The 144,179-nt window shown below is 36.3% G+C and overlaps 1 protein-coding gene and 1 long non-coding RNA gene across 2 annotated transcripts; both read left to right on the forward strand.

Moving 5' to 3' along the window:
• Positions 1 to 44,420: 44,420 nt before the first annotated feature.
• nudt14 (nudix (nucleoside diphosphate linked moiety X)-type motif 14) lies at positions 44,421 to 117,010 on the forward strand. The gene is made up of 5 exons (NM_001044888.1): positions 44,421 to 44,501; positions 90,211 to 90,254; positions 99,413 to 99,477; positions 105,781 to 106,069; positions 116,761 to 117,010. The coding sequence occupies exons 1-5, from the start codon at positions 44,421 to 44,423 to the stop codon at positions 117,008 to 117,010; spliced, it is 729 nt and encodes a 242-aa protein (NP_001038353.1).
• LOC141379559 (uncharacterized) lies at positions 63,493 to 64,210 on the forward strand. The gene is made up of 2 exons (XR_012396412.1): positions 63,493 to 63,867; positions 63,999 to 64,210. It is a non-coding gene; the product is annotated as an uncharacterized lncRNA (long non-coding RNA).
• Positions 117,011 to 144,179: the final 27,169 nt, after the last annotated feature.

The raw sequence follows: 144,179 nt of genomic DNA on the forward strand, positions 1-144,179 counted from the left end.
ATGACTGTATACGCTGCGTGCCGCAGATGCTCGTGTGAGTGTATGTAGGGCATTAGTGTGGATGTGTGGTGAAGGCAGTGTTTCTCAGCTGGACCGATCTCCCACTGAGCTGCACTGGAGGAACTGAGAGACAGACAGCAGAGGCCCAGTGTGAAGCTGCCTCACCAGGAAACATTCACTAAAGGCCTGTCAGGATCCACTTTAACAGACAAACTCAGAGAATGTCACAGTGTGGGAAACGACAGAAGCTTTATAATTTAGTCAATTCATTCCACCCACATACACTGACATTGTGCATCACAAAGAAAAATCGCATACAAATCCATACTGTACATATGCAAAAACTGAATATGTGAACAGCATACTGTCAGTTTGTAGAAGCAGATTTGTTTAATTTATCATTCATTGGACACTAGCACCACTTTAATGGCATCATCCTTTCCAATGTCAAATAGGAAAATATATACAGTATGCTATCTTGCGAGTAAAGCAGTGTTTTATTAAATAACCAAAGCATACTTGTCAACCCTCCCATTTTTCCCAGCATTTTCCTGTATTTTACAGTTTTATCCTATCATCACATAAAGGTATTTTCCAGCCTGATCTCACGAGAAAACTTAAGTATTTTACGTTTTGTCAGTTTATTGGCTAATTCATACGAGTTTAGTCGTACGAAAATGTATGATTTTAAAAAGGAGGCGTGGCACCCAACCCCACCCCTAACCCCAACCGTCATTGGGTGAAGAGCTTTTCATTATGAGTCCCGCAAATGCTTCCGGGAACTTCAGGGAGACTTGGGATGTTTGAATATCAACTATAGTGAGATGCGATCCAGCGGTACATCCTTGATAAACTGTCCGACATGCACTGCTCTCTTTCTCTGGAGCTCAGAGGAGCGCATGACAGTGTGTGGCTGTTTATTTGTGTGGCTCTGCAGTGAGCACCACTTGTGTCTGTGTGTGTGTGTGTGTGTAGGGTCACGTGATGTGCGTTTTCAGCGGACTAAAGGCTGTTCAGAAATGCTAGGTAAAACACGGTATGGATGTGGATCATTTTCGTTCTAAAATGGCACTTTTATACTAAGACGTATTAGTGTAAACGGGGCCTGAGTGTGTATTTTACGCAAGCGGGTTTGCGACGGGGGCAGGGCAGAGGATCGGTGAGGCCGGCTCAGCATCGTGTTGTCTATTGGTCATCGGAGATGGATGATGGCATCGTCTACTGGCCCAACCCTATTCCCTTCCTTTCCGTTACAGGTGCCGTCACATCTTCTATAAAATCCTCAAAACAGTCATATAGCAGTGCGTGACTGTCAGCTGACGTGCTTCATAGGAGAAGGTGACAGGGGAGAAGGGCAGGTGAGGAGGGGAATCGGTAAAATGAGGTGCCGGATCAGATTTCAGAGGTGCCGGATCTGGCGTGTTCCAGCACAAATTAAGCCCTGGTTAGATGTGTGCATTTTTAAAGTTATTTAATGTAATCAAATGATAATTTAATAAATGAGATTCATTCGTTGCTCTTAATCAGAATGTGTAAATTATACAGTGAGGAAAAGATTAATGAGATTTGATAACTTGATTCTATTTCTTTATAATAGCCATTAATTTTAATAAGCTCAACTGTTTGTTAATTTATTTACTATTTATACTATTTATTTTTTCTTTTGTAAATAACAATAATAATAAAACATATTACTGACTACTTAACAGTTTATTTACAATAAAACAGCTTCAGAAGAACAGATTAGTAATTTGGGGATGTTTTTTGTCCCTCATTATGGTGGCCAGATCCCTTACTATGGTATGTAAGAAATAAGAACATTTGAAACAAACATAGACAAAGAGTCACTGTGATAGACTATAGGGAAGCAATACACAGTAGTACACACATTACATACATGCATACATACATGAAGTTTATTTATTACCTAATTTCGAGAGGATCACGTGCTTATGATTGATAGAAGCTGGTCCTCATTAGCTAATGCATGATCCACCAATCAGACGATTCCTAAATCACTGTAAATAACCAGAGTATCTTACCTTTGCTATTTTCGTCTTGAAGAATCCCTCGTTTCCACCCGTACTCCTCCCATTTCCTTGTCAGGGCAGCATGGAGTTTGCATTATTGCCTAACAGCTAGAATGTCACTGGCACAGATCTCACCTGGCCAAGTCGGCATTTCTGTGTGGAGTTTGCATGTTCTCCCCATGTTTGCGTGGGTTTTTCTCGGGCTCTCCGGTTTCCTCCCACAGACCAAAAACATGCAACAGAAGTAAATTGACAAAACTAAATTGACATCATAGACAAGCATTAAATCCAATATTCACACTCTATAGCATTCACAGTCTACAAACCATTATCAAGCAGGGGAGTTCTCGAGACCTACCTGAACTCCCTGCAACAAGGGGAGCCCCGGGCTCGAGGATCTCACAAGCTCAGGGATCTCTCCCAGGACAGCATGCCAAACACGCTTTATAATCAATCATCAGCTAAGGGCGAACTCTTGAAATGAGTTTATCTACTGTCTCTCTGGCTGTGGCACATCCACACATATCTGGCAGCCAGTGCTGCTGTCTGTCCCTCTCCTAGAATCATTTTCAGTTGTTCCTCTTCAGTCATGTTTACAAAGTTTTTGATGTAGTTTGTAAGTTTGTTCAAATATGTGTCTCGGACTGATTTAAAGGGTTGGCAGTGAAGAAGAAAGTGGACCTCCATCTTGATCTCGCCTGTCCTACAGTGAACACACCCTTTGTTCTGTGTATCTCTGTCAATGTTTTCAAAATTTTTTATTTGATTCACTAAAGGTCACATATTCTTCAAATGTTATATAAATTACATGTTTTTGTTTTATAGAAAGCCAATTCTTATGCTATTATTATTTTTTTTTTTGAGTTGTGTATGTTAAGTCACAGAATTTCTGCAAAGTTTGCTGTACTTTGGAAACTTGCATACATTTTTTGGTCTCATCCGCAACACATTTAATGTAGATACATTCACTTTTAAAACATGTTTACAGATTGATAACTCAGATTGTATACAAGTTTCTAAACTCTGTGGTTAGTTGTTTTGAAAAAAAAAAACTAAATAGATACTGTATTTCAATAAATACTATTAACATATACATTCTTTGTGAATTTATATTTAAAGTCTTTACTACCAATGTCATATTCATAATGCTAGAATTGCAGAACTGAAAATGCAATGACTGCTGCATGAAAAAAAAGATCACAACTAACATTTATTTATTTCGATGGTCCATTTGAGTATATCTGTTATATAATGTTGACACTTCTCCTTCAACAGACATTTAACTGATTATAAGAAACTTTGCTAGAACATGTCAACTTACACTAACTCTAACCCCAGCCTAACAGTCTACTTATAATCTAATGAGAATTAGTTGACATGTAGATGCAACAAATGGACCATCAAAATAAAGTGTGACCCTATTTTTAAAAATTAAATCAGTCTCTTCAGTTCACATTTTCAGTCTCTTCAGTTCACTGAGTGTAGTGGGTTACTGGGTTTCAATGTTGCCAAAGATTTTCAATCAGGTTTAGTTCAGGATACTTGTCTGGCCTTTTTATTATTCCAATGTTTTCAGCTTAAATGAACTGCTTTAACTGTTGTATGACAGGGCTCATTGTTTTATCACTTGCCGTGATAAAAGCTGGGAAGGAACCACATGTTGCTAAAGGCTCTCCTGAAACACTCTCGCATTCATCTGTAAACATGGATCTGCATAAGCCTCCTTTATAAAGCCAGACTTTTGAAAGCTACACATTATGAGCACTAATACCTGGGAGGAATCTAATGTTTTCTAATTTTGATCAGTGTTTCACTAAATACATTGCTCTTTTACTTCTGTAATTTCAAGAAAATTGTGGGTTGTTTCTTAATTTTTATATCTACTGTAATGCACATTCATTCAGCAGTTTTTTAATGTATTAATGAAAATGAAGCAGCATACTTACTCTGACATGTGGGCATCATGGTGGCGCACGAGGGTAGCACAATCACCTCACAGCAAGAAAGTTGCTGGTGTTTCCGTGTGGAGTTTGCATGATTTTCGTTTCCTCCGGGTGCTCTGGTTTCCCCCACAGTCCAAAGACATGCACTATGAATAGGTGAATTGGGTAAGATAAAATTGTTTATTGTGTATGTGTGTGGATGCGTGTGTATGGGTGTTTCCCAGTGATGGGTTGCTGCTGGAAGGGCATCTGCTGCGTAAAACATGTGCTGAATAAGTTGGCAGTTCGTTCCTCTGTGGTGACCCCAGATTATTAAAGGGACTAAGTTGAAAAGAAAATGAATGAATGAGATACTGTATTATCATTATGCCCTTGAGCAAGGTACTTAACCCCAGGTTGTCCTTGTAGATGTTGAACTGCAAATTACTTCTGATTAAAATGTCAGGTAAATGTATCAGATTAGTGATATACAGTGGTTTCACCAGTCTTTACTGCTCTCACTAAAACACATTAATGCTTAGAAGACATTTTCTCAGGTGTGCAATACCTGGCTCACTGAACGACCACACGTCTGTTGCTTTGTACCATGAACATTTTCAAATTGCAGAGGAAAATAATTGTATGGGAATGAGCGTTTTCCTAGCTGCTGACCTAGATACGCTCTTATTTTTGACATCTGAGGAAGTTTGTGCATAGGCAACAAAATTAGCCTGAGAGAAGTTGTTTAATTGTAGAGAAACATCGCCACCTTGTGGTCGGAATGAATTTGTTTCTTATACACATGTTGAATTGTTTATGTACTGGAATTTATTTCTGTAGAGGTTATCAATCTCTGTCTGAAACAGGTTGATGTGTGACATTAACTCTGGGATTGATGAGCTCTGCCTGTGTGAGTTTGTCTAAGAGCATCTTCATATATCTGTCTACACCATTGTCTATCTGTTTTGATTGTCTCTCTCTTGTCCTGTTCTGCAGCATATTGTGTTGGTTTGGAAAATAATTATGCCCTGAGGATTTATTGTAGTAAATCTTTCTCTCACATTCATGTTTCCCTGTGGATCTCAGAAGTTACAAAACAGACGCCATGCAAAATGCAACAGTTAACAATACCAGTCTGCATGTTATCCAAAACACAGAGCTGTACTCAATATTTATATTATTATTGTGCTTAAGTTTAAATATGGAATCAGCAGCACCCCTAAAACATTTCAGCACAAATTCAATGAAAATTACAGTAAAATAAGTAGCCTTATCAAAAATAGTTTTATAATAAATTCATTTTGTGAAGATGGGGGTAGTGTGAGTCATGTGCTGTTTAGCATTTTAGTTCAGAGCATGTTTACACAACACCTTTTCTGACTAAGAACCTTTTATGCATTCATTTATTACAGTGTCATTCATTTTATTAAATGGCCTGAAATTGGAAATATTACTAACAAATATGACTGAATTCACCAGTGTATTACTTTTCTCCACTGTGACAATAAGCAAAAACATCTGACATAAAGCATATCGGCTGCTCAGGATTTTTTGGAGTGTAAAATAATTCTCACTTTAGATGTTATCATTAATGTTTATGGTCTTTTCAGACAGGAGATATGACCAAACACAAAATATATTTATTAGTGTATGTATTCATGCAGAAAATGTTAAACAGGGATATTAGTAAACTGATTTGAATATATAATAAACATTATACTTTCACCTATAAAATCGTTGCACTATTAAACAAAGAATGCTATTTATCATTTTAGAAATAAGGCTTAATGTATTTACAGTGCTCAGCATAACTAAGTACACTCCATTTTGAAAATGAATATTTTTCTCCATTGCTCATTGAAAATAGACAATGTATTTTGGTGCATTTAAACAAAACAGATTTATTAAACAGATTTATTTATTCAAATAAAATTTAAGTCACCAAACATATTCAAGCAAAATATTGCAAAAAAAATAATAAATAAATAAATACAACCTACAAAATTTCAACTAAATTTATATATTTTTTTTGCTTCTTTGGATTTTTCCTATTTTTTAAATTTGTATTAAATTTTTTTCTATAACATAAATTTTAGGTGTGAGATTTGGATTGTTATCGTATATTTTGTTAGATAAGCTCCAGATTTGGCTTCAGTACTGACTAATGTATATGCACAAATATAATATTGTATTTCTAGTGTGGTAAAATCTAATAAATTTACTCTCATAATTTTTTACTTTTAATAATAAGTTTCAAGGATAACTAGAATTTTCTACGTAAACATTTCATATTTACACATTTACGTCTTGTAATAAATGAAACAAGTGGAAAGAGTTAAATATTAATATTCATTTACTTGCAATATTTAAATATGTTTTAATCGTTGCAAACTTAGTATTATTAGGTAAATTTTAATCATTCATATGTGGTAAAGCATGTGTACTTCCCAGAATGCTTTGCATGAATGAAGAGTAGAATAAAAGCAATCTTAGATGTTTAAATTTAAGAGAAAGACGAGGAGGTGTTTTTAGTTTTGCGATTACCACCTTTCTGAAGTGAAGCACTCATGTTTTGGATCTTGGCATTTTTCAACATTAATGTTTGATGCTTCACTCAAAGAGCCATAGCTATTCTAACGCTAATTTTGAGATCAGTAGGGATTTTTAAAGTAAATTTGCTCTTGTGTTCAATTTGCTTAAACCAGGCATGTCCAAACTCAGTCCTGGAGGGCCAGTGTCCTGCAAAGTTTAGTTCTAACCTCAAACAGACACACCTGGGCTATCTAATCAAGCTCCTACTAGGCTTTCTAGAAAGTGTTTCAGGTGTGTTGAGGCAAGTTGGAGCTAAAATCTGATGGACACCGGCCCTCCAGGACTGACTTTGGACACCCCTGGCTTAAACTAAAGTGAAATAACAAATTCGACGACGCAGTGGCCAGTAGGTAGTGCTGTTGCCTCACAGCAAGAAGGTCATGGATTCGAGCCTTGGCTGGGTCGGTTGGCAATTCTGTGTGGAGCTTGCATGTTCTCCCTGCGTTCGCGTGGGTTTTCTCCGGGTGCTCCAGTTTCCCCCACAGTCCAAAGACATGCGGTACAGGTGAATTGGGTAGGCTAAATTGTCCGTAGTGTATGAGTGTGAATAAGTGTGTATGGATGTTTCCCAGGGATGGGTTGTGGCTGGAAGGGCATCCGTTGCGTAAAACATGTGCTTAATAAGTTGGCGTATCATTCCGCTTGTGCTCCAAAAATTAGTAAAGGACTAAGCCGAAAAGAAAATGAATGAATTAATTAACAAATTCCAACTCAGTGGAAATGTGTATTTTAATTATAAATGTTATGCCAGACGTGCTTGTTTGTAACTAATTAACTAAGAACTAACTGTAACTAATTGTAACTAAAGATGTATTTAAATTACTTTAAAAAAAGCAGTTGTCCTTTTGCTAAAACATGAACTTGACATTACTTGATTAATTTGAATAAATATAGACTCAAAATTAAAGATAATCAATTAACTTTTACTTCATTAATTTAGGAGTGTTAGATTAAACATTAAGTACATTTTACATGATATTGACAAGTTAATTGTATCTGATATAAGAATGTAAATTTTACTTGAAATTTGTTAGTGCAAATTATTACGAGGATTTTTAAGTAAATCTTTAAGAGTTATTCTTTAAGTGTTTTCCTTTTTTAATATTGCCTGAAAAACCAACCAGACAAATTTTCCCAATTTTGTAATGTGACAATGTGCATGCTTATTACACATTTTTATTGTATAAAACAAGTCAAACTATTGTACTGTACAGTATGTGCATGCATGCAGTGCTTCTTTACAAAATGTTATCGCCATCTACTGGCCTCCATGCATAAGACAGTATGTTATTATTTAATTTTTTACACATGCAGTTTTGGCAGTTTTTAACATTTTTGTCTTAACATAAAACCTTTTAAAACACAAAGAATTTTTTTTTGTCATTTTTGTACATTATTGTTAAGTAAATATACCCTGAAACAACTCAATGTGTCCTTCAAGCAGTGTGATGTGCTGCAGAGACAGTAATAGGGCAAAATAACACAATTAAGGCTAAATCCTCCATTAAAACAGAGTTCAAGGTTGCTTACTCTGTGCAGAATTACCTCTTGGCTGGAGAATGTTATCATGCTGATTCAAAGGGAGCTGTGTGTTAATGAGCAATCAATTACACCCCATAATGTGTGTGTGTGTGTGTGTGTGTGTGTGTGTGTGTGTGTGTGTGTGTGTGTGCGTGCGTGCGTGCGTGTGTGCGTGCGTGCGTGCGTGTGTGTGTGTGTGTGTTCAGAGGGTGGCATGAATGATGAAGTCTGAATGATGAAGGGTTAATGCATTTCATTTTACAGCAACTCACTGGGGTGCCAACGCAGATGCCCACCTGCAACCCATCACTAGGAAACATCCATAAACACTCATTCACTCACAGACAATACAGACAGTTTAGCTAATTCAATTCACCTATACCGCATGTATTTTTACTTGTGGTGGAAACCGTAGCACCCAGAGGAAACCCATGCAAACACGGTGAGAACATGCAAACTCCTCACAGAAATGCAAACTGACCCAGCCGAGGCTCGAACCAGCGGCCTTCTTGCTGTAAGGCGACTGTGCTGCCCACTGTGCCACCGTGCTGCCCTTGTTTAATTCTATATTCTTTAAATAAAGCGATTATTTGTCTAAAAAATTTTTTTCCTCTCGTGATTAGTTAATTAAAAAAATTGTTCATGTAAATCACAGCCACTGTATTACTAGCCATTATTTTCAATCAATAAGACTTAATGTAGTTTGCACAGAGGAATTGTGGATTCAACATTTACCTAATTAGTTTAAGTCATTTACCGTATACCAGCTAGAAAAAAAAAAAATAAATAAATAAAATTCTTTTCTTACTTCTTACTTAGATTTTTTGTCTTGTTTATAGTACAAATATCTAGAAATTCTTAAATCAAAAAGAATTTTCTAGACAATCAAAACATATTCTCTTGTTTTGAGAAATAATATGCCAATATTAAGTGAGTTTTTCTTAAAACAAGCTAAATAATCTGCCAATGGGGTGAGCTAAACAATCTAATGTCAAAAGGAAAAACTAAATTATTTAGCTTACCCCATTGGCAGATTATTTAGCTTGTTTCAAGGAGTAACTTACTTAATATTGGCATATTATTTCTCAAAACAAGACTATATGTTTTGCTTACCTAGAAAATGCTTCTTGATATAATTATTTTTTTTAGATATTTTGACTAGAAACAAAGCAAAAAATTAAAGTAAGGAAAGCATTTTTTGCAGTGTTTAAAGATTAAAAAATGCTTTTATTATAACTTTGGAAAATATTCCTTTTTTTACTGTCTGAAAGACCACCTCATACAGTTTGTTTTTCCTAAATGTATGGCTTAATTAGGTGTGTTGTTGAGTTGTGCAGTTTTATTGGTAATAGAAACATGAAGACAAGGCTTGTTGGAGGTATTGCGCAATGTTTGACCACAGTCGCCAGTTCACTTTGAAATATGCCAACTTTAGCAATCTCATGATACCCAAAATGATTTTGCCAAGTATGATGCAACCCTGGATTAATATCTATGTTGATCTTGGCTGGGACTAAATCTTTGTTTGAAAATGTAATCCATACTGGGGCGTCACAGTGGCACAGTGGGCAGCACAATCGCCTCACAGCAAGAAGGTCACACTTAACATAAACTGTAAACATATCCAGGGCTGGACTGGGGCAAAAAATCGGCCCTGGCATTTTAAGCCAGAGCTGCCCACTACATTCAATTAAAATGTTCTAAACAATACACTATCATTCGTTTATTTTCCTTCGCCTTAGTCTCTTATTTATCAGGGGTTGCCACAGCGGAATGAACTGCCAACTATTCCAGCATGTTTTATGCAGCAGATGCCCTTCCAGCCACAACCCAGTATCGGAAATCACCCATACACACTCATTCACACACACACACTTATACACTACAGCCAAATTAGCTCATTCTATACACTATCCACTCAGCTATATTAAACAATAAACATAACAAAAACTGCCAGGTGACGCATGAGTAAATTTTCAAAGGGAACAGTGTACTTATAACCTCATTCATCTCATCCTGCTTGCTGTTTCACAATCTTAACAATGAAAACATAACATAAGGAAATTTGCTTCATTTTGATATTATGACTAACAGACTCAAAACAAACAAAACAGACTCGTAAATTATATATTTATATAAGCATCATCTTCACTCTGCATTCTTATAACAAAACAGGGCTTAAATATAACTGCCTCCTTTCATTTTCATTTTCATTTTTCAGAATGAACTTTACCCCATCTCTTTTGCAGAATATCAGTTTTAATAATCAATAATGGCCATTATAACTGTATAACGTACAATAAATTTATACGATAAAGGTAAGCAATCAGTCAATGTGCAGAATCAGTGTATGTGGTTACATAAATTATTATATTAGCTTATCTTTGCACTCAGCCAAAACAGAGTTCCCTTAGAACAAGTGATTAAAAAAGACAGAAGAGTCGTTGTATAGAGACAACAAGATGAATTCAATATCACGATTAACAACTATAGTGAGATGAGAACAAGCAGATAGTTGATGAAGTGTCCGACATGCATTATACTCTCACCTGGGGTTTATGCTTAAAGCACCTGCGCTAAACTATTGGCTGCAGCTCTTGGAGTGTGTGTGTGTGTGCGTGTGGTCACGTGATTTGCGTTTTTAGCCGTGTGCTAGAATGAACGGAGAACTTTTCAGAACCGCTAAATAAAACGCTGGTGTGTTTCCCGCAATTTCTTTGCGCCTCCCTTCCGTTTCTTCTCTCTGACTCTCGACTATTTTGACAAATACACACAGACGATGCACGCTGACCAAACTTCTTGGAGTTTGTGATTGGACCAGAACAATGTCAATAAAGAAAAGAACCAATGGGCTGCAGAGTGTCACATGGGCCGGCCCGGTCTGTCTGTCCGGAAAAAAAAGCATCTTACTTTCAGAGTCACAGCATCGTCAATTAATAAGGCAGAAAAAAACGATAGGCTGCTTAGCCTTTTATGGGCCGTTTAGATCTAAGACGATGATCAGGCTGGCCCAAAAAGTGTGTCGGCCCAGCGAGAAACTGCCCGGTCTGCCAGATGGCCAGTCCGCCCCTGAACATATCCCTGATTGGTATGTTGTTCCAGGATCAACATAGATGTTAATCCAGTAACATGTCCTCGCTGGTTCTTCTTCTTCTTCTTTGGCCTTAGTCCCATATGGTTCCGGGGTCGGCTCTTTGGAAGATGATAACGACTTTAACATGTCCTCGCTGGTTGGTGTCTGTAAATAGCGTCTATGGTGTCGAACCACTTCCAATTCTAACGGTTCACACCACTTTGCTCTTATATTCTGTCTTTTATTTTATGGTAGTCAATTTGCAGCTTCTTGCATTTCAAGCAACACTGATCGGCATTTCAAGCAACACTGATCGGCATTTCAAGCAACACTGATCGACCGCAGTCATTCTTTCGAAAACATGCTGAAAAACCTTTTTGTTTCTGACCATGCCGGCAAGTTCCAACTGCACTTTTTCGTCACCGATTTTGGCCAGGAAGGTTTGCACCTCTCAGGTCGACCATGTTTGATTAGAGCGTGCAAACATTGTTTCGCTTCTTCTAACGCTTCTTCTATCGCTGTGTTTTTAAAAATGGCGCTGCTTCCTGTTGTTTCTTGTTTTTGTTGCACGCAAAGGGTGATAATTCTCTCTAACCAATCAGTGTTCAGCTGTGCATGTAGCTCCTCCTTTTGGTACCCTTTCTCATCTTTGGCACCCTTTCAAAAGGGTGTGGAAAAGTGGCATGGTACCGTTCGGTTCTTTATGCCTTTCGACAGTGGAAACAGCCTTAAAAGCGTACCCAACTGTACCGTACCGTTCCGTACCACTCAGTGGAAACGGACCATTTGTGAAATCAGGTTGGTGACCCAAAACCTGACCCAGATCCAGTCTCGCTGTTTTAAAAAACAGCAGTTTAACAGCGTAAAACATTGTGAGCATCACTGCTCTTTGAGTTTTGAGCAACAATATTTCAAACGTGATGCAACAAAACATGAATCTATTACAAACTAAGACTTTGGGAGTGCTTGTGATAATGAGGAGGAATGACATGTGGTAGAAGTAAGACTCAGGTTAATGAAGGACTCTTCTTCAGCCATTCATCATTTTAATGATTTTTCTGAAGCCAGTTATGCGCAGATCCATTATGAGTGGACACGTTAATAAATAACAATGAGTTTAGATTCATGTGTGAAGGAAGATAAAAAGGCTGCATATAGCAGGGTTAAAAAGAAAGTCACCTTAGAGTAGAACAACAATGGAGTTAGTTTTTTTCTTTTATTTATCGCAATTATCTTCAAGAAGCTGATCAGAAGGCTTTAATTCTGCTGTTCATAAAACACATTCTGAGCCTTGAGACTATTGCACAGCGACACAGCCTATACATACTGTTGAGATGGAGAAGAAGAGAGCACTTCTGTCAAGAGAACACAATCCTTGCTTTCTGATGACTTGTTTGCATTGAAGTGAATGCATAAGTGCAGTATCCAGCTACAAGTATGTCTGTTATCTCTGCTATCACAGCCATACCTCTCTTTCTTAAAGTCGCATCGCTGAGAAGGACAGTGTTTCCCCTTTCAGTTCTTTGGAAGTGTCTACACAAAAAGAGTGTGAGAGAAAGAAACAGAATCAGCAGATCAGAAAGAGGTTGAGGCTGGTGTTTCCTTTCAGTCGTGACACTTCAAATGAATGCAGATGATGGTGGTCGGGTAAAATTACTGCAAAGTGTGGGGGTCCGTTTTTTTCTTTTTCTTAGGTCTGTGACTGATATGTGGATAAGATGTGTAACAGTGAGCCTGCTGGTCCTGGCTTCTGTCTGTGCTACTAAAGAAAGTTTTTGCCAGTTAAAGACCCACCGGTCAGAGTCGTTGCACATGCTCAGGGTCAAAGTGCTCCTGTGGGGATTGCTACTTCTGGAGATGGTATCCTGAATAAATCTAACTAAACTTAAGTATAAATACAACCATTTCATTTGTTGTCAAGTGCAAATCTATTTATTATCATTATTAACAAGTGTCTGGGGAGAGGGAAGTCTGGGGTTCTCTCTTAAGACTGCTGCCCCTGCAACCCGTCCTCGGAAAAGCATTTGAAAATGAATGAATGAATGAATGAATGAACGAACAAACACCAGCCCTTTGTCGGCAATTCCCGTGTGGTCATTTGTCAATCATTGTAATAAAAAAAGTTAGGTCAAATTGTAATTTAAAAAAATATTTACATACTGACCACCGGGAAATCTCCTGATCATAGAAATATGTATATGTGTGTATCTCTGTCTCTGGATGGCCTGTCCTGCACTGCGCCTCTCACATTCATTTCAAAGAGACGCTACCCTGTACTAAAATGGCGGTTCAATCGATTCAATACAATTAATTTCTTCCCATAGACAATAATAGTGTTGGCGACATCTAAAGTAAATTTCTATGACAGAGGCTCACATGAAATGTTCTCAGATTCCTAGATAGCCTGACAGAATCACACAGAATTGGAAGGTCTGTCAATTATGTAATTCCAAAAATTCCCAATCCCTTCTCTTATTCGTTGTTCACTGTTTTAGTTTGAGTTAGAAATGCTATTTTAGAAGTAGATTATGGAATGTGAATTTATTAATACATTTGTCTGTATATATAAATATACAATAAATGCATTAAAATGTAGTAAACTTAACCTTAACATATTAAAATAATGCAACCGAATAACTAATGCAGACTATTAATACAAACTGTAGTTAAATTGGACAAAATTTAAATAATTATTTTCTTATTACTTGATGCCACTCAAGACAGTACATTTAGTCACTCTCCTTTGGCTAAGTCCCTGATTTACTCACAGTGGAATGAACTGCCAATTACTCTGACTCGTTTTATGTAGCAGATGCCCTCCAGCCGCACAATAGTCTACATTTATTAAATTCATTCATTTTCTTTTTAACGTAGTCCCTTTATTAAATTTACAACTTATCCAGGAGGTTTTTTTAAGCAGAAGATCTCTTTCAGCTGCAACACAACACTGGAAAACACCCACACACACTCTTTTACACTCATACACTATGGCCAATTCAGTTTATTCAATTCACTTATAGCCCATGTCGTTGGAGTTTGGGGGATACCGGAGCACGCGGAGGAAACCCACGCGAAGACGCTGAGAATAAATACTAACTGACTCAGCCGGGGCTCCAACCAGATACCTTCTTGCTGTGATGCGATTGTGCTACCCACTGCGCCACCGTGACGCCTTATTTATTAAATAGGTAAATAAATTACAAAATGCATTAAATTAAAAACTATTGGACTTTTGTTTTTATTTTATTTTATTTGAATATGACACCCAGTATTGAAACTGCCATTTTTGAAGTACCATAACAATATATTTGACAACATTTAATATTTAAAAAAAATATCTATATATTTTGCTTTATTAGCAAGGAGAATTCTGTTGGAATGGAAATAAAAAAGAAATCCCTAGAAATATCCATGTGATTTGCAATTTGATGTCATATTTAAATCTAGATAAAAATGTGTCACAAAAAGGATAAACTTAAAAAAAAAATTGTTTTATAACATTTGGAAACCATTGATTTATTACAATTTTTTGAATATGTGAAGACCCTACATTCTGACCACACTGTAAATAATGCATTTCACACAATTTATTCAGGTTGTCCCAACACAAATTGATTAAGTTAACTTAAGTTAATTAAAGATAAACAATTAAGCTGTCCTAATAAAATCTCAAGAATTGTGTTTAAGCTTATTTTACATAACTAGTTTTTACAAGCAGCAAAATATTTTTAGTGTAATTAATAAGACTAAAGGTACAGAAAAAGACCATCTGAGCTTTTGCCGGATGTTTTTTAATGTTTCTTTCTTTAAGTTTTCATTCACCTGTTTTTTTGTTAATAAAAACAGATTTTGTATACGAAGATGTTTACTTGTTAAACATTTTAAAACTCATCTTGCTGCTCTGTATATTAGGCACACTGTTAATATTTTTAATTATTAGGTCAATTATTTGTTTTTGTTTTCTTTTTCTGGCAATTTGTGGCAATGAAATCAGTGAAAATGGCAGTGGCTTAACTAGGTTAATCAGGTTAACTAGGCAGGTTAGGGTAATTAGGCAAGTTATTGTATAATAATGGTTTGTTCTGTAGACAGTCGAAAAAAATATAGCTTAAAGGGGCTAATAATTTTGATCTTAAAATGGTTAAATATTATGACCTAAAAATTGCTATTATTGTAGCCGAAATAAAACAAATAAGACTTTCTCCAAAAGAAAGAATATTATCAGACATTCTGTGAAAATTTCCTGCTCTGTTAAACATTATTTGGAAAATATTTAAAAAAGAAATAAAATTTACAAGTGGGTTTAATAATTCTGATTTCAACTGTATGTGTTTTTTTTAAATAAATATTAAATTCTATTTATAATATACATGCTTATTGATGTATTTTTTACTTTTACATAACTCAGACATTAAATCAAGTTTGTATAAAGCTGTGTATTATGCAGTTTGTTCACTGTGATGCTGCAGGTGCCTTCGGGAATAAAGTAAAGTGTGCTTGTCAATGTTCAGTGTTCAATCATCAGCACAGGTCTTTATACTGCAGCTCTCTCTCAAGGGAAGCTGGAACAGTGATGGAGAAGGGTGTGACTGAGTTCCCATGACTCCATTTATTCTGCCTGCTATATAGAAGAGCCTCAGGCAACTGCTGCATTCACCAGCTTCTGCAGACTGACTCTGGTTCTCACTGAAGTCATGAAAGAAGCGTGAGAGCCATCATCAGCTGGACATTAATGTCTCTGAATCAATCATTCATAAAACACCACTGACCTGCTGTTATGTGATTGAGCTCTGTGATAAATAATATCATTATTAATAACAATGATCATTATCAACTAACTAAATCTTTATGTTCTATATAGCTAAATTTGCAATGAATTGGGTAGTTTACTCAAAAAAACAAAACAAACACAAATTTTCTGCGTCCTCAGTCATTTCAGGATGTAGGAGGCTTTTTTTTCTTTTGTTGAACAATAAAGATTTTTAGCTAAAGTTATGGTTCTTGGTGATTTATAAAATGTAAGTTAACAAATACTGGCACTTTAAAGAAAAGAAAAAAATTGTCAAAACAAATTTAATACCTGTTGCTCCTGGTGAAACAAACAAAAAAATTATCTGTATGTGCAAGAAACTGAACTTTATTTACAATACTATTACAGTACCTTTGATATGTCCGTCTCCTTCACTGTGTTATAGAGTCATATATATTTGTGCTATGTGACTTTCTGATGGTGTCCTGGTTGCGCAGTAGGTAGCATGTTCACCTCACAGCAAGAAGGTCGCTGGTTTGAGCCTCGGCTCAGTTGGCATTTCTGTATGGAGTTTGCATGTTCTCCCCATGTTCGCATGCAGGGTTTCCTCCAGTTTCCTTCACAAGTGCAAAGACATGCGCTGTAGGTGAATTGGGTAAGCTAAATTGGCCGTAGTGTGCATGTCATGTGTGTGAATGGGAGTGTATGAGTGTTTCCCAGTGATGTGTTGCTGCTGGAAGGGTATCCGCTGTGTAAAACATATGCTGGATAAGTTGGTGGTTCATTCCCCATATTAATAAACCAAAAAGAAAATGAATGAAAGAATGAAAATATATAACGTAAAATCCCCAGTGGCCATTCTTTTGTAAAAACAGTGGATTAACATTAACCACCAGATGGCGCTGTTACCAAACAATCAAACAAAACAGTTCAAACCATCTTCTTTCCTTCCTTTTTCATTTGCAGCAAATGAAGTGGAGCATGATTAGTGTTTGCTTTTAGAGCTATCCTTTTTTGTATAATTACTTTGTATCTATACTGGGATTTTCATAATAAGGTTAGTGGGAAAATTAGGGGAAATCATTGATGTTGAACAAATTTGTATTTTCTGTACTGGAAATGTATTAGAAAAATGTAAACAGATATTCAATTAATAACATTTGCATGAAATTGTTTGAATAATTTGTGATCATACAGGGACAACACAAATGGTATTTTCCATGGTTATAATATTGCACTCTTTTTCTTACACAGTTTAAATGTATTAAAATAGATCATCTGCTCTAATATTTGAATCCTTATAAAGCATTCAGGTTCGTTTTGACCTGGAAGAGATAGATGATAATTTATTAAAAAAAAAAAAAAACAAACAAACAAAGCATAGATTTTTTAGCAAACAGCATAAACTTTATAAATAAGACTCTAAATGCATCAATTATCTTTTTAAATTTATGGTATTGACAGACTGACATGATTTTAGGTGTATAATCTTTTAGAAAATTGTAAAATGATATATGAAGGTATTTCAGTATCAAAAAAACACACCTTTTCGACTGAAATTTGTTCATACACGTGCTGACCCATGTACACTGACACACACCATTGACTCACTTTTCTTTAAAATGAATGTTTAAGCAAATAAACTATTTATTTATTCATTGCTTTTCTTTGTGATCGTTGATTGGATATTATTTTGTTAGATGCCAATATATTTTATAATAAATTTAAAAAGAATTCATTAGATCTCATCTATAACAATTGGGTTAAAACTGGTAATTCTCAGATTATATGTTTTTTCTTTCTAAATTTCATAAAATTGTATAATCAATTTTCTTATCAGTATCGAAAATAAAAACACAAATTCACAGAATTTTTAGTAAAACTATCAATATTTGCATGTAAATATTAGGCATGCTTGCAGCTGCCAAAATTCAGCATATCAAAAAGATTTCTGAAGGGTCATGTGACACTGAAGACTGCGGTAATGATGCAGAAAACACATTAAAACAGAAAACAGCTCATTTATTTGCCAATATCTATGGTCTATTTTTTGACTTGAGAATATGAAATATATTTCAAAGGCTTATTTAATTTTAAAAATATATATATTTTGAACTGGTGGTTTTCATTATACACTGTAAAATAAAATCTGTTTATTTACAATTTTCCATAGCTTGTGATTCATGGGTATTGCTGTTTTTATGCTTTTAAATTGCATCATAGGACCTTGATCTCTCCTCTGACAATTTTTAAAATTGAAGTTAAGCACAGTGACTTTTGTGACCATTTTTAGACTGAAACAATGCATAAAATAAAAAGAATATTAGCAGAAAAAGAACAGGCAGCATATTAACCCATCAATCGGTCACTATACCATTATTACCATGACCAACGCAGACAATATATCACTCCAAACTAATAAAAATGTCATTATATTTATTTTAATAGAGCAGAGATCAAGGTCCCATAATGCATTTAAAAAGCCTAAAAATATTAAAAATAACATGAAACCAGTTATGGGCCACCGTGATTGTTTTTAAAACAGCATAAACATTCCTTAAATCATGTGTTTCTCAGAAAAACACAGTGTTTTGCAGAGGTCATGGTGGTTTCTCATTTCCCCTTGCACTACTCCTTCAATAGAAAACTAATGCCATTCCCATATACAGTACAGTACCAGTCGAAAGGCCTATTTGAAGTGGAGTCGCCTTCCTCCCAGGAGAGCTTCGATTCCACTGATTCTGACACTGAAGCACCACATACCCCATAGTTCATTTCACCTATTTCTTTTTTTCTTCCCTCTTTATACTTAATTGCCTCCCCTGATGACAACAATCTCTTATATCAGCGCATTGTACTTTGGGAAGATAGTGTTACAGCACGGATCATATTTCTGCACAATTATACCGTCCTCCTACTCTCTCTCAAGGATCCGTTGGCTTTACTGGAAACGTCGTTCGGCTTCACTCTCGGCTCCTCCAAGCATGACGGTGTATGATAAGTGGGCCTTAAGCCGTCAGATGACAGGACGTGTTTAGGCTTTGCCCAAGCAGTCTGTATTGAATAATGATTATGCCTAGAATGGCGAATGGAGGAGAATGTGGCTTGCTAGTGCCATTGTTTTGGGGTTGTTTGGAGGAGGCTTGCAGCTGGTTTATCCGTGAGGAGAAGCGCAGGCGTAGGCGGCTGATGATGGGATGTGTTTCCTCATGTCAGGAGCAGGAGGAGGTGCACGGTTCGCCGTCGAGCGGAACTCTTTTTCAGTGGGGATTAGTTAAAGGGAGCAAACAGGCCTACTACTGCGGCACATTCCGAGAACTGTTATTATTTTAGTTCGCAATGGAGATGTGGAATAATCATTAACAAACCTATGTGTCAGCCAATACATGGAGGCGGAAAAAGGCTGTTGATGAAGGTTATTTCAGGTCTACGATGAAAATCCTGGTTATGTGGAGGGGGCTGTCAAATGTTAGGACCACTGTACGGTATATAATGAACCCCTTTTAAAAAAGTTATTTTTCATCCTCGTATATGCATTCTAAATGTGCATTGTTTTATAAAATGTAATATATTATTTATATTCCATATACTCACTCTTACTTGCTATTCTTGGCCCTGATTAATCCAGCCTGATCTCATGAGGAAACGTAAGTATTTTATGTTTTGTCAGTTTAGTGGCTAATTCATATGAATTCTTAAGAATGAGTTCAGACGTATGATTTTAAAAAGGAGGCGTGGCTAGAACTGGGTGGTAAAATCGGTATTGATATTGATTGACTGAACACTATTGTCGATATCGATTAAAAAAGATTGGGTATGTAGTTTCAGTATGAAATGCTATAGTTTAATTAAAATGTGGCTGCTGAGAGTGCGCCTTGTAAGCAATGCCAGTAAGCTTAGGGTGTAAGTTTGTCATTTCCAATGGAGGCGCGCGACTTGAATGACGTACGTATGGGAGCAATGTGCACATGTTGTGCAAGTGACGCACACATGACGCTAGTTGAAAAACATCTGAACATTTTCGAATGCCACGAATGCACAGCGACTCATGCAAGTAGAACTAACCAATCTGCTTGACACTTTGTATGGTATGTACACATTTCAGCAATAACGGCAGACAAACACAGCACATCCAAACACTACAGTGCTTTTTACTTTTCGTTTTAAACTTGCATTGGAGCGGTAGCAATGGTTTCTCCATTTATCATCCTCTGAGTAAAACGCTTGAAGGTCGCCTATTTACGAGAGACGCCAGGGGAGCGCTAGCGCAAAATCAATTGTATATGGTGAAGGAAATCATGGGCTTGTGCTTGTCACTTCAAGTTAGAATAACAACACATGGGAAAATGAGTGCGGTGGCTAGCAGAAGTAAAGAGATTGTAAATAGAAAAGGTTGTGGCCAGAGTGGCTTTTTGGTTTCTTTTCTTGTGCATCCCAGCCACTAGCACCCCATCTGAAAGATTTTTTAGCATTTTTTAACAAGTTGTAATGTTGCAAAATGCATTTGAATAATGATGGTTAGTTCTTTTACTTGAAAGCTCAGATTTGATTATCATAATTTTTTTTACAGAGTTTGAGGTTTACTGTATCATTATTATTCACACCTTACAGATGTTGATCTACCTTAAAGTTTGCTTAGATATTTCAGTAGTTACGCTTTACCATTGCACACACGTTTTTTTTTTTTTTTTTATTACACGTATTTTATAGTTTAAGAGTCTCTTTAACACTTACGTTTATGGGATATTTGTTTAAATATTTTTGTTTTTTACTATTAAAACTATCTGCCTTAGTAATGTTGGTAAATTAAAATTAAGTGGTTAAAATAAATAAAAAATCTAATATTCTTTAATGTATCATAAAAAGTATTCAATAATTGTTGATACCCAATGATCTGAAACATGATAACGTGATAATTTTGTTTTGTTTTTTTGCAATATCACCCAGCCCTAGCAGTGGCACCTAATCCTGCCCCTAAACCCAACTGTCATTTGTGTGCTAAGCAAATTTTACTATATTATTATTAGCCACGAATTAGCCACTAAGTCAAAAAGTTACGAATTAGCATGAGATTTGTTGATTAATTATGGGTCGCCACAACGGAATAAATCGCCATTTTGTATACTTATTATAACCTAATATTTTAACTAAATATTTTAATACATATATTATAGCTTTATTTATTTTTTTTTAACTTATACCACATAGTATTCCCAATCAGCTTCTTATTAATCAGTTAAAAAAAAAAATAAAAAATTTACCCCAAACGTTTGATCTGTGCACACACTTCACAAAGCTATCTTTATGGGAACTTCTAATTTTTATAATATACAAATTGTATATTTAACCCCCTAACCTCAACCCAACATTTGCTTTTTCTAAATACTTCATTTATGAGCATTTTTCTGCAAGGGGGACCAAAAAATGTCTTTATGAGGTGATAAAATACTGGTATTGCTGTACTTTTGGGGACATGGTTCCCACAATGTTAGTAATACAAGGGTCAAACACACTTAACAAAAAAAAAAAACAAAAAAAAAACCCCAACAACAAGGAAACAGTTAACCCAAATTCCAGTAAAAATACATCTAAAAAGTACAAAAAATATTAATGCTTTAAATTGTTAATGCAGTATGAAATTGTTGCGAAGGGATGCTATGCAAACTGGGGTAGTTCCAAATGCAGCTTTATTATAAGAATGGTCAATCAGGCAAGGGTCAAATACCAGTATAAACAGTGTAGTAGGCAATCCAGAAGCAAATCCAATAAAACAGGCAAAAGGTTCGGGGCAGGCAGAAAAGGGTCAAAACACGATAAACAGTCCAAAAGTCAAAAACACAGGAAACAAGGAAACCGCTTACGTAAGGACAGCAACAGCTTAACAATACTCACCAACAAGATGTGGAACAGAGGGGTTTAAACAGTCTGAATAATCATGGTGTGAGTGGCTTCAGCTGTGAGAGTTTAATCAGTCTGGATCTTGAACCGGTTGTGTGTGTTTGTGTGGCCTGACTGGGTGTTGTAGTCCATAACATGGCAGATATGTAGTTCAAGGAGTGTGAATGTTTACCAGCGACCTCTGGTGGTTAGCGATCGCTGGTAATCATAACAGAAATCAAGAAAGGCTTACACTGCAAACTCTAATAAGTTAAGATTACTCAAACGATTTAAGGAAAGTGATTCCCTCAGTTCATTTGAGTAAAGGGAAATCGACAACTCAATTAATAGACTTGACCAACTGTGGTCTCTTCATTGAACTAACTTAAATATTTAAGTACAGATAACTTAAAATAGGTAATAGACTAAACTTCCAATTTTTTTTAGCTTTTATATTCTTACATGATAAGTATAGTTTATATAGAAGTTTATATCGAAGTTGATATTTAGCCACACAATGTTGGTGTTTCATATCATCTGATTTTTACAAGGTGGGTTGTACCCCCAACCTGGAGGACCAGGACATACACACATATACTACGAACACTTTAGCTTACCCAATTCACCAATAGCGTATGTCTTTGAACTAGGGGAAACCGGAGCACCTAGAGGAAATACACGCCAACACGGGGAGAACATACAAACGCCACACAGAAATGTCTCAGCCGGGACTTGAACCAGCGACCTTCTTGCTTTAAGGTAACACAGCGTCACCATATCGCCCCTGCAAATATATCAATTAAGGAAAATGTACATAAGCATTTAAATTTCTATTTACCAATTTAAATTTTCTCTTTCGTCAGATGGGTTCAAGTAGTGCCTCTGTCCTGCTGTGCTTCAGCAAAATTCAGCATCACAAGCAAAATGACCCCCTTGTGTCATATTTTATTTATCGACCAATCATTGCGGTTGTCAAGGCAGAATTCCAAGCGCAACCAATCATTTTAAAGAGATTGTGAATCGTTTAAAGAAATAAAAATATTAATTAAACATTTTTTGCTGCCTAATGAGTAAGTGAAAAACACCTGTTTATGTTTTGATGTCAAAACTTGGTATTTTAATTAATGTCAAGTTATATTAACTTAATATCTTTAGTAATGACAACAGCGGGGTTTACAGTGTACAGTTTATTTCAATCTGTTCATCATGTTTAAAAATACAACAGAGATATAGAGTATGGTGTCATTTTCCTTGACCTTTTTGTAATTTTTTTTGTTGTGGATTTTTAATGAACAAAAACTCTTCTGCAGTCTTCTGCTAGTAGAAAATGTTCTGCCGTAGATACAGTAGAAGGCTATCCAGCTCTGAAATAAGGGTGAGGGTGAATGGAGTTTCAACAGATCTTTTCTTTTAAGGAGATCTGTTAGCATATAAAAATGCTGGCAGGTCTGTGTCAGTAGGCCATAGCAACTGGCCTAATGCCCTTGTTGATGTAAAACACCAACTCCTTATGTTTTATTATTGAAATCAAATAACCAGGGTCTGAGCTTTTACATGGGCACGCATGTGAAAAAATCCCACATGCTCCATGGAAACCAAAAACAGAAGTGTATTTTGATTTAAGCCAATCCCTTCTTTACAAAGTTTCTTTTTTTCAGGATTACCAAAGCTGTGGCCTGATTGAGAGAAAAATGCTAACATGTATGGGCAAGCGGTCTGACCCCTCCACTGATTTCTGGGCACACACAGGTGTGGTGATATACAGGAAACCATCCAACACTTAACAAAAGATCCAAATGCAACCCCAAGGCACTACTGCATTTGCATTCAGGAACATACTGTTGTTGTGCACCATCCGGGGCTGACAAACCTGCAGCCTGGCTTTAAACAACTTCCTAAAATGCAGTTTCAGATTTTCTCAAGTACAGTTTATTAATTATATGTTTTCAATAACATACTAAAATATAATTAAAAAACTAAATATAATTAGTTCCACAGAGTTCGTTTGGTTCATTTGAGATCTCTCTGCAGCATATCTTTGTGAATGTAAAGAAGGAATTCTTGGCAATGTTTTATAAGCTCTCCATAAAGAATCAAATGATAAAAATGCAATCGACTGGATATAGCCCAAACACACAGCAGCCCTATTTTGGATAATTTGTTGCAAATAATACATTATAAAAGCCCCCTTTTCCTTCTATAGTTTTGGTCTTTGCGTGAATGCTGTGTAAACCAACTATGCAAAGGTTTCAAAGGTTTGAGCTATTAGATCTGGACATTTCAGAAATGTAGAAAATAATAATTTGCTTTTTAAATTAAGGAGTTCTGAAACTTTATTTTATGTTATTGTTTTTTTATTGAGCAGCCACTTAGGCTCTGTTTTCACCTGGTTTTAGGGTGTGTTTTTGCTGATTCTATCAAAAGTGGACTATTACTAAACTCAGGTGTAAACTGGGTCTGAAGCATGGTTCTATGACCAGTGGTAAATGTCCTCTTAAAGCCAGAGGGTGCTCCCACATGAAATTCTTGGAGATGAAACCCAGGTAACAGGTAACGTTACTAAATAAATAATCACAAATACAGAATGATCATGCTGAACAATTTTATTTCAAACACTCAACTAAAGTTATTGTTTGAGTCTGGAGAAAAAAACATATTATTAACCAGTTTTATTGCCAGTGTTTAAAAAAAAATTGCCATCCACTGCCAGCGATTTTGATGGTTTTCACCTAAATTTGACAGCCCTGAGAATATGTTTTGCTAGGAATATATAACCATATTATACATCAACATAATGATCCAAGCGTCTACTTGTATTGCAATTTCATTTATCATTGAATTTTGAATGCAATTTTGGATGCTAAGATGTACTTGTATCAACTTTACTGACAGAAAGCTCATGAAAATTTACTTTGATTAATCGAACAGCCTCATATACAGTAGTCCACATTTGAAGAGGACCTAAAAGGTTTTTCAAAATTGTCCTAAAGCAAGAATGGGTATTATTCAATAGTTTTAGAATGACTTTGATGAATGGTGATGAACCGCTTCAAATGTTGACTGTTGTAATTATTTCACATTATCAGCCCAGCAGGCACAACATCATATAACGATAATATTAGATTAGATTTAGGTCATGATGTCAGTTGACCAATATTCAATGTCCAGCCACAGTCTAAAGACAACGTTATTTTGGCATCCAATAACAACTTCAAATGACATTGACATTTGGTTGATTTTATGTTGTGTTTGTAAAGTGACCATAATTCAACGTCATGCCCATATCTGGGTGGCTGGGGAGGTTGGGTTCAGGTGGTTTCCAAAGAATTCCATAGAGCCTCAGTCACAATAATGTGACGAGCGATAATGTTTGAATCTTTAAAGCCACATATTCATCCATACTGAGTAATGTTAAGGGTCGAAATGAGCAAGAGAGAAGGATGAGAAAGCAGGCAGCCGTGACATTGTCGCACAATATTGAACATATGTTTAAAAAGACACAGGGTAAGCCTAATGTTACTTACTTCCTAACAGATGAAAATCTGTTGCTACTATGAGTTCCTAGAGTAACTGACAGTCCTGAATATCCGCTTGTTAAGTGGTGACGTGTTTGTGACGTAAGTAATACTGTTTGCGGGTCCAAGCCGCCATTCATTTGAGTGGAGAAATCATTAGTTTATGATCATCACGTTTTATTCCTATCACACATTTAAGTTAATTTTATATAAAATCATAGTGTACACAACAATCTCTGGCCTTTTTTTTTCTTTGGGCAATTTATAAAAAAATTAATCACTTTCTGGCCATCGGATATTTGGCATGGACATATATACTGCGATCGTGATTTTCGAAAGCATTAAATCTCTTTGTAAACGTTTGTTATTACCATTTCAAGAGTTTCCCCATTCAGTTTAATAGAGCGCTTTGACCCTGAAGCCGCTTCGCGTGACCTCACACTTAACAAGCGGATTGGGCATTATTGATTTGTCACATGACCTCACATTCCCTATTTTTAGTTTTTGAAAATAACTGTCCGATGAACGCTTTACTACCAAGCGGAGTCCTCAGACCTCAGATATCACTTCAAAGGCGCTAATTCGTCACATCCGTGTTTTTGAGGCTGTTTACGCTCACTGTGAAAAAAAAATTGATAATGAGAGCGTAATCCAAGTACATTTTACAAATAAATCAGATTTTGTCTTTTTATTTCAAAATGTCACGTTTAATTAAATAAGCTACTTAATATTTCTTTTTAGTTTATTGTGCTTAAAATACAACAGTAAATCCAAATGGATATATCCAAGTACTATTTACTTAGTGTTTCGTAATATGAACTAATGCAAAAAAAGACATGCGCGAGTAAAACTCCACAAAGTTAGTAAATCTATACGCATGCTCTCTGATTCAAACTGACAGGTGGAGCAAATGAGAGCAACCGATGATTTCCTCACACAGACTGATGAGATATTTACAAGGTAAGTTACACTATTTGTTTATTGCTCAATTTGGTTTTGTTTACAGAAAGTTATAGGGCTCCATTCTGCAATTTTGGTGGTTAAAGAGGTAGCATGAAGTGTTTTTTAAACGAGTTTGCTGAAGATCCGATTACCATGAGCATATTAGCAAACGGCATCTGTGTCTAAAGCAACTGTGTTGCATTCTAAATATAATCTATGGCGAAGTATAATCCACAGTGAACTTAAAGATGATTTTTTTATGAATAAGAGTGTCCAAGCATAGCAGTAAATTGCATTAAGGACATAATTAACCAACATTAAAGCTACCCTCCCGTGCTGTCTGCATTATAATTATGAGTTTTCTTATATTTGACAGCCGCAGAACTCATTGGAACTAGATTGATAAGTTACCTGAGAGCTGAGAGGCCAAAACATGACATAGAAAGATTTATTTATTAATCAATCCACATTAACATGTGCAAAAACTCCTTGTTAAACTATATTATAAGAAAATATTTGAATAATAATGTCTGTTTGAATATAAACCTATTAATCATTCAGGCATATGGTGCTGTGATGAACAACCCCTAATACAATCTGAATATATGTAAAAAGCACTCTAAAAGTTCAAATAATTGTTATCAATATTGTCCATATCGATTATTACAACATATTGCAGTATTGAATCTTGCCATATGTCTACCTCTAGGGGAAGTCCCCATAAAAATGTACAAAAATATGTAGTGTGTGTTTAGAATGACAAAATTCGCACATAATCTAAATAAGCAATTCGACAAAACAGCCATTATTCTCGTTACTGCAAAAAGCATGCACATGGTACCAGAAGACAAGCTAATCCATCCCAAAACCATTTATAAAATGTCAACAAAATGCTGTAGTTAAACTTCTTAAATACAAAATGTGGGGAAAATGCAAAAAAAAAAAAAATGTTGAGCCGACATCTTAAACCAACATGACGTCAAATACTGACATTTATTCATTAGGTATGGCAACCAAAATCTAACATCTGATAGATGTTATAGTGGTCATGTCCACACTAATGTCAAGCTGTAACATGTTGATATTTGGATGATTTTAGATTGGATGCGTCATTGATGTCGGCCAGACGTTGGGTTGACATCAACCTGATTTTCATTTTCAAAGAAAATGCAACGCCCCCACAATATTGGGGTACAACTTTAGGGCCTACTCACACTATGCCATCCGTACCATGCCCAGGCCCGTTTCCCGGATCGTTTGAGAAGTGTGAGTGCACTGAATCGGGCTCAAGCACGGTTCACTTGGCCGGCCCTGGCCCGGTTGGAAGAGGTGTGCCTGAGCGCGGTTCACTTGGGCTTTGGCGTGGTTCCCTTGTGTGTGAGTGCAAAACGCGCCAAAGCCCGAAACTGAAAGCGAGACGTGACTTTTAAGGGACTGTTTCATATAGATTTATTAATCATTCTTACTGTTTAGTGAACGCAAACTGCCGTCGTTTATTAAAGACGCAAACTCCTCACTTCACGACAGCTGCGCGCCTTCAGCAGACCTCCTCATTCCTGCAGCACGAGAGCTTTATTATTGTTTATGAGCGCCAAAAGTGGCGGTTCTGTACGGCGAAATATCTGACTGAGTGTCCCTGCATCCCTAAGGACTGTTTGGCGAAATATTTGACTGCTTATCAAACGACTGAAACGATATAACAAGAGAAATCTCCACTGTGCTGCTGAGTGAGAGATAACTTCTCACTGAAGAGCGCAGTAGCGATGACGTAAGCGTGCCGAAGCCCGTTTGTGGTGTGAGCACAGGCCGTCGGGGGAGACGGGAGGGGGGACAAGCGTGCTTTGGCCCGGTTCGAGGCATCTGTACCTAGTGTGAGTACGGCCTTAATCTGATGCCATGTTGTACTCAACCATATTGAATAACGCTATGGGTCGAAACGAGAAAGAGAGAAGGATGAGAAAGCAGGCAGCAGTGTCATTATCGTACAATATTGAACACATGTTCAAAAAAACTGCCAAACAGGTTAAAGCTAATGTTACTTACTTCCTAACAGATGAGAATCTGTCGCTACTGTGAGGTTCTAGACTAACTGTCTGAATCCTGTATATTGGGCATTATTGATTTGTCCCGTGACCTTCCATTCCCTTTTTTTGCCATTACATTTTTTTGAAAATAACTGTCTGATGAAAGCTTTACTACCAAGCAGAGTAGTGGGGTACAACTTCAATCTGATGCCATGTTGATGAATTATCTTTGATTGATTGCAATCCATTACCTACTGTACCTTTGTATCAAAGTTATCTCCCATCAAGATGAATTTGCTCTGATACAGTTTACCTGTTCTCATATTTTCTTACCATTTTTAAAACTATAGCAAATAAACTATGATAAACTGTGAGAAATATTAAAGCTACTTTCATCTGTTCACACAAAACACATGGATCATTCTTAAATATTATTAAAAAATGTCTTCATCAGTCTTCCCTAGTGATCTTAAATGGCAAAACAATACAACAATGAAAGGACGGCAGCTACTTTAAAGTGCCGTAAAATAATGATTATCACGATGGGAAACAATCAAACTTGTCGAGAGCTTTTAATACCCCGTTCTTTGTTGACACTTCCTGCTGGTCACCCATGTGGTCCCCATTGCTGGGACGTGTTTGCATAGAGCGCCACCCTTATCAGGGCCTATCAAGCAGAGCCCGGCGAGTGACAGCAGGAGCACGTACAGATAAAGGCGGTGCTGTTTAAATAAAGAACGGCGGCAGTAAAGTGGGCTCGGAGGAAGGCCGCTTTCTACCTCCAGTACAATGGAATCATTCTTCAGACCTGGGGACAGAATAATATTGCCCTTCTGAAGCGGGTGGCACAGGAAAAGAGGGAGCCTTCAGGGAGTTACCCAAAACTCACTGGCTTTATTTACAGCCGTCCGGTCACTGGCGTACCGCTGACACCCATGGGACGCCTGCAAAATCAAAAGCTGTACAACAAAACACCCTGGCTTCAAATAATGAGACTCGATTTTGGAAATCCTTTCTCAAGGCCTTGAGGAATTGTGGCTCAACAGGATCTGGTAATAGATTTACAGCGCATGCAAGACGTTTGTTTGCTTATAAATTGATTTAGAGTTGGGAGGTGTACAGATGGCTGATCTGAAGGTGTCCTTGTGGTTGTTTAACACAATGAATCTTCTGATTCTTTCGGGCTTGAAATCGGCAGTTCAAGACTCCGGCCAACGGATGGCGTCTGTCCATTAGAAAGTGCTACACTGTTAGACATTTCTTTAATTTGCAGATATTTACTGTATTTCACTCAGCATAATACTGCAAATTCTTTTGACATGAAAATAACTGGATTTACCATTACATTATGGGAATTTATTAGTGAGGTCAAACCACTTATACAGAGATTTACAGTAATTGTGTCCTTTTTATGTCAGTAGTACTAAGATAATAATAAAATTATATGATAAAATATTTAGGTCGAAAAAGCTGTTTACTGTTTTTTTTTACAGTAATTAACAGTAATTACAGAAAGATTCATTACAATATCATGCTGTAAACTGATTTACGATTGTATACTGTAAAATATTTACAGTAGTAAACTGTTTTTTTAGTTTTTTACAGTAATTAACAGTAATTTCAGATAATATAATCACGCTATCATGCTGTAAACTGATTTACGATTGTATACTGTAAACAATTTATAGTAGTAAACTGTTTATTTAATTTTTTGCAGTAATTAACAGTAATTTCAGATAGTATAATTATGGTATCATGCTGTAAACTGATTTACGGTTATATATTGTAAGAAATTTACAGTAGTAAACTGTTTACTTAGTTTTTTTTACAGTGATTAACAGTATTTTCATATAGTATAATTACAATATCATGCTGTAAACTGATTTACGGTTGCATACTGTAAACAATTTATAGTAGTAAACTGTTTATTTAATTTTTTGCAGTAATTAACAGTAATTTCAGATAGTATAATTACAGTATCATGCTGTAAACTGATTTACGGTTGTATACTGTAAATATTTATAGTAGTAAACTGTTTGCTTAGTTTTTACAGTAATTAACAGTAATTTCAGTTAATTTGATTTTGGTATCATGCTGTAAACTGATTTACGGTTGTATACTGTAAAATATTTACAGTAGTAAACTGTTTACTTAGTGTTTTACAGTAATTAACAGTAATTTCAGATAATATAATCATGGTATCATGCTGTAAACTGATTTACGGTTGTATACTGTAAATCACAAATACAGTAACAGTGTTGCCAGTAAGTTACTTTAAAAACTCTTTGAAATGTCTAACAGTGTAGATTTATTGCATGGCTTCTGTAAAGGCTGAAAATAAATAGCTGGGTGATGAATTTCTTACTGTACATGAGAATCATCTTACTGTAAGGGCGTTGCAAAAGTGTGTATGTATGAGTGTGCCATACGTGATTAACAGTTTACTGAAAGACCATCAGTGACTAATCAGTTTACACTAAATGTTGATGCACAAATTTACAGGATAAGATATGCATCAAAACAATCTTTCCATATTAGTGGTTAACATTATGGGTGGAAAAGAGGTGACTTGTATTTTTACTCATTTGTCACAAATGGAATGTATTTGTGATCATTTTTACCGTATCATGACCACCTTTTATGTTCCAGGAAAGACAGTTTCAGCTCTCCCACTTTTTTTAGATTATGGAGATTTTTTCTTTTTCTTGCCACCGCAGGTGTCTTGATCTCTCTGAGCCAGAGGTGAAAATGAATGCTGGTGGTGTGAAACTGTTTCTTCACACTGATAATGAATTCTGCCCCGCAGTGATTAAAAAAGGTTTCTGAATATCCAGATGATCTCTGCCTGTGTTTTACGCTCAGTAATGTTCAATAATGAATGTGATGATCTGAAGCTGCCTTCCAAGGCTTCTTTTTTTAACTCCAGTACAGGATTCATAAGTGTTTGAGCTTTGCTGTTTTACTTTACTTTTTAGCCTCAGATAACTCTGGGCCGCAACACAGTGGCGCAGTAGGTAGTGCTGTCGCCTCACAAAAGGAAGGTCGCTGGTTCGAGCCTCAGCTGGGTCAGTTGGCGTTTCTGTGTGGAGTTTGCATGTTCTCTCCACGTTCGTGTGGGTTTCCTCAGGGTGCTCCGGTTTACCCCCCAGTTCAAAGACATGCGGTACAGCTGAATTGGGTAGGCTTAATTGTCCCTAATGTATGAGTGTGAATGAGAGTGTATGGATGATTCCCAAAGATGGGTTGCAGCTGGAAGAGCATCCGCTGCATAAAACATATGCTGGATAAGTTGGCGGTTCATTCCGCTGTGGTGACCCCAGATTAATAAAGGGACTAAGCCGAAAATAAAATGAATGAATTTATAACTCTGGGCTCTAAATCAACCTGTTTTTGGACTACAATTAAAAGCATCAATCCAAATGCATTGATTATAACAGAAGAACGGTTCCAGAAAGCAGGTAAGACAAAAACTAAATGTAAAAAAATATTAAACTACTAAAAATTGAGGGCTTTTATTTCTGAGTTTAGGGAAGTGAGTGGGCGGGTCAATATGTGCTTTTGAAAACACTATTGGTTGGGTTTAGGGAAGGAGGAGGGTGGGTCAGTCGATCAGTCAGTCAGTCAGTCGACAACGGCCTTTGGTGGATTTACGTGAGATGAGCAGGCACAAATAGCAATAAAAAAATCTTTAAAAAAAATGCAACCTCTTTCGAATTCATGAAAACAAAAACTGCAAAAAGCGTACTTCCTGGGACGTATTTGGTGCTCTCCAGAAATATATATTGCGGTTCGTTTTTAGAATGAGCTTGGGTTGACTTTATTCATGGGTTGTCATGACCTGTTCATTAGCTTCAGCTGATATATTATAAATAAGTTATTATTGTTTGAAAAAAAATTTAGAATTATAAACAAAACCTCCAACAAGGGCTCGATGGATTGGAATTGTAAAAAAAAAAAAACAGTTTATGGATAGACTAACATTTTCTTAAGACTTCAAGAATCAAAGTAGAGTATTGGGAAAAATGTAAAGAGAAAAATGTATTGGGACAAATGGGCTGTCATTGTAAACAACATGTGATAATGTGTTTCAAATGTAGTGACTTTATTTTGTAACCCCTATGACAACCGCTTTGCTTTCCCCTTTTTTCTTGTTCTTTTCTTCTTCATCTTCTGCTTTTTCTTAAATAAAAAGTATAAAAATTAATGAACAAAATGGTGAAAAAAATAATTTAAAATATACCTAATTTTAGTTTTATTTAATTGTTGTCTGTAGAAGTGTGTATCTGATAGAGCCAGACTATTCCTGTTTGTTACTAGGGTCTAAATTTGTTTAGTGGCTGTTAATCCCCTCTTTTTTTGTCTCTGCAGGTTTCCTTGATGCAACATCACGTGCATTGGATGTTTATGGCTGCTGCAGTTCATTTTCATGCATACAGTTTAGTAGTGGCCCAGTGTGTCATTAACATACCACTGCCATCACAAAGACACTAATTATTATTCTTAGACTACGGTTGATGAAACCAGCTGCTACTCGGGACTCTGCCATAGAGTACAACAGTCAGGGTTAGGAGGTAAAAACTCCATTCATATTCTCTAGATGGGAAACTAATTTTGAATGGTGATGTATAGACTTTTAAAGACCTCATGATCTACGATATTGTTAATGGATGATACATACTTTTCTTGAAGCCATCTTTTCATATTTTTTTCAACGTAGCTTTAAAATAGCTTTTGTGAAGAAAAACTACATTATGAATGCACCAATGAAAGAGTCACGATGAGCAGCACCACATAATATAATCTCTCTTATAATATCTGCAAAATTTATTTAAAAGCAATGAGAACTTTTTTCATTTTATTTTGTTTTCTTATTAATATTTACAACATCATTCTGAAAACGTAGCTCTATACACATTTCTGGAGATTATGTAGCCATGGAACATATGGCTGCATTTCATCTTTAAAACGAACGCTAAGGGGCGGCATGACGCCATTCCTTTTCGTGCTTACCAGCTGACCGCTTACCTCCATATGGACCGCTTTTCTGCTGTTACCAGTTTATCCAGTGGATCGTTGCGTACGTCAGAGGAATTGACATGCAGAGCAGAGTTCACCGTGACGATGGGGTTCGAGTCCAGCAAAGAACTTTTCCAGAAAGCAAGACAAAAACAAAATCCAGAAAATAAAACAAACATGTAAATAACAGGGTGAGAATGTGGTAAAATCTAAAAACATGGTAAAAATCAGGCTGCTACCAAGGCTTTTGTTTTTCTAGATTGCTTTTCAAATAACTGACGGGTGGACGGTGGTCAATCGGTGCTTTTTAAAACTCTATCGGTTGGGTTTAGGGAAGGGGGTGCCTGGGGGTGATCAGTCGGTCGATAACTCAGTCAGCCGATAGCACCCTCTGGTGGATTTATGGGAGAACAAAAGGCGCAAATCGCACTCGCGGGAGAAATTTAGATCTAAAAAACGTACACAACGGCCTCTGCTGGGTTTCGCAAAAACAACAACTGCAAAAAAAAAAAAAAACTCCTGAGACATATTTGGCACTCTCTAGAAATATGTATAGAGGTATGTAATCAGAATGAGCCTGGGTTGAATATTAAAGATGCTGCAGCAGGTATATTACACTACTATTGTCATTTCTTCAGTTTGACATTCTTACCTTTTTGTTACCTAATTTTACTGTTCATTGTTTGAATTCATTGTCCGCTTATAATTTTTTCATTCTTTTTGGTTCAGTTTTGTTTTCCATCTCATTTTATTCTTGTACAAAGCCAGAAAGACCAACACCAAAGTGGAGGTGTTCAGCTGTCTAGGTGGTTGATGGGTGGAATTATTTCTACAGCCTCATTGGAATGCAGTATTTGTTTGCATGAAATCTGCTCCTAATTACGTTCAATAATGTAAACAGATAGGTTTAACACAAGCACATACACTCATTTAACAACTTCTAAGCTCACACCAGGTTTATCTTTAAGACTTTATCTGCTATTTTTACAAACCAATTTCCCTATTGGGAAAATTAATGGAGTTTTCACCTTCAGAACATGGCTTTTGCACTCTATTGAATTCCCTGCTGCATTATTAATGGTTCAAAAGCAATTGAATGAATGATTGGTGAACACATACTGCTAGTCAAAACATACCAAGGAAAAAACGAATTGCTAAATTAAGTGTTTAAACAGAAAATATTTACTGAAATGTCAATTGAAACTGTAAAATCATAAGTAATAGACTTAAAAGTTTATTTAATTGTCATTCACAATACTTGACATGGTTGTGGTTGTCACACACTTTCCTTTAGCTTATTTCGTGCTTTATCAGGGGTGAAACCACCAATTACTCTGGCATATGTTCTACACAGCGGATGCCCTTTCAGCCATAAACCAACACTGAGAATACAACCCCTAGTGCTGGGAAACACCCATACACTCTCCCATTCACACACTACGGCCAAATTTATATATAACGCATGTCTTTGGACTTGCGTGGGAAACCAAAGCATCCGGAGGAAACCAATGCAAACATGAGGGGAACATCCATCACCGCACAGAAAGGCCTTCTGTGCCAGCCAGGACTTATGTTCTTGCTGTGAGGCAACATTGTTAACCACATAGCCATCGCACTGACCTTGGTTGTAATTCTTTCCATCTTGTCCGATTTTCAAATCTGAAATAACACGTGATTTCAATGAGTTCACTATATGCTTTAACAAGCATGTTTTCAAAATCACATTGGAAAAACACTTCCAGAAACATCTTCACCCACCAATATGACCACCCCCAATCTTGCACCGGACACACATTAGCTGCTAGCATTAGAGATAACTGCGTTTGCACAGTTGGTTTAGTGTGTCACACTGTGTTTCTCCCTTGGTCATCTTTTACAGCCCCCGCCACCGCTGCCGCCACCACACCTCATAACCCCTCACACCGTACCTTCTCCAGTGCGTCTCAGGTTTTTCAGATCAGGTTACGTGTCATTAACAGTGTCTCTGTGGGCCAATTCAAGCAAGTAATTAGCAAGGGAACGTGCATTCCCATGGTGATGAGAGGCACAAGCTCGCAAAAACACAGTCCTGCATCTGAGACCGAGCTCCAGTGTGTGCAAAGCCTCACATAAAAACAATTGGATTTCAGTTGCAGAGCATTTAAAATAGTACCCCTGCAGGAGAGCGGGTGGTCAGCTGTTCTTTACTAAATTGAGAAAGAGAGAGAGAGAGATCAAGGTTCAGTCGGCTTGTCAGACTGCTCCCGCTTTTGTCCACTTCTAAAAATATCCCCACAGGCACCTCTTTATCACTTTACCATCACCTTTCCCAACTCTATCACAAACCTTTGAGCTTGTAGAGATTGTTAATTTGAATCACATCCCTCAGTCTCTTACCAATTACATTTTTGCAGTATTGTTGTTGACCATCTTGCCATGACTACTTCCAGCAGGGAAACATTCCATCTTCAAAAGCTTAAATTCTGTATATTCAGTTCTGGTTACTAAGATGGCCTTCTCAGTCTCCAGATATCAACCCAATAGGGCACATTTTGGAATGTGTTGGGTGGTAAGACTTGATTAATAGTACAAAAAATCTCTAAATTTAATTACGGATTCACCTGACTGATCAACATAATCTCACTGCAATTTGTAACTTTTTGATTTAGTGGCTAATTCGTACAATTTAGTATGATTTCCTCATCACTCAATGACGGTTGGGGTTAGGGGTGTGGTTGGGTGCCACGCCTCCTTTTTAAAATCATACATTTTCGTACAACTGAACTCATACGAATTTGTATGAATTAGCCACTAAACTGTCAAAACATAAAATACTTACGTTTCCTCGTGAGATCAGGCTGGACTGATTCAATTGTTGTTTATTCAGGAATCAGACTACCCTGGTGCTCTATAATAAAGCCCATAAAGAACTATTTGAAATTCCTTGCATTCACAATGTGCCTAAATTTGTGTACACAACCTACTTTTTCACCACATCAGAAGCTGGGGTGATCATTGAGAGGCATCCTATGTCACTATATGCCAGTGTCGGGTAATTCCACAGAACATTTTAATTAGTTCAAGGAACTCATTTCAGATCATGTGACTGAAGCCCTATTTATTGAAAATGTCCAAGATTTAGTCATTAATTGAATTTAATTATATTTTATTAAGATAAGTGCCCAACAAAATCTGACCAAAAGCTATTTATTCATTAGTAAGAGTTATTTTTCTTATTTTTTGCTATTTCACATTATAGGACTTATTTGTTCAATAAAATTGTAAAAACACACTAAAATATACTACATATCTTTATTTTTTTCTTTAAAAATGATGTTTTACAAAACTACCCAAATAAAAATGACTTGACGAACTCTTTCAGCAACAGATTGTACTGTTTCTCTAAGTTCGCGGTTATAATTCTTGCACAAAATAAAGTGCAGGACACGGGCTTTATGTCTGAGTTACACATCCGGGGCCACAGGAACAATAATAGCCCTGCCTGAAAATACAAGAGGCAAAATAACAGCAGTGGTTTCCATTACAAAGGCCTTGGATGGAAAAGAGGCCTGCTGCTTTGAAGAACTATTCACAAGAGGCGAGTTCCACACAGATCAGGTTGCCTTAATTTAGGCCCTACCTGGAAAGGGAGGAGGGTCGAAGTCTCGTTTGATGTGACAGGCGATGGCCATTCCTGTCCCACCCAAAGCCACGCTTCGCACATCACACCTGCCTGCATGGCATCATGTACACAATTTTACAGTGCAGCTTTTTTGACTTGTGACGGTCATGTGCATTGTTCTGGAGTAAAGTGGAAGCAACACCTTGGTATATTGTCATTTAACTACTTCTGTTTTTATTGATATCCTAAAGCATTTCCATAAAATTATATTAAACATATTGGATAAACATACAGTAGGACTTATTTAGCTTTTAAATTTGATTATATGTACAGTATATACATAAATATTTGTCATTGGCCCCTATACTGCTGACCTTGATGGCCACAATCTCCTCAGGATGTCGTGTCTGGATTGACACCCTGTGAACACTAACAGAAGGGTAGCAGGCACCTCAGTTAAGTGCATTCCCAGAAGTCTGACCTCTGGCAACAACAAATCCCAGCTTGACCCTCACTGATAAACGTACTGTGCCTAGACTACAAGAGGAGACAGAGGGAAAGTTAGAAATATGAAAATGGCTGTATGAGGCTCCTTGACCCCATATTCTATGGAGCCAGCAAGAGCCTGGCTTGTGTTGCAGCGGCGAAGAGTGTAATTCAGATTGAAGGGATGGTCCAAACCAGAGCGACTCTCTGAGGTGCAGGATTAGCACTCTGTTGGGGCTCCTGAGTCAAAAAGATGGTCTGATAAGATACAGAGGGTCTTGCAGGAGGGCCTCTCACTGGCTGAAAGGAAGATCAAGCGATCCGGTATCCGTTTTCCATTCAGCTATAAGAGATAGACTGTGTAATGAGCCATGTCTCATCTTGAGTTATCTTGTCTTCTCAGACTTTCACTTCCTCGGCTACTTATTTGGATACTGTGCACGGTTCAAAACAAGGGCAGTTCACTTCACATATAAAGCTCTGTCATGGAAAACAGGGCTATATTTACGATGCGTCTTATAAATAGCTACAGAATCCAGTGCATGTTTCATCTCTTTTGGTGCATTTTGTACTATAAAAAGAGCACTAAATAACTCTTAGAATAATGTGTACACGGGGCAAATTATATCATTTTCTTTTACTTTGTTTTTGTTGTGTTGTGAATGCAAGTTATTTCAAATAGTTCTGCCCCCTGATCTCTCTGAACAAATCTGGAGACTGAGAAGGCCATCTGAGTATACAGAACTGAATATACAGAATTGAAACTTATTGACATGAAATGTTGGACGACGCGGTAGCACAATGGGTGGCACGTTCGCCTTACAGCAAGAAGGTCGCTGGTTTAAGGCCGTACTTACACTAGGTACAGTTGCCTCGAACCGGGCCAAAGCACGCTTGTCCCCCCTCCCGTCTCCCCCGACGGCCCGCGCTCACACCATATCGGGCCTCGGCACGCTTACGTCATCGCTGCTGCTCTCTTCAGTGAAAAGCGCTCTATGGCAAGCCTTTTTAGCATTTAAATCTTTGTTCTGACTCCATAAATATATTTAGAGATATCTCTGATTATATTTTGACTTGTCATAATTATAATTCCACAACTCAGAATGACAATTAGAGATATCTGCAATTACAATTGTACTAGTACGAAATCAGATTGGAGATATCTGCAAATATATTATGGCTAGTCATATTCGTCCGTTGACTTCCATTGAAAAATATTTGCAGATATCTCTAGTCACAATTGTGATTAGAGATATCTCCAAATGAATTTTGACTAGTAACAATTGTAATTAGAGATATCTCTAACTGAGTTTTTACTAGTCATAATACATTTAGAGATATATTTAATTCATCATATTTATTTACAAATATATTTGAAGATATCTTAATTTACTAATAGTCGAATTACAGTTGTAGATATCTTGAATTTGATTTTTGATTAGTCAAAATTCATTTGGAGATATTTCTAATTACAATTGTGACTAGTCAAAACTTATTTAGAGATATCTGCAAATATTTTTCAATGGAAGTCAATGGAGGAATATGACTAGTCAGTCATAATATATTTGCTGATATCTCCAATCTGACTAGTCGGATTATAATTATGACAAGTCAAAATATAATTAGAGAAATCTCTAAATATATTTATGGATAGTCAGAACAAGGTTTAAATGCTAAAACGGCTTGCCATACGCTCTCACCCAGTAGCACAGTGGAGATTTCTCTAGTTATATCCTTTCAGTCGTTTGTTATGCATTGACATGCAGTCAAATATTTCGCCAAACAGTCCTTAGGGATGCGGTGACACGCAGTCAGATATTTTACCGGACAGATCCGCCACTTTTGGCGCTCATAAACAATCATAAAGCCCTCGTGCTGCAGGAATGAGGAGGTCTGCTGAAGGCGCGCAGCTGACGTACAGTGAGGGGTTTGCGTTTTTAATAAACTACGGCAGTTTGCGTTCACTGAACAGTAAGAATGATTAATAAATCCATATGAAACAGTCCCTTAAAAGTCACGTCTCGCTTTCAGTTTCAAGCCCAAGTGATCCGCGCTCAGGCACACCTCTTCCAACCTGGCCAGGGCCGGCCAAGTGAACCGTGCTTGAGCCCGATTCAGCGCACTCACACTTCTCAAACGATCCGGGAAACGGGCCTGGGCACGGTACGGATGGCATAGTGTGAGTAGGCCCTAAGCCTCGGCTGGGTCAGTTAGCATTTCTGTGTGGAGTTTGCATGATCTCCTCGTGTTCACGTGGGTTTCCTCCGGGTGCTCGGGTCTAAGTAGCCAAGGCAAGATGATCAACAACAATACTGGTAATACTCAATTGATAACGCCCAATTTACATCAGCGTCAACAGTTGACAGAGGGCGTGTCTAAAGTTGGGGCTTACGCGATCATCATAACAGTGTCAGCCAATGATATTAGTCAGCAATCGGCTACTGTCTGAGCTACTGTATTTGCATACAGCGTTCTGATTGGCTAAAGCTTCTGAAGTTAAAGCTTAAAAAGTTGAGAAGGTCCCAACTTCTGCAGCGAGCAACGCCACTGAAGCGGAGCTGACCGATCCACAATACAGTTCGACAATGCCTGACGTCACCCATTCAAAGTGAATAGGAAGCGTTGATGCAGACGCCCCATGTGAATGGGGTGTAATAGACCTAAGCTGCATCCCAAATGGCACACTATACACTATGCACTCATGCATACATGTACTTATGCACTTACACAACAGCACAACAGCATATATGTATGTGGTGTCGTCCCAAATGGAACACTAATGTTTTTTGCTAAGCGAAAATTTAACCCATTTCCCTGATGACACTTGACGGTTGCCAAATTAGTGAAATAAATGAGCAAAGTACCAAATAATACCTGCCGTGAGTATTACCACTTTCTCCTTCGGGAGGCGCTATAATCCCTCTCATTGAAGAGTTTTGCTTTCACAATCTAAAATAAATAAAGTTATCCAACATGTGCGCCCGATAGCTCCGCCCCTTCCGCTACTTGAGCAAAGCAGCGGTCATTGAGTGCATGAAGTGTCCATCATTACACACTTCATTTTACCAGTCGAATGAGTGCATCATCTGTGTAATTAAATCGCAATTATTATTTTTAGAGTTTTCAGTGTAAACGCACTACTTACACTATTTATACTACAAAATGGCGATGAATAGTGCTTAAGTATGCGATTTGGGATTTGAGAGAATGTTTGAGTTATCAAGATCACATCCGGGAAGTTTCACGCATTCTCTGTTTTTGCGGTCTTGAGTATTGGAACTGAACTTTGGCACCTGATGATGATGTTACACGAGGACGCATATTGAGTGATATTTAATAAATTCCCCATTTACCTGCACTTGAGTCCTCACTCCTTTTTACCCAATTCCCCTCACCAACCCTGACAGCCATAACTGATGAAAAAATGTCAGTATTTGACATCAATAGGATGTTGGTTTAAGATGTTGGCTCGACATTGGATTTTGGTCACTTTCTAACAACCTAAAATCAACCAAATATCAACATCATTTGATGTCATTATTGGACATCAAAATAGTGTTGTCTTTAGACCCTGGCTAGACATTGAATTTGGTCACCTGACATCACAACCTAAATTTAACCTAATATTACATGATTATGACATTGTGTGCCTGCTGGGCAATAACTAAATGCATTAGAGAATGTTAGGCTTAAACACATCCACAAATTACATGTAAATGCATCAACTTTTAACAGCATAACACTCACTACTCACTACTCATGAGTACTTTTAAAAGGGCTACTTTTTACTCCTACTTTAAGCAATATTTACAACAGATACCTTTACTCTACTCACACTACATTTTTAGGCAAGTAATGGTTCTTTTACTTAAGTATGCTTTTTCAGTACTCTTTCCACCACTGCTGATGAATAAAGGGACTAAGCCGAAAGAAAATTAATGAATTTAAAAACACATCAACTTTATGGTAAGCTCCTTTGGCAAAATCTAAATAGCAAAAACCACCATAAATATAAATAAATGGAATTGAATAAGCAGTATACCTAATAAAGTGATAAATAAATACACATAAATTAAATGCACCTATGCTGGTTTTGCTTGTAAGGTGAAATTGTACGTTTATTTCTGTAATAAATATAATCAGTGTTTCTATACATATTTAAATTCAGTCTCTTTATAAAGGCCTCTTAAACTCTCAGTGAACCACTTCTTAGGCTTTAAACGCCATGACTGTAAACCTCCAGCACTGCTTATCATAAAGTGCAGCCTTGTTCAATCGGTTCATATCAATTTGCCGGGTGGAGAAAAAAGGGCTGCGTTTCCATTCCAGTCGCACATTGTTTTGTCTGCCAATGTTTATTTAGATGTAAATCAGCTAGCAAAAGTGTTACATCCTGAAAGTGTATAGAGGGTGGGCCTCCTGGCCCTCCATGGAGGAAGCTGGCTTGAAGAGATTGGGACCCTCGGAATGTCCGAGATGGAGTGCCATGTTGCAGTTTGGGTGACATCACTGTTTCTCTCTGAGTTTAGCATCAAAGTTAGGGCATCCTGGTTGTTACACTTTTTGAACTGCTCTCAACACCTCCATGCTCTGGGATGTATGTTGCTGTTGCGATTGCCCTTTTTATTTTATTATTGCAGGCAACTGCAATCACTGTATCGGGTAGTATTGCGTCTAAAGATGATGGAAAGGTGCACACCCCGGGGTCCATATGAAACTTGCTGGATTTCCGTGCTGGCTTATCGGTTGACTTTCACCCAGCTTTCATCAAAAGATCTAATTTAGATCAAATTAAAACTTGTACTTTTCCAGTCAAACTCATAGAAGATTGAAAGGGAGGGAAAGAGGAACCAAGGGGCGGAAACTGTTCGTGTGGGAGACTTCTGAGAACTATGATTAGAGGTATGAGAAATATGATTGAAAGAACAGGGTGTGGAGTATACTGTGGACAGAATTGCCGTCACATTAATCACTGTTGCTGTACAGAGAAACTCATGGCCACAGGAGAAATCAAACATTTGGGCCATTGTTTTTGGTGTCTTGTTTTACAATATTTGTTTGATATTAGCAAAAAGGATATTTACGAACATAAGGGAAGAAGAAAATTTCTATTTAAAACCAGATGTCAAAAATGTATGCCACATTATTATATATTTTTGATGGAAACACATATTTGGCTAAAAGTTGCAATATTTTTCATGTATTTACCCCTTTTTATTGTTATTTTAAATTATACTCTTGCATAGCATATCACAATATTAAAACAGTAATTAAAATTCAGATACAGCAGACATTTCTGAATACAAACCTATTAAGAGATCTTGACAACTTTCATTGAATTTCACCAGAAAACACACATTTAAATGAATTAAAATTATAGTCTCATATCTATATAGTTTAAAGTGTCAAACATAATCTTCATTTCAACTATATAACTATCCACAGTGTAATTTTAATGACCTAATCTGTCAGCATGATGTTGGTGAATTGCTGAGTATTCTCAATAACAAAGAACTTTGGTGTTGAAAATAAAACAACATACTGTATATAAACTATGCAAAGTGAAAAATAATTGAGAAAATGCAATGGAGTTTTATGCCTTAAAGCGGGTGACTTTGACTGTAAATGTGCCTGATTGTCTTCCTTTTTGTAATTAGCACATTGATCAATTTCTGCTGTCTGTAAAATCATGTCAAGCCATCAAGAGACTTATTATGTCAATAACAACAGACTAGATGATGTCATTTCTGAGTGTGAAAGCTGTATTCGCAGAAAAAAATTGTTACCCTACATATAGAGGTGACAGTTTTGCACTTTCAGTGCTTGTAAAGAAAAGGTAACTCACAAACATCCCCAGCTCTCAAGACACTGTTGTAAACAGTTTAAACATACAGCTGAACCATTTTAAGTGTCCTTCAGAGTTGCTACCTCATATGTCACTGTTTACTAAGGCTTAACTATTGAAGGAAAAGAATAAGTAAAGATGTCTCAAGGAAGAGGGGATAAGCTTCTTCAGCTGGTTTGTATGAGACGTTAGCAAAAGCATAAGGTCAGATAAGAAACCTGCACCCATCCTGATGCTTACAGCTTACCTTTGGGATTCTTAAAACATCAGTGTCAAATATATTCTTCTGTTTTCTCTAAACTACATTGAAACCATATGTTTAGATGGTTCCTCGTAGATCACAAATGCTTTAAGGGAATCAGATAAGCATAAAGATTTACTTTGCAATCGTGGAGTGAAAGACAGAAAATGAGGATGAAACATGTAAGTTGCAAGACAGAAAGGCTGAGTTTTGAATGGAATGTACTGCAAAGTATAAAAGTAGTATGATTTTTGCATTTTGGTGCATTTTTTCTATATAGTACTGAAACAGCAAAGATTAAGTTTGTCATGCTAGGAATAGGATGTGTGTGAATTAAACCACGTGTGGATGTGAACTAATTCCGCTTTATTGTGCTTATATGAACACACAGACAGACAGTATATTCACTTTAAGGCCACATTTTATCAATGTTAGAAGAGCTAAATCGATTATTTTTCGGATCAGTTGTCATTTTATCTACAATAACACAAGATGATACATTTATCCTAGAAGAAGATGCTGGGTAAAATTAATAATTCACTAGCCCTGAAAGTCTCTGTAAAGATTTACAGAAAGTTACTAAATGTAGGGCTTTTGGCGGTTTATTTACAAAATCGCGCGCTCCCTGAAGTTGGCGCTAAATCTGAGGTTCAGTCAGCACGAGTCAAGCACACCTGCATTCGCGCGTCAGGCGCGCGCGCTGTAAAGCTTGAAAGAGGACGTGCTGAGGCGACAGAGTCCGTCATTTAACCTTAAATCAAATGAGAAAGCGAATGACCTCATCCACCCGCAACTAACGCTGACTGGCGGTTTTCTGCGCCGCAGCCCACAGAGTCATCTCTGTAGAACATTACTACAACGCAAAGACGAACAGCGCTCTTATTCTGTCCTTCCCAGGCTTCCGTAGACGTTTCCCTCATTCTCCAGTAGTCTGCGGCTCTGCCATCTGTGGTGAGAAGTACCCGTGGGCAGCTTTGTCAAAGCCATGGAGCAGATCAATAACATTCAGGTGGTTCCGTGCACCAGCTCGAACTATTTGAGACCGTTTAGGGTGCATTATAACCAGGTGAGTCGCTATAGTTTCATCGCACGTTATCATCTGTCAGTGATGCGGTCACACCTCATCATTTTGCTGTCAGCAGCCCAACCCCCATTCATTCTGTCATTGCTTTTATCGACCAACATTGCGTCTGATGTTTCACCATGACTATAACATCAGGATGACAAACGATGTATTGAAAAGAATATGTTGCTGATATCGTGTTTTGTGATCTTAGCTTAACTAGCAAGATGCTATTTAGCTATAGACAGGAAGGCAGTCACTTTCCCTCGAGCACATGCTTTACATTAAAACCAGCACAGCTGCCATACAAAGGCTTTATTAAAAGCCTGATGCACACAATATTGCACAGCTACTGCTGCAAAGTAATGATATACTATCCTGATATATACATGCTAGTGGACAAGCTAAGTTATTATCTATCTATCTATCTATCTATCTATCTATCTATCTATCTATCTATCTATCTATCTATCTATCTATCTATCTATCTAATAACCAAAAATAGTAATTCTATATGTGATTTTAGTACTTCATCCGCTTAACCCTTTATATGGCTCTTATTGAAATATTGAAAAAACACAAGTATTATTGGGGGTTATTACAAGGCTTTTTAACTTTTATATATATATAATTATTATCATGATAATTTTAAGTTCACTTCAATTTTGTTTATTTTCTATTAAATATTAGCTAAAAGTTTTGGCTTGTGGGACAGTGACAGTCAAATATAGTATTTAGCTGTATTTATGACAGTTCATTTACAAAATATGCTCATGGAACATGATCTCTACATAATCTAATGACGTCTGGCTTAAAAAAAGTCTGAAATTTTTACCCATACAGTGTATTTTTGGCCATACAGTATATGCTGTCTATTTATTTCATAGTCTTGTTCAAATTGTTTAATGCACAGGTAGGTCTAGTGAGTCATTTTTGATCAATGTTTAAAATTCATGCACTAGCCTCTAACATATTTTAGGAACCATAGTAAATTGGTTACAATGACAGTTGCTATGCTGCTTGTTGCTTATACACGGACACTGGAATGCTCAAAAGCCATGTCTATCATTAAACAAGCTGAATGTAAGTTTTTGACTCCTCTTAAGCATAAGTTGGCCAATATTTTAGAAACATGCCGAGGTAACACACTTGTTTATATGAAAAACAATACTAAATGTCATTTATTCTGCATTGTAAAATTGCAGAATGTGCTTTTGGCCTCTATAACTTGCCCTCTGCCAGTTTAACTTTAGCACCGATATTTGACTCATATTTGTTGGTTTTCACTGAGATGCAGTTCTAACATTTATTTTAAAGCTATTTTAAAGTTATATGTTTATTTTTAATTTTAAAATTTAAGGTAAACTATATGGCTTTTTCATTATGGATATACATGTCATATAAAATGGCATTTAAACTCACACTGGTAGCATTAACATTAAATAAAGCAAATTATCAGTACCAGAGGTGATCATTGTCATGGTAGTTTTATGGTGTTTATTTTGGCTACGAAGAATAGACCCAGAAACCCTTTGTAGAATAAAAATATCAGGTCATGGGTATTATGAAAACTCCTTTTAACATTGAAAAAGATTCATTTTATCGCATGAAGTCGTCTGTAGTTACAGTGTAGGCCCAATAGTCAGGCACAGTCACTCCTGACTTCAATCTGGTATCCTGCGTCTGGAGGTGGGACAGGGTAAAAAAGTGTTTTGATTTTGGACTACAATACTTGGTTTAACCATTTGGATCCATTTTACATGCTGCACGTTTAATGACATCCTAATCTTAATCTGTAGTGTTTAATATGGAGGTGGACAACCCTGCCCAGCTATAACATCTTCAATTCTTTTTGCAAGATGCTTCACATCTTTATTATACAGTACTTGTGTAAAATATTCGACTAAGGTGAATTGCTCTGGTTTGCGGTAGATGCGTGACACTGATGTAATGATCACTACATGCCCTGGCAGTGACACAGCTTTGGTTTTATATTTAATTTGATTAAATTAGTTATTAAATCGATAAGGTTAGATTAATAAAGTTAGTTAATGCATTATTTAATAATACCATGAACAAAAATTTACTTTATTACAGTATTTATTGATATTTGTTTTCCCAGTAATGGGTTGCTGCTGGAAGCGCATCCGCTGCATAAAACAAATGCTGAATAAGTTGACGGTTCATTCCGCTGTGGAAAGATAAAAAAAAGGTGCTGAAAAGATAATGAATGAATGAATGATTAATATTTTTTAAAGTTTGGTAACTCACAGAGCACTAACAAAACTATTTTAATAATGCGTTAACAAACCTTGCAATTCATTGGTGTATTTTCTTAAAAATGATGTGATTAATTGTGAGTATATAAATTTGCGAGACATATTTCAGCTCTTGTAGTATTTAATATAGCAGAATGTTGCTAAACATTGAACATTTACCATTTCTCAAGGTTTAGTTCAGCATTGTTTGGAGTGCAGCAGCACTGACCAATCAGATGTTTGCAATCATCCCCAAACTAATTTATGTTTTTTTGAGTCATTTGGTAGACCTTAGAATTGCACATTACGTTTTAAAAGTGTTCTTAGTTTATGTCACAGGAGGTTTTGGTGTTGTTTTTGACTTCCACACTTTTTATAAGGTCTTTGCAAGTTGTAAACTGATAAAAAAAAATTACCATCACTTGTATACAAACGCAGTAAACGCATCAGCCCACACAAAAAAAAATTATTCAAAGATGATTCCTTGGGTTTACTAAATTTTATTAGTTAAGTGGTTGTAAACAATTTGTTTGGGCTGAATTTAAACAAACAAATTAAGTTGAACATTACTAAATTAAATTTATTTGTTTTAATTCATTCATTCATTCATTCATTCATTCATTCATTCATTCATTCATTTTCTTTTCAGCTTAATCACTTTATTAATTCGGGGTCGCCATAGCATAATGAACCACCATCTTTGGACTGTGGGGGAAACCGTAGCACCCGGAGGAAACCCACGCAAATGTGGGGAGAACATGCAAACTCCATACAGAAACGCTAACTGACCCAGCCAAGGCTCGAACCAGTGACCTTCTTGTTCAACACATATAAATTGTTTGCAACAATTTTGCAGACATCGTTTTTTTTCAATGCAGCACACAATGGCATTTTGGATGTTAAAGTTTCTTTGCGGGCGAGGCAGTGGCGCAGTAGGTAGTGCTGTTGCCTCACAGCAGGAAGGTCGCTGGTTCGATCCTTGGCTCAGTTGGCGTTTCTGTGTGGAGTTTGCATGTTCTCCCTGCATTCGCGTGGGTATACTACTGGTGCTCCGGTTTCCCTCACAGTTCAGAGACATGCGGTACTGGTGAATTGGGTAGGCTAAATTGTCCGTAGTGTATGAGTGTGGGTGTGAATGTGTGTGTGGATGTTTCCCAGAGATGGGTTGCGGCTGGAAGGGCATCCGCTGCATAAAAACTTGCTGGATAAGATTAATAAAGGGACTAAGCCGACAAGAAAATGAATGAATGAAAGTTCCTTTGCACATTAAACAACACCCAGCATGGAAACAGCAAATTAAATATGCATCATATCCTCTTGGTGTTAACTCATAGGGTTTCACTATAAGGTTGTTTTGTGCGCACAATAAATAAAAAATAAATAATGTTTTAGGTACTTTAAGTGGCTTATTTTGGCCAATATAATTTGCTGCCTTGATATTTATCTTTTGTTTTGGCATTGCATACCTTTTCTTACCTCTTTACAGCTACAGAGTGGTAGCAAAAGGCCCATGCCAACATATCTTTAGACCTTCTATTCAAATAGCCTTGGGGTATGGCTTAATCTTTTAACGTGTAGGTACTGACTGATTTTTGGCATTCATTCCCATCCTTTTCTGTGGAACAGTGGTGGCAAATATGTCAACACATCCATAGTGTTTTTTTAAGTTGACGTCATTTTTCCTTCTGTTGTACAGGCATGCCTTAATTCCTTTGTTTTGTGTATTTTTTATTTTTTTTTGCGGGCACCTGTAGGTGTTTCCTCTTTGATTGTTCTTCTCAAGCTGTGTGTTGCATTTTTTGTAGTGTAGTAATACTTCCTTCTGCTGTAGTTTGACTAGAAGACCCTCAGTCCACCTCACTTTGTTGCAAGAGGCGTCTTAGTCATCCACATCCTCTGCTCTGTGCGGGCATGGATGGAATGCATAGTGCTTTCTGGCCAGATTCTCATGCGTTTGTCACTAAGTCCCTTAATGCGAGGACAGAGGTTTTCAAGGTCTTTCATGTTTCTTTTTGGGTAGCACACCACTTAAATCTTGTAGCTTAGATTTAAAACGCAACAACTTGTTGGCCAGGCCTGCTCAAAGGCTCACTTGACTTAAAAAAAAAAAAAAAGCAAAGGGTGTTTAGATCGGTTAAATCACGCTAGAGTTCGTTTTCCCTTTTAGTGCGGTTCGTTTGGGCAAGTGTGACTGCAGCAATCCCACCAAAACCTTGAAGAGGTGGTCTCGGTATGCTTTCAAACGAACCCTGGAGTGGTTTGTTTGTGGTGATAACATGATCCGAACTAAAACAGACCCAACCACAAAAAGTACTGTGCCTTTTTGGACTAATCCAGCTGCTGTAGTCCGATGCGCTGTCCCATCTTATGGGTTGTGGAGGAAAATATTTGTTGGTAGTGCTTTACCATTGTTTTTAAACAGAGAGCGAGAGGGAAATATATTACCTGATGGATCGTTGGTAATAATTCCGAAATATGATCATGTCGCAGAAATGAATTCACGCCTCCTAAAGTGACATGCGATGCGCCTTTGCTTTTTGCGAATTAATACATTGTTTTCCAGCTGCAGCGCGCTTCATTCTCTAAATGTAGTGTTTGTCTAAAGTGACCTATAAAAACTATATAGTATACTTTGACTAGGGATACAATCAGCCAGCACAGTCATCCCTCCATAGTAAAAAGCGACTTTTTGTGTCTACCGGTTTGTTTACTTTTGACAGTTCCATTGGCACTTTCTCGCATATTAATTCTGACCAATCGAAAGCAGTTTAGGAAATACGTTTAATAACATCCAATGAGTGATGTGGATTTTGTCACATGACTGCATTTTTATCTTTTTAACTAGTTCCAACTAAAGCAATCAGTTTGTTGTGAAAAATAATACATTGTATCATTTGTTGCCTTTGGTCTGGACCAAATGAACCGAACCACAGATGTGAAAGCACCCTTAAATAATTTTTGTGTGATTTCTATAATGGTTTTACCAAGGAGTACCCTGTATACTGTAAAAATATTAGTTAGATACATAATGTAATAATTGTAATTATGGTGATTAAAGACTTTAGGTTAGGGTTGCACTATTTTTGTAAATTACACAGCATTTAACTGTAATATAAAGTGTATTTTACTGTAGTACAGTTATGCAGTGTGGTGCTGTAAATGTAAATACAGTATGATTGCTGTAATTGATTTACAGTAAGTTACTTGTGAACTGCTGCCAGTAAGATACTATAGATTTAACAGGAAATTATTAACAGTGTGAGTGACCCAAAAGATTCAAATTAGTCAGTTTACTCATCCTAAGTCTCATACTGGAAGACCTGAGTTTGTTTTTCAGTCTATTTGTTATAAAATGCAACAATTCTGCTTTGAAACTGATGCTGTGGTGGGTCATAATAATGCAAGAGATTTGAATAAATTTGCCTTATGTTAGAAATACCGTGTCCATTAGAGAGAATAAAAGAGTTTAGGTCAGTCAGTTCATTGATCTAATTCACGCTAATAATTGCAAAGTGTTGTCAGGACTGCAAGCATATGAAGTCTTGTTCAGGCTAGTATAAAAGAATAATTAGGCCTTAATTGTCCTGCTTTTCCATTATGAACTGATCGTAGGAGGTCTTAAATGCATTAAAAGTGAGTGCTTTAAAGTGCAGGTCAGAAAACAACAGACACTTTTTCAGGTACAACTAAAGATAAGTGCAATCCATGCACCCACACCTCCAACCTTTGCCTCTCTGAAGGAAGTTGAATTTTCAGCACCAGCCGCATCACTGAGTCACAGCGCTTTGCCACCCACACAGCCCTGCTGCCATGTAGCAAAAGACAGTTGCTGCCAATCTATTTTACCACCTATACTTTTAAATATTGCCACCACCTTGCTCACATCTCACCTTGGCACCACCCCTTTTGAAGATTCTCCAATCGAGCTTTGTATTATTCAATTTGTCAATGTGTTGTGTGGTAGGATTGGGTAAAAATAATCCTGTGGGGGATAAGCTTACAGTCTTTACAGTGTCAGACACTAAAATAAATGTTTCAACTGTACATCACATCTGCTAATGGGATTTTGGCGTACTGAAAATCTTCTGGAAAGATGTAATTGTCAGAATGTTGTTAAACATGAAAATAGGGTTGGACGATGTTGACCAATTTGGTGTTGTACGTTGTCTAATGTTGTCGCAATGGACGATGGCATCGTCGTTGTAGGAGGTGGTGAATTAATTCTTTATGAATAATTCATTAATTTATTATAGATTAATTATTTGTAGCCTACCTTTTCAACTACCTCACCCACATGTTTTTTTGTTTTACCCATAATAACCAAATATTAAATAAATAAAAATAAGTTACACACAAATTACCACCTGTCAATCACTTTTTCCGCGGGACACTGGCATGAATGGGAGAGTGGTCCGTGTCGTTATAATGGTGTCGACAAACTTGTTTGGTAAAAAAGGTGCACAACCAACAGGAACCAACCAACAGTATCTGAGTTTTTCGCTAAAGTACAAGTGTGAAAGCGAAAGATTTAAGCAGTGTACTGACGCTCTGAAATGTTACCTGATAGATTCAAAAGACTGAAGAGTCGATAGAGACAAGATTAATTAAATATCACGTTTAACAACTATAGTGAGACGCGATACAGCTGTACATCCTTGATTAACTGTCCGACGTGCACTGCTCTCTGAGGTCAGTTACCGGCATATGCTGCAGCGCATGCCTATGTGTGTGCGTGGTCGTGTAGTGCGTTTTGAGCATATAGAGAGAGATCTTTTCAGTAATGCTAGATGAAATGCCAGTGTGGACGTGGATCATTTCTGTTCTAGAATGCCATTTAAAACTAAGCTATATTAGTGTAAACAGGCTCCGAGTGTGTATTTTTTGCGAGCGGGTTGCTTCTGCGAAGGGGGCGGGGCAGAGGATCGAGATGCCGGCTTAGCATCAATATGTCTAGTAGGAGTGTCAAAATTAATTGTTTCTTCGGTGCACTGCGATGCAGACGCGGACAATTCAGTATCAGTTCAGTAATAATCATAACCGGTTATCATGTGCTGACTTCATTTATCTCATATGCGCTATGTCGCCATAACTTACTATGGCGAGCGAGGCGAGCGCGAGTATGTACAATGCTCCAACTTCTTAAAAACTCAGTAACTGTGCACAACTGTGTGTGTGTGTGTGTTTGCTGGATAGTCTTTCACTGACACTTACAGCAGAAGCCCTTATTTCACTTCGATTGAGAGAATGAAAATAAACTCTATTTTTCTCTCTCTTTCTCTCTCGCTGTCGCCCATTTGATGTGTTGCCGTGATTTTTCCTCTCCTCTCGGCTGTTACAGCGATTCTTCTGGATAGAGGTCTGCATTCTCGCGGCTGTACCACAGGAGCTGCGGGACCCAACCAGATTTCTTGCGGCGCAGGATTAAATTTCCGGATAAAGCATGGTAGCGGTCGGTAACTGGTGTAATTTGAAAGGGGAACTTGTTTGACGCTGTCTATGTTTGTGGGTATGTGTGCTGTGAATGAAAGAGAGCGTAATGCGGTGTGTTTATACAGACAGCTTGTTAAAACCCCCAATTATAAAACTATGTATGAAAAGCATCGTCGATGCATCGAGATATCGAATTGAACTAAATCGATGGCATGATAATCGGAACCGAACCGAACTGTGAAACCTGTGTAGGTTCACAACGCCAATGTCTATGTTGGCATCGTCTATCGACCCAACCCTACATGGAAATCACTGTACTGTTATTAGGGATGCAGACGTTTAATCAATTAATTGTTGATTACACTTTTACTTGAAAACAACTTGTTCAGGGGCAACACGGTGGCTTAATGGTTAGCACTGTCGCCTCACAGCAAGAAGGTTGCTGGTTCAAGTCCCTGCTGGGTCAGGTGGGGTTTCTATGTGGAGTTTGCATGTTCTCCCGGTGTTGGCAAAGAGGTTTCTTCCGGGTACTTCTTTTTCCCCACTGTGCAAAGACATACATACATAGACACCCTATTTTGTAAAAAAAAAAATCAAGGGTTAAAGAGCCGAATCAGTAGCAAGTGAAAGTATATTGTCCCACTTGTCTTCCCTGTTTTAAGCCAGGTAATGGGCCTAGTAGAGGTTGACAAAGGGGTGGATATTTGAATCTTTTCCATACCACTCTCTCATAAAATAACTCATTCTATTATAATCTTACAAATTTTTGGGTGGGAAATCCTGCCCCATCCAGAACAATTACTCCCCATCCCATCCATTTATTTTTTTTAAATTTGATTTTTAAAACTTTGCTCTGAATCTGTAAGTTATAATAGGAAATACAGTATAGATCTCAGCATGCCAATGTCCAACCTTTGTTGCGTAAATAAAATGTTTTTTATTGAACTTAAACAATGAACAGTTTGTAATGTTTTTGTCTGTGTAATGCATCAACTCAAGGACGTGCTTCACAGAGCTAGTGCAACACAGAACTTCATCCTGCCGAACAGTGTTGCAATGAAGACTCATTCAATTAGTAGTAGTAGTTGTTGTTGTAGTAGTAGTAGTAGTAGTAATAATAATACTAAAACTACTACAACTGGTGTCATGGTGGTGCAGTGGGTGGCATGATCACCTGACAGCAAAAAGGTCGCTGGTTCGAGCCTCAGCTTGGTCAGTTGGCATTTCAATGTGTAGTTTGCATGTTTTCCTCGTGTTTGTGTGGGTTTCCTCCGGGTGCTCCGGTTTCCCCCACGGTCCAAAGACATGTGATATAGGTGAATTGGGTCTGTACTCCATAGTATATGTGTGTGAATAAGTGTGTATGTGTGTTTTCCAGTAATGGGTTGCAGCTGGAAGAGCATCTGCTGCGTAAAACATATGCTGGATATGTTGGAGGTTCATTCCATTGTGGTGACCCCAGATTAAAAAAGGGACTAAGCCAAAAAGAAAATTAATAAATAAATGAATGAATGAATGAATGAAAGAATACTACTACTGTAACTACTACTAGTAATACTACTTCTACTACGACTACCACTAATAATAATAATAATATTAAGTAGTAATAGTCATTTTAGCATGCTCTGTTTCCTGTGTCATATACTTTAAGAGGTGATAAACCAACATGATTTTCCAATGGCGATACTGATTTTTTTTAAATAGCTAATTGGCCGATTCTGATGCTATTTTCATTTTATTTTTTTTTACTAGGAAAACAAAAAACTAAAAAGAGCATGTGAATAAAATGTTTATTTCTTGGTCACAGTATCATCTAATGACTCAGAGTCGTTTTATTTTAAAGGCAACAACGAAATTTTATTCATACATCACACAAAGGAGCAACATACATTATCTTGGTTGTTGGTGATTTAAAGTAGATTGTAGTGTAATTTTAGATTAAGAAGATAAAAAACATATGACTTCAGACAAACAGGCACTAAAAAAAAAAAAAAAAAAAAAAAAGGTATACATGAGAGTTAAAAATGCTAATTAATTCTGTTCCGGCATGTTGGTGTGCACAGTATAGGACTGCTGGAGTAAAACTGTTTCCTTGATTATTTATTGCTTTAAGCAAAGCAGCTGCTGTAGTTGTATTTAATATGCATACAGAGCTTATTGTATTTAACATACAAAGATAATCTAAGAAGACAATGACACATAAACAAAAGTATTTAACCTGTATACCTGCAAGATTTTCAAAACAGCCTATCAATTTACTATAATCCACTGTGTTTGATTACAAAAAGAGGATGAGATGTAACATTTGTGTGAAATCTTAACCATTGATGGGTGAAAAGAGGAAAAACAAAAGAAGTTAAAGGAAAAAAAAACTATTTAACAGTTAGTTGAAAATTATGGAAATATGAAAAATAGAATTATTCGCTAAAAAAATAAAAGACGAGTGTTATTAAAACAAAGAAATAAATAATGCAAAACTAACTAAACACACTAAACTATCTAACCAAAGAATAATGTAGAAATCAAACCAAAAGCATAAGCATGGCCAGTATAATCAAAGCAAAACTACAAAAGTGGCAACCACTCATTAACTATCTAACATAGCAGGCTAACTCTAATAAAAGTTATTCAGGTTCTAGTTAATAGATACATTACCAAAACTGACAAATAGCAGATGAGGACATACAAAAGCAAAAACTCTAGACTTACACTACCTGTCAAAAGTTTGGTGTCAGTAGGATTTTTAAACGTTTTAAAATAAGCATCTCCTGCTCACAAAGACTGCATTTATTTAATCAAAAATAGAGTAAAAATTGAACATTGTGAAATGTTATGGCACTATAAAATAACTGTTCAAAAGATTATAATTTAATTTAACCATTTATTCCAGTGATTTTTGAGTCACATAATTCTTCAGAAATTACTCTGATATTTATTATTATTATTATTATTATTATTATTATTATTATTATTATTATTATTATTAGTAGTAGTAGTAGTAGTAGTAGTAGTAGTAGTAGCAGTAGTATTAATGGTAATAGTTATAACAGCAATAATGACTGGAGTAATCATTTCAATTGAAACTACATATCACGACATAACATACACATCATGAAGTGCTTTAAGCGGTTGGTCCTGGCACATCTGAGAGACTCACTGCCATCCACACAGATTGCCTACCGTGGCAACAGGAGCTCAGATGCAGTCTCCATAGCACTGCACTCTGTACTCACACACCTGGACAATAAAAACACTAATGCACGAATGCTGTTTGTTGACTTCAGCTCAGCATTCAACACTGTCATACCCTCCAAGTTAATGATCACACTTATAGACCTGGATATCGACACGTCTCTCTGACACACTTACTGTCTGTACATATACATTTGTAATTATGTTTGTCTATCTGCACAATCTGATTATTAATAGCAACCTGTACATATATTCATTTATTGTAAATCTCTGTTCATAGCTAATCCAACCTGTATGTAATGTTCATAGTACATCCATCTGTAAATATCACCATAGTTTTTCTATAAGTTTACTTTATAAGTTATACCTGTATCCTGCACTTGCTGCTATTGCACTGCTGGTTAGACCTAAACTGCATTTCGTTGCATTGTACTTGTACATGTGTAATGACAATAAAGTTGAATCTAATCTAATCTTAGATAATAAGTAAGGAGTTATTTCAATTTCTAAAAATGTTTAACAATGTAACAATTAGTTTTTATATTTAATAAATGTGCCTTGATAAACAGAATAATTTTTTGAATGAAAACTGACCTCAAACTTTTGACCGGTAGTGTAGGTCAGTGAACAGAGACAGGAAAAAAATACAGGAGAATGGTGTTGATTCTGGCTGTCCTCTTGAGTGACATACAGTATATCCAGGTGTCATAAAGGAGAATGGAGAATGACAGCCTCCTTAGCCAACCTCAGGGCAGGGCAGAGCACTTAACAGAGAGAGCGCGAAAGACAAGAAAAAAAAATGTATATGGAATTAAGCATTCACACATTAAATGAAATTATATTGCATGAAGCACATGTAAAGTACATTACATGTTTACTCAAACTTTAGACTTTAACAAATAAACCCTACTGTAAAAAATGGCCACGATTTCAACGGTAAAAAACTGTAAAAATGCTACAGTACAAATCCGTTACCTGGTTAACGGTATGTTTCCTTAATATATATGGCGAATAACCGTAAATTGACTTTCCCAGAATTCCCTGCATGGGATACTATTGTTAAGTAGCTGTGTGAATGACACTGAGCACCTTCTATATGCTGATACTCTTTTCTGCTTGTGGGAAAAGTTTATTGTGATGACCATTGGCTCATTATGTAACTTCCTCATCACCTGCATGTGGGTGGTGTCTAACTGTGTAACAAAAGATATGTAGATGATGATCATTCAAAATACAGACATAGTACCTCGATAAATTATTAAAATATGGTAATTTACTGTGAAAATGAAAAATGACTTTTACGGTTTGTACCGTGTTTTTAATGGTAAAGTACTGGCAACCACAGCTGCCGGTTTTTTACCAAAAATTTTATGGATTTATTTATGATCGCCTAAATTTGAGCTATAAAGAAACATATTAATATAACATAAAGAGCATTTAATGTTGCAAATACTAGAAAATCATGTTTGAAACACAGGTTAACTAGTTAAAGTTTGTTCAAACTTCTGCAGAATATTTTGTTTTCCTGTGAGTGTTTGGCAATTCCTTTGGAAGTGCTGCTGTTACCTGTATGCCTGTCAGGATCGGGATGTCTCTCTTTCCGGATGCATTTGTTTTCCTCCTTTAGCTTCTCTGACCTCTGTTATCATTTCTTTTTATAGACTTTGTAGTATTAAGTTGTTGCTGTGCAATTTGTCTGCAAATCCAGACATCAGTCAAACTGAAAAAAAAAAAAAATGTGGACACAAATATTGTCCAGTTTCATGGATGTTAAACATTATTATTATCAAAATGCTTTATGCACAGCTAGTGGTTTTCAGCCTAGAATAAACTTCAGGTGAAAGCTTAATGTGAGTATTTTCAATTTCACAAGGTTATTTTTACAGCATTAATGTTGTAATGTCATTAAAATACATTCAGTTACATGGATTTAAGCATTCGTTTATTGGTTCAAGTGTAAAACCAGATGAAAGACCCTTGTAATCACTAGCACTGATAGTAGCAACAGGCTAGAGCAGAAATTCCATTGAAAATACTGGGGTAAAATAAACTTTTACTAGTTTAATAGTCATATTTTAAAGACATGGTGGGGGAAATGGATATCAATGCAGTGCTTGTCTGAGCTGAGACCCATTTCATATCGTATATCTAACAGGAAGTGAAGATCGCTAATTTTTAAAGAAATTGGATCTTAAACGTGAACATTTTGGAATTATTTATCATTATTATTTTCCTTTATTTAGCCATGAGATCATTGAGACAGTACTATCTCTTCCTCCAGTGAGACCTGGTCAAGATGGCAGGCAGCACATAAAGTTTCACAAATCACAAAAAAAAAAAAAAAACAGTACCACAAAATTACAAAATCACCATTCATGAAAAGGTCAGATCATAAAAAACTTTTACTAGTATCCTTTAAGACCTTGTACAGAAGATGTTTAAAAGTACTCAGAGTCGGAAGTGTGTCAAGATTGAGCTGTTTTTGCAGGTCATTCCAAGGCCTAGGAGCATAAAAGGAAAAGGCACATTTGCCAGGTTCTGACAATACTCTTGGGACTGTTAAACGAATACAGGAGCCAGATCTAGTGTGTTGGTTGTTTATGGCCCCGTTTACACTAGTGCGTTTTAGTTTGAAAACGCATAAGTTTTGCTACGGTTACGCCATCCGTCCACACTACGCCGGAGTTCTCGAGCGCCGAAAACGGAGCTTTTTGAAAACGCTGGAGAGGCCGTTTTCATTCTAAAACGCTGCTGCTCCGTCTCAGTGTGGATGGGGAAAGACGGAGACATCTGAAAACGGAGGCGGGGCTGCAAACGTTCGCCTATCTGATTGGGGCTTTTCCTCAATATTAAGTAGCCCACACACAGTTCAGTCTCGCATCCTCTTCTTGTAAGTTCAGACTTCGCAAGTTTGATCAAGGCTGCAGTCTCCCCCTTCTCAGTTTGATATGGAAAACATACCGAGGACACGGGTAAATCTTCAAAGGGAACAGTGTACTTTATAACTTGATTCACATCACCTTGGCCACGTTGTTTCACTTTCTCAACAATAAAATGTAAACATGATTTAAGGAACTGCCTATTTTCATTTTAATATTAGCAACTTAACAGACAGCAGAAATGTTGAGGCGTCGTGCTGCGTATATGAGCGTCATCTTCACTGTGTGGATATTTATAACAAAACGGAGCCGATAACAACTGCCTCCTTTCAATTTCAGTGAAAATACGAAACGCACCCTCTCTTTTGCTGAATATCAGTTTTAATAATCGATAATTATAAAAGTATAACATACAATAAGTTTATACATTGTAGGAAATAAAGGCAAGCGATCAGTCAATGTACCTGGATTAATCATTAACTTATCTTTGCACTTAACCAAAACATGTTACCCGTGTACAAGTAACTTAATAGTTTCCAATGACCAAAGTCAGGGAATTGGCCTATGTCGTTAGATAAAGACAACAACATGAATGAAATATCACGTTTAGCAAATATAGTGAGATTAGATCCAGCGGGAGATGCTTGATGAGCAGTCCGACAAGCAGAGCTCTCATCTGGGTAGAAATGCTGGAGCGCTTGCCTGAGTGTGTGTGTGGTCACGTGATGTGCGTTTTCAGCGTTTTGGTGTGGACGGAGAGCTGTTCAGAAACGCTGGGTAAAACGCGAGTGTGGACGCGGCTCGTTTTCATTCTACAACGCCGTTTTAAAACTAAAACGCACTAGTGTAAACGGGGCCTATGTGAAATGTTAACAAATTGGAAAGATAGGATGGTAGTTTACCCAAGAGCCCTTAAAGTACAAATGTAATTTTCTGCTTTAATATAAGGATAGCCAGTGATAAAGCGTATTGCTGCATGATAAACAGAATCCAGTTTTCTGAGTAGCGGTTGCATGCATATATAGATAATCACCACAATCAATTATAGACAAAAAAATGTACTCTTTACTAATTTCTTACGGGCCTTATAAGGAAATTTTTTTTTTGAATGGTATAAGAAACCTAATTTTGGCCTAAGTTTTTCAATAACTTGTAAATAAGTATTTCAAAGGCTAATTATCAATACCTTGATATTTGTAGGAGCTAACTCTTTCCATTTGTACACCATTCAATTATGTGATTGTCTGGTCTGTTACCTTGGTGCGGCCATGGCTAAAAATATATTTTGTCTTTTTTTAATTTAAAACCAAATTTAAATCTTGCAACGTACACTGTAAACTGCACAGCTTGGTTTAAGGAATTTGCCGTTGTATATATTTTTGTATTATCTGCATACAGGTGTGTTTTAGCTTATTTTGTTCCATGATCTAAATCGTTAATAGATCGGCTATTCCAATAATGAAATTTCATGGTTTCCATGGTTTCAATTTGCCACGCCGAAATTGATCCCGCCACAGCTACATTACATCTTTTCATTCAAAACATTCAGTCCTGTTTTTTTTTTTTTTTTTTTATAGCGGGTGATAATCGCATCTAAACGTATTAAAAGGTAAGTTATTTTACCCTTTAACGTTACGTGCTAACTGATTGACTAGCTGACTGACAGGTGCGTAAGCCCAGCAAACACGACGTATAGCCGTTTCACTTTACTTCAGGAGGCATTCATACCGCTCCGTAGGTCTATCGTAGACATTCATAAATATTCCGAGCAAATCTAATAAATGTTGGAGACATACTAATTACATAAACCCACTAAATCGCACTTCAGCAGCCGTTATTTGAAAAATCTGCGCTTGAGCAGCGAATATTTGAAAAGGTGTGCAAGAAGTTTTGTGCACGAGCAGAGGAAATATGCGCACAAGCAAAGAGATTTGCATGCTGTAGGCTATTAAATGAATGCGATCTCGACTTGTAATACTACTCTCACGAAATTTGTCATTGAAATAACACCACAGGTAGTTGGTAGATCGGAGTAAAAAAGGCCTGTCGCCACAGCTGGAAAAACTTCTAGAGGAACCACTGCATTTGAATTGTAAGAGAGTACTCTTGAAAATGTTCTTTCATTCACTGAGGTTCATTGGGAAATCCAATAGTGTTCAATGCTTCTATGCCATTGCTGTCAACCAACACATGGTCTATGCCAGGGGTGTCCAAACTTTTTGGGCCGAGGGCCAAATGCAAAAAAAAAAAAAAACATTGTCCCGGGCCAAATTTTACATACATAACACAGACATATATATATATATTAGGGATGTAACGGTATTGTAAATACCGTCATACCGCAATATTAATTTTTTTCGATATTACCGAAGTCGCATGACTCGGTAAAACTATAGGTCTTCTGAGAAAATTTGCTTAGGCGAATGAAGCGAACGGGAGGTAGCGAAAACTACAATACCCATCAGCCCATGCTTGACCATCATCCCTTGCGGTCTGTTGTCGCTACAGATCCAGTAATGCGGAAATGGAGTGTGATGCTAGAAGCGGGGATGAAAAGAGCTGGAAAACTCTAAGGCCCCGTTTACACTAATGCGTTTTAGTTTGAAAACGCATACGTTTTGCTACGGTTACGCCAACCGTCCACACTACGCCGGAGTTCTCGAGCGCCGAAAACGGAGCGTTTCGAAATGTGTGGATAATGTCTCAGTGTGGATAATGGAAAACGGACACATCTGAAAACGGAGGCGGGGCTGCAGACATTCGCCTCTCTGATTGGGGCTTTTCCTGAATATTAAGTAGCCTAACACGCACAGTTCAGTCCTGCATTATCTCCTTGTAAGTTCAGACTTCGCAAGTTTGATCAAGGCTGCAGTCTCTTCTTCTCAGTTTGATATGGAAAAGCAGACTATACCGAGGACACGGGTAAATCTTCAAAGGGAACAGTGTACTTTATAACTTCATTCACATCACCCTGGCTTCGTTGTTTCACTTTATCAACAATAAAATGTAAACATGATTTAAGGAACTGCCTATTTTCATTTTAATATTAGCAACTTAGACAGCAGACATGCTGCATAAGATGAGCGTCATCTTCACTGTGTGGATATTTATAACAAAACGGAGCCGATAACAACTGCCTCCTTTCAATTTCAGTGAAAATACGAAACACAGCCTCTCTTTTGCTGAGTATCAGTTTTAATAATCGATAATGGCCATTTTAAAAGTATAACATACAATAAGTTTATACATTATAGGAAATAAAGGCAAGCGATCAGTCAATATACAGAATGTACGTGGTTACATTAATCATTAACTTATCTTTGCGCTCATCTTTGCGCTCAGCCAAAACACGTTACCTGAGAACAAGTAATAGATTCCAATGACCAAAGTCAGGGAATATGTCGTTAGATAAAGACAACAAGATGAATGAAATATCCCGTTTAACAAATATAGTGAGATTAGATCCAGCGGGAGATGCTTGATGAGAAGTCCGACTAGCAGAGCTCTCATCTGTGTAGATGGGCTGAGTGTGATTAAATGTTGAATGTGATGAGTTTTCAACAATACTAAATTGAAACTTTATTGTTTTTACATGGTTTAATAATTTTTTGTTATTAAAATTGAAGTTCCTGTTTCAAAGCTTACAGATAGATGGCTAATTTGTATGTCATTGACACTTTTGGCACTTTTTTGGAGTATTTTCATAAGTTTTGTTTTTTCCTGTAAATGATTCAATAAATACCGTACCGTGACATTCATACCGAGGTATTACCGTACCGTGAAATTCTGATACCGTTACATCCCTAAATATATATATATATATATATATATATATATATATATATATATATATATATATATATATATATATATATATATATATATATATATATGATATTTCCACACATTTCTAAACATAATAGCTTTTGTAACTCATCTCTAATAACTGATTTATTTTATCTTTGCCATGATGACAGTAAATAATATTTTACTAGATATTTTTCAAGACATTTCTATACAGCTTAAAGTGACATTTAAAGGCTTAACTAGGTTAATTAGGTTAACCAGTCAAATTAAGGTAATTAGGCAAGTTATTTTATAACAATGGTTTGTTCTGAAGACTTAAGGGGCTAATAATTTTGACCTTAAAATGGTTCATAATAAATTTAAAACTGCTTTTATTCTAGCCAAAATAAAACAAATTAGTCTTTCTTCAGAAGAAAAAACATTATCAGATATACGGTGAAAATGTCCTTGCTCTGTTAAACATCATTTGGGAAATATTTAAAAAAGAAGAAATAAATCAAAGTGGGGCTAATAATTCTGACTTCAACTGTGTGTAGATAGATAGATAGATAGATAGATAGATAGACAGACAGACAGACAGACAGACAGACAGACAGACAGACAGACAGACAGACAGACCATAACAAGAAGTGCTGCTTAATTGAATGCATGTGATAGCGACACCCGGTGGTTATTTATTGTATTACGTTCATTTTTGTATAGCGGGCCAGATTCTATTGAAATTTATAAAAAGCCTCGCGGGCCACCACAAAACTGATTGCGGCCCGCAGCCCGTAGTTTGGACACCCCTGGTCTATGCCATTGCTGTGAACCAACACAACAGTCCATTAATGGCATCCTATCATGCCCATTGTATTACATGATCAGTTGAAACATATTCATGTAACCTTTTGGATGTGCATGCTGGAATTTATTCAGTAAAAAGTCTTTTCCTCATTGTTTTTTCCTACACAACTTTTTTTATATGTGAATGGAAACTTAACTACAGAATGTTAAAATGCTTCCCAATCAGTGGCCTAAAAATAAGACCCCAGTTTCAAGTCCTACTGCACTGATGGCTCCCTGACACATGAGATTCTGTTATGGTAGGTTCTAGGTAAACTAATCATCCAATGCTTCCCGCTGGACACCTCCAGTGGATTAAGCCTTAATTAATTAGTAGAGTAGTTAGATAATGAAATTTAGCCTGAGCCGGTTCTCTGTGTTCCCTTGCAGAGCCAAGAGTCACTCAGGTCCCGAGAACCAGCAGCTGAGCCAACATGGTCAACTGCTCCAGCTGCCAGGCTACTGCTTTAGCAGCAGGGGTCTTGGCTGGGGAAGGGGGGTATCAAAGGAGAGTGTATTGCAGAGAGGAGGGGTGTTGGATTAAAGCAAGGGTTGGTGGGCAGACAACAGTGTGCACTGGGTGGGGTAGAACAGATGAGGAACAATAGGGGCAGGGACGCTGGAGTGAGCAGAAGGGTGAGGAGGCCATGGGAAACGTGTGGCGGCCATCGCCCCAGCACCAGGCCACTGGGCGCACTCAATAGACACAGGAAATGGGATTTACGTGAGGCAGATGTGCGCAAGAGAGGTAATGAATGCATTAGAGCCCAATGAGCAAGAGAAAGGTGAGAGCGACCAATGTGCGCTTCCCATGAAAGCCATTAACCCTACCCTCTATGTGGACCACCGCTCTGTAGATGGCTATACAGAGACACTCTAAAACAATGAGAGCACAAGGAGATGAAGAGAGAAAGAAAGGCTCTTGTGCCTTGAGTACTCTTTGTCGCCCCGGGCTGGCCTGTCATCTTGCATTGCGTGGTAAGTGTGTCGCAGTGTAGCTTACTACTTATCGACTGTTTCCAAACCCATGACACAGCTGATGAAAGGACACTGTCACTTTCCCAAGGCTGCGTGGTCCTATATCACTGTTGACATCCTTTCTTATACAGATGCTGGTTTGAATGTTGGTGAGAATCTGGAAGTGACTGCACCCAAGAACATTTTCCCACTGCATGGCAAAGCTTCAAACCTTGTGGCTGGAGGTTTTCAGGGCATTGTATTTATGTCCTGTAAATCATTTCCCCGTGAGATTGTAGATTGTTTGTTGGAACAATGATGTGTGCTGCTTTGAAATGTTCATAAATCAATCCATATTGAAGAACATACTGTATGCTGCTCTGCTCTCTCTACATGCTAGAGTTGATTTTGATGCTTATTTTCCCTAGTGAAAGCTTGTAGAGTGCATGGCTCTTTTTGTTTAATTGAATCCTTTCAAGATGCATTATAATGCTGTTTAGACTGACATAAAATTCCTACCAATAATTGAAGCTTTTAAAACAAAAAGCGCTTACACTTATATATGTAATCACTGAGGAATATTAACTACATCCACTTGTAGTGCTATACTGTATGGTTAGTCTTACAATGGTGGTGTATATTTAGGTCATATTTAAAATATCACAACCACCATGATAGGGGAAATAAAACATTAAAAAGGAAACGAGTGACATCAATAAATGCCCCCATGACTTTAAGGTCAGTAAGAGTGTTTTTACAAGACAACACTGTACAATATATGTCTGTATTTTTAAACATTTTATCTTACAGATGTCTTAATTTAGATAAATCTGCCCTAAATGGGCTACAAACTCTTAATTCGCATGCCTCAATTGTCAAATATGCATGAATGTAGACTGAATACATAGCATACACATGAAATGGATGCTATTAGAAATGGCCTAAACCAGAGATGCCCAAACTAGGGCCAGGGGGCCAAAGTTGCCCTATGGTAACCTTTGATTTGGCCATCCAATCTGAGAAGAGAGGGAGAATGATGGGGATGGTTAAAGATAGCTTAAAATTAACTCTTGATATTAAGGGTGTCACGAGATATCACGAGATTAAATCGCGACAAGATTTCTTGTCGAGGTAAAAAGTTGTCTCGTGTGTTGAGATGCTAGCATGATGGGGCGTGAGGGTGAAATTAGCGTTGAAGATTGGAAGCAGGATTGCATGCCCCTGGTATGGATGGCCTTTGTGTGATGCACATGTCACTCGGTTGGGGTGGGCAGCTCTTTTTTTTTTCTCACCGGAGTGAGATGTGAAGAAAGCCGCATTATTGAAGTGCAGTACAGATAAATAAACACCCCAATTAAACTATTAATTACCATTGTGTAGGACTTCTAGCTGCATTTTGCGACAGGACAGTCCACGTAGCTGTTTGACTCTATATTCTCTGCACTTACACATATCTCTAAGCGACAACATATACTGAACTGCAGGACACTCAACACAGTCGCCTTCATCATTACCAAACACGTTTATTTTTAACATGTTTATGTTACGTTAAAGCAGATGTTTTCTTTTATTGGTTCAAGTGACCAAACAAGGACTAAAAAACACTTATATTGTCATGTGGCACAAGTATTTAAGCATGTATTTAAGCATGTTCACGAGAAAGAAAGAGCGCAACATCCACCAGGTAACCAATATCATTTGTGCATCATGAATCACATGTACAAATCAAGCCATGGACATTACATTAAAATGCCTACTGGTTTAAAAAGGCCTAGATAAAAAAAATGGCCAAATGAGAGCGTTTTTGTCATAAACTATTGGAAAACAACTTGTCAAAAATAAAATAAAAAATGAAACCCTGCGAACAGAATAAATACAGGAATAAAGAAAAGAGCGCTCTTATTATCAGCTGTCAGTCAGCGCCCGCTTTTTTTTCCTGGTCATTGCGCCTTTTGCCGTGTGCAGTGTAAATGCAGACAATCAGATACGAGTCACCTTTAAAAGATGATAAATGTAAGCAGGTCATCAAAAAATTGGATACTGTCGCAAAATCCCCATCAAGATCTCTAATGTAAATACTGTGAGATTCTATAGGGGAAAAGCCAGTCAGTAGAGTTTGCTATTTTCCATTTATATATGAACAAATGTTTTGCAGTGTCTGCATGTTCTTTGCATGGAATTCAATATAAACTAATATAAAACTACTGCATACATAAAATTATAGCAATAATTTTGGAAATTTCATACATAAAAAAATAGAAGTTCAATACAAGTAAAAAAAAAAAAACTAAATTGTTTGGCATTTTACATTTTTTTTTATAAAAATCCATATTTTATTCATATATTAGAAAAATGTTTGATCACATTTAATCATGATCGCTTCTGCAATTAGTACACATCTGTGTGTTATGTGTGTGTGTGTGTATTTTATATATATATATATATATATATATATATATATATATATATATATATATATATATATATATGTATTTTTTTCATAAATAAAGGTTTAATGAACATTTTATACAGACATTTTAGAGACAGGTGGGCCTTCAAAAATTGATCGGAGAAAGAAGTGGGCCCCGAAGTGAAAAAGGTTGTGCAACCCTGGTTTATGAATTTAAATTGAATGTAACCCTTTGTTTGTTTTCTTGTTAAAAGCCAACTGAAATTAAATGTTTCAATTAAATGGCGTAAATCCATTTGTTTAAATGTATACTGCGTGACCTGACAGTGCAGAGACTTTGGTGAGCAAATGAAGCAAAGGCAGATTCTGCTAGATACTGTATTCAATATTGAACTCCACTGTGTTAAAAATGTGGTTATTATTATTTTTTTCTCAGTAAGTTAACATTTTAAAAGTTACACCTTGATAGTTAATAGGATTTAAAGTAATGTTTTTGATTTATTTTAAAATATTATTAAATAAATTAGGCAATTACCCATGGAAACTTGAATATAATATAGTTTGGCATATTTACCTTCAGCCCATGGCTCTCAATGATATTTGGTTTTTGGCCCTTCATATGAAAAAGTTTAGGCACCTCTGGCCTAAACATACAAAAAGTTTGTTGGATAATCGAAGTTGGTTAAATAATTGTAATTAGTGAAATTGGTTAATAAAGCTTTAATTGCTTTCAAATAAAATGCATTGGCAATTACCATAAAACCAAACAAATCTGTAATATGCTCTATCATCTGGCGGCTTAATCAAAGACCTTTATTTGCCACCCCTACAGTTTACATGTGTAATGTAATGGCTGCAGGAACTTGTACCCTGAGGCTCAGAGCCATGAGTGCTACTTAAGCCCAGCATGGGGTTTGAAAAGGCCGGGGTACACAGAGGGGGTAATTTGGGGAGGTAAGCTCACACCTGTGGGACGGAGAGGCAGAAGGAGAGTGGGGTCGATAAGGGGTGGAGGGCGCGTAGAAAGCAGATGGGGACGCAGAGGTTGAGCTCCCTCTGTTCTTCCATCTCTTTTATCCATACCCTTGTGCTCTGAAGCGCAAGAGCAAGAGAATAAAAAAAGAACCAAGACAAAGCCTTTTCAATTGGGGTAAAGCAGTGGATGCATCTGCCTGTGCCCCCACATTTTGAAGATTTAAGTAATAAAGATGAAGATGAGATAATCAATTAATCTGAAAGACACTACTTTTGTACAAAGGAAAGCAAAGATGGACTTGCTTCCATTAGATGTTTATCAATTGTTTTGTTACTTGTGTTTTTTTCGGTCTTAATTTATGGTCTTGCAGCTCTAAGGGCAATCAGCATGGGTCCGCGTCAGGAGGTGGGTTTTGTTGTTTACACAAAGTGTTTTGTTTGGTGGTTGGTGGGTTCGGTAATGTCGGTGGTTTCAGGTTAATGACATCTCTGTGTTTACTTTTGAACTCTGAAATATGGCTGAGGACTCAATTAACCTTTGTCCCCTTTGCAGGGTGGCAGTGAATAATTGTTTTCTCAGAGAAACAGATCCCTCATTTCTCACCAGTATCATCATGTTCAGGTTTTCAAGTAGTAGAAAATGAATGGGTAGGTAGAGTAAGCAAGCACGTGATTTCAAAGAATTCTTGTTTGCTCATTATCCCTTGTATTTCACACCAACACACCCTACCAGACAGCATCTTTCTTACTATGAATATCAGCAGGGCTTGGCACATGATAGCCTGGTGGGAATAATGTGTGATGAGGGGTTTAAATCTTGGGAAGTTGAACAGCACATGGTGGGAATTAAAGGCCTTGATTGTAAATGGCAGCGTGACGGCAATTGAATTCTCAGCAGCTGTCAGGGTCACCGCATTATATACTGCAAGCTGATGATAATTAGACTTTAAGCATGCAAAAGAACAAGACCCGTCGCTCCGTCCCTATTCACTCATAAGCCTTTATTGCGAGTAAGACCGAGGGGCGCAATAATTTCAAGGCCCTGCGTCTCCTCCACTCCCTGTAATCTGTGTTGTAATCCATGTCACTTGTGATTCTCAGTGTTCCAAAAGGCTTTTCTTGTTGACCTAGAGAGTGGCTCTGATAATGGGGGACCCCCACCATCTGTGTACAAGGCCAGGGACCTTTAACACACTTGCCCACACAGAATGGTTCTTTAGGGGCCAAATCATAAAAGGAGCAAGAACCTCACCAGGGTTTCTGGAGGAAATATAACTGGCACTGCAATTAGGAGACAATTACACACAAAAAAAAACAGAAAATCAATTAATGCATTTCCGATATTTATACGTTTTTGAAAAGGATTCACATGTAAACTACAGTAGAAAGAACTTTTAGGTTTTTAGTGACTATTTTTTTATGTACAGCCGGTTTCACTAAAAGCTCATCACACAAAATCTTGTTTGATTTGCATCTCAAAATGCTTTTTGGATTTACTAAAGACAAGAAAAAGCATGCATGTTTATTTTTGTGTTTATACTTTGAGTTTGACTTTTAGACAAAAGCTTTATTTAGAATAGAGTTGGGCTGTGCAATTAATCGAAAATCCGATTTCGATTTCGATTTTGGCTTCTAACGATTATGAAAAACCATTAATCGAAATAAACGATTATTGCGTCATTTACCGCCCCCTTTCCAGTTGTACATGTGTTGCTCTTAAAAGCGCAAAAGACCGCATGATTCTGTGTGTGAGGCGCGCACACACAGAACAGAAGCATGCAGTCAGCATTCGGTCTCATTCGCACACTGAGACGAGCAGAGCGCAGTCAGCGCACAGATCTAAAGTCATCTTAACGTGAGCGCTTTAATGGTCAAATAGGTGTCAAAACGCGGCGTTTAGTGATTATTCAAATTAACCCTCATTTGTGTAATAAACAAACGAGTTGAAAATCAAAAGACACGCGAAATAGAAACCATTAGAGACACAAGAGACAGTGCGCTATAATCCTTCTGCCGCCTGTTTTTATGATTATTAATCAAACAACTAATGGAGAACATGCCTCTCTGCTCTTGACTAAAGGACTTTTGTAGCTAAAGTGTTATTTTTACAGTGAAGATTCTTAAAGCACAGTTTGTTTGATATTTTTATTCTATTGTATTTATTTCTCTTTTCTTTGCAGGGTGGAAAATAACTGTATGCAGTTGAAGTCAGAATTATTAGCCCCCCTGAATATACGTAGCCCCTTTCCTCCCCAATTTCTGTTTAATGGAAAAAAGATTTCTGAACATAATAGTTTTAATAACTCATTTCTAATAACTGATTTATTTTATCTTTGTCATGATGACAGCACATAATATTTGACTAGATATTTTTCAAAATACATGCATTCAGATTCAATGTGCGATTTAGGGTAATTAGGCAAGTCATTGTATAACAGTAGTTTCTTCTGCAGACAATCAAAAAATTTATTGCTTAAGGGGGCTAATATTATAGACTTTAAAATGGGTTTCAAAATATTTAAACCAGCTTTTATTCTAGCCAAAATAAAAAAAAGCCTTTCTCCAGAAGAAAATATATTAGAGGAAATACTGTTAAAATTCCTTGCTCTGTTAAACATCATTTGGGAAATATTTATTTAAAAAAAATTCTCTGGAGCGCTAATTTTGACTTTAACAATAATCGTTTTGAATAATCGTGATTACAATTATGACCAAAATAATCGTGATTATGATTTTTCCCAAAATTGAGCAGCCCTAGAAGAGAGGATTTGAAATCACTTAATTTTAACCAAATGTAAGTGTCCAGGGCTACCAGGGCTTCAAAATACTGGCTGTACCACTGTAGTTTGTAAACATTAGTATTGTCATTAATGTCTATCTACAATACTTAATGTTGCTTGTGGAAAAATGACAAAAATGCTGAAAAAATGTTGACACGTTTGTGCAATAATAGACCTTTTTATTTTAATAGTCTGTGGAGCCCTTTAGGGTTGCAAGTTTTCTGATGTTTTCTGACGTTTCTACTGCATATCTGAAATGGTTCATTTCTATTCCTCTCAATATGATTTAGAAGCTACAACAACCGTAACAATTTCTTAAAAAGTACGACTCACAAAGTGAAATTTTCTGTTATTTTGGATTGTTGGATCAAGACTGAAAAAAAAAAAACAATAGAAAAAAAAAAGTAGCCACAGGACAAATTGACACTGTTTGATCACTTCATATAACTATTTTTGTTGGAAAAACGCTCTTTTTGTAACAAATTCCATTCGGAATATGGCCGTTATCTACAAAATAAACAAAATGAATGAATACATTTTAGGTGAAGTGACGTGCAAATACTTTTTTCAATAATTAAGGAATTATGAATTTAATTTAAGACCTATTATAACATGTAAAAGATAGTATTTCTGACAATTTTCTTTATAATTTGAATTTTGAATTACAGTATGGCAATACTACTTGGTATCGTGATACTTCAGCTAGTATAGAATCGTAAGATGAATTATTGGTATCGCTAAAACCGTAGTGTCCAGCTTGTTTATTAGGTTATTAGCTGTTTGTAAGTTTTTGACTGTTTTAAAGCATTAAAATACCATAATATGTTTGCAGATAAATGCCAAGTGAACATTCATTTTTATCTGAAATCAATGCAAAAGTCAGTTATTCTGCTTTAAAAATGTGTGTTATGTGCCAGAACGTCTGTCTTTGTTTTGGTCCCTGTAAGCTTCCCAATGCCAGTTTAACCAATTATATTTCAGCACCCTGGGTTGCTTTGATGAAAGGCTTACTGCATATTTGATTTATTCAGTCATGAAGGCTCTCAAACCATGTGTCCACAATCAAAAATGTGACCTCCGGTGGACAGTAGCAGACTCCGAAATAAGGCACAGATTTTCCACATGAGTTCCACATGAGGTTATTAATTAGCAAATAACATAAATTTTACAAATGTAAGGATTAGGTGAGCAGGTTACATGACGAGATTTGCAATGATAAGCAATTGGGCTGTTTGTACAGCCATTCAGAAGCACAGAATATATTTGCACTTACTGTACTCCAATGAAATGGTAAGGTTTACAATCTAATTAATATATATTAAACCTCTCTTTAACATTATTAAATGTACATGCTGAATTATTGATATTTGTTGGCTTGCCCTTGAGTCACAGTCCTAAAGTTCAATTGCAAATTGTTTATTTTGTTTGCAATATGTGAGGTAAACTATCTGCTGCTGCTTTCAGATGAAGAAATAGCCCTTTTCACACATACAGACCTTTCTGGAAAATTGTCGGTAATTTCATGGGATCATGTGTGAACTGGCCTTTTTTGAAAATACCGGTAAATTTGTTCCGGTAATTATCTGGAAAGAGACGTTATGACATTAATGGTAATTTGCTGGAATGCTGCTCTGTGTGAATGCTGAAGGAAAATTGCCAGAAAGAGCGCATACATGATTACAAAATGCTGACGTTAGGCGTCTACTCCAGCCAATCAAAACATTCAGTTCACATCCACGCTGTTTATGAAACTAAAAAAGCCTTTGAATATTTTTCCAGACACATTTAGCTGCTAGGTGTTTAGGTCTTTATGTTCCTACTTAATGCCAACTGTGTACAAAATTATTGATTCTTATTATAAACCACTTATGATAAACCTCTGTTTGTTTACCTTCAAGCTCTGCTTTAGTTGCTTGGCGTATATAAAAGTGAAGGAGTGCTTTGAGCGCCGGCACACACACATATTATGTACATCTCGACCTGCAAAGTGTTCCTCCATATGTTTTCATCGAAGTCATTCACAATACTTATCCATCCACAGAAATTGTAATGTAGTCAAATGTGTAAACATTTAGCTGCAATTACTGCTTTTGCCTTTGGATGTCTCTTGTACAAAGCAGTTGCATGAATGCTAAAGCTTTTTAATAAAAGTGAAACCATCAACAAAAGCCTGACCCCTTTTATGTTTACAAATACAAGCGCAGCCATTTAGAGCTCATTTCTGGTTAATAATATCAGAATTTACCAGTACTTTGAAATGGATGTGTGAATGGTCTTTTCCAGAAAAATGCTTTTTTGAGTTTACCGGTAAAATTTTACTGTGTCACTGTGTGAAAGGGGCTAATGTCTAGTAAAATGGCATTCAAACTCACATTATTTATTCATGGTAAATACTAATAAAGCATATTAAAGTAAAGGGGTTTATCTGAGGTGATTATTGTCAATTTTCTGTTGTTTAGCTGCAAGAAGTAGAAGCCGTTTCGAAAATATAAGTGTCAGGTGTTGGTTAGGACAAAATCTTTTAATATGGAAAATATTACCTCTCGCACAGTGTTGCTTTAGTTTATAACACGATTTAAATCAGCCTTAAATCAGCCTTTAGGCACGATAATCAGGCACGCTCCTTTTGGTGTCGTCAATCTGGCAACCTGCTTTTGGATGTGTTTTGAACCTGGAGTGCAATACCTAGTTCAGCCACGGGGTGTCAGACTTACACACTGCACCTTTAATTTCAGTGCTGCAAACTTGACAATTATAAATAATTAGACTGCGCAACAATAGTTTTAGCTTGCTGTCTGTAGCATGAATACGGTGCGGCTGGTGAACGTACATCCATTGAAAACAAACTGTAAAATGAAATATTTTTGTGTAAATAACATCTTTCGTCATTCTAAGAAGAATGTATGCCATATAGGTTTTTATGATGTCGTGAAGGTGAGTCAATGATGACAGATTGTTCTTTAGTTAGGAGAACCATCTATTAATACCTTGTGGCTTGCCACTTGGAAGGAGATGATTGTTCAAATTCTGGCAAAAACCCAGACAGATGTTTGCTTGACATTGATGTACTTCCTCATACTACAAGACGCATTACTATGAAAATCAAGTGGTGCAGCCAAACCTGTACCACATGTCTGTTGTGAATTGTGCTTCTGTTGTGCCCTCCATTAAACCTGAATTTCTTGTACCTTTTGGTTAGTTATTCTAGCAATCATTTGACCTTAGAATAGGTTCAGAATAGTGTGTGTCTGTACATGCAAATGTTGTGTGTGTATATGAACTGTATTTTTATTAACCATCAATAACAAAGATTAATAAATGATGTAAAATGTAGAGTATTGCTCATTGGTTCATGTTGCATGCATATCGTGCCAACAAATGAAGCCTTATTGTGGAGTGTTATCGGTTTATTTGGTTTAATGGTTATTGAAGTGTGCTGTTCTGTGTTTAGTAGGCCTGTGCGATTTAGGGAAAATATCGAATTGTGATTTATTTTTTTTATTGTTTTTTGACAAATATTGTGATTTTTGACTTGATTTGTGATTTATTTTGGAGTCAAGCTTCAGCTCAACAATCTGTGTCATAGCTTCTTACTGCTAAAATGCAGTGAGTGTTTGTTAAAAAAGGCAACTGAAAAGATATTAATTTACTTAAACAATTTTATTCAAATTTGTTTTTAAATATTCAGAAATTAAACACTCATTTTTCTGTAGAGCAAACCGTAAACACAAATAAAATGACTTTACCTTTCTGTAAACAAGTTGAACTCAAATTAGGGAGACAGTGTAGCGTATCATTAAAACTACTACTAATAATACTTTGTAATTATGAATAAATAATTTTTATAATTATAAAATAACAATTATTGAAAAATAGAACACTCAGCAAGCTTATACGGCTGATAAGAGCCTTGTTGTAGCTTTAAATTTTCTAAAACAAAATAATTATCGCAGATGTTACACAAAATATCATGACATTAAACGTTCAGCTATGGTACTCCAAAATGGCTAAAATAGCTGCAAGATGGAATCTCCTATCCTGCATTTAGTTTTTTTAAACCCTCTTTGGTCACTGCATAAAAGGCACCATGTCTTTAGCGAGGTAGTGCGTTATGGCATTAGTTATCTCCTGGGTAGGGTTGCACCAGTTGTTTGTAAGTTCTTTCATAAACTGGAAGGTAGAGTCCACACCATAGGGCCTTTGTAACTACTAGCTAGTTTGTAGCTAGATTTGCTAACAAGTTCTTAAAGCAAACCGTAGTTAGTTGATCATAAGCTTTCCGTGAAGTCATGCGTATACTGTAGTCGTAGTGAATGAAGTAATATCCAATAAGAAGCATTTAAATTGTTAAACTACTTTAAAATTATGCAAATAATGCATCTATATATAACTGCCCTATGAAAATCAAATGACAAATTAAATTTTTATGTAACGCATTTTTATAATATGCCTCACTGCAGATAATGCATATACCTGCATTGTGAGCTGTGAATCCACACGAAATACACATAAAGTTATCAAAACATTAAACTGTAATTTTTTGTTACTTTGAAGCCGAAATATTTCCATATTACCAATTTTGCTTGCTATTTATTTGTCTGATAATGCTTTTGAAGCAGCAGACGCCATCATGCCACTTGTCCGCACTTTCCTGTTTGTTTGTTTGTTTGTTTTTGTGGGCGTTCCGCATAGTTTGGTTGCATAATTCTGATTGGGCAGAACAAAAGTGTGCGCTCTCAATTGGCTAGTAAGACAGACACCATGCACGCATTTGCTTTTGGCGTGGGAAATTTAATAATACATATCACAGCCTCTTGCAATTAGCTAATCACTATGTTTCAAATCACGATTGTGATTTGATTTTGATTAATCGCACAGCCGTAGTGTGTAGCATGTGCAAATTAAAAAGAGATGAATAAAACTTTATTAATATAGCATTAATAATACTTTTTTAATTGGTCATATTTTTTTTTCTTTAACGCAATAGCATTTGTAGTGTCAGTACTGTTTTTAGGGTAGGGCTTTGTCTAGTTCTGCAGGATTCATACGTACAGAGCAACATCTCTGATTTCACTTCCACCGTTTAGATAATATTCTTAGCAGAATCTTAGAAAGAAGCATCAAGAATCTCTGGTCACAGCTTGAAAGAATTGACTTATTTAGTTGTTTACAGTAAATGCATTTTCTCAGAAAACGTTGGCATCTGTGTTCTTGTCTCAATCTGTTGCTTATATCTCACATGGTATGTAAAGGCTTATGGTGTTTACATGACATCATTCAACTTCAGAGTTGATCAAGATAAGATTGTGCATTTGGCTAACCACAGATTGCACATTCCAATGGCATTTTTATAAATCATTGGCTTTTGATCAGTATTTCTCTGAACAGAGGACAATATTTGCAATTGTTTGTAAATCAGTCTGTTCTTTTATGCTTTCTTTTGCAAATCTGCCTCTTCTATCGGCCAGGTTGTTTTACCATGATACATAGCTGCTAGGCTTAATGTTACTTTATGTGCTCCTACTTGTAAAGGAACGTCATCTGGAAGTGACAGTAAACTGGATGTAACAGAATGTTCTTTGCAAATAATACCTGGACTGGGTTGCCCTTACCAAAGTTAATTGGTTTCATTGTTCTTCATTTTGGAGACTCAACGTTACTTTTAAATTACAAGATCAGGTTTAGTTTGCACATTTTTTGGTTTTTGTCGATTGTTTTTTTTTTTTTTTTGTCGAGAATTCTACAAAGGTAATTATACATTTGATTGTTAATTTGGTGTGATTGTTGTCTAAGATCAAGCGATCCATCTTTTTCTTTTTACTGTCGATTATAACACTTTAAAACACAGGAGTGGAAATTCATAGGTGTTAAAGGAAATTAATACAATTCATGAAATTGTCTCATCATAAAATTATTGTATCAACTGTGTAAATACATAAAAGATCAAGGCAGTTTGAGTGTTCGTTTGGAGCCAGAGCCTAGTTCCAAAAATATGGCTCTGAGCTAGGAAAGTTGCACCAAAACATTGCTGGGCTAGAAGTAAGATCTGCTTGTGTCATGGGCTGAGGGGGAGGTTACTGTGACCAATGTGATGAAGAGAAACACAATTGAGCACCAAATGGTAGCAGAACACGACTCATTCATTTATTCATTTTCTTTTGGGCCTAGTCCCTTTATTAATCAGGGGTCGCCACAGCGGAATGAACCGCCAACTTATCCAGCATTTTTTTTTACGCATCGGATGCCCTTCCAGCATCCGGAGGGATCCACATGAACATGGAGAGAACATGCAAACTCCACACAGAAATGCCAACTGACTCAGCCAGGGCTCAAACCAGCCACCTTCTATCATGCTACTCACTGCACTACCGAGATGCCCCCTAATATCTATCTATACAAACTAATGTTATACAATGTATTGGTACTAGAATGGTATCGCAAGCCCTGGCTCTTAAAATGATAGGATTCCTTCAGTGTTCAACAATAGGGGGCAGTGCGGGGGCAGCCATTAGCATTAATAGCAACATTGTTTTTGGTACCTCCATATTTGTGTTGCAGGAACTCTGGGAGTAATCAGTGCCGATGTTAGACTTTAGCAAAGATAAGCAAAGTTGTTCTTTACTGAGTTTCTTTTATTTTTTATTTTTTTGGTGATTTTTGCCTTTTGATTTGATTGGACAGTGGTTTGACAGAATGAGAAGTTGTATAGAGAGAGAGATAGGAGAGAAGGGATTAGGGTTGCAATAAATAACCGTTTTTAAGATTAACCATGCTTTAATTCATCATGGTTAATTAATTATAAGGGCCTCTCAAAACAGCGTTTCTCCACAGAACAAAACTGATGCAACTAAACTGTTATGCCAACTGTTTGCTAATTTAAAGTGCTGTGCTTGTACACAAAGACTAATTCGCACGCACACTAGATTAACTATGACAGAGGGCTGTTCACATCTTGCATCTTTTGCACTCGCGAGTTTGTTATTTTCAATACGCTCGAAAGAAAGAAAGAAAGAAAGAAAGAAAGAGAAAAAGAATGGCACGAGCCACCTGACAAAAACTGGACCGATGTGCTTCATACTTTGTATGGATTATACATATTACTCTTCCAAGCAGAGAAAAAAAAAGATACAAAATAAAAAATAGCAAACATTTTTGGGATATAGTTGATCAAAAGTACCTTTTAGACAATGGTTGAGCAGCCTTTGACTACATTTATTCTCTTTAAAAGGGAAATACTGAGCTGATATGTATTTTAGATTTACATTAGCAAATACTTTCTTTTTATTTATTCTTATTTTTATTTATTGATTCATTGTTCTGTCATTTATTTTCAGTGTAAAAATATTACTCAAATTTCAATGCCAAGTTTCAAAACTTTTTCCACTTATTTTTGAATCATAAGAGAAATAGACTATTGTTTGTTTTTCTTATTATTTTTACATTTTTTTTGTATTATTTGGTGACTGAGCAGTAATAAATAACACTTTAAAATATAAGGATTTTTCATGTGATTTCCTAAATTAGCTGTGTTTTGAAATGAATGAATGCGCTATAGTATCAACTGTGAAATCGTGATTATTCCTCAGACTACAATCCTACAACTAAATTTTTGAATCGTTGCATTGCTAGATTAGTAAATGTCCATGAGCTGGGATTTGAACTCAGGACACCTTAAGTGTGTTAACACACTGGCCACAAAGCTATAGGCAATGACAACAAAGCCATTCTTAAAAAGCTCAACAGATGAACTAGTTCCGAAATGGCCCTAGCACTAGCTCTGAACTGGCACATGCTAGCTGAAAAAGGGTAATAATGCAAGACTCTGGTTTCATATGATTTAATGCAAGTCCCTTTTAAAAATGACCATTGGCTAGACCGTCAAGCTTATCTTTGATTGAAAGTAAGTTTTTCCACACATTTATCTCCAGAAATATTTAGCTATAACTACTGCAGCACTTGTATTAAAAAAAGCTGACATCCTTGCATATTTTTTTAACGTGCCAGGCAGTGATTAATAAAATGCAGTAGACTCTGTGTCTGTGGTTTTCAGTGTACATACTCGCCTGTTGAGCAACAAACATTAATCTGTTGCACCCTTAATTTAAAACCCTTATTCTTTGCTCTTACATCTTAGAGCTTATGCTCAATTTGAAGCACTTTCACTTATTGGGCTTGTCTTTGCGGTGCATGAACTTGCATAGCCTCTCCCTTTCTGTGTTCCCTTGAAGTTGTTTCACTAGCGCTGTTAAAATGAAAAGTGGTGTTCGAAGTGAAAACTATTAGTTTGCGTTCATGGAATGTAAATGTTCAGGCTGCTTGGTAAACTGCGGGTCGTCTCTGTTTCAGATGCTGTAGCTGGCAGCATCCCTTATGAACCTAAACAAATAATCGCTCAGATGATAGTAGCATGAAGACTTTTTATTTGACATTATGAAACTCAACACGTTACATCCCCCTCCATAGTCCACACATCAGCATACCCACTTTCACCTCCGCAAGTATGCACTCAAGTATACACTTGCCGTAAAAAGGCTTTTTTTTATCCCCACTTGTCTAGCCCTGCAGGGAAAAATTGGAGAATTTAGCACCTACGCAAAAATGTTTGGATCACTGTGACGTGATTAGGAACCAGCCACACGCCTTTTTTTCTGGTTGAGGCATTTTAGAACAGAAGAGAAATACCGACACGCAATGAACAATGAACGTTTGAAGGTATGAGACGTGGAGCACAGATACTCTTGACAGTTCTGGAGGTAAACAATAATATATTAACACTAATACTGAAATGGTTAAGGTTTTTTAGAAAACGACAACCAAACCAAAACAACATATTTTATATGTTTTACAATGTGCTCAGACTGCTGGTTTGTCCATTCACACACATTTTTATCACATGATCTCTTATAACAAATCACATGACTTTTTTAATAGGCATACTGGAATTTGTTCGGTAAAAGTGTTTCCATCGTAGTTTATGCGCATCTTTTCTTATCAAATAAAAAGTTTAGCATTTTCAAAATTTATTGGCGTTTTCAACAGTTTTTTTTATGCGCATCTGATAAATGTTTAATTTTTAAGTTTTTAAATTTAATGTTTAAGTTTAATTTCTATTGTATGTGTCTTATGTGGATGACTATTTATTCATTCATTCATTCATTTTCTTTTCGGCTTAGTCCCTTTATTAATTCGAGGTTGCCACAGCGGAATGAACCGCTAACTTATCCTGCATGTTTTTATGCAGCCCTTCCAGCCGCAACCTATCTCCGGGAAACATCCACACACACTCTCATTCACACTCAAACACTATGGGCAATTTAGCCTACCCAATTCACCTGTACCGCATGTCTTTGGACTGTGGGGGGAAACCGGAGCACCCGGAGGAAACCTACGCGAATGCAGGGAGAACATGCAAACTCCAAACAGAAACGCCAACTGACCCAGCCGAGGCTCAAGCCAGCGACTTTCTTGCTGTGAGGCGACAGCACTACCTACTGCGCCACTGCATCGCCGATGACTATTTAGTAATTTAATTACTAACTGAATAAGGCCCAATCCCAACTATTTTTGTACCCCCTTCCCCATAGCCATTGAAACAGAGTGTGAGGGGGAAGGGGTTCAAAATTTACCCCCAAGAAATGGGAAACCACTACAGCACCTGCACACGTTATCATATGTCATTGTGATCTCTTGCTTCATATGAAATCAGGTGATCGCAACTGCTGTAATTATTCCAGTTGTGTTATTTATTGCTATTTATCTTCAGGAAATCACTTAAGGCATACATCATGTTATCATAACGATATATAATGAGGCAATACGATGTAACTGTACTGTGTATTTACACAGTGGCCATATTCATCTATGTAAAAACACAAAAACACAATTAGCATTATAGCAGACACCGTAAAAAAGTCATTCCTAGTCACTAGACATTACTGACAGGGTATTCCAGTGTCATTGAGTGACAGAATGTTGTGGAACTACTTGGCCCATACAGGAGTTATTATTATGAATTTTAGATTTAGTAAATTTCACGATTTGTTTAGGGTGTCACGATCCTCCAAATCCTCGATTGATTACATTTTCGATTCTAAAGGCACGATTCGATTCGATTTTCGATTATGAATAATTAATTAATTAATGACCAATTAATTATTTGTAGCCTACCGTTTAAACTACCTGATCTGCATGGTCTTTGTTTTACCCATAAACAAATCATACAGTAAATGAATAAAGGCAAGATACACACATAATTACCACCGGTCAATCACTTTTTTCTGCGGGACTCGTCAATAGGCAGTGATCTGTGTCGTTATAATGGCGTCGGTAAAAAAAAGACGCACAACCAACAGGAACCAGCCAACAGTATCTGAGGTGTTCGCTAAAATGACAAAGTACAAGTGAGTGAAAGATTGAAGCAGTCCTCTGACTGCCTGGACCTGCTCTCTCGAGCGCATGGCTGTGTAAACGCCACTGTGGATGTCAAATCGTTGTCGTTCTAAAATGCCATTTAAAAACAAAGACAGTGTAAACAGGTGTTGTCTATCGGACGAACCCTAATACGTACATAGCAGAGCTTGCAAAACTGTGTTTTTTTTGGTCGACAACATGAACGTTGTCAACATAACTCACTGGAAATCCAAAATGCTTACACACCGGTGACTTAATTGAAAGAGGAGAGGATTTAAGTTCTGTCGACGGGTCTCCTGCTTCTGCAGTTTAACAAGCACTTCAGCAAGCCTGTTTTTTTCCCGCTTGGCAAGCCAAGCTGACGTGACATGGGGGCGTGGCAGCATCGACGATTCTATTTTTTGTTTCGATAATCGAAATTGAGCATAAATTTCGATCGAATTCGATTAAAAATCGAAATCGTGACACCCCTACGATTTGTATTTTTTGTATTTTTTTTTTAAACATGATGGTAAAACATGAACGCGGTTATGAATGTATTAAAACATACTTGTTTGTTGTAAAAATTCATAATAATGACAAAAAAACACAAATTTGTGGATCTCCTTACTTTCGGGTGCAGCTATGCTGTCATTGTAGCTGGTGTAGAAATTTTCTTACCCCTTGGTTTCGAGAGTGGTCCTGAAAAATCTCCGTTTGAAGGTGTATCTAGCCCTTGCCCTTAGCCCTACGCCTTCAAGCTAAAGAGAATTGGGGCACAGCAGTACCCCTTTACGTGAACGTGCAAAACGAGGGCTAGGAGTAAGGGGAAGATCTAAGGGGTAGAATTGGAATTGGGATTAGTTACTTTTCAGACAATGCACAATTATAATGATGTAATTAGAAATTAAAACAATTTTGAAGTAACCTACACAGCACAGTATACAATACATGATCAGTAAAAGAAATCAAAAATTTTTAATAAAATTATATTTGTCACAATTCTAAAATCCCCCCTGGAAAAAAAAATAATTATGAAATGCTTGTGCAAACATAGGGTGCTTTCACACCTGTGAATCGATTCAGTTGTTCCGAAACAGAGATTACAATTGTTACATTGTTGCTCTTTGCTCTTGGAGCGGTTTGTTTTCACACTGCAAAGTTTCTAATCGAACCAAAAGAGCTAAAACGAGTCACGTGCGAGTAAACTCTCCTCACATTGGTCAGAGTGTCAGGGTTTATTTTGCAGCGTCCCGCTAAGCTGTCAGGAGAGGTGGTGGTTTGGTGGTGATTGACAGGGTGCGCGCGCGAAGTGTCTGAGGAGAGACGCGGTGGGGAGGGGTGAGAAGGGTGCACGACGATGCCTATTTGAGGACCGGGAGGGAGACGCAAGATTACCGGGAGATCATCACTCGTTTGCGGGCATCCGGAGACTCGCAAAACTTCTCGCCCTACTCATAATTCTCTCCTCATATAGCCGTATGCCTATTACACATCCATAAAACACTGTGATATAACCGTGCTGGGATCGAATCGCTTTCTCACTGCAATCGAACCGCTCCAGGGTTCGTTTCAATCGAGCTGAGACCACCTCATTCAAGCGATCTCGGAGCGATTCCTTTGGCGCGGAACAGAGCGCGATTGCCCTGTTCACATATGCCAAACGAACCGCGCTAACTGGGCAAACGAGATGCGTTCCGAAACAAAAGTGTAGGTGTGAAAGCACCCATATACAACTTATAATTTATGAAACAAAATATAGCTTGTTAAACAATAATGGTTAACCTTTTGAATGTTAAAAAGGATTTTAATTGCCAATTGATTAATTGTGTAAAAGTCATAAAACCAAAAACAAATTAAATGCTCTTGGTGCATCATTAAATGTAGTTTTTAGTAATGAATTTTAACATGCATGTTGGTTGTAGCCTGCTACTTAATATTTCATCTTTTTTTGTTGGCAAAGAATTAATTTGGGATTGATTCTTTCAAGTGAAATGAAACTGCACTGAATAAAATGCAGTGTTTCACACGCATCATTCAAATTGTCCCAACACAAATCAATTAAGTTTACAGATTTAAGTGGATGGAACATAAAAAATGTAGTTGTCCTAACAAAATTTCGATAATTGAGTTGTTTCAGCTCATTTTACATAAGTAGTTTGAACAAACAAGCAACACTTTTTTTTTTTGAGGTTGTTTAACAGTCATTAGTGAATCATTCTAGTCTGTAAACATAATCAAGGATGACTAAAAATTCCTTAATCAAGAGAATGTGATGTTTTCTAAACATGTAGCAAAGCGACTTGAGCACAAAGACCTTTCAAGCATTTAACTAGCTGCTCTTGGATTAATGGAGCAATTCTGACACCATACAGAGCTTCGAGACTGAAGTTTGTTCCGCTTTCTCGAGCTCCCTCCAAAACAGCCACGTTTTGGAGCCAAAAGATACAGGTCATTAGCACGAAAAGCAGCATTGCCCTAAGCAAACATGACCCCGTCGGATCCACTGACCAAGCTTGGTATGCAGGTTCACTTTCCACACTCTCGTTTTACACTGGTGCCTCAGGTAACAGATGACTGTTTCCATTAATGGAGCTTTGCTTCTTATTAACAGATCAGACCTGCAACCATGATTAGGTTGGTCACACTTAAGCTGTTCAACTGGAAAAGGTGCTGCATTTTTTAAATAGCACGGTGTCTATTCATTCAGAAGTGTAATGAAGCCTTGGATTATTTCTGGCTTTGTGCTTGAAACCGAACATCCAGTTTATTTGCTAACCAGGCATGCAGCATTTAGAATTTATAAGAGTAAGAAGCATACAATCAACCATACACACACACACTCACACAAACTATTTTGACAGTGGGTTAAAAGGGGGAGCTCGCACACAGATTAAGTCATTAAGTATAAATGTGCAAAATTATGGATATCTTTTTTGTTTTTTAGACCATGAAAGGAGTTTTTTTTTATAATGTCAAGATTGTACTCGTCCATAGAATGGCAGTTAATTGTGACCAGGATTAAGCTATTTAAAGAAAATAGGTAAATAGTAAAATAGATAAGAATGTTTTACAGAATTGTCCCAAGTTGGGATATGATTTCCAAGTTTTATGTATGTGGGTGCATACAGTGTGGTTCAGTGAAAACTAGGGGTGCAACGGTTTTCATGGTTTTAGGGTCATGGTTTTTGTATGGTATAGTATGTGCTATGTTAAAAAAAAGGCTTTTCTAAAATATTCAGGATAAAAGAACAGGGGTAAAAAATGACAATATACAGTTGAAGTCAGAATTATTAGCCCCCTTGAATTATTAACCCTCCTGGTTATTTTTTTCCCAATTTCTGTTTAACGGATGTTAAACGGACATTTCTAAACATAATAGTTTTAAAAACTAATTTCTAAAAACTGATTTATTTTGACAGTAAATAATATTTGACTAGATATTTTTCAAGACTCTTTTATAAAGCCTAAAGCAACATTTAAAGGCTTAACTAGGTTAATTAGGTTAACTAGGCAGGTTAGGGTAATTAGGCAAGTTATTGTATAACGATAATTTGTCCTGTAGACTATCAAAAAATAGCTTAAAGTGGCTAATAATTTTCATTTTTATATTATCAGACATACTGTGAAAATTTCCCTGCTTTGTTAAACATCATTTGGGGAATATTTAAAAAAGAAAAAACTTCAAAGGGGTGATAATAATTCTGACTTTAACTGTACAAATTTATTGGGTAACAAACACCTGACAAAGAAGCAGGCTTCACACATATTACTGTAGATTTGCATGTTCTCACATTAAATAAATAAAAGTAGATAATTTTGAAAATTGTATTTTCAAATAAAATGCTTAAGAAAAATAAAAAGAGAAAAAGCTTAAAATTAGTTTTTTCTGTTTAACATCTTGACACAACAGTCTCAACCAATTATGCAGATAATAATTAAGTCAACACATTTTAATAATTGAGCACTTTTAGAGTATTGATTACTTCTGTTTACAATATGCTTGCATTGCCAAGGCAACAAACACATTTTTATGAACAATTATCACTTATCAGCACCATCGAAGTGGATGAAACTTAAGCAATGACAGAGCGTTTGGCTCTACTCTTTTAATTCAGTGGGAACAGTAAGTCGTGAAGAAAGCTGTTCTTGGCAGACAGTGGGTAAACATTGAATAAATAGCGGGAACGATCAGGTGCAGAAGAACACAGAGCAAGAGCGTAAGACCAACAATAATAATGCATATTCTGAACCACGCATCACAGGGAGCACGGAACCGTGGAAGTACAACAAGACAATGTGATTTTTTTACAGAGGACCCTTGCCAATAGTCCAATAGTACCAAACAGAAGAAAGAAAGAATGTGTACACTAAATATTTGCAAAAGTATGCACACACTTTTGTTGTTATTGTGAGTGTACACAATTAAAGTAGACACCCAACAGATTCAATGGATGATCAAACCTGAAAGTGTAATTTAGGTTTTTTTTGGGGTTATCAGGAGAAGACGTCTCAACACTTGTGTATGCGGTCGTCGACTCCTTAGGGTTATTTGTGTTTATATATTATTATGCATTAAAATACTCACAACAAATGCAGATATAGAAATGCACTGCAAATAGCGCAGGCCACAACGAAAATGTGTCCCCAAAAATGTTATAGATTGTTTATTCGATTTTCTAGAGATGCACGCCCACTGCAGAATCATCCCAGTTGATCTAACATTATGAATTCTTTCCAAGCAGAGATATTAAGTCAAATTGTATTAACATCACAATATATATGGCAAAATAAAATTAATGATAGATTGTAATGTTATATACAGTTGAAGTCAGAGTTATTAGCCCCCCTTTAGTTTTTTTTCTTTTTTAAATATTTCCCAAATGATGTTTAACAGAGCAAGGACATTTTCACAGTATGTCTGATAATATTTTTTCTTCTAGAGAAAGTCTTATTTGTTTTATTTTGGCTAGAATAAAAGCAGTTATTATTTTTAAACACCATTTTAAGGTTAAAATTATTAGCCCCTTTAAGCTACATTTTTTTTCGATTGTCTAAAGAACAAACCGTTATTAAACAATAACTTGCCTAATTACCATAACCTGCCTAATTAACCTAGTTAAGCCTTTAAATGTCTCTTTAAGCTGTATAGAAGTGTCTTGAAAAATATCTAGTCAAATATTATTTACTGTCATCATGGAAAAGATAAAATAAATCAGTTATTAGAAATGAGTTATTAAAACTATTATGTTTAGGAATGTGTTGAAAAATCTCTCTGTTAAACAAAAAATGGGGAAAAAATAAATAGGGGCAATTCAAGGGGGCTAATAATTCTGACTTCAACTGTATGTTATGTAATGTTAGATTCTTCCAATGTTGTGCAGCCCAAATATATATGAAACTACATTAGTATCGCGGTTTACAGTCCATGTATTTTTTTTGTCTTAGAGGGTCATCTAGCATTTGGGGGCTGAGATATTTTTAAATAAATAAAGAAAAAATACCAAAACTTTATTAGCCATCCATCCATCCATCCATCCATTTTCCGTAGTATATGTGTATGTGTTTCCCAGTGATGGGTTGCAGCTGGAAGGGCATCCACTGCGTAAAACATATGCTGGATAAGTTGGCGGTTCATTCCGCTATGGCGACCCCTGATTATTAAAGGGACTAAGCCGAAAAGAAAATGAATGAATGAATGATATTTCACATGAAGTATGTTAATCATAAAAAAAAATATATATATATTTTGCATAATGTTTTATGCAAAATGTATTTATTAGTATAATAAAAGCACATTCTGTATAAGAAACGACAAGATTTTGCTTATGCTGAGCTATGCCTAATTTTAAAGTTCTGACAGATCTCCTAATTCACTCTTTTGTATTGGATGAATAGATACTGTGGGTGTAAGCATCAAGAGCGCCCATGAAAAGAAAATTACTCAATTCCAAAACCTCCTATTATAAATGTTATAAGCTTGTTCTTAACTATAATACATGGTCCTGATCTTGTGTGTGGTGAGATAACTATTGGGTGCAAATTCTTAAAGATTGAGGCTATATTGTGATCTCTGTAACACTTTCTTTTGAGAAAATGTGACATTTTGTGTTGAGAACTTTTATATCAAGCATTCTACATGGTGCATAATCTTTTTTTAATCATAATCTTACTATTCAGCTAGTTAAAAACGACTTTCCAAAAATGTGAGTTCCAAATAGTAGTTTTCATCCCAATCCATGTTATAAAAAAAAGATGATGCATTTTACAAGTGTAAGAAGGAAAAGCACAAGGTGATGCTCTTTCGAGTAGAGTTCAAGCACAAACACAGACGCACACACATTGGGCCGATCCCCAATCATCTTGAGTAACTCCAGCAATCTTTTCAAGAAACATGTCTGTTCTTGTGAGATTGATGCTTCACAGAAATCCCTGTCTTCAGGCATTGTAGAGATCAAAAGTGTTAAAGGTTTATATAAAAGGGTGAGCGAGGCACTTAGTACTGTACATGCACTGTACTCAAAACCTAAGCTATGTCTGTTACTGCTAAGGTTTCTAAAGCTACACACCCTGTCCCATTGTGTTTTGACTACTCGTATGCACAGATCTACTAGCTCTCTCGAGCTTGAATCCTAAAGTTGCTGTTTAATTGTTTTATTAATTAAGATTAAATGTGAACAGTTTATTTTGTTGCATTTTTATATTACCATGTAATATTAAATTAGTTCAATAATTATAATAGTAGTTATAATAATAATAATAATATTAATAATAATAATTATTATTATTATTTGACGACAAGGTGGCCCAGTGGTTAGCACGGTCGCCTTAGCAAGAAGGTCGCTGGTTCGAGTCCGGGCTGGGTCAGTTGGCATTTCTTTGTGGAGTTTGCATGTTCTCCCTGTGTCAAACATTTGTATCAAACATGTATCAAACATTTGTATATTTACACCATAAATATCTGATATTGACATTGTTTGTAATGTCTGGTAAATTGGTAAATGACCTCTAACTGCTATACAGTTTGCATCATCTATTTAATCAATCAAGTCTGGTATCATATATACAGTTAAAATCAGAATTATTAGCCCGACTTTGAATATTTTTTCTTTTTTAAATACTTGCCAAATGATGTTTAACAAACTCAGGAAATTTTCACAGTATGCCTGATAATGTTTTTGTCTTCTGGAGAAAGTCCTATTTGTTTTATTTCAGCTAGAATAAAAGCAGTTTTTAATAATAAAAAAAAACATTTTAAGGTCAAATTATTAGTACCTTTAAGCCCTTTTTTTATAATAATCTACAAAACAAACCATCGTTATACAATAACTTGCCTTATTACCCTTACCTGCCTAGTTAACCTAATTAACCTAGTTAAGCCTTTAAATGTCACTGTAAGCTGTATAGAAGTGCCTTGAAAAATATTTAGTAAAATATGATTTACTGTCATCATGTCAAAGATAAAATAAATCAATTATTAGAGATGAGTTATTAAAACTATTATGTTTAGAAATGTGTTGAAAAAATCTCTTTGTTAAACAGAAATTAGGGGGGGGGGGGGGGGATAAAAAGGGGCGCTAATAATTCTGACTTCAACTGTATATGTAGATTGCCCAGCAAAATGGCCACCTTTTGACCCAGCAGCAACATGCTCCTGGAAGAGCAGTTGGAAGACGTGTAATCTCTGATGAGGCCACAAAGAGTGACAGGATGTCCACCAAGAATACTTTTTTTCATGGAGGTTATTTTGTAGTATTTTTGTGTATTTGTGGTAACATGCAAATAATGGTACAATACAGTAACTGGACAAACAAGATTACATGTATTAATAAAATAAATGTACTGTATATATGTTTATTTATGTCTGTGTACTATTGACTCTTCTCAACAAATATCAGATTTTTTAAACCTTAATTTGATCTTCTTGGTGAAAAAACAACTAATAAATTTTGAGGGGTGAGGCTCACACAATGACAAATACACTTTATGTTTTGGTGGCCAAGTTACTGACATGATAACTAGATTTTGAAGCATGAATTAAATGTTTTTGGGTGATTAGCTTCATTTTGCCGACATTGATTGAATTGATACGTTTACCTTGCTTTACTGTTTAGTGTTTTAAGGTTATGCATTAAAAATGATCATTTTAGAAATTATTCAAATATAGTTTGTGTGTGTGTGTGTGTGTGTGTGTGTGTGTGTGTGTGTGTGTGTGTGTGTGTGTGTGTGTGTGTGTGTGTGTGTGTGTGTGTGTGTGTGTGTGTGTGTGTGTGTGTTTGTGTGTTTGTGTGTGTTTGTGTGTGTGTTTGTGTGTGGGTGGGTAGGTGGGTTGGGTGTGGGTGTGGGTATGGGTGTGCATGGGTGTGCATGGGTGTGCATGGGTGTGCATGGGTGTGCATGGGTGTGCATGGGTGTTCATGGGTGTTCCGGTGGTGCATTGCAACTGGAAAACATATGTAAATGTAAAACATGGATAAGTTGGTGGTTCATTTTGCTGTGGCGACCTCTGATTAATAAAGAGACTAAGCCGAAGGAAAATTAGTTATTATTATTTTAAATCTAAATCTCGATTAATTGAACATTTGAACTCAATTACAAAATAATAAACAATTATTTTATTTATTTATTTTATTTTTTTGCCCTCAGAGTTCACTGAGGTTTTGTACAGTAAACATGCTTACACATCACATTGAGAGATTTCTGAAGGAAGGGTTCATTACTTCACTGTAAAACCCAAGAGTCAACTTTATCAGATGAAATAAGTGTAGTTAACTCAAAATTCACTTAAAGTTCATTTTACTTATTTGAAAGGAGGTTTGAACTGTGTTGAAGGTAGAGTTAATTAAATACCTCTTTACTTAACTTAAATGGACTTAAATGGAGTAGGTTCACAGTACTCATATACTGTAGAATAGTTTTTTATCTCAAATGGTTTGTTGCAATCAGTTTCTTCGAACGGTTTGAGTCCCCTTAACTTTTTTGGTTTTACAGTACTCTGTTAGTTTGAGTTCTCTTCATTTATCGGGTTTTACTGTGCTTAAATTGCTTCTTTTACTCAAATGGATTTAGTTCACAGTATTCATTAGCATTAGCTTTTATCTCTAATGGTTTGTAGCAATCGGTTTCCTTAAATTGTTTAAGTTACCTTAACTTTTTGGGTTTTACAGTGTTGATTTTAAAATAATTAATGATATAAGTATTATTTTATTTACGATAATATGATTATATATTGAAAAGCAAAGTTGAACAACTGAAATGAAAACCCATATTATAACACAACAGTCAAAAAAAGAACCGGGAAAAGTAATTGAAAAGATTGACCTGGAAAAATGTGATCGATTATTAGTTCTAAATGTCGATTAATCACCCAGCCCTAATTATTTTTATTTTATTTTTTATTGAACAGCAAAACCTTTAAAATCATTTTACCAAAATGGTTTTTGCTTGTTGGATCTGTGAAAATTAGCTTTTTATGTAAATTTTGGATGAATGAGATGTCTGGTTGCCTGGCAACTACATTAGTAGTTACATTTGCAATGTTTAAAACATCAGCCCTTGTCTAAGCTGGGAAAATACAATTTCTCTAGACAATTCATCTCCTGAAGGAGAACAAATATGCCTCAAGGACCCTGAAATGATGGTATAAAAACAACTTTAGTATTATATGAAACAAAACTAAAACATTCTATTGAGCCACTCATACAGTTGAACTGAGATTTTTTTGCATGTCACTTTTGGACGCAGATTTTACACATTGACTTTTTGCCATTTCAAAAATTACATGTCTTTTTCATTTTGCTCTTTTTTCAGAATGGAACAAAGAAGTCCTGGGACTTTATGCAAACCCATGATAGGTGAGGACATTTATTTAGGTCTTTATTTAATTTGTTTGTCTATATGACTGTGTTCTGGCTGCTTTTGGTACGTCCTACTTTAATGAGAAATTTGCATGTGGATTTCCTGTTTAAAATGTCAGTCATTTAACATACTGTAATATTTGAAGGCAAGAAAAAACCTTGGAGGATTAGAGGCTTTTGGTAATTAGAATGTCTCTTGATGGCGCAACAATAGGACGTTCTCCGCTACCCCGAAAGTCATTGTGTAGGCATCTTGATCTCTCTTCAATTCCGTTTGTTATAGGCTCACATCTTTATTGAACTTTGTCATGAAAAAATCTCTCCTTTTTTTTCTTATGCAAAACTCTATTTAGCACATTCAGGTAGGCGTTTGAAGACCTCCACCTGTCTTCATTGCAGTCACTGATCCCTGACTAGGCTTCAAGTGTCCCAAAGAGGCAGAAGCAGTTAAACTTCTGTTATGTTTCCCACACAACCTCTTCCCACCGACCCAGAGCATTCCTTGGGTCATTACACACCTAAGAGCGCCTCTTTGTACCTCTCCAATTGTCAACTGCTGCCCTGAAATCACGGTTGACCTTTCATACAGGGTTCATTAAAGCTATCGGTGAGGATTGAGTCCCTCTGTGGGCTGTGTGTCAATATCATCAGAGATTTTTATTTTCTCATGAAGCAGTCTGGAGATTCAATCATACTCTGTAAGAAGACCTGGTGGAACAAAGTGGCTACAAAGTCTCTGGTCGATGATATAAAAGTTACAGCATGTTCTGATATTAGGTTTCTTAAGAAGACCTTTGTTCTTCATTGAGGAACGTCTGGACCATGCCTGTGAGAAAATAGTCTATGAACCAAAGCAGAACACGGTGTTACAAGCCGACAGAAACGAAACATTCACAACAAGAGAAGTCTGTAAATTTAAGAGGTGGGAAAATGCTGCCAATCAGAGCATAGAAGCTTTGGAATTGGATTTTGGACCAATTATGTTTCATCTTAATATGATAATTATCAGGACTATTCAGATAATCACTTCCATTCAGAAGCGAATTTATCCTGTTTGGAACACACCACAAAAATTCACGTTTTCGACCCAATTTTTTGTCAATCTAACCAGTCAACACTAAATAGATGGTTTTTAAAATGTTTTGGTTATGTCGAAATTGCATTTACTCAATCGTTTTCATGGTTTAAATTCTCATGATGTTTAATGAATTAAAGTTGCACCAAAACCCCACTTCCTCTCTGCCTGCTGACCTAATTCATAAACCTTATGGGATGTGTTGTTGAAGCACACTAGATGCGCATTTAAACTTTTCAGTGTTTAAAGATACATTTGTTTTGAAGATGAAAACACATAATCACAATCACAAAGTCGGGATTATAACACAAAACTAGATTCTCTAAAGAAACTAAATTGCCTTTTTTTTGCATTGTCTTTTTTTACATGCTTTTGTAGTGCATATGTTATGTACACACATACACTTGACAGACTATCACTTTCAAAAAAAAAAAAAAAAACTGGTTGGAAATGAACAAGAGAGAGTTGGGTATCAATAAAAATGTGTTTTTCCCATCTATTTGTGATGTGATTATCCTGAATCCGTCTTAATAACAGGTGTAAATAGTGCCATTATGTCAAACCAGTTTTGGACAAGGTGCAAGAACAAACCTAAGCAGAGCTGAAGAAAGGCTCTTGTTCAGGGTTTCAGTGAGGTTTGTTGTCAAGGGTTTTTTGAGGGTTCATTGTATTTTCATTAATTGTGAGTAACTAACTACAACATTGTAAACAGTTAATCATTGTTTAGATATTCTAATGCAGAGGTGTCAAAGCTTTTTCGTATAAAGGGCCAAAGACCAAAAATCATTACGAGGTGTGGGCTGAAGGTAAATATAACTAGATTACATTAAAGTTGTCATGGGTAATTTTACTAATTTATTTCCTAATATTTCTAAATAAATAAAAAACACTACTAATTGTAATAACTAATGCAGTATAACTTTTAAAATGATAACTTGTTCCAATAAATCATTACAGTGGAATTCAATGCTGAATCTGCTTTGATTTGCTCACCAAAGTCTCTGCATTTTTCTCTATGCATCGGATACATATAAATGACATCAGATTAATTTATAACATTTATTTGAAACATTTAATTTCAATTAGCAGTGACGCGGTGGCCCTGTGGGTAGCACTCTCGCCTCACAGCAAGAAGGTTGCTGGTTCGAGCCTCGGCTGGGTCAGCTGGCATTTCTGTGTGGAGTTTGCATGTTCTCCCACGTTCACGTTGGTTTCCTCCAGGTGCTCCGGTTTCCCCGCTACCAGTCCAAAGACATGTGATACAGGTTAATTGGGTAAGCTAAATTGTCCATAGTGTATGTGTGTGATTGAGTGTGCATGGGTGTTTCCCAATGATGGGTCGCTGCTGGAAGGGCATCCGCTGCGTAAAACATATGCTGGAGTCATGAGACCATGGGATTCAAAAGAAATTCCTGACGCACCTAACACTGTTACCCTGATGAAGACCATTGTTTACCAAAAAGCATAGGCACAGTTTTAAGGAATAGCTATGTTAGTAGAGGCTTTAAATATTTTCCCACATTTTCGAGTGTCTTGGACTGATGTTTGCTGTTTATAGTGAACAGTTAATCAGATCTTGGAGTCTAAACAAAATGCTCATTAATTTATTCATTTTGCTTCGACTTAGTCCCTTTATTCTTCAGGAATTATAGATTGCAGATAGATTGTGAAATCTAGCGGTTTTTATTTTAGCGTTTTTTTTTTTAAAGCATGATGGTAAAACATCAATGCGGTTATGAATATATTAAAACGTGTTTGTTTGTTGTAAAAATTCGTAATAATGACAAAAAATACTATTTTGTGGATCTCCTTACTTCCGGGTGCAGCTGTGGCTGGTGTATTCTGGTAAATTTTTCAAATGTGGTCCTGAAAAATCTTTGTTTGAAGGGGTGTATACCCTTGCCCTTAGCCCTACCCCTTCAAGCTAAAGAGAATTGGGACACCACTACCCCTTCACGGGCACGTGCAAAACAAGGGGTAGGATAAGGGGAAGAGCTAAGGGGTAGAATTGGGATTGGGCCTAAGTGCTGGTCTTTTGAAATTTAAATGTAGATGTAGCATTGTTTGCAAAGATATTGCACAGCACAGCTGTTTTCAGCATTAATACTAATGCAGGAGAATCAAAAAATAATTAAATATGCATTTAGAACCTAATCAGGTGTCACACACAGGGCTGGTTTAATTACTACTGACTTCGGTTGCCACAGCGGGCTGAACCGCCAACTTATCCAGCACATGTTTTACGCAGCGCATGCCCTTCCAGCTGCAACCCATCCCTTGGAAACATCTATACACACTCACTCACTCACACATATACTACGGTCAATTTTAGCATGCCCAGTTCATCTATACCACGTGTCTTTGGACTTGTGGAGAAAACCCACACGAACACGGAGAGTCCACACACAAATGCCAACTGACCCTGCCGAGACTTGAACCAGCGACCTTCTTGCTGTGAGGTGAACGTGCTACCCACTGCGCCGCCCTACTGAAAATTACAAGCATAAATCACATTAAAATACAGAGTGCCTAGAGATCATTTCTCTATAGTGATCAATTCTCACTGTCAACTAATGTCTAAGATATTAGCTGTTTTATTAGTAATCCATAAAGTATCTACATACTCTTCATTTCATTATTCTACATCCATAATTCTACTCAATACCTAAAACCAACTACTACCGTAATAACCATTAATAAGCATCAAATTAAAAGTTTATCAAGCTAAAGTCACTGGTTTGTTAACAGCAAGATTTGTACCTTACAATAAAGTTTGACCAAAAAAAAAATTCAAAAACTATATATAAAACAAATCTTAAAGTCTCCAAACTTAGTGGACTTGTTAAAATATTTGACCTCACCATTTGACTGAGCCATTGTTTTGCTGTACTGTTTGGTGGATTGATGAATGAGGTGATCTACAGCTGAAAGGTAAAGCCATTAAATGGAGCGTCTGTTCAGGTCATTAGTGCCACTGTAGTGAGCTCTGCTGGTCTTTGGTGTAGGTAAGGAGTTGGAAGCCATAATCCTGTGACAGTGATGAACGTGTGTATTTGTTTGTGATATTTATTTTCATCTACAGTTTTTAATTTGGAAGTGATGTGTGAGTGATTGTTTTAAACCAGCACTAGGCCTCTGCTTCTCCCATTGCATTGCATCCCAAAATGAGATCTAAGCAGTCCTAATGGACGGCAGGTTAAACGATGTGTGACACGTCCTGCGTGACTTAGATAGTACTTTTCAGGCTGGAGATGTGAAGCAGAGATGAGCATGTTATTCAGACTTGCCTGGACATGCTGGAGCACTGACCCATCAGACGCAGTTTTCAAAGGATGACCCAGACTGCACTCTTCATTCGGCATAGTCTGTTCTCCACAACTCATTAAGGGTGAAGAAAAAAGGTGGAGCTTATTTGATGGACATCAAATGTAAGGTCTGAATGATGCTTCCTCCTAATGGAAACGGATGGATTAAGGAGGCCCTCTAATATTGGAGCTCTTAATCTGGCCATCAAAGTTTTGGTAAAAGTTTGAGAATCATCATGTTCATTTTGGAATGCCTACTGCTAAAATATTCATATTCTGCTTCTACCAATAGGTTGCTTTCAGTCACGTGGTTCTGGTAACTGAAATTCAGAATGAGGGCAGGAAGTGATAAACTGAATGGCAGACATAGAGGGAAGTCTGTATGTTTGAGATTTATTCCATATTTTAAAGGAGATATAAATAGAAAACAATCACATACAGTATGTTGGACATGATCTTTATATCATGAAGACGGGCGAGTTTTCCACTAAACTAAAATATATGTGCCTGTCATTGGGGCGGTAGACACTATAAGCTATTACGTTACATAAAAAAAATACTATAGTGTTTGGAAGCATACTATAGATAATTACTTCAATAAAACGGTTTTAGTAATTATATTGTTGCTGTGGTACAACTGTAGTAATAAACAAATTATTCAATAGGCTTCAGTTTTTTTACGCTATAAGTATACACCATCACAATGCACCACAGTTTATACTATATAGTATTTATTACATTTTTCAGTTTACTATACTACAGTATTATGTAGCATTCATTAACAAAGAGTTGTTCCTGTTATACACTTTACTATGTGGTTCAAAAACAGGTTTAATATAACTAGACGTCACGAAATAACAAGCATACAAACGCGTGGACGCATAGTCTACATTATTATTTATTTATATTTGTAAGGGGGAATGGACTTAAACTTACCATCAACAGACATTCACCGCTGCTGCACATCACGATGTTCACTTCACAGTTGTTTATTCTGACAAAACGCCAGTAAAGACATGGATTATTGCAAAACAAGACTGAGATTACATGGCAGGGTGCATAAGTGTGGTGGTGATTGTATCTGATTTTTATACAACACATTAACATGTTTATACACATAGCTAGGCCTGTATATAATCTTTATTGGTTCTGTCAAACAAATTATCATGCTCAAAAAAAGATTGTACACATGGATGTATTGAACAAATTTTGATTACATGCCACCTTTTCTTGTGTTTTTCAGCCAGTTTCTTGAACTTTCTCCCCTTTATGAGCAGAAACATTTGGAAGTTATTAAAAAAAGCTGTTCAGCATTTCGTATTTTGGCCGATTAAAACAATTATAAACATAAAACAGAAGTATTTTGGTGTTCTGAAAGCGATTCCTATGTAGAAGAATCACTTCCTGCCCTCCATCTGAATTTCATGCGACATCAATGACATCATGTGAAAACAACCTATAATCGTATGCAATTACTTTCACGTGACGTCCAGCAATTGATAAATAGTTAATAGTGAGATATAGAGTATAAATAAAACTATAATTTTAAATGTGCAGGACATTGTAATACACAGCATGAACAATATAGAGCAATTTTAGTTCAATTATTCAGATACCACCAAAATAAATTCATCAAACATTTATTTGATTAAATTTGATTAATTCTGTTGTTTGGTGTTCACATGTGATCAATCAAATGTACCAGCTTTGTTAATTGTCTTTTAGATATTTAAGTTTTACATATTTTTTGTCACTAGATTTGCATTCCTAATGACAAAGCATATGTTGTTAAAGACCGCATGCAATGATTTGTCCCAGGAACGTTTCCTGCCCACAACAAGGAGTTGTAAAAACATATAGTGACTATGGGATCCAGGATAACACTCTTTATTTAATGCATTATGATTACATGTTGTGGGTTAGATTCAGATGTGTGGATGTGTGTGTTGGTTAGCATTCAGGCTGTGTGGTAATCTCTGGCATGCATTCACCATGGGAAAGACAGGGCTGGGCTTCCTGCTTCTACAGACATATCCGTTTTCCCAACTCAAAGAGCCGTCTCTCTCCATTGCCATTGAAACAACCTGCTAATATAATGTATTATTGAATGTAATAATCTGAAGCTAGAGGCAAACAGTGCTTTGAGAAAAGCCCTTGAGCAGTGGATTGGGGAATAAACTTCTGGTTTTCGAATCAAATGTTTAGCTACTTATAACTGAAACTTAAGGTGTAAGAACAGAACAAAAATGTTTGTGTAGTGCTTGTTCACAATGAAAAAGAACAAGGAAGCACAATGGATTTGACAGAGTGGTTTTGAGTGAATGGCCTCTAAATGTAAAGATGTAATAGTTTTGAATCCAATCATTTCATTTTCAAATGAACTGACTTTTTATGTGATGGCAAATTGGCAATAGTTTAAGTTGACCAATAGTAAGTGTGTTTATTTGAAAGTGGCTTCTGTTTTAGCAGTGCTTTGCTGTTTTTCATTTTGGATTTCATTTGGATTTTTGTTAACATAGCCACTACAACCATAGCAAATTAAATGCAGTCAAATTACACATTGTATATATACAGTTGAAGTCAGAATTATTAGCCCCTGTTTATTTTTTCCCCAATTTCTGTTTAACGGAGAGCAGATTTTTTCAACACATTTCTAATCATAATAGTTTTAATAACTCATTTCTAATAACGGATTTATTTTATCTTTTGCCATGTTGACAATAAATAATATTGACTAGATATTCTTCAAGACACTTCTACAGCTTAAAGTGATATTTAAAGGTTTAACTAGGTTAATTAGGTTAACGAGGCAGGTTAGGGTAATTAGGCAAGTTATTGTATAATGATGGTTTATTCTGTAGACTATCGAAAGAAAATATAGCTTAAAGGGGCTAATAATTTTGACCTTAATGTTTTTTTTTTTTTTTTAAAGCAAATAGCTTTTATTCTAGCCATGATAAAACAATAAAATACTTTCTACAGAAGAAAAAATATTATCAAACAAGCTGTGAAAATTTCCTTGCTCTGTTAAACATCAAGAAAATATTTTAAAACTAAATAAAAATCAAAGGGGGGTTAACAATTATGACTTCATCTGAAAGACAGGACAACATTATTAGACATACTGTGAAATTGGAATTATTTTTCAAATGATTTCTAAATTTTAAGAGATTTTTTTATTCAACACATTTTTAAACCCAATAGTTATAACAATTCATTTCTAATAACCTAATTTATTTGGTCTTTGCCATGATGACAGTACATAATTGAAATGTGAGGGACGGTGACAACAGAGTTAAGGATCCAAATGCAGGATTTATTATGAGAATGATAAGGCAGGCAACAGTCAACATGCAGGCAAATCCAGAAGACTGGTCAAATAACAGGCGAACGGTCAGTACAGGCAGCAAGCAAGGTAAACAAACAGAACAAAGCAAGGGTCAAACACGGCAAGGCAAAGGTTAAACAAGATTAAACAAGGCTCTGCAAAGATGTGTGTGTGCTAAATTTAAAATCCATGTAATCAGTCCATAACGATCCTCCGGCTGTGTGTGTGCGCGTGTAATCAAAGTGAATCAGAAACTGGTGTGTATGAAGTGCATGACGGAATTTGTAGTTCATATAATGGCGGATTTGTAGTTCTTTAGCGAACTGCTTGTTTACCAGAGATCTGCAAGGATTATATCGCTGCTGTGACATTAGTAAGATACCAATATTCGGCTTAAGTTGCAATTAAAGGCTTAGCTAAGTTAACTGGACAAGTTAGGTTAATTAGTCAAAAGTAGGGTTATTTCATATCTAATTAAAGACAGAACATTTTTAAGGGGGATGATATTGACCTTAAAATTTGTTTAAATTACAGCCAAGATAATAAATAAATAAATAAATATAAAAAATAAAAATTCTTAAAAGGAAATTGTCTTCTTTTTTAAGAACAAATTCTGTGAAGATGTTTTTGCTCCATTAAATATTAGTTGGTAAATATTTAAAAAATAAAAATCACAAGAGGGCTAATAATTTCACCTTAACTGTAAATAATTTGTGCTTTTTGAACATGATTAAAATATGGTTCTCACAATTTCTAATTGGATCCCTTTTAGTTTTGATTATGCATAAGATGCATAGAAGTCTGTGTCTTGAACATTAACAGCCTTCTGTAAACAACGCACAGAATGTACTGCATTACGTATTTGGTGCTGAAATCTCTTAATAGGTCTTGATACCAGTAGCCTGGATGACTGGAGGCAGATGTTATGTCAGTATATGTTTTGTAATGGTTGAAGATTGGAGGAAGTATATTTTCTGTATGAATGTAAAAGTGCTGCACTGGGACACTCTGTCCTCTGACCTCCTGCCACGCTGAGCTATTAGCTTGCTTTCAGTCCAGTGAGGCCTGGCTATCCTAGTATGCTTCAGTGAGTAAATCCTATTATACAGAGATTCTTAAGACACAGGGATTTATTCTCTTCTTCTTACGGCATTATGTTCAGTCTCAAACCGAGCTAAAGTGAAAAGCCAAGACCACATCCAAGGTGTTAATCCTGGGTGATTTGTTGGGGCTTGATAGAGCAAGGGTGTCCATGTGCCTCACTGTCTCGCACACACACATACACGCGCTCCTTTTCACTTACTCTCTACATCTACCCAGGGTGTTGGATCAGATTTGTTTGTTGTTGCTATTGCAGGAAAGAAAGATTCTTGAGTATTCATCTGCTTCTCTAAATGCCTACTCAAGCTTTAAATTCATTGCTTTTCATTTTCTTTCCTCTCTCCAGTGTCTCTGTGCTGATTTTCAACACCACATCACACTGTTTCATCTTGGTCAAGCAGTTTCGCCCAGGTAATGCCCTACAAAGTCCTTCTTAATGTGTTTTTTGTTGTTTTCACTTGATTATAGTTGTGGTCCTGTTTTTCTAATTGAAGAGGTTTACTTCAAAATTATTCGAGTTGTTCAATCTAGAAACTCTACCTAGTTGAGGCAAACTCTAAATAGCAGTTAGTATTAAAATTAATATTTCAAATTTGTTTATATGTTGCATCCTAAAATTGGTTGGGCTGACAACAGACTGGGTCATTGGACCAATTACTGCAGTTGAGCATTGTGCAAAGGATGGGTTTGGAAAAATGAATCTCTGAACAAATTATATAAGATTCATTGGGATAATTAGGTAAAAAAAAAACATATTATAAGAAAATGAATGTGTTACGATCCTTCATCAGCTTGTTGACAGGGACTCCCAAAACCAAAATATAAACCTTTTAGAATCCATAATAGGGCACCTTAACATGTTGGTTGTTACTACAAATGATCCTATACAATTACTTTCATGTGATGTCCAGCAATTGATAAATGGACAATAGTGAAAGTTATGGGTATGAACTTACTCTGGTCTAATGTTTTGGTTTGGTTTAAGATCAGAGTTAGGTGTAACTCGTTCCACAGTAACGCGTTATAATATATAATTACATTTTTGAGGAACGCAGTAATGTAACGAATTGCATTTTACATTTGTGTAATTTGAATACAGTTACTACAGTCAATGTAATTGAGTTACTTGCATTACAAATGTAATGTTTGGAAGAAAAAAATATGCTTCTTTAAAATCACGTTTTCCACTGCAACGTCAGTTGCATGTGCTTTGTAATTGCTGGAGAATGCAGGCTGAAATAGCTGCTGTAAAGAGCGGCTGCTTCTTCAAGTGGAAATACAGACATTACTTTGATTTCAATGAGCGTAAAAAGTCCAGTCTCTAAAGAACTTTCGCCTGCTTTTAACTCGACCAGCTACTTGTTCAAGCATTTGAATAGAAAGCATTCTAAGATAATATTCGTCACCAAGGAGGCCCAATTCATAATAAATTTGATTTTTGTGCAGGATCGGGAGTGAAGGTATCTTCTGAATATGAAGAGAAGCCTAGCTATTTGTTGGGGCCGTTTACATATCCCATCTGTCGCGCTTGCATTTCCCAGGCGCATTAGTTAAAACTGCGTGTCATGTGACAAGGACTGTCCGATCAGTTTCATACTTTAGGAATATACACATTTTGGTAGACTAATTACCACAGAGAAACACGGAACACCCAAACACTGCAGTGCTTTTTATATACTATAGATGTCAGTGGTTACAGGTTTCTTCATGTCCTACTTTTGTGTTCAAAAATAAAAAACAAAAAATTTTAAATGTCAAGCTGCTGTGATCAACCCATTGTAATGTTTTTCAGTGAATATTCAATAACCGAAAGTATATTTTGTATTTTTATAGATATATTTTATGTTTTAAAAGTAACTTCAAAGTAAAGTAATTAGTAATCTGATTACTTTTTTGCATTATGTAGTTATTAATGTAATCGGATTACAATTTTCTAGCAGTATTCTGTAATGTGTAATCGAGTACTTTTTAAAAGCAACTTACCCAACACTGGTTAAGATTATTTTGTCATCATTTCATATAATTTTCAATATGCTCTAATGATTTGCATCCACAATTTTTTATTTTACTTGACAAGAATAATATTTGATCTTTTAATTGAAACAGTCTGATCTGTTACCAAACCTTCAATATTCCCTGCTCACAGAATACACACTTCTTAAATGAATTAAACAAAACACAAGTACCGGCACAACAAATACACAAAAGTAAATAATAATATTGCATTTTTTAACACTAAAGAGGGAGTTCATAAACACCTAAGATTGACGATTGTGTTCACAAGCACACACTCAACAGAAATGGCTTTGATTGTCTCTGTGATCAGCGCTGTTCTCAGAGCAGTGACACAGACCAGCTGATTCAACTGCATTATAATATACAGCATGAAGAATTCATGAAGTCATCTTGAGATTGGCGAAAGATTACAGTTACAGTTTTTAAAAAAATATTTAGTGAACTGCCAAAATTAATTATTTTAACCGCCCCAATAAAATTCAATTTGGTTAATTGAGTAATTGTACTTTCTTTGATATGCAACATTTCCTCTGCAGGTGAATGTTTAAGGCTGATTTATACTTTTGCGTCAAGCGCACGCTTATGTTACGGCGCAGCCTACGCGTGGACGCATAGCCCTCGCCGTGGCCGTCAACGACGTTGATTCACACCTCTCAAAAAATACAACTACAATGATGCGAAGCGCAAGCAAGCTCTGTGATTAGTCGGCTTGGTAGCGTTGACGAGTGTGGGCGGAGGTGAGAGACGCGCAAGCCCGATGCAGTGAGTGTTTACAAGTGTGGACTCCCGCGAAGGAGCTCTGGATGGAGACTGTTGTTTTGTGTGTACCTCATGGATAAATTTGTTGCACATCCGCCGAGTTTGAGCCACTTGTACATTGAGGAAGCATTCAGTTAAAAACAAAACACCAGCAAAGATCTCAACACAGAGTAACAGAAACACCTACTGCCAGCTAGCGTTTCTGAAGTGTTATTACAGAGCGACAGAACCGGCACGCAGAAGTATAAATGCATGCACCGTGGGTATAAACCAGTATAAACCAGGCTTAAATCATAAAACTAATCATTTCAATCCATTTAAATGTTACTTCGTAAAATTAGAGTTGCAATAATGCATCTCATTTCAAATTCATTTCAATGTAAATAAAGTTTTTTTTTGTAAGGTTTGTCCCTAAATGTATTGTTTTTTTTGGTTTCTCCTTTAAATAAGATGTCCTTGTAACATAAGCTCTCCGCCATCCTAGTGCCTCTGTGGACCAGATTCATGCTAAACTTCCCTAAAGCCCATATGTAATATTTTACTCTTTGATTTCGTTGCACCATTTGACAACTAAACAACATCTTGACACAGTATGTTTTACAAGGATACGCAAAAAACTCTTTCTTCACATTCTTCTTCATTTGAACGTATATTGTTACAAAGTGTTAAATAACACCCAGATCCCTCCGTTATCTCTGTTTGAAAGAGATGGAGAAATGTCTTTTGTTCTGCTGCAGATTTTTACAGTGAACCTTCTAAAAACATCTGATACACAACAGATATCAGATAACATTTCATAACTGCTGTTCACGTTTAGATAGATGATGGATTTGAACAAACAAATTTTGCGGTTTCTCTACTCTTTTTTTGGAAAAATAACCTAGTGGCCTTCTAAATGGAAACGTTATGTTTAGATTACATGTCGAAAGACACAAAAGAATAAGCCATATATTGACCTATTGCTCTGCAGAAAGACTTAAAAAGACTTTCCACAGCTTCTAAAACAATAACGTTTTCATAATGGAACATTTTTCATGTCGATGGTCGTCGTGCAAACAGAGCATTTTTCAGCGCTCTCTGTAAAGCTTTGGCCCCGCGCTGCACTGTTACACTATTGTTCTATACATGCTCGCCAGGGACGGCGCCCTGCCTCTCAGAATGGAAGGAAAGCCTTGCATTGAAAGAGAGACGTCTTTCTACAGTTTTTTTTTCTTTTTCTGTAGTCTTCAAACAATGCTTCAAATGAAAAGGCAGGCCTTGTGCAGGGAAACATAAGAACAAGTCTTCTCAAGGATGGCCGTTCTTGAATTGAGCTCTTAGTCAGTCCCACAAGTACAGTACATTCATCCAAAGGGCGTAGTAGTTCAAGATCTGGGGATTGATATCTGTAAGGTTGTGGGTTCAGATCCATGTGTGGTGAAAAGGGAGTTGGCCGCTGGGTTATTATCATTAGCTAAATCTAAAACCATTAAAAAAACTTTCAGAAAAATAAAAGGAAACATTGGTATGTTTTATTTCAGGTAGATGCTAAGGCATCTTATTTACATGATTCTTTTTGCAATACCTGTCTATACAATGTTTTAGAGATTATTCTGTGAATTACTGCCCAGCAAGAATTTTTTGTTTAATAAAAGATGTCTAATAGACGTCTAATCGTTGTCGTCTTGGCTGAGCAAGGCTAAAGTTGTTCTGTTGGTGAAAATCTAATAGACGTCTAAGAATAGGCCAAAGCTAGACTAGTCATCAAATAAACAGAAATGAATGAATACACGTATAAAGTCTGCCTAATCTGTCTATTTGACGACTTGTCTAGTTTTGGCCTATTCTTAGATGTCTATTAGATTTTCACTGACAGCCCAAGTTTAGCCTTATTTTAGCCAAGCTGTCTAAGTTTTGATGTCTATTAGATGTCTTTTAAACACAAAATTGTTTGCTGTGTGATGACGTTTCTTACTAATTTACAATAAAATTTTACCTTAGAGTTTGTTTTATCATTTATTTATTCATTCATTTTCTTTTTGGCTTAGTCCCTTTATTAATCTGGGGTTGCTACAGCAGAAAGAACCACCAACTTATCCAGCATATGTTTTACGCAGCAAATGCCCATCCATATGCAACCCATCACTGGAAAACCCCCATACACACTCATTCACACACATACACCACAAACAATTTAGCTTGTGAACTTGTGAACTCCATGTGAACTTGGGGAGAACATGCAAACTCCACACAGAAATGCCAACTGACCCAGCCGACGCTTGAACCAGCGACCTTCTTGCTGTGAGGCGATGTGTTACTCACTGCGCCACCGGGAAGCCCAAGTTTGATTTATTTTTATTCATTTTAAATACATCAATAAGTCCCATGTTTTCTTAGAGTTTATTCTTATATTCAGAACAGAATTTTCATATAAAAATCAAGATAAAAGTTTCCTATTGGAATGGATTTTAATTTTGGGGATAAAAAATTTGCAGTTATAAATAAAAATGGGCTCTATGTTAATGATTTAGGCACAAAGTCTAAAGCGCATGACGCAAAAGCATTAAGGGCATGTCCGAATTCACTTTTGCTATTTTAAGACAGAGAAATACTCTGCGCCTGACGCATGGTCTAACAGGGTTGTGCCTATTCTGTTAAAGAGTTATGGGTGTGTTTTGAGCATAACTTGCATTAAAGCTATCAGAGTCTCATCTCCCATTCCCTTTAAGAGTGAATTGCGTCAGAACACTTCACTAGCGAGAAAACAGTTAAACAGACCATCAGTAGCGCAAAGATAAAGTATGAGCCACCTCTATTTGGCCTCTTTACTTTCTCTTTACTTTGCTTTTACTCTACTTCACTCCTTCACTTTTTTGGATAAGGAAACAATGTTGTACACACACCACTGAGGACATTCATTAGCCTACATATTTAATTTAATTTGTTAAGCTCAAAGTTCTAATTTCCAGCAAACACACGTCCTACTCTTATGCCCCATATGGTGATGCATACGTCTCCAAAACCTGACAGATGGACACATCTAAACTTGTTTTTATTCAAACAAATATAAATATGCATATAATAAATAATAATAATATTAGCATTATACAAATGCAAGTTATCATAAATAAACTGAAAAAAAGTTTCCGAGATGAAGGCATGGAGGTAGTGGTTTTTATATTTACGTAGAAAATAATTATTTTTGTTATGTCTTAATCCTTTATTTTTATATGTAAATATATTTTTGTATTGCTGTACATCCTGTGTGTATTAAACAATCTGTATGCGTTTTGGACCCACATAAGCGCAAAACTAACACGGTCTGCACTGGATTTTAAACCAGGTTTGATTTGGCAATGATGCAGTCTATTTTCAGTTCTTTTTAAAATAGCAACTTACCGACAGTGCGCCTTAACACACCTCCTTTTTAAACCGGAACACCCATGAGTCCACAAAGTGGCACAAATGGATTTGATATTTAACAACGTGGTGCAAAACATGGAAATTAGGGTTGGGCTGGTCTGAAAATAGCAACAAATCGCGCCAAACACGTCTCGCATCTTATAAGTTTAATATCTGACTATAAAATGTAAAAAGATTACATAAAAAAGATATATAGAAGATTTTGGAAAATAATGGTTTTAGAATATTATTTGTAGGTAATAAATAAAGCACAGTATTTTTTCAGGATGTAATACATTTATTTTCAAGCTTTTCAAAAACATTACTAAAATAAATGCAAGATGCAAAAATCTTTTTTTAATTTCATCTTGGTCACCCTTACTGACCCCACTTCAGCTTGTTCTCAAACATATGCTTGTGTCTACATGATCTAAAAGCGTATGTTTAAGAGCTCATTAATCACAGAGTTTGTGTACTCAGATGTTTTTCCTCACCTATCCTTGCGTCCTCTTGAAAGCTCTCTTACACGATGAGTGACACGTCTTTATATCTCCACAGCTGTATACATGAGCGAATGGGAGCGAAGCAAACCCAAGCCCCTGCAGCCTGCGGAAGAAGAGTCAGAATCAACAGAACCCAAAGTCCCGGAAGAGGACAAAGCAGGGGAGACGAGCGAAGAGACGTCCAGCCACCAACCTCCAGCTTCGGCAGGCGTGACCTTTGAGCTGTGTGCAGGCCTTGTGGACAAACCCAACCTCTCTCTGGAGGAGATCGCCAGGCAGGAGGTGCTGGAGGAGTGCGGCTATGATGTACCAGTCACCAAACTGAGAAAGATCACGTCATACAGGTGAGAACAGATCCATTACAATAACGAGATTTATTAAAATTTATCGGAAATTTATATATATATATATATATATATATATATATATATATATATATATATATATATTTTTTTTTTTTTTTTTTTTTTTTTTTTTTTTTTTTGAAGAGGTATCCACCATAATTTTGTGTCCATCGGTTCAGGCACCGTTTTGGCACCGGTATCGTTTTAAAAGTATTGATTTAGCACTGGTATCGATACTATATTAAAACTTCTAATGCACAATTTATTTTTTAGGATTACCTTCCAGTAAGGAAGGTCTGTCAATATGGTTAAAAACTCATTTAATTTTTTATTTCTTAAGCATAAGCAAAATCGTAATTATATTTGAATTCTAAAACAAAAACTCTACATCGAAAGCTAATGTTCCAATATATTTTTAATGTTTCTTAAGATAAATATATATTGTGTTCAATGGGTAAAATTGTGTTGTTTTTTTACCCAGACATTTAAAAACAACATATTTTAAAGCAGTAATTACTATACCGTGATACCGTAAAACCATGATATTTTAATCCAAAGGTATCACACCATCCAAATCTAATATCGGCCGCTTCCTAGGGCGTGCTCACACAATGCACCGTTGCATTGAAACAGGCCAAAGCACGCTTGTCCCATCAGTTTCGGGCTCAGGCACGTTTTGCACTCACACTACAAACCTGCCGCGCCAAAGCCCACGTAAACCGCGTTCTGGCACATCTCTTCCAACCAGGCCAGGGCCGGCCAAGTTAACCGTGCCTGAAGCTGATTCAGAGCACTCACACCTCTCAAAAGATCCAGAAAACGGGCCTTTGCACGTTTCTGATAGCATAGTGTGAGTACGCCCTTAGTTATAGGAAAAAGTACTGTATTGTCAGCTATACCCAAGAGAGCACAGTATGCCAATTAAAACCAGATCAATGGAATCATTTATATAGCGCTTTTCTAGACACTCAAATCACTCTACACATTAGGGGGAATCTCCTCATCCACCACCAGTGTGCAGCCTCCACCTGGATGCTGCGACGGTAGCCATATTGTGCCAGACTGCACAGCACACACCTTCTAATTAGCGGAGAGGAGACAGAGTGATGAAGCCAATTATGATATGGGGATGTTTAAGAGGCTGTGATGGACAGAGGCCAGTGGACAAATTTGGCCAATATGTCGGAGTTAAACCCCTACTCTTTTTGAAGGACATCCGTGGATTTTTAACGACCACAGAGAGTCAGGACCTTGTTTTAACGTCTCATCTGAAAGACAGCACTCACTAAGCAGTCTATATTCCCCTTCACTATACTGGGGCATTAGGACCCACACAGACCGCAGGTTGAGCGCCCCCTGCTGGCCTCACTAACACCACTTCCAGCAGCAACCTAGCTTGTGCATTTGGTCTCCCATCCAGGTACTGACTGGGTGTAGCCCTGCTTATATTTAGTGGGCGCCCATGTGAGAGTTGCAGAGAGCTAGCTACTGTCATTTAACACATCCAAGTGCACACACAGCTGTGAACACATCCCCGTAGCAGTGGGCAGGCATTGTTGCGCCATTCGATGGGCAGTTCGGGGTTTGGTGCCTTTCAGAAGGGAATAACCACAGTCGTGGTATTAAGGATGGTGAGAGTGTTGGTTATTCACTCCCAACATAGACAATCCCTGCAAGTGCTGAGACTTGAACCTGCAACCTTTGGATCACAAGTCCAACTGTTTAACCATTAGGCCTCAGCAGAAAGTGAAGTGAAAGTGATGTCAAATGACACATCTCGCTGAAGTCAAGTCTCAAGTTCACGGGTCAGATTTCCAGTGTCTAGTGGCATTCTAGATGTTCAATTCAATTCAGCTTTATTTGTGTAGCGCTTTTACAATGTAGATTGTGTCAAAGCAGCTTCACATAAATGGTCATAGTAACTGGAACAGTGTGGTTCAGGTTTTAGTGTTTAAGTTCAGTTTAGTTCAGTTTAGCTCAGTTCAGTGTGATTTAATCATTACTGAGAATTCAAACACTGAAGAGCAAATTCATCGATGCGTAGCTCTACCAATCCTGAACCATGCGAGGCAGTGGCGACAGCGGAGAGGGAAAAAAAACTTCACCTGATGGGAGTGAAGAAAAAAACCTTGAGGGAACCAGACTCAGTTGGGCACGACCATTTTAATTTCTCCGCTGGCCAAAAGTCTTGTGCAGAGCTTCATTCGCCATGGTTTCGGCTGGAAGATGGCCTCAGCGAAGAATCGTCTGTCCCTGGAGCGTCGCTGGAATCAGACTCATGTTCTCCACTCCCCACGACCATCAGCGCAGCAGCAGCTCAGGATATGGCCTGGTCCCGGATATGGAATCCTTGGGATCATCACGTCGCCGGTCTTGGATCCAATCAGTGACTCCGCATAATCTGAGGACCTCGGGATGAGTATCCGCAGGTGAAAATAGAGAATTAAGAGAATAATTAGCGTAGCTGCTGTTCATAGTGTATATAAGCAAGATGCAGAAGCCTGTGTGGAACCCGCTATGTGATGCATTGAGTGTATGCTTTACTAAACAGATAGGTCTTTAATCTAGTTTTGAACTGGGAGAGTGTGTCTGAGCCTCGGACATTATCAGGAAGGCTATTCCAGAGTGTAGGAGCCATGAAAGAGAAGGCTCGACCTCCTTTACTTGATTTTGCTATTCTAGGTACTACCAGAAGCCCTGAATTTTGAGATCTTAAAGAGCGAGTTGGTTTGTAACGAGACAGAAGGTTGGTTAGATAAACAGGAGCTAGATTATTTAGAGCTTTATAGGTGAGAAGTAATATTTTAAATTCAATACGAAACTTAACAGGCAGCCAGTGTAAGGAGGATAAAATTGGGGTTATATGATCATATTTTCTAGACCTGGTCAGAACTCTGGCTGCTGCATTTTGTACTAATTGAAGTTTGTTAATAGAGGATGCTGGGCAGCCAGCAAATAGAGCATTACAGTAATCCAGTCTCGAAGTCATAAAAGCATGGACTAGCTTTTCGGCATCTGAGATGGATAGCATATTTCTTAATTTAGAGATATTTCTCAGATGAAAGAAGGCAGTTTTTGTGACATGGGATATATGGTTTTTAAAAGTTAGATTGCTGTCTAATATGACACCCAGATCTTTTATAGTAGAGCTAAAGCTAACTTTGTATCCTTCTAATTGTAAATTGAGTTGCGAGATCTTCTGTGTGCAAGATTTAGGCCCAATAAGTAATAATTCTGTTTTGTCGGAGTTTAAGAGAAGAAAATTGTTGGTCATCCAGTCTTTGATGTCTTTGATACACTCAGTTAGTTTAGAAAGATGTTGTTTCCAAGTAGGAAGCAGGAATTCCGAGTTGTTTGAAAGGCTGCATATGTTAACAAAACCAAACAACATCAGTTACGTCTTCAAGTCTCAGGTACCTTTTGACAGTGTCTTTTATATATATATATATATATATATATATATATATATATATATATATATATATATATATATATATAAATTCTTTTTTGATAGCTCTCTTCCTCTTATAAGCCACAGTGATCTGCTCTGTGATCCGCACCAATTTATGTTTCTGCCCCAGATGTAAAATACAACCAAATAATCTGCAAGCTTCTGTGTGTGACTGAGCTGAATGACGTGTTTTTTTTTTGTTATTGAAAGATGTACAGTTTAACTCCCAGTTATTTCCTAAACATGAACTATAATGAACTGCTCAAATATTAAAAGAATTTTCTTTACATAATTTTTATTCAATGTTGAATACATGACAGAATCAATTAAGCACTGTATTAAATTAGCAAAAATCATTTGAAGGTCAAAATGATTGCTGAATATATCAAGTTTTGAATTCAAACCAAAAACTTCTAAATAGGTGTTTGCTAGATTTATGGTAGATGGTTATTTCTTGCAAATGGTGTTAGATGCAATGTATATTGGTGATGCCAATGACTGAAATACCAAAAGCTGCTGTGTGTACTAATAATGAATGTGGGAAAAGTAATCTGGAAATTTAGCAGCTTTCGAGTGTGAAAGTGGCTAATAATACCACAAGAAGTCTCAACTGTGATGCACCGATAATGAAACAGGTCCTGAGGTTTAGAGTATATAGGCGTAATCATTTTAATTGTTAGACATCTTTAAATGCTTGAATCTGATTGGTCAGATTATTACTATTAGCACATGTTATCACTAATATAGAATTAGAATAGAATGAAATTAAACGGCACAGCTTTGAGTTATTATTATTATTAATTTTTTTGTTTTTTACTTTGATGATTTTAAGAAAATGCTATCAGCATATTGGAAAATGTTCAGTTTGCATGCACACCAATACACTGATAAGTCCCAAAAATGACCTTATTAAAATGATACTGCTGTCCTGGTTTACATGAAAACCAGCAACCTGGCAATACAAGTAGATCACATCTACACAAGTTAATTAATACATCCGATAACATTGTGATGTCAAAATGTCATTATTTGCATATTTAGCTTGCTTCCTCTGTTAAGTTAATCATGAAAAACTGAAAAAGATTATTACAGTATGTCAGCTGGAAACTTAAAGGCCATTTTGGTTAGGGCACTTCTCCACAGAAGCAGTTTTTTGAGAGCTGGTCAATTCATTTTAACTTTTGTTGTCAATGGAAGTGCCTTGTTTTTTTTAAAGGCAGCAGCATAACGAGGCACTGGGCATGCATTTAACTTAAAGTGTTTAGCACTCAGTGTTTTTTTAATGCTCCAACTGTTGGAAAAGCTCTCACAGCTGAGCATTTTTAATAGAGTGTTTACTGGAGCCATGCTAGGGTAGCAAAGTTCCACCAAAACCTCCATTATTACACCAGAATGAGAGTATAGTCCCTAGTCATAATGGGCCAAAAAAAATATTTGATTTCTACTATTGGTATCGGGAGATAAATGTGTCTGGAAAATTATTTAAAGTCTTTTATTTATCATGAATAGCGCAGATGTGATTGCGTCTAAATGTTCTGATTTGCAGGAGAAGACGTCTCGCATCTCTTTGCGGCAATTTTCCTTCTGTGTTCACACAAAGCAGCATTCTGGCAAATTACCGGTAATGTTACAACTTCTCTTTCTGGTAAATTGCTGGAACGAATTTACCGGTATTTTCAAAAAGGGCCTGTTCACGCATTATCCCTTACTGGCTTAAAAGCTTTAAATATGAAAATTATGAAAATTATTTTTAGAAATGTTTGAGCAAGATTCTGATGATATAATCTGATTCAATCATTTATGCAAAGTATTTAAATTAAGTATTACTTTAAGAACATACATTTAAACACTTAGTAAAGTAATGATGTTGAAAATTTAATTAAATTTTCATTTCAAATTTCAGCCTTTACATCTCAGGAAAAAATAAAATAGTAATTTGTTTAAATGTAGAAAACTATCATTTTAAATTTTAATATTTCTTAAAATTACTGTAAATGAAAACAGTTAAACCCCTTTTGAACACTATATGGAGAATGTTTTTGAGTATGCAATGTTTAAATGTTTGGTTAGATGCACTCTGTCATGAATGACACACATTTTGTCACTTGTTTCCCAATTTAATATTTAACTTTCATATCCTCTATTACCAGCCAAACAGGTAATGATCCTCAGATAAAGTATTCAGGGGTTAAATAGAAAGAAAGACAGAAAGAAAGAAAGAAAGAAAGAAAGACAGAAAGAAAGAAAGAAAGAAAGAAAGAAAGAAAGAAAGAAAGAAAGAAGGAAAGAAAGTGCTGCATTGTGCTCTTATCAGTCTTAATTGTAGAGGGTGTCATAAAGTCATACCATGTCACACCTGCTAGATTCACATACGTTGGTGTGTGTGCATGTTTGTGTGCGTGAGCCTACAACATCTGCCTGTTGCTGTGGATAGTGACCTGTGCCACAGACATCTCTGGTTGTGAGATGTGAGACGCACCTGCCGTCTGCGCTATCATAAACACCTGTGGACCTTACACTGCACCTGCTGCCTTATTTGCAGAGGACATGAAGGAATGCAGAGCGATGGTAATTTACTTCAGTTTTATTGTCAGACTGAGAATTTTTGGCCCTGTTTACAATGGAATTAAGATGCCTTTTGGTAGATCAGATCACAATGAGATGAGAAACACATTTACACCTGGTGTTTTAATCCGTCTTCGCAAGACTAGACTTAACACTGTGGGTTTATGTTAATATCAGGAATGGTAAGAAAGCATTGTGATGCTTTTTATTTTAAGTTGTTTAAATTCTATTACTGTTTTATTCATGTTTTTACATTCAGTTGGAATGCTTACATTATGACTAAGGTTTGTGTTATATATATATATATATATATATATATATATATATATATATATATATATATATATATATATATATATATATATATATGTATATATATACATATATATATATATATATATATATATATATATATATATATATGTATATATATACATATATATATATATATATATATATATATATATATATATATATATATATATATATATATATATATATATATATATATACATATATACTCTAATGTTGTGTGTCCAGGCTCTTTTTGAAAATACCGCTAAATTCGTTCTGTCAATTTTCCAGAAAAATGTGAACACAGAAGGAAAATTGCCAGCAAGAGCGTGTTCACGATTGTAACATGCTTACTTGAGACGTCTACTCCAGCCAATCATTCAGAGACATCCACATCTGCGCTGTTTATGAAAATAAAAGCCTTTGAATATTTTTCCAGACACATTTAGCTGCTTGATGTTAGTCAGCTAATGTTTCTATGTTCCTTCTTTATGCCTACTGTGTGAACAATTATAGATAAAATTATTATACTAAACTACTGTTTGTTTACCTTCAAGCTCTGCTTCAGTTGCTTGACGTATGTGCATATGGAGTGCTCCGGTGAGCGCCAGCACACACACACATCTTATGTACATCTTGACATGCAAAAGTGTTCCTCCATATCTTTTCTTTGAAGTTGTTCACAATACTTATCCATCCACAGAATTTGTAATGTCAGCAATCGTGTCAAACATTTAGCTGCGGTTTGGCATCTGTCTTTGGATGTCTCTGGGACAAAGCAGCTGCATGAATGCTAAAGCTTTAAATAAAAGTGAAACCATCAATAAAAGCCTGACCCCTTCTATGTTTACAAATACAAACGCAGCCGTTTAGAGGTCATTTCTGGTTAATGATGTCAGAATTTACTGTTATTTTAGAATGGATGTGTGAATTGTCTTTTCTGGAAAAATTCCAGAACATCCTTGCTTGTGTGAACAGCTTTTTAAAAAAACTTACCGGTGAAGCCTTTCTGAAAAATTTTCCGGATACTTACCGATATCGATGTGTGAACGGGGCTAGTGTGGCATTTTATGTTTTTGCTATATCGTCATAAATATTCGTTCATTCGTTCATTTTACTTCAGCTTAGTCCCTTGTTCATCAGGGGTCGCCACAGTGGAATGAACCACCAACTATTACAGCATATGTTTTTACGCAGCAGATGCCTTTCCAGCTGCAACCCAGTACTGGCAAACACCCATACATTTTCATACACATTTATACACAACCAATTTAGTTTATTCAACTCACTTATAGTGCATGTCTTTGGACTGTGGGGGAAAACTTGTGCCCCTGTAAGAAACCTACGTTAACACGATGAGAACATGCATACTCCACACAGAAAGACCTTGCTGTGAGGCAACAGTGCCAACATCATACATATTTTTATCACAAATATTCTTGAAATGAGTTGTAAGGCTGTACATCACCCACCTCTGTCCCATAAATTTGCTCCAACAGAGAGGATTATTGATACATTGTGAAAGTGAAATTGTTAAAAGGCTTAATACAAAACATAGCCTCAAGGGAGGGCTTCAGAATTGTTAATCTGTCATATCTTGTCTCCGTTCCTCAGAAGTGGGCGTCAGTGCAGACCCCATTCTTCATTTGTGACAGACACAGTGGAGTCCTTAAACATTTGTCCTCTCAGATGTACAGTCATATTTTGAAACACTCGATGTGGTTAGTTTCAGCTCATTTGAGAAGCTGATTGCTGGGCTTGTTCCATTTTTGCCTCCTCAGGCCACCATCCATCACTTGGATGGTGTGTAGGCATAACAGCCTTGTAATTTTCTTGCATATTTCATAAGCCCATTTGAAGAAAAAATCTCCAAAATACTTGGAAACAAAGAAAGCTTTCCATCTCTGTAGTGCTGTGAGGCTGTCAGGGAGATTTCCATAGTGATGTCTCCATGACAGAGTCTCAGGTGAGGGAACGCCTTAGTCACTCCGGCGCCTTTCACATGCTGCTGTGTTCTTGTCCTGTAAGGGATGAGATGTGGATGCACAGTATTTGGAAAAAAAACTGCCATTTCTAGATTCTGTTTTTTTCTGCAATATATATTTACAAGAAGCATTGAATGGTACACTGTACTAAAAAAGTCTTGTTTCTAGTCTAAATTTCTACACATTTTGTAGTTATAATCTAAAAAATATGGTCTTGTTTTTAGAAATAGTGTGTCAATATGGATGCCTCTAATAATCCTCTAGCACCGGTGCTCCCAACTTCAAATATTTAGGAGCACCAGAAAAAATGTAGGAGCACCTATCAAAAATCAATTAGCACCACTGCAAATTGTATGTTAGGGGTTTATTGTATTTGAAAACAACATAAATTAGGACTAACAAAAAACAGAAACAACTATCTAATGCTGTGATGACTTATTGATATTTGTGCAATAATTTCAAAATAATGTGTAGTAATTATAAAATATTAATGATTATGACGAAAATGACAATAATACTAACAATTAATAACAACTCTCAGGATCATACTGCCTTGAATGTGCTTAAATGTGAGTTATGTGCTTTAAAAATTCCTACTGTTACATCATGAAAATAAATTTAGGGTTTGCATCAAACACAAATGAAGCATTGCAGTAAGAAATATTTATTTTGCATTATTGTTTATGTATGCATATTAATTTAATAAATACTATTTTTGCTACAAAACAAACAAAAGATTATAATAAATCATTCAATTCAACGCTGAGAGCTGCAAAGCAGTCATCAGTAATAAATAGAAAAATAATAAACATCTCAAGAAAGAATGGACAAAAGAAAGGAAGAAAAGTCTCACTTCTACCACGCTTTAAATGTTTATTTATGCTCAGTCTCGTTATGCGCTGATTTCTATTTTTGTATGTTGGTGTAAAGCAGGCGAGTTAGCCGACCAAATATATAAGGGGGGGTAAAGCAGGATTCTCCCGATGACCACTGGTGCAATACTGTTCTTTGTTATGAGCCGCATCAGTTTAACTTAGTAAAAGTGAGATTCTTTCGCGATACAGTGTTACATTTTACATCTAGCGAACATTTGCGCTGAACACGCAGTAAATGCAGCACATCGAGATTCAGTGTACTTTTCACTCTTCAGTCTCTGCATTCCCTGCGATCACAAAAGCTCCCTGTCGACTGACAGTGGAAAGTCTTGAGTGATTGACAGCTAATATGAACCAATATAGCGGCAGGGAAGAGCGATTCAGCACGTTTTTAGAAATCATCAAAACAGGTCGCACTTCAACCATTATATGCAGTCGCACAAAAGCTCCCAAATATATTATGAAGTAGCAAAGCTTAAATTTCGGGCGCATATGCGATCAAAATGGTTGCAGTTTCTAGTCCGGCATGCTGTAAATGCACAGTACAGTTACAAGCTTATTACCACATAATAGCGTTATGATAACATAATATATGCCTTAAGGGATTTCCAGAAGATAACATACATTAGGGTGACGTGTGCAGGTATTGTAGTTGTAATTGATTTCTTAGGGGTACATTTTTAAGCCCTGGCTTCCCCTTCACACTCTGTTTCAAGGGCCAAGGGGAAGGGGTAGTTTTTTTTCTTTTGCTTTTTGCAAAATAAAAAACTCTGATGACCCTAAAGTGCATATGTGAAGTTTCAGCTCAATAAACCACACAATTATTGTTCTATAAATCTTTGAAACTGCCTCTTTAAAGGCTTTGAGCCAAATTACGTCATTTTGGTGACTGTTGCTTTAAATTCAAATGATTGTGTTCCCAGCTCTCTTTTCGAAAAAGGTTGGCGCTAAAAAAGCCTATGTGGCACCATAGCAGCTGATTCAGAACTCTAATGGCGAATGGCTGCTTCTCACTTAGGTCTGTCTATGCTAATGATGTACAAAGGGAGAATGTCAATCAAAGTGTTTTGTTAGAGGCTGTATTTACACACAACTGTGTTTAAATTCTTATAAAGGGGATTTTTTCACAATAGGTGCTGATATGTACCTCAGTATGTTATAACTTATTACAAAGTATTTTTTAAACCATTTCAAATGTTAACATGTTTTTAAATAAAAACAATTATTTAGTAAACAACAATTTTAGCATAAATCATGTAAAAACTGTATTAGCATTATTATTTGTTCAACCAAAATGTGTAATCTCTGGCTAAAAGTATATAATAAAAATAGGATTGTATCAGTTTTACCAGCAATGAACTATGAATAAACCAATGGATTCCTTTCGATACACTTTTAGCCAAGGATAAGTGAATTAAAAGAAACCCATTGGTTTATTCATAGTTCGTTGCTAGTGAAACTGTTGCAATCCTATGTTTATTATGGAGTGTTCTGAGTCTTTTGTTCTTCTCTCCTCCACAGGTCAGGAGTGGGAGTCACTGGATCCAAGCAGACCATGTTTTACGCCGAGGTGTCCGAAGAGAACCGCGTCGGAGAGGGAGGAGGTAAACCTCAAGAGGGTGAACTGATCGAGGTGGTTAAAGTTCCCCTTCACGAAGCCATGACCTTCGCCTTTGACGAGAGCATCCCGAAAACAATGGGAGTCATTTTCAGCTTCATCTGGTTCCACAGCAACATGTCGCCGAAGTACAAGATCTCCACCAACGTGTAACGTAACAGTTCCAAGCCATCCACAAGTCATTACATACATTTTTATATATATATAGTAATCAAAATGGTCACTAACTGTTAATTTTTTTTTGTTATTTCTTACACTCTTATCTGTTTATTGTGGTTTTAGCTATTGTCTTATTTCAAAATGAAGCAGCACTTGTGTGCGATCCCCGTCAGCTAACCGTAGAGCTGAAGAGGTTCATTGTGCGTTTGTTTTGTGTAACTGATTGCTTTGTTTTTGACATGTCAGGAATTTCAGCCAGCCATTTAAAATCACACCACGGCCCTTAAAGACTTTGTAATGGTGATCTATTCCATGCTAACAGTGTTGATACCATCAGAAAGACAGTGAGCACGTTTACATGCACACCAATACTATGGAAAGTCCAAAATCAGCTTATTGAAATAACACGTTTTCCTGGTTTTAATTTTAAACAGTAACCTAGCAAAACAGATACATCACATTTACAGGACTGTATTATTATATTAGGTCATTTACTCAAACGATTACATCAGAAATATTAAGATGTGTAGGTCTGACTCTTAAGTATTCTACTTTGACATTAAACAAAGCATAAAGCTTAAAAAATCTAATGATTATGAACCCAGCCTACTTAAATATAATCATTTATTTTCATATTGACAAGCATTTTACCCTCCAATTTTTGGATTTTTTGGATCAAGAGTCACCCAATATACTTAACAGCAGCTTATTTTTCAATATTGCTTGATGTAATTTCAAACCAAACAGGCAAAAACCTACTTCATTTTCAGATTGTTACTGGCGTTTGAAAAAGATTATGTAAAAAGTTTGCTTCAGCCTGTAAACACATTGAAGCTATCATTGGTCTTTGTCGATAATGTTATAGGTAAGTTGTAAGTCGGTTGTTATTTTTTAATACTCTAAAGCTGCTTTCATTGTAGCAAACGAATAAACTAAATTGCTGCTGCTTTCTTAACTGCTGTTTTCTCACAGTTGTCATCTTTCATGGTTGTGTGTTTATTTGTATTTTTGGAAGGAAAGCACACAGCACATGTTTTCATATTTGTCTAAATGCTGCTCTCAGCAGTGTGAGAGCCGTCAGAACAGAAAATCACTGCTCATATTTTTCGAACACAACTCTGAACGAAAACAAGGCCTTTAAAATCAAAATTAAAACTTTTATTTTGCTAGTGAACATTGTTATTCTTTACAAATTGTCCATGCAAGTTGATCCAGTGAAAAAAAGTTTGTTTTGGTAACCTCCACCTAATGTCTGACCATTTAATTTTACGTTGGAGTGTCGATCCTTATCTGTTGACGTCAGTTTAAAGGTTTCATCTACAGTTATCTTAACCTTGCCCCTCTTACCTTTCATTTTCTGTAAATTAATGATGTGCACCTATTAGGCATGGGCCGGATACGATTGTGACAATATGATAACCTTGGATAAAAATATCACGGTTTCACAGTATTGTGATTACTGCTCTAAAATATATTCTTTTTAAATGTCTGGGTAAAAAAACAACAACTTTTTTTTCCACTTTGAACACAACATATGTTATTTTGAGAAACATTTGTAATATTTTGGACCAGTAAACATGTCAGGCTAAATCCTTCAAATGAATCATTGACTTCTGCTGTTTTCATTAGTTTCAAAAACACAGATTTCTTTACAATTTTAAACAACATCTTTAGATATCTTTTCTGCTGAAGATACTGTTGTCCTAAAAAAAAATAAAGACAAAACATTGTACATATATCGTAGAAACGGTATAACAGGAAACCTTGACTTTTCCAAACCGCGGTATACCTTGAAAACGATTATCATCCCATGCCTAACCCCTATTCAATATTCTGTTTCAATTGGCCGTACATCAACATTCTGAAATAAATGTCTCAAAAACTTCTGGTTCAAGCTGACTTTTAACAAAAAATTTTTTTTGGCCATTTAGCCAAATTTTTATTATGAAAATACAGTCATTTCAAAAGAAATTTGCTTTGAAATGCTGTTTTTACATAAAGGCCTGCTTGGTTTGAAAGTCTGTGAAGCAGTGTATCGCACTATATATCAGTTTGCTATGGAAAACGAACGTCTTTTCTCATAAACTTTTTCATAATATTACTTTAAAGTCGCTTTCATGTCTCATAGCCAGACATGCACACTGACAGAACTCTTTATAGGGTGATTATAAATCTTACACCTCATCATAGGTTTAAGTTATTTGTGACCTTACTGCAATATTTGACACTTCACTAATCCGCTTGTTAATTCCTGATGTATCAGTGACATATGAAACAGTCCGCTACTCATTTGAATTGAGAAAATATTCGTATATGACCACTTTTTTTGTCATATCATCACACATATAATGATTTTATTATATAAAATCATAATGTACACACTCTGGACTTTTTGCATCACAGACATCAATATTTTAACAATTTATGAAAAAGTAATCACTTTCTGGCCATCGGATATTAGGCATGGATATATACATATTGCGATCTTGATTTTCGAAAGTATTACATCGATTTGTAAACATTTACTATTACCCTTTGTTGAGTCTCCCCATACAGTTTGACAAAGCGATTGCACCCGGAAGCGGCTTCGTGTGACGTCACACTTAACAAGCGAATAGATGACAACAAAAAAGGGACAATCACCAAATTACAGTACATCACTTTTGACTTGCTTCAAACCAAGAAGGGTTGATTCAGCATGTTTAGTCGGCAAAAGCAACTTCCAATCAACACCAGCAGCGTAAATACACTGATCCAGCAAAACATGACTGTCTGTTGGCATCTTTCAGTGTGATGTCAATTAGCCCAGAAACAAAAACAGCATTGTCATGCCTCGTCACAGTATTTAGGTAAAGAATGTGCATGTAAACGCACTCACTCATTGTTGAGATTGAAGCTGTACGCTGTTTGAGAAAGTCTGACTTCTAGCCATATTCCACCCATTTTACAGTCAGGCCATTTTCAAGGAACAGCATCCATTTTTGAAATAAGCAAGTAAATAATATTAACGTCAACAATCCACTGGCAGCTACCCGAACGATAGCCACTTCTTGAAAACAATCACTGACAAAGAACAACAAATACGCTCTCGCATATATCTCAGGTCCAAAGCTGACTTTGGGACATTCAGGGTTAGTGATGATGCTGAAATATACTGAGGTGTTTTGTATTGTCGCTTAATATTATGTTTATTCTGAGTGTGTTTTGCACAATTTATAAAATATCTGCTACACAGAACCTAAAGTATGAGTACAGTGCTAGTACTGCAGGTTTAAAGCTGCTTTGCCATAATCGTCATAACTATAACAACATTCTGAATTCTTGCAGAATGTTTGGAAAATGTTAGGGGTGCATGAGCTTGCCTGCTGAAGTAGAACGAATATATTTATAATATACCATAGTATCAGAAGACCTCCTGAAGTCACAGGAACTAAAATAGTGACGTTCTAAAATCTCTTAAATAGAATACTTGAATTACTGTTGCGGTTTACTGTAGGAATATACAGTGGAGATCAAAATTAGAGAACTTTTTTAGAGAAAGATGTGTTGGGTTTTTTTAAGCACAAATAATACAATCTTCATTGTTCAAAATTTGAAGGTATTTTGGTTTTGGTAATACTATGCTAGTTAAACATTTTTTTTTTTACAAAATAATTAAGCCACTTAAACGAGACACATTTATTTTGTGGAAAAAAGTGATCAGTATTTGAGATCAGCTATGATTTTAGCACAAAGAAAGATTACAACTAATATCTCTGAAGGTTATAGCAGTCAACTAGAAAATGTACTATTTAGAGTCCAACTGATGATCGATTTTAGCTGCAGTGTTAAACCATCTTACCACTAAGGTTCTCTGGATAATCCTGTCCTCTATTGCAAGTCCCACCTATGCTAATGGCAGCTAAAATTTGTCTAATAATTTCAACACAGGCTCATTGGAAAAACATGCTTAAGCCTATACTTTTGTGAATGAATATGAATATAAACATACTTTTGACTGCAGTTTTGTATAAAAAAAAAAAAAGTTATGTTATTACCAGGGCTTAATTTGTGCCGGAACATGCCGGATCTGGAACCTCATTTTACCGATCCTCCATCTCAACCGCCCTCTTCCCCAGTCCGCTGTTTACTTTTACGTTCATCCGCGACTCCCCCAACACTCTTCACTTTCATGTCCGCCTTCCCCCTCCCGCATTTCACTTTCATCCGCAACCCCCCCCGGTCTCCACTTTCGTGCGCAAGACCTATACATCCTAGAGTAAAATGCAGTAGCCGTTAGCCGGATCTGTTCCTGGGACCTTGCTGTTCACAAATTAAGCACTGGGTATGACGACAGCAACTTTTGTTTCTTTTTACGCTTATGATATTTACAGGGACATATTATCAATAAAAAATGACTATTTGTGTGCAGTTCTTTGCACAATACCAAATATACAGTATTTTATAAAACAACTTAATGAGTTCTATGATTTGTAAACAATTAAGTTGTTTCACCTTTCTATCTCAATATAGATAACTTCTCTTGCATGGTCAGTTTGCTCGGTAGCAAACAATGCGCATTGTTGTACTTGTGATGTAGAGTGCTTGAGTCCACTGATGCATAGTTTCACAAAAGAGATAAAAACAATGTAAAATAAGGGTAAACCTATGTGGTCACAGTGCACTTTTTACCAATGTTTGCTTCTGAAAACACTATTGGTTGGGTTTAGGTCAGCGGTTCACTAGGTGATTTATTTGACTAGCCTTGTCTTCTTATGAAGGTGTACAAGGACATGTATATGAAATGTATAACAAAACGTACCATAAGTAATAGCGCTGTATGATTAATCAAATATGATTTTCATGTGCATTTTGTCAGTAAAACCGACTGACTGTAATCAGCAGCAAATCTCCAGCACCTGCTTTCAGATGGAGCAGTATTTACTACACTGTAGTTTACTGACAAGCTGTTTGGCACGATTCTCAAATTAAAGATAAATCATTCTGTGATCTGAGAGCTGCTCGTGTTGTTTCTCTGCAATCTATGGCTCTGTGTTAACAAAAAAAACACGTATTAAATAAAAAATTTGTTGCACCAAATTTATTGCAAACTTATCAAATGTTTGAAATGAAACGTTTCGAGAGATGATTTTGTTGCAGTTTATATACTAGTCACATTAAATTAATGAAAGCAGTCAAATACTTTGCTTTTTTGTGGCATATTTGCAGTACTGTATATGAGAGCGTACTCTGGCCTTCGGAGATTTTCTACTGAACACAGAGCTGTGTTGAGCTCCGTGCAGCTTTTGCTAAATTACAACCTAAATTTCATTCCAATTAATAGTGACGCTATTAAAGATGCTGTAGCTGATTGTCTTCAGAAACATTTTTTGTTGTGCTGGTTAAAAGTCTTCACATTCCAATAGTAATGATAAACGTAAATTATCTAAATGTGTTTAAATGTATTTTTATATTTTGGGAAAAGCATAAAACTTAATTCCGATAAGTAGCCCAAACTGTCTGTCAGCAAATGCAGATTTGAACAACTGGGCAGCCGTTTATATGCAACTCCGCCGAAAGAGAGAGAGAGAGCGAGATCGAGAAGCCGCATGCGATCGGTAAAATTATGCTGAATCAAAACTTTTTTAAAACCTGAATCAATATTGGAGTTACCTTTGCACGCTGGAGAAAGGATGATATCATGGCTGAAGGATTTCTCTGTTCTGTTTTAAAATTGTTTTAGCTTCACGCAAAGCCGATGTAACGTTAGATGTTATTGATACAAATGGGTTATTTTTGCACAGAAGTGTTGTTCAGCCACTAAAATGTTCCAGTAAAAGATTGATAAGACTACTTTCATTTTCATAAGGACCTTTTACAGCATTGATAATGTAGATTTTAATTAGTTTAACAACAAAACACAAGTAAATAGCGCTCCTCCGCCTAGTCTCCCCCTATATTGTTAACCACGCTACTCTGATTATTCGCTCTGAAATAGCATGTCAGTTTGGCTTAGTAATGAGTTTAGTTTCTGCACGCCGCCGGACAAGCACTAGACGCTTTTAACACGAGAGAGTTTTTTTGCTGTCATCTGTAAGGTGCGCGTGCTCCTGTTTCAGGAGGCGTGGCTCTGGACGGCAGGGGAGGGACTGTGATTCATAGATTTATTCTAAGCTGTTCGCATTGTGGAAGATCACCTACTGCACCTTTAAGTAATGTATTTCAGATTGGTAAAAATGTAGAAGGTGCCCTCTACTGGATTTGTCATCTAAAGCGAACAACAAAACGTATTTTACATTTCACAATGATGTAGTTCAAGGCACATATTTCCAATGAGCCTGCCTGGGTTGGATACTTGAGGAAATTGACATCAGTTCCAGATTAACGGCAATAACTAATATCTAAAGGTTTCTCTGATCAGTGTTTTTTTTTCGAATATTGTATTTTAACCTGTATATACACTGTGTTTAAGAATATATTTACCTCATAAAAGGCTCTTTTACTCCTGTTTGTATAACTTCAGTTAGGACTAAGCCATCATCTTAAAGTTTGGGAAATTGTAAGTTCATTTTGATCTCAACTGTATAGATGAATGACTTTAAATGCTTGAAAATAATCAATATACTCTCAGTATTCTTCACCATACCTCCACGATTTGCGAGGCTGCTTGTGAACACTGAATTGAGCTTAAGTTTCTAAATCAAGATTCTCGCTCTGCTGTAGATTCTAGTTTACTCGCAATCAATCACTGATTTTTTTTCTTTCTTTATTGTTGCTCTAGTTATTTTGTGGAGGATAATGAAGTGCACAAACATTTTTAACACTATCCTTGTTCGTGTCATAAAAGAAAGCACCGCCACCTTTTAATAAAACGTCAGCCGTTTGGATCTGACTGTAAGGCGTTTCCTCTGTTCTATCACTGTACTCTGTGGTCTATATTCTCTTGTGATTTGAGTGTTTTAACTTTATCAGTAAAGGTGGTCAATGTGCTAATTCACAAATTACCATGTTCATATAATCAATCGAAACGAGTTTTGTGGAAAAACGACAACAGGTTTGGTTTGGTCCACTGTGAGTGTTTTTTTTTTTTGTTTTTTTTTACTTTAAAACACTCTGTTAAAGTATGCAAATGAGACCTTTTACGAATTATGCATTTGTTTCGGAAGCATTATTTCATATCATTATGTCCCCAATATCATTTCCTCATTTTCCTAATCTCTTATGATATGAACTTTGAGTGTTTTGTACGTTTATCTCAGGATAGGGCTTTGTTTCTTTTTAAAATGAATAAATGGATTTTTGTTTGATATGTGCCACTGTTACTAATGCTTGATTTTCACTCAGTATTTCAAGAGGTGTTTATGAATCTCTTTTTTTTATTTCTCACAAAGTTTATTTACCGATTGTTTTATTTTATGGCACCTGCAGCAAATATATATATATATATATATATATATATATATATATATATATATTGCAATTATGTATCTTTTGACATTTGAAAAGATATATATTTCAAAAATGAAATATTGCATGTGTACTCTGTATTACATTGATCTGCATTCAGTTTAAATGAATAAAAAGGTCCTGCCTTACATCATGGAGTCTGTGCTTGTCAGATTCAAAACTAGTATACAGTGCATATGCAATGTTTGAATGGTTGAAAGTGGGAATGGTTATTGAAGAACGTTTATCTAAAAACTTTTTTTTAAATTTTGGAATCAGAAGCACACAACAAACATTTAAAACATTACCTCACAAACATTGACAAGCTAAAAATGGAATTATTAATAACTCGATAATAAAAACGCAATATTACACTCAAAATTATTAGTTATCACCACACCGTATTAAACTATTTATACATTCATTTTATACTTCAAACTAAAAGAAGTCATTTGAATTTGAACAATTGCTACAAAAATAATACATAAAAAATGTAAATAATCAAAGCACAGCATTATTTTTTTTTTATTTTATTTTATCCAGTTGTATTTTTGATGCTCAAGGGCACCTATGATGAAAATCATCTTTTGGAAGCTGTTTAGAGAGAACTGTGTATATGTATAGTGTGTCCACAGTCATATTGCGGTGATGTAATCACAATAAGTCTATTTTTAAAATTTCCTGATGTTAAAACAGAATCCCTCTCGCTTTGAGGCCGACCGCAACGCGACATAGGAGAGTGATTTCCCGGCCACCGAATTGATTGACAGCCCCATATTAACATGTCTCCGTAGTAACGCGTATAAACATATTCACAATACAGGACGTGCACAAAGCAACTGGGATTAAAGGATCTGTTCAGCGCTCTGTGATCATCAGTCATCATCAAATGTGATCAAGAATGAGGTTTACAGGTTTAAAATGTTTTTTTTTTTTTAATGGAGCATGTTTGTAATGAATTACAGCGAATTTACTGTCATTACTTTGTCACCACAGCCGCATATCAGTACAATCATAAAAGAAGACGCTTCAATTTCAGTTTGTTGACATTAAATCAGGTTTATTTTGTACATTAACATAACATATATCCATACAGCAGTGGACATTATCATGTATCCTGTCACATTTGCCATGCAAAAACAGTGCAAAGTTTAACATGCGCGCTGTGTGTGTCAGCTGTGTGCGCATGCGTGAACTTTGTACCGACATTGTGTGTGACTCATCATTGCAACCCTACAGCAAAAACTAAAATAATCATTGGGTAAGTTCTTACTGTAGTATTTCTCACAAACGTTAGGTGAGATCTGATTGCTTCATGTCTGTCACTGTGCTGTTTATCTGATGCAGCCGAGGTGGAGATTGAGGCACACTCTGAGAGGCATGTGGAAACGGTTGGTGGGGAGAATCAGCTTTAAAGGCACAGGCCACAAAATCAACTACATTGTGTTTAGAGAAGAAACTCCCAATATTCTGAAAGGTATAAATAATCTGAAGGGTGTTTTGAGCTGAAACTTTACAGATACATTCTGGAGACATAGAAGACTCTTCTTAAATCTTGAAAAAGGGGTAAAATATGTGTAAAATGAAACAAATCGTAAAAAACAATAAATTATTAAAATAGTAAAAGCACATAAAAACAATTTTTTTTGTTTGTTTTAAAGATATTTTTGCATTTTATAATGTATGGAGGAGGGGGGATCAGACAATTTGATCAAAATCCATTGTTGTAATGTGTTCAAAAAAAGACTGACAACACCCTCTCCACTTTCTCTCTCATCTCTTTTTCTTCTCGAATCACAAACGCACCATTTGTGTGATGTTTTCATTCAAGCCGAGGGACAATTTGTCAAATCCTTCTCCAGCATTTCGCTCTAGGGAACCGAAAGCTCTCTCTCTCTCTTTCTCTCACCCTCTTTCTCTCTCTCTCTCTCCCTCCCTCTCCACTCTTCCAGAGGAGTCGAGTTGTCAAGGTAATGTTTGTTTTGCTCTCTGCTCTTTTTAGGCTCACCGGTAATCATTAGACGTCCAGCAAGAGGGATTGTGAAGGAGGGACAGGTGCTCGGCTAAGAGGGTCACGAATAATAGCATTAAGTAACTGAGTGCAACAACCACGACTTTACTATAGAAACAGCACGCCTCACAACAGCACACACACAATGAGGTAGATGTGTGTTTCTGGACTACTTCTTTTACCATTGCTTTTGTTCAGAAGATCCAGAGAGAGATTACGCAGGGTATGACGACTGAATATGATGTTGACATAAAACAATGAGTGTTTTATATAAACGACTTCGGTAAAACATTCAATACCTATAAATAATTACAACATATAGCTAAGTAATATTAATTACACAACGTTAAATCTGTTCAGAGTGCATAGTAAAAATAGCTGTGAGACCTTTCGTTTCAGAGAAGATTCCAGTCTGAGAATGTGCTGCGTAATCATCAGACAAACACTTTTGAATAAAACAACTGAGATATTGTAAGATGGCAAAATAACCTAATATGGCTCCGTATGTCTGCTGATATCAATGCTTTTTTTTCTCATGCACCCTTTTTCTGTAATTCACATTTTTATGACCTAAATATTTACAGTCACAGATTTACAATGAGGGGGCGACACAGTGGCTCAGTGATTTGCATTGTGGCCTCACATCAAGAAGGTCACTTGTTCGAGCCCTGGCTGGACCAGTTGGCTTTCTGTGTGGACCCCTTTTTGTTCGTGTGGGTTTCCTCCAGGTGCTCCGGTATCCCTCTCAGTTCAAAGATGTGCACTATAGGTGATTTGAATAAGCTAAATTGGCTGTAGTGTATGTGTGTATGCAAGAGTGTATGTTTGTTTCCCAGTGTTGGGTTGTGGCTGAAAGGACATCCGCTGCATTCAATATATTCTGGATAAGTAGTCGGTTCATTCTGCTGTGGCGACCCCTGATCAATAAAGGGATTGAGCTGAAGGAAATTGAATGATTGATTTGCAATGAAATTTTCTCTCATGTGTTTAGCTGCTGTAAGGCTTATTTAGGCTTTTCTTATTATGCATTTTATGTAATAAACCACAGGATTTCACTGATACAATTACAGACCTGAAAACATCACAGTCATCAGGCCATTTTATATACTTAAAATTAATTCTAAATTTATTGACAACCTAAATATTTTCATTTCTGAATTTTACTGTATTGCGCAGTATGGTCATGACAAAAATGCCTAAACTCACAACCAAATAAGACCTTAAAAAGCAACTAAACAAGAAATGCAGTCCTAATTTACAAAGTCCGAAAGGTGCCATTACTTCTTACTCATAATTGTACGTAAAATGCGGAAAAGAATTTTAAAGCATGTAACCACAAAGGACTTGAAGTCAGCCCTCCCAAAAAAGGTGCAAACCACAGGGTTCAATATCAAAGAGCTTTTTTTCTTTGTATTCTAATGAAAAGTGTTAATGTGATGTAAAAAATGTGTAATCTAATGTAAAAAATTTGCAACCCGGCCCCAGAGGCAATTTGTTCCGGCCGTCCAAATAGTGTGACCAAGACATCAAAACTAAATTTAGTTTAGTCGAAAAGCGGTCACTATAGTTCTAAAGTCATGTGCGTTTGTTCAATACAGCACGAGCTGCAGTTAAAAGCGTGAGTCACCTTACATTAAGCGATCCAACCCTGTTTGTAGAAAAGGCATTTTGTGCAATGCACTGATATCGTTAATAGGCATGCAATGTTTAGCCGATTTCACTACTAACCACGATTTAATTCATTGCGGTTAATTAATCGTAAAGCCTTCTCAACGCTGCGTTTCTGTTGCACACCACCACCAGTGTGCAGCATCCACTTGAATGATGCAACAGCAGCCACAAGACAACGGGGCCAGCACACTCACCACAATTGAGGGAGTTTGGCCAGGACACCAGGCTTACACCCCTACTCTTTAGGAGATGTGCCATGGCATTTTTAATGAACACAGGGAGTCAGGATCTCGGTTAAACATCTCATCCGAAACATGGATGAGACACTTTTTGATTTATTTTTAGAGATTAATTGATTGATTTGTCAGATAATTTTCCAGTTCTTGGAATTCAGTTTATGTCACTTCTCATCGGCAAAAACTGACTTGTCATTTCCGCTCTAACAAAAAGTCAATGACATCATTGCTGTAATGTGATTATGGTTATTTTGGCAGACATGGGGCCTTATCATACACCCAGCGCAATGTGGCGCAAGGCGCGACGCAATTGTTGTTTGCTACTTTCAGCTTGGCGCAAGAGTTGTTTTGAGGCGTTGCGCTACGCTGTTCAAATAGCAAAGGGATTTGCGCTCATATGTGCGCCCATAGGCGTTCTAATCTAAAAAAGAAGGCGTGTTTTGGCGCATTGCTATTTTGAGAAACTATAATAGTCTGTTATTTAAACCAGAACAAAGCCGGTCTATTGTCCAGCGCAGAGCGTGTTAGTTGTGCGCCTCGCTTACACACTGCTTAATACACACAAGATGTAGAGAAATACGCAAATATCTTTACATATGAAAAATAATTCAAATATTAACGATATATATATATAGGATATAATAAGAATAGATATAGGATATAAATATAAAGGATTAAAATATTACAAAACATATTATTTTCTAGCCTACATAAATATAAAAACGACTGCCTTCATGCCTACTTCATCTCAGGAGGCTTTTTCAGTTCATTCATAACAATTTGCTTTTGTGTAATGTTATTATTATTATTAGCAGTATTATTTATTATATCCATATTTATATTTGTTTTATTAAAAACAAGCTTAGATTTGCCCACCTGTCAGGTTTTAGACCATATAGGGTGGCACAGCATGTGTTTTAGGATAAAACTCAGGTTTTTGACACTTCATTATTGTTGTACATTTATTTGTTTACTGGAAATTAGATATGAATTTAGGAATAGTTTTGAAACAAATATTTGCGCATAACAAACTAAATTGATTATTTATAGGTTAATTGATGTCTGTGCGTACAAGGTTTCCCTATCCACGAGAGCGAAAGTGAAACTTAATAATTTATCTCTCATTCTTGCGCTGCATATGCTCTGTTTAACTGTTTTCTTGCTTGTGAAATGCTCAGATTTTCCACTTACACTTACTTTATGTCATGTAAATAGCAAATGCACCATGGCGCAACGCAACTGACTATAAAAGAAAATAAACTCAACCCTTTTAGCTCATGCGCCATGGCGCAAAGAGGATTTTTCCATCCTTGTATTAGCAAAAGTGGATTCTGACACGCCCTGAATCGCCCTGCTTTGCGCATGGACCATCAAAATAGAGCCCATGATCTCCAATAGTGGCCATTGACCGTTCTTAAAGATATCTGTTTTTAACTTGGAGAGTTTTTCATTTTTAAAGTCCTACTTTATGATCGACTGAGCCTGAAAAGGGCACTGAATGTGTCAGTTCCATATAAGAACATTTTGTAATTATGATTCTCACAGTCTGCACTGATTTTCAGCTCTCTGGCATTGTGAGGTTCTTTCATAGTTCATGAATAGGGCCAGACGGAATCTGCATTTTTTGCTATTTCTGTGCAGAATTGTGTTAAAATCTTTTTTTATGCGGAATGATTTTGGGAGTATCATAACTAAAACTTTAATATACAAAATAAAAAGTAATACCTTTTTAACTTTTATTTAATGTTTACAATGCAAATCCATTTAGATCCACTTTATTTGGTAAACAGAGCAAGTCTCCCATATAATATATGAACTAAAAGACAAGATATTACTTAACAAACTGTATTGCAAATAAATCATATGAATATTTTCATATTAGTCAATAATAATACTGTAATTAATTTAAAGACGGAATAAATGTACATTTACTAATCAATGATGGGCTAAAAATCTGCTAAATTCTGCGCGCGCAGATTCCGTGTTGGTCTATTCATGAGTCATAGTTCCCCCCTCAAAAAACAAAAAATAAATAAAAGTTCAGACCCCTCATGCATTCCAAAGACTGTATTTCAATTAGCTTATGAACATTCTTCAGAATATTTTCTTTTATGCTTCACAGAAGCCAGAATGTCATGCAGGATTAACAACATGAGGGTGAGGATATTGTTTACCTTTTTTTTTTTTTAACTCTAGTCTACACTATGTATGTGAACACTCCAGATGTTGCTCTTTGCTAAGCCTGACACCGACTTGATTTGCAGAGTGTTTACATTGAACAAGACATGTGGGACAAACAGAAACGCTGTTTTGTGTTTTTCACCAACCTTGTTATTTTCTCATTTCTCATTTAATTTAATTGTGTTGTTTTGTCATCACAAAACCACATGGATTCAACATATGTTTTTATATGTTACAGTGAGGAAGAAACAGGCCTGTTGTTTGTTTACATCTTACATTACAACATTACATCTCACAAATGTATTTATATCATGAGTGCCTCTAGAAATTGTTACAATTTAACCATGAAGTTATTTTAGTTATTAACAATATTAGCAACTTTTTTCCATAATTATTTTGACCATATATCTCATCATTTTGACTTTTCCATATAGTTGCAACTACCTCACAAATGCAACATTTTAAATCATTTGTATTTCATATATCATATCTGTGATTTTACGTCTCATTATTCTGGTTCTGTATTTCAGTTGTGAATTTCATAATTATGACTTTGTTAATTTAATAGTTATGTTGTTTACAGTTAGGACTATTGTGAGTCATTATATCTCACAATTGGGATCCCTCAAATGCAGCATTTTCTTGTAATTGCTAAATCACTTACTAAACTACAAATGTATCTCTCACAGATATGAATAAATATCTGAGTTTTTAACTCACAACATTTTTATTTATTTTTTTTAAATATTTCCAAAATTTTCACAGTATGTCTGATAATCTATTTTTCTTCTGGAGAAAGTCTTATTTGTTTTATTTCAGCTAGGATACAAGTAGTTTGTAATTTTTAAAAAAAACATTTTAAGGTCAAAATTATTAGCCCCTTTAAGCTTATTTATTTATTTATTTTTTTGATAGTCTACAGAACAAACCATCATTATACAATAACTTGTCTAATTACCCTAACCTGCCCAGTTAACCTAATTAACCTAGTTAAGCCTTTAAATGTCACTTTAAGCTGTATAGAAGTGTCTTGAAAAATATCTAGTCAAATATTATTTACTGTCATCCTGGCAAAGATAAAATAAGAAATTAGTTATTAAAACTGTTTAGAAATGTGTTGAAACAAATCTTCTCTCTGTTAAACAGAAATTGGGGGAGGGGGGGAAAACAAGAATAAACAAATTTATTTTATATATTTTTTTTATTTAATATTTTTTTTATAATTTCCATAAATATATTTTCCATCCCACAAATACAATTTTTTTCTAAAACTATGAATAATTTCTTTCATTATTTAGCTCTTTCGTGGACACTCAAAGTGCTTTACACATTTTCTGGGGCAATCTCTTCATCCATCAAATTTGGCCAGGACAAAGCCCTACCTTTTTTCAAAAGACATCCTTAACAACCACAAAGAGTCATGACATTGGTTTAATGTCTCATCCTAAAGACGACGTTCACTAAGCAGTATAGAGTCCCCTTCACTATACTGGGGAATTAGGACCCATTCACCCCTGCTGGTCTCACTGGCTTTTTATCAATTCCAAGAACGCAGAGAACGGACTTGCGTTCTTGTAGAGACTGGTCTTATTAGGTGTCCTCGGAAGAACGAACTCGGGAGACCGTGAAAACAGAGAACACATCTTGTGAGATCTTCCTGATGGTCCTTCACACGTTTTAATTGGAAAATTATTTAAACTTTACAGCATTCATACAGCGATTTATTGTTTTTCCCCTTGTCAAAATATATACTATGCATAAAAACATTACAAATATACACTACACAATATAAATAAAACAGATTTTAATATGAATTCCAGCAAACAAACACCCTTGATGTGTTTATTTCTTTATTAAGATGTCCATTGTAATGTTTATATTCACCGTTTCATTTAGGAAAACTCCTGAGGTAAATAAGTGATATCTCTGAACTTAATCTAAATAAAATGCTGCGCTTCTTACCTCCAGTCGCAATGACTTCTAGGAAATCTAGTGCGAGTTCATTGCTCAAGTCTGCATCGGTGAGTCCTCGGTATCAAGAACACACGCGGGGAGTTTCACGCTTCCTCTGTTCTTGCGGTCTTGAGTTTTGGAACTGAACTTTGGCAGCTGATGGTGACGTTACATGAGGATGCAAGACCGCTGAAGAATGCATATTGAGAAACAGGCTTTAACACCACTTCTGACAGCAACCTAGCTTTCCTATGTAGTCTCCCATCCAGGTACTGACTAGGCGCAGCCCTGCGTAGCTTCAGTGGGCAACATTGTGAGAGTTGCAGAATAAATAATACTTTTTAACCCAACAACTGGATTTGTCTTTATGTGATACAAAATTTTGTCCTCACTTTATAATTTGCTGACATTTCAATCATAGACAATAGAAATCTGGAAAAAAGCTTAGATGTGTGTGCTGTTTATATGCGTCCAGGGTTTTATTTTCCATTAAAACAACTACCTGTAGTAAATTCTCTGCACAACAAAAAAAAAAAAACTTTATTATTCTTTCACTTCTTCAATCCTGTCTTGCAAGGAGTTGTTCTCTCTTATTGTTTTTCTTCACTGTCAGTGTGTTCATAAATCATCTACGTGGAGGAAAAAGTAGCAACACAATGTTCTTGATGAGGACGTGAGGTCAACGTTTCAGCTCATGTTGAGCGGCGGCTCCTAAATTTCATGCAGGCTCCATCTTTCCCTCGCCTGAAGGAAAGGGCACTTCCATTTCCCTGAAGTCCTGATCTGTCATCACTCCCCCATCCTGCTTCACACACCAACCGCAGCTGATAAGATTCCCTTTAGATAATGTGAGCTTAATGCATTAATGGCACAGCTCAATGTTTATACGAACCTGCCCCATCTTGATGTCAAGCACCGGTTCCCGCTAATGTGTTGATCTCACTTCCAGCAGAACCACAGGACGGATTTGCTGTGAGTTTCAGTAGGGAATAACGCAGAGATCCTTTGGGGGCTCTGTCACGCTTGAAGGTGAATAATTAAGGCCTGTTGTTTTCTGGTTGGTTTTTAAAGGTAGAGCCCATAATGCTCCATAATAATGCTACATAATAGATGTGTCATCTTATTTGCAGAGGATATGTGATTTAGTGTATCGTCTTTGAAATCCACCATGGAACACTGACCGTGAGAAAGTGCATGGACTGAAACATACTTGGTGTGAATCTTGCTATCAAATTTTGTTTTGATACATTTTTGTCATTTTCTTTCCAATAGAAGATGGCATGTCCCAACTATTGCTCTCTTCAAAAATAAAATCGGATGTCAAGTGCCAGGGTTTTGGTGTCCAAACACTCCGTAGCCCACAGAAAACAACAAAGGGTGCTAGTATAAATAAACAGTGTGCTGTAATGCTACCGTAAAGTCCTGATCCTGATTCATCTATTGGCAATCGCTAAGATTTTTTAAATATTACACTGTAGAAAATATTTGTAAATAAGCTGTTTTCTTTATTTGGTGATTCATGTTCTTTCCACTTATTTATGCTTTTAAATTGCATTATGGGATCTTAATCTTTCCTCCAAAAGCTTTTGATGTTGAATAGTTTAAAAAGTGACTGTTGTTGCCATTTTTAAGTTTAAAATGATGTTGTAAATTACGGTACAAGAACCTACTGTAGGGTCCGTTCGTCATACCTCGCTTAGATGATCTAAGATGATTTGAAATATCTTGGATCTTTTCATCTTAATAACTGATCTCTGGCTAATTTGGTCCTGGAGATTTTCTAGGGAAATCTTTCATCCATCAAATTTGACCAGGTTAAAGCCCTACATTTTTTCAAAGGACATCCTTAACAGCCACAAAGAGTCACAACCTCGGTTTAATGTCTCATCCGAAACCCAACTTTTGCTCTCTCCGAAAATAAAATCGGATGTCAAGCGCCAGGTTTTTGGTGTCCAATCACTCAGTAGCCCAAAGAAAACAACAAAGAGTGCTAGTAAAAATAAACAGTGTGCTGTAATGCTACCGTAAAGTCATGATCCTGATTCATCTATTAGCAATCGCTAAGATTTTTCAAACATTACACTGTAGAAAATGTTTATAAACAATGTTTAATGTTTTAATGTTTTATGTTTTCTTTATTTGATAATTCAGTTTTTTTCCCGCTTATTTATTATGGGATCTTAATCTTTCCTCCAAAACCTTTTGATGGTGAATAGTTTGAAAAGTGGCTCTTGTTGGCATTTTTAATAGTTTAAAATGATATGTTGTCTCTGTGTTGTAAATTAAAAATGATCTAAGGGTGCTTTCACACCTGCGAATTGTTTCATTTGTTCTGAAACAATGATTAAAATTGTTACATTGTTGCTCTTTGGTCTTGGTGTGGTTTGCTTTCACACGGCAAAGTTTCTAAACGTACCAAAAGAGCTAAAAGAAGTCATGTGTGAGTAAAGTCCCCGCTCAGCTGTCATGCGTCCTTATTTAAGTTGATGACGATAAGCAATAAGACATTATAAGCGAAAAGCAGTGCTTTTATTTTGAATGGTGACACCCACAGACGTTGTCACTAAATATAGAGCAGAGGTAAGACTTTCTCATACATAGCAGTTGGCTTATGAATCATAGGCTTTACATTATAGAGAAAAGTAACAGATAAACTAAGACTGCTGTTCGGTCAGTTTTCCTATAACGGAGAAACAGATCTCGCATATATTTCAGCATGCTTTCACATTCGTATTTAACATGAAAGCACATTTACCGTAGGAATGACCTCATGCCCTACTCATAATTCTCTCTTCATGTAGCCGTGTATATGCCTATTGCATATCCATAATACACTGTGAAATTGTCGGGCTCGGATCGTATTTCTTTCTCACTACAATCGATCCGCTCCAGAGTTCGTTTCAATCGAGCCAAGACCATCTCATTCAGGCGATCTCGGACTGATTGTTGTTGCGCGAGTTGAACGAGATTGCTGGTTTCACATATGCCAAACGAACCGCTCTAACTAGGCAAACGGGACAAAAAGTCTAGGTGTGAAAGCACCCTAAGATGAACCTAGGTTCGTTGTACTGCTTCCAAACTGCTAATACTTTGGCCATAGTTTTCTGAAATGAAATGAAATATCTGAAGTTGTTGTTTCAGAGATCAATTCCTGACATAATGCAGTTCAAAACCTGGAAATCAAAACATGGATCACAACTGTTAATTAACAGTGTAAGTGTTATAAGCTAGCCCCGCCCACACTAAAATCTCATTGGACAGAAGTAGCATCAATCATGGATTGAGACATGCAGATTTGCTAATTAGATTTTGTAACACAAGTTTAAAAACAATTGCAAAGAAGACAGTGCTGTTTCGCTAAACAGGAAAGGGTTATGAAATTACAAAGTAGGCATATTTATTTTAAAATAAATATTGTTTGGCAGCAGAGCATTGTGAAGGCAGAATCTGATGGGGTGTAATTCTCTTGTTTGCTGTTTGCTGTGGAGCAGACAAACAACTTGGTAACTGCTGAAAACTCAATGCGCTGGTCCTGATAAAGACACTGCTTTATAATTGTTATAATGACATATATTTTCGACAATGTGAATTTTAAGCCAGCAGTTTACCAGTGCTTTTCCTGCATAACGATTTATTAAAATGTTTAATATGCTAATTGTGTAGCTGTGGAAAAGTAGAGGTGTGAATGACACTGTAAAGCCAGGCTGAGCTGCTAGAAACAAATACTTGTAATCAGTGCACAGTGAGATTGTAGGTGTCAAGGGATTGTCTTGCCTTCTTGTTATTTCCTCCTAGGTAGAACTGCTCAAACATAGCCTGTGGCATGAACTATGCAGGTAGTCTTTTTATAGTTAAACCTGTATCACGTCTCACCATCTGTCAGTGTGTAAAGAATAATTATCGAACCATATAATCATGGCATTTTTACGCCTGTGTCAAAACCTATTATATACAGTTGAAGTCAGAACTATTAGCCACCCTGTTTATTTGTTTCCCCAATTTCTGTTTAATGGAGTGAAGATTTTTTTAAGACATTTCTAAACATAATAGTTTTAATAACTCATATCTAACAACTGATTTATTTTATCTTTGCCATGATGACAGTAAATAATATTTGACTAGATATTTTTCAAGACCCTTCTATACAGCTTAAAGTGACATTTAAGGTTAGGTTAATAGGTTAATTTGCTTAAGCAGGTTAGGGTAAATAGACAAGTTATTGTATAATAATGGTTTGTTCTGTAGACAGTCGAAAAAAAAAATCGCTTAAAAGGACTAGTAATTTTGACCTTAAAATTGTTCATAAAAAATGTAAAACTGCTTTTATTCTGGCCAAAATAAAACAAATTAAACTTTTTTCAGAAAAAAAATATTATCAGACATACTGTAAAAATGCTCTGTTAAAACATCATTTGGAAAATATTTAAAAAAAGGGGCGCTTATAATTCTGACTTTATCTGTATGTGACGTAAGGGATAGTTCACTCAAAATCAAACATTGGCAGTTAAGTTACTCATTCACTACTGTTATTTTACTCAAGGACCATCCAAGATGTAGGTGACATTTTCTTTTGGAGAACATTTAAGTGAAGTTTTATAAACTAATTTTGAGAGGACCATGATACCATCTCCCATCCGTAATCAGCGATAAACCAATCAGATTGATCCAAGCCTATAAACAAGTAGTTTTTACCCTACTTGGCTTATCTTTGTTTTAGAAGAACCATTTGAAAAACATTTGAATTAAATAAATCAAATAAAATAAAAACATTGCAGATATCCAGTAACAGGTATTGTCGTTTTTTTTTTTTTTTTTTTTTTTTCTTTTTTTTCTTTTTTTTAAACCACAAACTAACTTAAAACAGAAACAAATGAACATAAAAAATATATTTGAGAAAAAGAAATTAATTAAATATTTAAATTGGATAAATCAAAAAAAACATTGCTAGTATTCAGTAACTAAGGTATTTTAGTTTTTTTCTTAGTTTTTTTGTTTTGTTTTGTTTTGTTTGTTTGTTTGTTTGTTTTTCCAGAAACAAAAGACCAAGAAAAAATATACGAGGAAAAAGAAATGAATTAAATATTTAAATTAAATAAATTATTCATTTATTAATTTTCTTGTCGGCTTAGTCCATTTATTAATCCGGGGTCGCCACAGCGGAATGAACCGCCAACTTATCCAGCAAGTTTTTACACAGCGGATGCCTTTCGGCTGCAACCCATCTCTGGAAATTTAAATAAATCAAATAAAAATATATATTTTAAAAACTCAAGAGGAGGAGATGTTGGAGTATTCATGGTCGGTGGAGTACATTATTCTCAATATGGATTATTAAAGGGTCCCTTGTTTTCTAAATATTTAGTTTGATCATCTGAGAAAATCTTACATATTTTTCTGTTATCAAAAAATAACATTACATCACTGAGCCAAAGTGACAGTTAAGGTGGCATTGGTGATTTCCACTCTAATTCTCCTTCTATTATGTTATTTGCATGTCCTCATTTGGGACTCCAAACAAAGTCATTACTGAATCAAATTCCTAAATTAAATGCTGAGTTATATATATATATATTTTTTTTTTTTTTTTTTTTTTTTTATTTATTTATTTTGGGGGTGCTTTAAGTTAGTGCAGGAAATGAATAACCCCCTAAAAAACATTGTTTAAAAAAATATTTCATATTTTACTAAAGCAAATGTGCAAATGTCACATCTTGTATGGCCTGATAATAAGCAAATTGACAGCAATGTTTCATAATTGGGTAAACTGTGTTTGGAGCTTTTGGATTTACAATCATATATCATTTTCAGTTTTCAAGGCATCATCGTCTGCTTTTCTGCTATAAAGTCATTTTTCAAAGCTGCTTTCACTTTCGCTCTGCTTCTAAAGCCTCAAGGCAGGGCACTCGGAATCTGACTTGCAAGTGATCATTTGTTTCCTCTTTGGAGCTTCTGAGCGTCTCATGATCAGCATGTGGGCTTGGGTTACAGATGAGGGCTTCTTTTTTCATTGCCTTGGGCTATGGTATCCCCCACACTGGAGTGCTTTGTGTAAGTTGTGCTGTATGGCAGTGGATGCTGTGTGTTCCTGCTGTACACAGATGCAGATGTTATCACTGCAGACCTGAACGCTGACTTTCTTGAAAGGGCTGGTTTTCATGTATCGTGACATGACTTCTGGTCCACCTACAGCATTCCTCTAAAATTCTGTAGTACAACCAGCACCACTTGAAGAACTTGTTGCCAGGGAACGAGATGGTAGCAGGTCACGGCGAACACCCTCAGGGTTTGTTGAATGAGATGCAGGTCCTCTTGTCTGAACATCTGCTAACCTTCAGCTTATCATCTTAAGAGCAGCTTCTGCTGTGCTATTCTTCATCCGCTGAACATCACTTGCTGCTCTCTCCAATCGCATTGACTTATTTTGCTCATCATGGACAGGGCTCATGCTTTGTTAACATCTGTTAGTCTATTTGCGCAAGGATGAGCATGTTTTTAATCTCTGAATTAAAATCTATTTTAAATGTTGAAGGGGTGGTTCGGTGGCTCAGGGGTTAGCACTGTCGCCTAACAGCAAGAAGGCCGCTGGTTTGAGTCCTGGCTGGGCCAGTTGGCTATTCTGTTTGGAGTTTGTGGGTTTCCTCCTAATGTTCCAGTTTCCCCCACAATCCAAAGACATGCAATATAGGTGAATTGGGTGAACTAAAAATTGGCTGTATGAATGTGTGCGTGAATGCGAGAGTGTATGGGTGTTTCTCAGTACTGGGTTGGGGCTGGAAGGGAATCCGCTGTGTAAAACAGTTGCTGGAATAGTTGGCGGTTCAGAGACTAACCAAAGGAAATTTAATGAAAGAAATGTAGAAGGTAGTAGTTGAAGTGGTTTAGTATAGTGCTTTATTGTTTCTCAGAAAGAAATCGACACATTTTGGTATAATATTTTAGAAAAGTACTTTTTGTCACATTAATAATGCAAATTTGATGTTATTATTATTATGAATATGTAAAGCAAACAATGTATAAAGATATTAATCACATTACTTTAAAAAGTGAGTAAATCTATTGTCTGAAAAGCGACAAGTTGACTATTTAAAAAAGTATAAGTAAACCTGTTATCTTGGAACTGTTAATTTGACACCTTTATTTTTTCATAATTATACACATAGTTCTTAATAATTATGGCATATAATAATAAAATAATATAGTAATTGAATAATAATTCAATTAAGGCATTGGTTTTTGTCACTTTTTTACACAGCTAATCGCTTTTATCGCATAAAGTTTACACACTGTTTTAAAGTATGGTCAACTGATCATTTTTTGCAGTGTATATTATATAAATCTATAAGAATAATTTATAGCCACAGAATAAATAAAATACCGTTTTAATATAGTTATGCATATTGAGTTTCATTAAATTATTAATAGTGTTGAGCTTTATATTTACAATAATGATCAAAGTAAATAAATGAATCGTCTGCATTTTATATTTGGATCTTACATGCGTATAAAAATATTGTTTTTGTTGTATTTTATTATATCATTTTGTACAAATAGATAAAGTAGTCAAATTACTACACAAAATTAAATATAATATAAGGGTGTGGACCTACATTGGGCGAAGCAGTGGCGCAGTAGGTAGTGCTGTCGCCTCACAGCAAGAAGGTCGCTGGGTCGCTGGTTCAAGCCTCAGCTCAGTTGGCGTTTCTGTGTGGAGTTTGCATGTACTCTCTGTGTTCGCGTGGGTTTCCTCCGGGTGCTCCGGTTTCCACCTCATTCCAAAGACATGCGGTACTCGTGAATTGGGTAGGCTAAATTGTCTGAGTGTATGAGTGTTTGTGTGTGAGGATGTGTGTGTGGATGATTCCCAGAAATGGGTTGCGGCTGGAAGGGCATGCGCTGTGTAAAAACTTGCTGACAAGAAAATGAATGAATGGATGAACCTACGCTGGTCTCCCGGTTCAGTTTGGTTATGATTATCATGTCATCGATTCAGTTCAATACGATATCTCGCCACGTCACGCTGCATTGATGATGCTCTCCATTCACAATTATATTTTTTCTTCACAACACAAGAATTCTTAAATATTTTTTAATAAATAAAATATGTATGTATGTATATATATATATATATATATATATATATATATATATATATATATATATATATATATATATRTATATATATATATATATATATATATATATATATATATATATATATATATATATATATATATATATATATATAAATAATATATAAATAATATATGTATTATTTATGTATTGAGTATATTATTTGTAATTAAATTTTGTATTAAAAATAATAAAAGCAGTTGGATGTGTAAACTGAAAATGAATTCTGTTCTAAAAGATGTACTCGTGTTTGCTAACTGTTTATTCGGTTAAACATGAATTTTGAACTGTAGACCTACATAAGCTCTAAACAACGATTTTTTTATATCACCTTAATCCGACTAAAGTCATAACTGAAATAAACAGAAATGGAATTAAGACGTGGAGTATGCATATATTAGTGAAATTACTGAAGTAAACACCGCAGTCAAGCTATTATCATCATGTAGGATGCTATATTTTCTGATAAGATCCACATACACAGCAGTCAGCAAAGTACTGCACACACACGCACATCGCAAAATGTGGAAGTTTTTTTTCTTTCTATTCAGCGTGCGTTATTAAATTCCATAACACTTTCACCAGTCCTTACTCTTTATTTGCGTCTAATACTCCAGTTTGTCATGGGGGCATGAATGAAATGTTCATGAGTGAATGTGAAACTGCCAAACTGCAGTTAAATTCACCCAAAATTGAAGGAAACTCTCACATCAAAGCACTCCACGTAAACACCTTAATTAAATTATTGTCTATTAAGGCAAATAACTAGAGTACAGATGTCCATGTAAGTCAGTAGTGTCTTCAAAGTAAGTGAATGATCCAGAAAAGCACTTTTTTGTCAGACACTCAACGGTTTGACTTTCATTCACCGTCATTCATTTTAAAAAGAACCCAGTACATTTTATTTGTATATGTTTTACTCGAACGCATAAACTACAGGTGTCTGATAGTTGGATGTGGAGCTAACATTAATAAGATTCACTCGCATCCATGTTAGCACGTCATGTTTGATGTGGTAATTTCACAGAAGGATGACTCACAGGTTCGAAGACTCATGTACAGACATGTACATGTACAGCGGTGTATACATCCGCGATAAAATATCAAGTTGAAAGTCATCATAGCTTGCGTAAAATAGACCCAGCTCCCAACCCAACTTTGAGAATAGATTAACGGCGATATTTTTTTTATCCTCTCGCGTTAACACAGCACGTTAACGCCGATAATGGCCCACCACTAATATATAGCTATATACATTATAGCTAACCACTGAGCCACTGTACCACCTATTGTATATATTATATAAATAAATATGTCTTTGTCAAATAAAACGTACTGTACATTTATTATAATGGTTACACTACAAAATACATAACACTTTATGATATTTGTAGGCACAAATGTTTTTTTTTTTATACCATATTTGCTATTTTCTTATGAACGCTCTTATTTGACATTTTCCCAAATCCCTTAGAAGAGTGTGTCAGTGAAATGCAATGTTGGCATGTAATGAGAAACCCAAGCATTCGCCACACAAACCCATCGCAACATGTTTCCACTGTGTTAGCAGTGATGATGAAATAGTAATGAGCTCCTCTTCCGCGTCATAGCTCACAAATTCGTCCCGAGTTTTTGCGAGCACTTTCATACGTAACTCGACCCGCGTGAAGGGCCATCTGTGTGTGCCCGCTGCCTTTCTCAGAGACGCCCAGGTGTGACGAGCCCTTTGAAGAGCGCTGCTCATTGTGCCCACCGCTGGAGTTATGAGTGGCCCACAAAGAGCAGGACGACACTCAATATGATTCCAGCACACTGTCCATCTGTATGCTAATGAGGAGAGAAACAGATACGGCTGGCCACTCACGCCTGTCCTCAGAGGCTGCTGGGATGGATATGGTGAGTAAATGATGACAGAACTGAAATCTTTGGGTCAGGTATTACTTTAATGTTTTTCTGCAACATAAATTTCCCCCAAGAATATATCCCCAAGGACAATTAAAGCTGCACAAAAATAATAATAAGAAAGGATTATCATATTTAAGTCATTTCTGCAGGATCTTGTGAAGACTTCAGAAATTATACCATTACAGAAAAAGTTGATCTGACTTTATATTGTTTATATTATTCATTTTAGAAATGTTTCCAAATTTCCATATCCAGATTGTTTATATTGTAATAATGTTCAACCATGCAGTTTTGGTGAAGAGAGGAGACCTTCAAAAGCATCACAAATCTATCATGATAAACTTTGAATGAATTCTAGTGGTTTTTGTCAGATTTTTGGTTTTATTTTTGATTTCTTTATATTTTTGATCAAATAAATGTGATTTTATAGAATTAATCTTTTCAAAATAAGTCTTTTCTTTATTTTATTTTTTGTTTTTATTAGTATTTACTGTATTTTGATCAAATACAAGCAGCCTTAGTGAACATGAGACTTCGAAAGAATTAAGAGAAAATAGTAAGCTTACTTAAATGTTGGTAAACGCTAAAACGTTCATTGCTCTGAAATGACAACAGACATTGGTGTACCAATTGGACTGTTGTTCACAAAAGTTTGCAACTGTGTACCACTGGATATCACATATTTTTGTTAAAGCAGGAAGTAAATTATTTATCAAAATCTGACAACCATTTTAGAATTATATAAAACAGTACTATTTGATTTGGTTACATGTTTTTTTTTTTCATTGTTTAATACTGTATCCCAACCCCCACCCGTTTATTTTTTTTTTTTATATTTATGAATTTGCCTCACATACTATGTGTGTAGGTTTTATTTTATGTTGGTCAATGCTGATGTATTCCAAGGAAAAACAATTCTGAAAATCTTCTGAAAACAGATTACAGTTTTTCCTCAGTCGCTTTAGTGCATATCTCACAAGACTATTTACATTTCCCCATCAGTTAATGCATGTCTCAAAACAATTTGTACAAACTGTACAATCTAGTTGATAACCTGCAAAAGCGAGTCACTTTCTCAAAATGGATATCTCAATCCTCAAAAGCAAGTATTCATGTCAATGAAAGTGTCAGTGTCATCCAGATGAAGAGTCCTGACACCATTGTTTATGAACAAGATAGTCAAATGGCTTTGTCGTGTTTTCTTTATGACAGTTTACTCTGTACATTTTTTTCTAATCCAAACAAGTCAGAATTGAGAAGAAAGGTGATTTAAGTGACTTTGAACGTGGCATGGTTGTTGATGTCAGACTGGCTTGTCTGAGTATTTTAGAAACTGGTGATCTACTAGTACTGGTTGGTGTTACGGTCCTTAACTAAATACGACTCGTGACCCAAAGACAACGTAACATAAATAAACAACAGCCAAAGTGCTCCAGCTAAATTATTTATTAACGTAACATAACCAGCAAAACAATCCAAATTGACAAGAGATGGGGAGCCCAACAAAATAATAAATAACAACCAAATAAACCTAAAGCAGGTTGGAGCTCCCCACTCCAAACAAACATCAAAAGGAAAGCATAAAGGAGAACACGACAATAAAGCCGTCAAAAACTGTGGGGGCGTGGAGGCATGAGGGGTCGTGAGAAGT

This window comes from Danio rerio, chromosome 20, assembly GCF_049306965.1.
Source record: "Danio rerio strain Tuebingen ecotype United States chromosome 20, GRCz12tu, whole genome shotgun sequence".
Classification (NCBI taxonomy): Eukaryota; Metazoa; Chordata; class Actinopteri; order Cypriniformes; family Danionidae; genus Danio; species Danio rerio.

Excerpts from the sequence above, each read along its gene's own strand:
- nudt14 (NM_001044888.1), top strand. The coding sequence starts at position 44,421 with ATGGAGCAGATCAATAACATTCAGGTGGTTCCGTGCACCAGCTCGAAC. Across the intron at positions 90,255-99,412 it reads TTTATGCAAACCCATGATAG|TGTCTCTGTGCTGATTTTCA; the intron begins GTGAGGACATTT and ends TCCTCTCTCCAG. Across the intron at positions 99,478-105,780 it reads GGTCAAGCAGTTTCGCCCAG|CTGTATACATGAGCGAATGG; the intron begins GTAATGCCCTAC and ends ATATCTCCACAG.